The sequence below is a fragment of the Mauremys mutica genome, chromosome 6 (genome assembly GCF_020497125.1).
Source record: "Mauremys mutica isolate MM-2020 ecotype Southern chromosome 6, ASM2049712v1, whole genome shotgun sequence".
Lineage (NCBI taxonomy): Eukaryota > Metazoa > Chordata > Testudines > Geoemydidae > Mauremys > Mauremys mutica.
Window position 1 is genome coordinate 129243669 of NC_059077.1, and position 144179 is coordinate 129387847.

Consider the following 144179-nt stretch of genomic DNA (forward strand, 5'->3'; position numbering starts at 1 on the left):
CGAGCTTCTTGGATACTAAACTCAGACTTTCCTAATGCACACACATAGCTTATCAATCATGCATCCTAAGCAGTCAGACCTTTATAACTGTAACTGGGACAAATGGTCAGAAGGCTGGGTTAGGAAGGATCTGTGTCTGTCTGTTGTAGGGATCACTAGGAGCAGAAGAGTAACCGGAGATGAGTGTACAGTTCTGCTGTGTGATGTTTCTGCCCTTCCTGATTCTTTGGACTGTTTTGCAGAGAGCATTATCCTGCTAGCTATAGCCAGTTCACCACAGAGGGAACCTGATTATATAACCTGGTAGTCCTGACTTGTGTTCACTGTTGACTTTCTTGGCAAGACAGCCAACTTTAATGAGGTTCTGCCATGCTGAAGAGTCTTGTAATCCATTGTGTAATGAGCTGCTAGAGGAAACTATTTGCAGGGCACAACAAGCAGTTTTATTGGTTCTACAAAACCCGGCTTTATGCTGCTGTGTTCCTGAGCACTGTCTCCAGGCACCTTATGTATTAACTATATATACACAGAGTGTGTGCTCTTGTAACAGTTTGCATGGTGCAAATTGGCATTTATGGTGACCCTCCAACTTGCTGTTAATAAAGATCTTTCAGTTGTTTTCTACAGTGTGAGAAGTACACTCAGGAGGCTGGTGCAAAAAGCCAAGTCAGTTTAGTTGTTTGGCTCTGATACCAGAGTGTTCACAGGAGGGCCAATGAACCAGCCTCTTGCAAAAGAATGTCTGTTGTTGAGAAGTCAGTGGGGTGCCACTGAGGTAGTCAGTTTTCCTTGAGCATTGAGCATGCGAATAGGACAACTGGCCTCATTTGCCCTCTAGATTTTCTCCATTGTCCTGTTCCTGTCATGGCCCGTTCCTCTTGGGCTTTTACAAAATGTATTAGCTTAATGTTTCCTTTGGAAGATGGTTTTGTCTAATAGCATCTTCCTCTGAAAGGCACTTACTAGAATCTCAGACCTGCTTAATAGAGTTATTTCCCTGGAGGGTTTTCTCCAGGAAGAGGATTCAGTACTTTTATTTATTCACCTGCTGGGAAGAGGAAGCAAACCCTCCTGTCTGGGCTTGTATAGGAGAACTAAAGGAACCTGCTAGGAAATTACCTTTTCCCCTTCTGAGTAAAGTTGTTGTTGGATCTTCTTGCAATATATGCTCAAGGAAGTATTCTACATATTGATTCCAGGGAATTTCCTTTTATCTAGAGAGAGAATCTTCTCCAACCCCCACTCCCCTCTCCCCAGCTACAGTTATCCAAAAACACAGGTAAGGAACTACCTAAATTTTTAGGGAAGAAAAAGTGCATTATATCCACATCTTTCTGGAGGAGCATATTCTTCTCATTCACCTTTCCAGGCATAGGTGCTGGAACTAGGGGCATGAGGGGTGCTGCCGCACCTCCTGGCTTCAAGTGGTTTCCATCGTGTGAAGGATTTACAGTTTGTTTCAAAGGCTCTCAGCACCCCTACTATGTAAATTGTTCCAGCACCCCTGTCGCCAGACCCTTTTTGGTATTGTAAGGGTAACTATCTTCCCCTAGGCATTCTTCTGAGGGTCTTCTTTTATCCTTTGAATTACATGGCAGCGATGACTGAGATTGCAACTTTTTGGGGGTCAGACAGGCCTAAGCCTCTAATTTTGGGAGACTTGTAAACAATGTTTCTGTGTCTGATCTTGTTATGATGAAGTCTGGTTGCCCAAGGCCTGAGTTTTCCCTTGGTTTCTGGCAACTGGACTTCAATAGGCTGAGAGAGGTTGTAGCTTTTAATAAACTCCCTCAATTTTTTTTTAATTAAGATGTGGCAGCATATCTGCATTCTGCCTTTAATTTTACAATTTTGAAATATCCTCCAGGAATTCAGACAGCAACTTCAGCTGTTTTTAAAGGAGAAGTCATTCTTCTCATTCATACGTTTGGAATCCTAAGCAAAAAATCCATTGAATTATTATCATGAAAACTGCTGGTATTAGGGCAGTTCGAACTAGTAAAAACATCTTGTGTTCTCATGGAATTCTATGTCTAAACATACCCTTACCCACTCACGCTCCCCCCTGGTTTCTTTCCAAGTAACACTTTGGTTCATAATTATTTTAGATCATTTGGGGCTTTGTCTTCAATGCCAAATTAAAGTGTGTTGAGCACGGGATAACTAAGAGATGCGTGAGCTGTCCCACTGTAAAACCCAAGTGGTGACAAGGCACTGTTTGTTTGGACTGCAAGGTAGCTAGGCAAAGTGAACTGCAGGTGTAGGCATGTTGTGGACCTTGCCTGGGTACCCTGCAGTAGAAACAACAGTGGATTGTCTCCACTAGGGTTTTAAACTGGGATAGTTAACAAGTGTCAGTTATCCTGCTACAGCTGAAACCCATCCTTCTTGCAGTGAAGACATAGCCTTGGAGAACAGGTTGAGCCAGTAACACTTTATCTATTGCGCTGACCTGTTTGCAGTAGTGGTTTCTGTATGTGTGAATGTCAAGATCTCAAGAAGAAAACACCCTTTTCTGAGAATTTAAGTTCTTGCTCACTGAAAGGTCTAAGTACTTTATGTCCCAACTCCCAACACTGTTGTTGTGAAGTTTCCCTCTGTCTCATCAAAATACAGTTCTCACATAGGATTTTTTTCCTTTTAAGGATAGAAGGTTTTGCAAGCTGTCTAGTAGCTTGAAAACTCTCTTTTTAGCATTGCACTGACCTAATGTTATAAATGATTTGCATGTGACATGGACTCACACACTGTAAAGGGCCAAATTAAGCATGGGTATAAGTGGATGCAACTCCACTGACATGAAAGAAGATGCAACTCAATTGACCAGAATAGAATTTAGCTGTGTGTCTGTCTCTGCGTGTGTGTGTTTATGCTCACATGCATTTCTTGCTCCTTGTGGAGCTTCATAGTGCCTGGTTTTCATAACAATGCAGTCAACCAGAATTTCAGCATATACTAGGTAGACTTCATTTTGTGAAACCTGGCTTGAAGCTCATGCCACATTCAAAATATTGTCTAAAATGTATATCCAAACACTAGCAGAGGTGTTTAGGTCTTTTATTGCTGCTATTCAAATTGTGGTTTTATTATTTATTCCTGGGGTATAGTGCATCTCTGATCACAGTAGTTTCTTTTCCTGAAACCTTTGTTTTGTGACACTTTTGTATCTCTCTGAGTTTCTTGATTATTCATGCTGTCTTATGTTATGCCTTTTCAATATGGGTAAATTGAGATCACATAGGAAGCTGGATAAGTGCTTAATGGCCAAAATGTGGTGATGCTGCATGTATGACCGTCATACACAGTCAACTTGAATTGAGTTTAACTGATGGATGCAGCTATTTTTTATACATTTTGTTTTCAAAACGTAATGCAGAAGACTTAACCATTGGGTTAACATACAGGGAGTTTGACTGTATAGTCTATACCCATGTACTGAAGGCAGACTTTAACTTTAGAGTCTACACTGTATCCAAACTGGAATCCTGAATTAGCTAATGAAGTGAACTACTGCAACCTATGTAATACCATCAAACCCCACAAAAATGAAAAAGATAAAGGAAGAAAATAGATTTTATTTTTCATTCCTAATACAAAATGGAAGAAAAAAAATTCCGACAAAGCTCCTGAGAGGATTGAGGTTGCTGCTAAAGAAACCACTTTAGGTAGTCTTTGAAAGAAACCACTGACTCAAGTGAGATTGCATGGATATAACTGAGGGCACAAATTTGGTCTCTCATTTCCTCATTGTTTCTATTCTGTGAAGAATATAAATGACAAGACACACCCTTTTTATAGCACCCTTCAGGCTTACATTTCTCAAACATGTCAGCTTTTCCATTGCTAGAAAGTCCCATAGTTTTATTCAATGGGTCATTTAATCTTGGTGTCTTGAATGGTCAAATATAGATAGTGTTTTAAAAAAATCAACGTAAGAAAAGAAGATCAGAAGCCACACATGCATGGGCTAAATAAAGCATTTCACTAGTAATCTAATCTATAGTAGGAGACAGTTCTGCAGCTGTAAAATACTGGCATCTTTTAAAATCTTGATTTCTGTGTCAGGAAAAAACGTATACCCTATGGTGTTACTCGTGAGATTTCAAGTTCTATTTCTTGAAGATTTTGTAATGTCTATAATTAGGTGCTGGTGAATCACATTGCTGTAGTGTTTCATAGTTTATTTCTGGGAGATTAAGCTCCAACAGACAAAAAAAAAAAAAAAGACCAATGCTGAGGCCTCCTACACTTTGTCAGAGGAGAAGTTTGCTCAAACGCATGAATCCAATCTCTACTAAAACCCTTTGTTCATGCCGATCTGTTTTGGCCAAGTAAAATGAGTCTCCAAGGAAATTTTGTCAAGTTGTATCAGGTTTAGCAGCAGTGCATCTGTAATAAACTGTACAACCCTAGGGTGTCTCTGTATCAACTTCACCTTGGCAATAAATAAAATTTAAAGTGAACAAAATGAAAACTGTGTTTGCCTTCTGTTTGCTAGGTCTAAAGAAGCTTCTGATCTTCCGAATGTTGGAAAACTCAGAAAATTGGAGTACTCATTTTTAAATGTGGTGATACTAAAATTGAGCTGGATGGATGTTCTGTGTGTGCTCGGCATGACCTTTTCAGTTGTGGTTGTTCATGTAGGTATTCTTAACTTGTAGAAGCACTGTTGACTCCATCTCAAAACAGAACAGATGGGTAGTCAACCCTAGAAGCTCCGTTTTGAGGTCACAATACTTTAGGCTTCACAATTATTTTGTTTTTTGAAGCACCAAAACCACACACACAAAAAAAAAAATAAGTCCCTCAAAACTATTTGTACCGAAGTTCAGTTGTTGCTAAGCTCTAGGAGAAGAAAGGTAGAGAGAATGGGAGACTTCAGCCTGAAGCTTTAAAACTACAAAAACTTGGGAATCTGTTTGCTCAAGTTTTTTTTTCCAGTTGGAAAATCAGAGTGACTCTTTTTTCATATGAAACAGCCATATAATTTAAGAAAAGGTTGCGCTCTATGTAGACCAAACAAATTTAGACAAACTTAGACAGTGGTGTATTTAATTTCAGTTTTTCCCTAGTTGCCTGAGGAGAGTAGCCTGACATTAATATGGATATTTTAGAAGCTATGATATCGTAGTTAGCATGGTCACAAGGCATGGGTTGGAATATTTTAGAGGTCTTGCTTGATATATGGATTCCTTGAATGGTTTGTTATTTGGGGGCTTTTTGTTTTTGGTTTGTTTGTTTGTTTGTTTAAAACTTTGCTTTGGTAGTTCAGAAGCTTCCTGTTCTGCTTTTGATTTTGCTGATTTGGTAACAAAAATAAATAAATCTTGCTGTCACAATATCTGAAAAAAAAACCAACAGAGTGTGTGTTTACTAAAAAATCAGAATGTTGAAGGCAGTGTTGGTATGTGAACCTACAGAGAGTGTTGCCTTTGCTGCCTCATGATGGACAATTGTGCAAATCTTGCTTTGTCTCCTTTATTTGGTGCATGTCTTGACAGACGATCAACATCTGCACTGACAATGTGCTCTTTTTTGCTTTGTGATAGATGGGTCTCTCTTGGTTCCATATCCCTTGCAGACAAGAAAAAAAATAAGGAATGCATCACATTTCAGTTTCTTTGGATAGTTTAGCCCAAACTACAAGTTTCTGTTTTTTTTGTTCACACAGTGCTTGAATTTTAAAGATAAATGTGTACATAGTAAGGCAAACTGCCTCACAAAATAAGTTTCATTGTGATTTCAGTACATACCTTAGTGAAAACATCAGGTTGAAGGCCATTCAGCTGTACCTGAGGATGTTTGTTCCTTTCATCTGCTGTGAGATTAACCTCTTCTATGACTCAGTGCTGCTTTTGTGGGAGAGGCCCTAGTAACATTAAAGCTAGAACCCATTAGAAAGGCTCTTCCGTCATTTTATAAAAAAAATCTGTAGCTTTTACTGATCTCATAACCCTTTAATTTGCTTTGTAGCAGAACAAGGAGACTGCTGGTTTGAGTTTGTCTAGACAACAGCTAGCATCCTTGAGAATAACTTCAGAAAGTGCCAGAATATTAAAGAATTGTAACTTTATATAATATAGATGCTCTAACTGCACCGCTGAAGCCGTTGCGTTTATCTTGTTCAGAAGCTCAATTTTTCTTCCTTCAGGTTTTTTTTTGTAAATCTGTCTAAAAGTTCCCAAAAGACACACAGTAGCAAGACTTTTGTTATGTTCTTTCTAAAGTGACTGAAGTTTTAAGGAAAGAGGTTTTTGTTTTTCCTCTCTTCCACACAATGGAGCTTTCAGAGAACCTCTTTTAAAAGGAATAGCTACAGCCTTTGTGTGGAAGGGTGTGTCTGTTGGCAGAGTTTGCTGAAGCAGACAGGCTGGCTGGTGATTAACAAAGGTCATTAGACTTTGGAATCTGGCAAGCAGAGTCAGATGGTATGTCTTCTGTGCATAGAAGGACGACTCTCAAGACGCTGAGGCATTCTGGAGGGTTCCTTCCCCCTATACCCCTCCCCCTGTTTAAGAGGGCATGCTGTGTGCTGCTTCAGTCTGCAGGACAGTTTGGACAAGTGTCTTGCTTCAGTAATACTGTTGTGCTGGAACTAATTAACACATTTATCATTCATGGGATAAAAGAACCTTCAGAGATCTTTGCAAATGATCAGTTAGGGAGAAAAGGTGCTGTTTCTGACAGTGCATGGAAACAGCTAATTCTCTGTTGAAAAAGGCAAATCATAAGAAGAAGGCAAGTAGTGTTCTTATGATGATGCTTTTTCTAGCATGAACCTAGCAAAAAAAAATTAAAAAAATCGTGTGCTCTTGAGATGAAGCTCAGAGAAGTGAGGCCATGTTGTGCACAAGCTAGAAGCTCTCAGCCTCTGAGTGCATGAGTTGTCTGAGCTAAAATGGCTGCTCCTAAAGCTCAGAGGACTAGGGCAGCTTAGTGAGTCTTAAAGCTTCAGTGACGCAGGAGCTCATATCTCTTGAAAGTGTGATAAACACATTCAGCAGAGCTGTGGCTTGTTTGGCTGAGATGAAAGGACTAAGCTTTGGGGGATGGGCAGTGAAAACTGGATGATCTGCTTTTCTGTGAAGTGCTCTAAATGCAGGAGTCGTCTGCTCCATGGAAAAAAAATTGTTTTCAGGTCTAATGGACTGTGCTAAAGGAGACATGGGGTGGGGCTTCACTCACTGCTGTAATTTGATCCAGAGCAGAGATAGCAACCTCTTCCACACAGTTTGGTCTGGTACTTGCACAAAAAAACTCGAGTATCTTGATTATTGTGTCTTTGCTAGCTGGAAAGAAGCTGGTGCAGTGTTCCTTTTCTTTATGGGGGACTAAGGAGAAAAAGGACAAAATGCAGTGTGCATAGTAGTGTAGGTAAACATCTGGAGTGTCTGTGTGCTCAGTCTGTCCAGAATTTGACTTGACAGAAGTTTATTTTAGCAGGCTATCAGGAGGAACATTCTTGTATGTAAAATCCTGATGCAATGCCTTCTTTTATTGCATTGACATAATATTATTGGACTTTGATCTTGCTGTAGAAGTAATTTTATATTGTACAATAAATGAATGGAATTTTCATCATAAAATATTTTGGCTGCCGTTCCCTCTGTCAGACCTCTGGAAGTCCTGGGTTCATGTAGCCCAGTGGAGCATGTGGGAAACTTAAAGAAGTAATTCATTCATTAAGATAATAAGTTGCTACTGTGCCCAAGAAACATATGAGGTAGGAGGACCACCGTCTCTGACTTTTTTCCCTGTCTTTCTTCTACAGCAGTCCATAAATTTTGAGCACAGAGACAAATTCTCCCCCAGAATTATGTCTCACTGGATTAACTGGTCATGTACTGAACTACAGTACTTGACTTTACCAAGATCAGTGTGTCACGTTGTATATCAAATTAGGGTTTGTGGAAGAATCCTAGGAAGCCATGAAACTTTGGGGAGTGGTCTTTTTTATTCTTATTTCCATTGTGCTGTTGCAGTGTTTTTATTAAATGAGAGCAGAAATCCCTTCCTCTACCATCCACCACCCCATCAAAATCCTGATCCCAGAGACAGGGTATAACTCAGGGCATAGTTATGGGAATTTCAGCCAAGAATGTAGCTCTCTTCTGTGTTTACTGGAATTGTTTAGGGGTTGTGCAACAATCTGTCAAAAGTCAACGTATCCAGATCTCTCACTGCCATAATGTCTCTTTTTTCCATTAAGGTCAAAACTGACTAGATGTTTAAACTAATTGAAAATGCAAGTTTCCAGTGGAGACTTTTTAATCTTTGGCAGTGAAGTAGTCAGTAGTTGTCGAACCTACAAGAAGGTCAGTGCTGGTCGAAGAGAGGCACAAATGCTGTTTTCTAATAGTAAACATCAATGCATGAATGGCTGGAAGTAATGGAGCTGCTCAAATCACGTGTGCTTCCCACGTCTTTATTTGAGGCAGATGTAACAATAAGCCCATGTAGGAAGGACCTGAGTAAGGGAACAGGCAAGAAGGCATGGTCTACTGAATCAACATCCATTGGTCAGAAGGCTTGAATATTTGTAGAGCCCAGCTCAGCAACTCGTGAGCCATTTAGGTAGGACTTTCTGTTAATTTGAATTTCCTTGATGCCTTTCAACATATTGAGTAAAAGTTGAGTTCCTGCTTCTGTAATGTTAGCATTTCTGGAGGTTACTAAAATTATTGCTGACAAGCTTGGTTTTATTTATTAGTCACAGTTCACTGAATGGTGTTTCTGTAACAAGTGCTTCTCCCACATTCCTTTTCTTTCAGAATTTCCTGATGTAAAAGTATTATCCAGGACCATGGAGGTGCTGCAGTGCGATGGCTGCGATTTTCGAGCTCCATCCTATGAAGACCTTAAAGCTCACATTCAGGATGTTCACACTGCTTTTTTGCAGCCAACAGATGTTTCTGAGGAAAGTCCTAGCCAGCCAAGGTCTGGCTCCATGAATGCTAGCAACCAGACAGAGGTTGAATTTTCTTCTGTAAAGGATGAATTTACAATTGCAGATGAAATTGCAGGTAAACATAAACCCCTCTTTCTTGTTGCCTGTCTTTAATTTGTAATTTTCATTAATTTTATTGTAATGACAGCAAAGTGAGCATTGTCATTAGTAATTATACTGCCATATCAGTTCTGATTTCTGTTTTGTATATAACCACTGAAATGGGGAGTTATCTGTTTTTTTTTATCAAGAATTTTAGAAGTGTTTTTTTGTGTGAACTTCTGAAATGACTGTGTTTATTTAAAAAAACTTTATTTTAGAAGTAATACATATTCCACGTTATGTCCCACATATCAGAGTTTTGCAATATGTGCAGTAGAGAATCATAAATAAGATAGTCCAGTGCATTGCATGCACTGGAATATTGGTGTACCCAATGGGATGTGATTTTTGTTGAATATTGTATTATATTGTTGAGTGGTAGGTGGGGAAGAAATTGTATGTATTTATTTCTTGTGGTTTTTTTTCTTTCTTTTAGGGCAAAATGCAGCTCAGATGGGGACTGGAAGTTATTATAGCCATAGCCAGAGTTTTTATAGCCAGCACATGGCCCCAAATCCTAAACCAACAAACAAGTTTTTCCAGTGCAAATTCTGTGTGCGTTACTTCAGATCCAAAAACCTTCTCATAGAACATACCCGAAAAGTGCATGGTACACAATCTGGAGGGAGCTCGGTGGGGCCGCCTGCTGCTGGATCCTTAAATTACAACATCATGATGCATGAAGGGTTTGGCAAAGTTTTCTCGTGCCAGTTCTGCACCTATAAATCGCCAAGGCGTGCAAGGATTATTAAGCACCAGAAAATGTATCACAAAAATAATCTAAAGGAGAGTTCAACTCCCCCTGCCGCCGCAGCTGCCATATCTGAATCTGCATCTGCATCCGTGCCAGTACAGGAATCTTGCAAGGAGCTGCCTGCTGAAGTAGTAGAGCGTAGCATCTTGGAATCCATGGTCAAGCCTTTAACAAAGTCCAGGGGCAATTTTTGCTGCGAATGGTGTAGCTATCAGACTCCTCGAAGGGAACGCTGGTGTGACCACATGATGAAGAAGCATCGCAGCATGGTAAAAATACTGTCAAGCCTGAGACAGCAACAGGATGGAACCGGATTGCCTGATGTGCAGAACAAGAGTGCACCGAACTCCGCCCCAAACTCCAACTATATCTCTATGAATGCTACAGGACGTGAGATGCCGAATGCCAATATCTCAAACTTCAGAGGTTCTATGAGTAACTCCCTTATCAGACCCAATTCTTCTACATCTTCAAAGTTTTCTTCTGTGTCTTATCCTCAAATGAAGCCTAAGTCACCTCATAACTCTGGTATGGTTAATTTGTCTGACAGATCCCGCTATGGAATAGCTGACATGACAAATTCTTCTGCTGACCTGGAAACTAATAGTATGCTAAATGACTCTAGCTCTGATGAAGAGCTAAATGAAATAGACAGTGAGAACGGCTTGAACTCCATGGATCACCAGACCTCAGGAATGTCTGCAGAGCAGCTGATGGGATCTGATGGTAACAAATTATTGGAAACAAAGGGGATACCCTTTAGAAGATACATGAACAGGTTCCAGTGTCCTTTTTGCCCTTTCCTCACTATGCACCGCCGAAGCATCTCCCGCCATATTGAGAACATCCACTTGTCTGGGAAGACGGCTGTATACAAGTGCGATGAATGTCCTTTCACTTGTAAGAGTTCATTAAAACTTGGCGCTCATAAACAATGTCATACAGGTACAACATCAGATTGGGATGCTGTGAATTCCCAGAGTGAAAGCATAGCCTCCTCTCTGAATGAAAGCACAGTGTCTTATGAAAGTGGAAATATAAATGGCAGGAAGTCAGGCGGAATGATGGAATCCGTGCAGCAGCAACAGCAGCAGTCGCCGCAACCCCACTCGCAGCACCCCTATAAATGCACGCTGTGCAACTACTCCACAACTACTTTGAAAGGTCTCCGAGTTCATCAACAACATAAGCATTCTTTTTGTGATAACTTGCCAAAATACGAGGGACCGTCATCCAATGCTCCACAAGAGAGTGAGGTGGATGCCCATGCTGCCTCCAGCACTGTGAAGAAAAGCCAGACCTCAATTCTTGGGTTATCATCTAAAAATAACTTTGTAGCTAAGGCCTCTCGAAAACTGACAAATGACTTTCCCCTAGATCTATCACCCGTGAAGAAGCGAACTAGAATTGATGAAATAGCTAGCAACTTACAGAGCAAAATCAACCAAAACAAGCAACAAGAAGATGCAGTGATTAATGTAGAGGATGACGAAGAGGAGGAGGAGGACAATGAAGTGGAGATAGAAGTAGAATTGGACAAGGAAGAAGAACAAACAGAGCCATTGATGGAGGTGTCTAGTTCCTATGCACCCCAGCAAATGTGGGGAAGAGATACTAATGATTCTCAGAAGGAGACTAATTTCAGGAACATGCCGCATGATTATAATTCCACCAATGGGGCAGAAATTGAGCTAACTTTATCTGAAGATGAGGAAGATTATTACTGCTCTTCTGTCAACATGAAGGATCATCAAGGGCCTAATGCATCTCTTTTGGGCCAGTCGAGTATGTATGGATCTGATCAAAACAGTGAAAATGCAGAGTTTAATGATTCCGGGCGGCTTTATTATTGCAAACACTGTGACTTTAGTAACAAATCTGCCAGGAGTGTTAGCACCCACTACCAACGGATGCACCCTTACATTAAGTTCAGCTTTAGGTATATCTTAGACCCTAATGATCACAGTGCTGTGTACAGATGCCTTGAATGTTACATTGACTACACCAACTTTGAAGACCTGCAGCAGCATTATGGTGAGCATCATCCTGAAGCTATGAATGTACTCAACTTTGATCATTCCGATCTGATCTACCGCTGCCGCTTTTGTTCTTACACTAGCCCGAATGTTAGAAGCTTGATGCCACACTACCAAAGAATGCACCCAACTGTTAAAATTAACAATGCAATGATATTTTCAAGCTATGTAGTAGAGCAGCAAGAAGGGTTAAATGCAGAGTCGCAAACACTGAGAGAGATCTTGAATTCTGCTCCCAAGACCATGGCAACTTCGACCCCAGTGGCCCGCGGGGCTGGCATGCCTGCTACATTTAACAAAAATGCTTCAAAGAGTTTTAGTCCAGAATGTGAAAATCAGAAAGAGCCTTCAGTTAATAGCGTTGTGGTGTATGACTGTGATGTGTGTTCGTTTGCAAGTCCTAACATGCATTCTGTTCTGGTGCATTATCAGAAAAAACACCCTGAAGAAAAGGCTTCATATTTCAGGATTCAGAAGACCATGCGGGTGGTGTCTGTCGACAGGGGTTCTGCCTTGGCTCAACTGTCCTTTGAGCTGGGAACTCCCATCTCCCCAAAAATGTCCAACATGGCTTCGCAGCCACCACCTCCCCCCCCACCACCACCAGACCTCACCACTGAACTCTACTACTGCAAGCACTGTTCATATAGCAACCGCTCGGTGGTGGGAGTGCTCGTTCACTATCAGAAAAGGCATCCAGAAATAAAGGTCACTGCGAAATACATTAGGCAGACGCCCCCCACAGCAGCAATGATGAGGGGTGGTGAAATGCCACCTGGCATTCAGAGGCCACCAGCGTCTATGCAGCTGAACAGGGGCAGCTCTGAGAGCTCTGTGGCTCCCCTTGAGAATGAAATGTTCTTCTGTCAGCATTGTGATTATGGAAATCGGACCGTTAAAGGCGTGCTCATTCATTATCAAAAGAAGCATCGTGACTTCAAAGCCAATGCAGATGTGATCAGACAGCACACGGCCACAATTAGGAGCCTTTGCGATCGTGGCCAGAAAAAATTGTCCAGCAGCATGCCTGCGCCCACTTCCAATGCAGAGCGGGACAAGGCGAAACTAAGAGCTCTCAAATGCCGTCAGTGTTCCTACACATCACCTTATTTTTACGCACTGAGGAAGCATATTAAGAAAGACCATCCAAGCCTGAAGGCCACAGTTACATCCATTTTACGATGGGCATTTTTGGATGGCTTAATAGAAGCTGGTTATCACTGTGAATGGTGTATTTATTCACATACAGAGCCTAGCGGTTTGCTCGTGCATTACCAAAGGAGACATCCTGAGCATTATGTTGATTATACATACATGGCCACTAAACTCTGGGCAGGTCCAGATCCTTCCCCTCCAGCCCTAATGATGCCATCAGAGGCAAAAACCTATAAATGCAGAGACTGCATTTTTGAAGCATCTTCCATTTGGGATATTACAAATCACTATCAGGCTTTTCATCCTTGGGCCATGAATGGGGATGAATCTGTGTTGCTGGATATCATCAAGGAGAAAGATGCTGCTGAGAAAGCTGGGACCCAGTCCGATGAAGTCGGGACTAGGGTTAATTCTGAAGACCAGATAACCACATCACAGATGGAACAGGATGTCGATTGTGCAGAAGATTCCAGCCTTCCCCAGGAAAAAAATGTCCAGCTGGCCTCTGTAAACCCTGCGATATCCTCCACACCGTATCAGTGCACGGTGTGCCAGTCTGAATACAATAACTTGCACGGGCTCCTGACGCATTATGGCAAAAAACATCCTGGCATGAAAGTTAAAGCTGCAGATTTCGCACAGGACATAGACATTAATCCAGGAGCCGTGTACAAATGCAGGCATTGCCCATACATTAATACGCGGATCCACGGTGTCCTTACACACTACCAGAAACGGCATCCGTCAATAAAGGTCACCGCTGAGGATTTTGTGCATGACGTGGAGCAGTCTAATGACATGGCCCAGAATGATGTGGAAGAAACGAGTAGGATTTTCAAGCAAGGGTATGGTGCTTACAGATGCAAATTATGCCCTTATACCCATGGCACTTTGGAAAAGCTTAAAATTCATTATGAAAAATACCACAACCAACCTGAATTTGACGTGTTTGCGCAGTCACCGCCGAAGGTGTCTGCGTCCATGGAGCTGGAGGGTACCCCCGAAATAAAGGCTTCTCCGGAAATTGCTGCTGAGGACATTGGAGAAGTCACCGTGCCAGCTTCTCATTTCTCCAGCTCTCATCTCGTGTCCCACACGGTGTTCCGCTGCCAGCTGTGCAAATATTTCTGCTCCACCCGGAAGGGGATAGCCAGGCACTACCGCATCAAACACAACAATGTCCGGGCGCAGCCCGAAGGCAAAAACAACCTCTTCAAATGCGCTTTGTGTTCCTACACAAACCCCATCCGCAAAGGGCTTGCAGCACACTACCAGAAACGGCATGACATTGACGCTTATTACACTCATTGCCTGGCAGCCTCCCGGACGGTAAGTGACAAGCCCAGCAAAGTGATCATTCCGTCGCCTCCCAAAGACACCTCTCCTCAATTGAGTGAGGAGCTGAGGAGGGCGGTGGAAAAGAAAAAGTGCTCCCTTTGTTCCTTCCAGTCCTTTAGCAAAAAAGGCATCGTGTCCCACTACATGAAGCGTCACCCTGGCGTTTTCCCTAAGAAGCAGCATGCGAGCAAGCTGGGAGGCTACTTTACAGCTGTGTATGCTGACGAGCATGAAAAGCAGACTCTAGGAGAGGAGAGAAATGATTTTGAAAAGCCTGAGGTGGAGAATGAGGCTCAGGAAATTGAGTGGCTTCCTTTCAGGTGCATAAAATGTTTCAAACTATCCTTCAGCACGGCCGAGCTGCTGTGTATGCATTACACTGACCACCACAGCAAGGATTTGAAGAGAGACTTTACCATACTGGGATGTGGCACCCGCTCTCAGAGCTCTGCCTACCAGTGCAAGCACTGTGATAGTAAACTGCATAGCATGGCAGAACTGACCTCACACTTGAACAGTCACAATGAGGAATTCCAGAAGCGTGCCAAACGTCAAGAGAGGAGGAAACAGCTTTTGAGCAAGCAGAAATATGCAGATGGTGCTTTTGCAGATTTCAAACAAGAGAGGGTAAGAGAGTGTGTGTGTTCTCTCAACACCCCCCTCCCCGGCAGCTTATTATTAGTGTACACATGCATGTGCTCTTTGGCAGCCAAACCGCTACAGGCAAGCAAGTGACTTTGTGTGCCGATGAGTTCTGTAAATCAATGGAACGTTCTAGCTCGATTACATTCCCCCTCCCCCCCGCCCACTTCTGAATCCCTTTCTAGAGCTTCCTAGGGGATTTCTGTTTCCTCCTCCTCCTCCTGTGAGTAGCCTCCTTATCTGCCACTTAATAATGTGACTTTCTATTAGAAAGCCCCTGGCCTCTGTCTCTTTTCCAACCCCCCCCACCCCCCCAAGTCATCATCCCTTGTAATAACACCAATTTCCTTCTCAGGTATAGCCTGCTCAGTAAGGCTCGGTGTCAGCGTAATGCGGGTGATAGAGCTGACAAGAAGCCTCAACCAAAGCCTGTTAATATCAATGGGCGTCTCTCTAGTGACTTCAGGCTTTGGATCAGGCCCCATATGAACTTTGGACCAAATGTTGTTCTGTTTCACTGGTGTAAATCTGGAGTAACTATTTACCATTGCAAAGGAGTGACTCATAGTTTATATCAGAGTCACCCAGTGGCATAATTTGGCCTTGTAATTAAAAATTAATAATACTCTGTCACTAGGCAGAAATTCAGAGTTCATACTATGCAAATGTTTTACCTGCATATTTCAAAGGCATTAACGAGGGGTAATTGAAAACTTGAGAGGAGATTTTGCAAAGCAGCCTAAGGAATTTAAACACATATTATCCATTTATGTTAATGGATGTGTATGTATCATACAATCATAGAATCTCAGGGTTGGAAGGGACCTCAGGAGGTCATCTAGTCCAACCCCCTGCTCAAAGCAGGACCAACCCCAACTAAATCATCCCAGCCAGGGCTTTGTCAAGCCTGACCTTAAACACCTCTAAGGAAGGAGATTCCACCACCTCCCTAGGTAACCCATTCCAGTGCTTCACCACCCTACTAGTGAAAAAGTTTTTCCTAATGTCCAACCTAAACCTCCCCCTCTGCAACTTGAGACCATTACTCCTTGTTCTGTCATCTTCTACCACTGAGAACAGTCTAGATCCATCCTCTTTGGAACCCCCTTTCAGGTAGTTGAAGGCTGCTATCAAATCCCCCCTCACTCTTCTCTTCTGCAGACTAAACAATCCCAGTTCCCTCAGCCTCTCCTCATAAGTCATGTGTTCCAGCCCCTTAATCATTTTTGTTGCCCTCCGCTGGACTCTCTCCAATTTTCCCACATCCTTCTTGTAGTGTGGGGCCCAAAACTGGACACAGTACTCCAGATGAGGCCTCACCAATGCTGAGTAGAGGGGAATGATCACATCCCTCGATCTGCTGGTGATGCCCCTACTTACACAGCCTAAAATGCCGTTAGCCTTCTTGGCAACAAGGCTAAGTCGTTTAGGCTGCTTTGCAAAATCTGTACCTGTGTTCTTAAAGTGCCAAGAGAGTGAGCTTTTTCTTTTCTATTTGGACAAACAAAAATGGCTTGCCTAATTGTTTTTGATTTTCAAGTCCATGCTGTTGCAGGGTACATTTGTAATCTCTCTCTCTCTCTCTTTTGGTTAAGTTAGTTCTGGAAGCAAATTTCAGTGTATATGTTGATTATACTGATGTGTTCCAACAGACATTTGGTCACTTGGAAGATGTATCAAAATTTAAGGAGAGGAAAGTTGTGGGATACAAATGTAAATTTTGCGTGGAAGTTCATCCCACCCTTCGAGCCATCTGTAATCACCTTCGCAAGCATGTTCAGTATGGGAATGTCTCTTCTGTGACAGCTACCGTAAAGGTGAGAATTATAAGAACTGGCTATGTGTTTGTTTGAGTTTAAGGCCTGATCAAAAAGCTCACTGAAGCCGATGGGCAGACTCTCTCATTAAATTCAATTTTGATTAGGTACTGATTTACCTAGTCATCATCCAAATCTAATGGACAGTTTTCTTTGTTGTCTCTGGATTATTTTAATGCTATTTTTTTCAGATGTTAGTTACAACTTTCTTCTACCTTTGATTCGGGACATGAAGACTATTTTTTGCCACTGAGTATATCCCATTTCTCTTGCATAAAGGAATTTGTCTTGTCCATGGTAGAAAGCATAGGCCTCTGAGCAGGAAGCTCTTGTCCAGCTATTTTGGGCTACTTTTCTACTGTCTTTGCCTCTGAAGGCAAAATTTTCAGAAGAGGAAACCTGAAGTGTGTACACACAAATGTACATGAAATTGTGTGTTCCGTGCTTGCATGCATAGTTACAATGACAAGCAAACTGGGTATTTGTATCCGTAAACAGCCATTCAGATGGCTAACTAGTCATTTATCTGAGCCATTGGCCCAACTAAAGAGGCTAATTGTAAATGCACTTTATTTTTCATGTGCAAATGGACTTTTGCTTCTAGGAAATTTGGTGTGCAGGGGAGGACTGGGGGTTACTTCCTCACAGCAGGTTCGTCAGGATATCAACTGGGGAGTGTGCATGCAATCATGCAGCAGGAGCTGTGAACACGTTCCTTTTGCTGCAATGAGAATTCAGAGTGGGTTGAGTAGCAGAGCTGACCCCACAAACCCCTTTTTCATAACCCCTACTGCATACTATTATAGGGCAACTACATCCAGAAAGGTCTGAAGTGCTCTACCTAAGAGGGCTTTTATTATTTTGTTGTCCTTTCACTGTCCTCCCCCTTTGCTTATGTGATGCTACAAAAGAGATTGTTCCTTTTCAGGAGTAGCCTACAGGATCATTACCATCTTTTTGAGCAAAAGGAAATTACTTAAGTAGTTGAGTAAGAAAGCTGAAAACCAAGGTCAAATGAACGTGGTGCCACACTCTCTACCAATTTTAAGCTGTTGATCACAACAAAATATGTGTCATGATGAATAATAATAAGGGAGGGGAACAAGAAACAGGTAACGGTTTCTGTAGAGGAGTAGTGTTTTCTTAGAGTGCCTGTTGTTTCTCTCTCGTGAATTCAGTGCTGGTGGAAAGTGTTTGTTCAACAGCCCTTGGACGGGGAGGTCTGGGTTAGTCCAGAGGCAAGGACAATGCAAGTTTCCTCCATACCACCCTTCTGGGTGTCTCTAACCTGTTTTGGGGGATCCACCTCCAGGGCTTAGATGGTTGTTAGCTCAGTTTCTACTCCATTTCCATGGCTTTTGTGCTGACATTGACAATATTACTTAGGGCCAGTTGTGAGAGTTAGTCTTTTTTTAGAATAGATTTGAAAGTATGGGACCTTTTCCTGAAGAAAGCCATTGATGATATGGGAACGGTGCAGGGATATCTTTAGAACATGGATGTAGTGGGATTCCAGGAGACATTCTGAAAAGGGAATCTTAGAGGTAAAGTTAACTCACGGGGAAGACCCAAGGCAGAAGGGAGAGAGAATTGATGGCTTTGGGGGGGTATGTGTTTTTTAGCAGGAAGCGGAAGATTCTTCAAACACAACTTTGGAGGGTTTTGAGGGAGCAAAAGACCATGGCATGGTGGAATTTACAGAAGCTGAATCTGGAGCATCCTTGGAAGATGAAACCAGGCCTGGGGGATACCACTGCAGCCAGTGTGACCGGGTTTTGATGTCTATGCAGGGTCTGCGATCTCATGAGAGAAGTCATTTGGCTCTGGCCATGTTTACCCGTGAAGACAAGTACAGCTGCCAGTATTGCTCCTTTGTCTCTGCTTTCAGGCACAAGTAAGTTTTTGCAATAGAAGTACAGACCAGTGATACTGCTTTCCTGTGTGCTGACATTAAAGGGGGCACTGTACACTTGAAAACTGGACACTTTTACTGTTTAACTGCTTTTCCCCCCTTTTTGCTAGTTTTCAGGTATTCACATTCTTCTGAGTCCCCTTACTAGTGTCTCTGATTCTTTTCATATTTTTTTAAAAAATGTTCAGTCTCCTTTTTTCTGTGGGGGAAGAACACACACAAACAAAAGCGGCAACCTTCCTACACAGAGGAAACAATGAAACTGACCTTCTTCACAGTGCTGTCAAATTCATGAAATAAACAGGAAAGAAAAGAGGGAAATATTCATAAATAAGAAACCTGGGTGTTACCTGTAGCAACAGTTTTCAGATAGCAGTGTGATTTTTTTTATTTTTTGTTGGTGGAGTTTTGTTGGATTGATTTCAAGAGATGTAGTCTCTTTAATACTGAGCAATTCTCAAGAGCTGAACTTATTGTGGTATGTAAATTGTTCTATGAAAACATTATCCACAAGAGTATAGGGCTCTTCTCTGAGTGAGTTCCACAACATACTCCATTTTCTGATGCAACAAATTAGGTGTTAGCAGAAATAAGCAAACTTCTCACAAAGTATGTGGTAAAGGTTTTCTTAGACTGGGGAGAGAGGTAGCTTCTTAATTGGCTTTTTAAACTTACTTCTTGAAGGCCTGCCACAAAGAAATGTATTTTGTAGGATTCCCCCTCACCAAACCCCTATGGACTGGCTTGAGAACACATGCATGCTTCATCTGTCCTCCAAGGAGACACCTACTCATCCAGCGAAGGAGGGAAAATCCATGCTCTGTTCTGTCCGAAACATTTGTGGCATCATCCACAGCATCATAAGTCAAGTTTAAGTGTGTCTGCTCTGCAACCAAATCCATACCTAGGGAGAGAGCAGGATACAGAAAACAAATCTTGTGTTCTAGACAGGTGACACTTCCACCAGCACCCCAAGCCAGGTTATAACCATAATCTGTTTTACAGGCTCGGCGAGGTAAAAGGACAGGGCATCCCCCAGGGAGTGTGTGTTGGGCACTGAACTGGCAGGCCCTGGCAGAACTGCATTGGTTTAATACAGATTGTGCCACTTTAAAAGTGTAGTGAGAACCACTGCTCTCTGTACGAAAATAACCTCCCCACCCCTGCCAAACACAACACAACACAGCTCTAGCACTGAGGTTGCCTGCACTCTTCCCTGGCAAGTGTTATACTGGCTCTGAGTGAAGAAGGTGCTGGGATTAAATAGGGAGGATCAAGGTGGAGTTCAGTGAATTTGTGGTTGCCATAGAAATAGGTGCAATCTACATCATCTCTTTAACTTGGGTAAAATAGGTAATTGGGAGAGAGAAAATCCATAGTGCAAGTCTAAAAAAAAAAAAAAAAAACCTAAAGAAAAACTGATTAGAAAAGAATCTTGGAGGTTGGACCTATGTTTTGAGTTTAATTGTATGCGGTCCTGTATGGACTAGTATTATATATTCTACGTCTTTGGATGGGCAATCTCTTTTAATTGTTAAGCCAGTTTGTTTCCTTGTCAGGTATTTAAGATGGGGTTTTGTTATATGAAGTATCGACACAAACGGATGCTCAGCATATTTTATTCATTGAGCAGATTTGTTAATTTCACTGGAATGGCAGTAATTATATCTCCTTATTGAATTTACAATAAAATTATTTTGCTATGAAGTGCTCCTGTAAATAAAGACGTACTGTACATTTTGTTACTATCCAGTGTTCATTTGAATGGACTAAGAGTGTGGGCAGGAATTGTCGTAGATCAGGCTCTTTTTGTGGTAGTACAGGACGAAAAATGCAACAGGAACCCCTGCATTGTGTGTGAAGATGTGCTATTTAGTATGAATTTGCCAGTTGAAGTGAAATACAAGCACATTTGAAAATAAAACGGAAGCACTTCTGAGGCTAAAGACTATTTTCCCTATCCTATAATTCTGTTGCCATGCACCTCTTACACATGCAGGCTGAAACTAGGACAAGAGTTAAAAGTTTTTAACATACCATGAGAAGAGGCTGTTGTTGGGATATGTCTAGCCCAGCCTAAAGTTGGCGCTTGCTCTCTTGAGATTTGTGGACTCAGGAAGATCAGGTGGTTTAGAGAAGCTTCCAAACTCCAGGGTTCTGATTCAAATGTTAAGATGTTCACCTAGTGCTTCATTCTTCTAAATCAAATGTAATTATGGGTTGAGCTGTTATAAAAAGATTGATTAGAAAGAGTCTGGAATCTGAAAGGGTTTCTTACCCCCCTCTCTTGCTTTGACTTCTCACAAAGAAGATCCTAGCATAGATGTTCCCTGCTACCCATCCTTTCTTCTTGGGGTCCATGCACTGTCTCCCAAATCTCTCTCTAAAACCATCTTGGTTTTTTTGTTTTTTTGCTCCTGGAACTCCTTGGTTGGCTCCTGCACAGCCTGCTGGCATCTTCCCCAGAACAGACTAACCAGTTTCTATTCTCTTTGCCAGAAGAAGGCTTCCTCAGTAGAGCAGGTTGAAAAATTTCAAAACTTGCTGATTGGAGGGGGAAATGGGGCAAACTTTTCACAAAAACTCTTGCCAAACCAAAAATTGCTGTGTTATTTTTTTGGTTTTTTTTTAACCAGCTTGGTTCCATAGCACCTATCCTGTTAAACTCTGGATAAGATTGATTAACACCAGATTTTTCCCAATGTCCTGTTTAAGTGGCTTGCATTCTGTATAACATTGGGCTCAGTTCTCCCGCCCTTCCTCACGCTAGATACTACCTTGCTTTGCAAGTTGCCTTGTTGGATTAAGGTGGTACCCAGCATGAAGAAGGGTAGCAGAATCTGGCCCATTAGGTTTTCAGCCTGGCGTGTGAAGTAGTAGCTGAAGTTATTTAATATTTTGTGTTTCCTTTTTCTGCCTCTCCCTTGCGAAGTTTGGATCGCCATATGCAGACTCACCACGGACACCATAAACCATTCCGTTGCAAACTCTGCCCATTCAAGTCCTCCTATAATAGCCGTCTGAAAACTCATATACTCAAAGCTCATGCTGGTAAGTCTGTGTCAATTTTATAATGCAGCAGCTATAACAAATGTCTTACTCTTTGTTGGTCAGTGCCACTGTTACCAGTTAAACTTTCCATTTTGGGTGGGATTTTCAAAGGTGGTTCAGCATTAAATTCCCATTAAATTCTCTGCTCCCATTAAATTCAGTGAGAGTCTTAACATTGACTTCAGAGGGAGCAGAATTAGGCCAATACTGAGCATGTCTGAAAATCCCACACTTTTGTTTCTAAAAGTGTGCTCAGTCATTCAGCTTCTAGTAATGGTGGCCAGACAAGTCTGATACTCACATGTTGATGATCTGCTGTTCTGATCTGTTTATATTTTAAATGACTCCTGAAATGAGCTGGGATTTGCATTTTGGACTGTCATGTGTTGGCTTCAATGTGCAAACTGAACTTGGAGCCAGATCCTCAGCTGGTTTAGACTGGCATAGCTCCATTGATGGAAATGGAGCTTATGCTGACTTGCACAAGTTGAGGCGTGAAGTATTTTATAGACCTTTGACCTGTTGTATAGAATATGAACACTCAACCAACATGCTTGTGATAGTTGGGAATTGGGAAAGTGATACAGGGGAGGGAAAGGATCACAGCAAAATATTGCACCGGTGACTGTCTAAAGGTACACAAAGATCTAAAGGAGACACAAGATCATTCAGAGACTGATCTTGATTTTCTGGCCTCAGCCATGTGACATATTTCTGCATTAAAAAGGTTCTCACAGGTCTGGGGTCAATATCTACTTACTCCTTTGGCTACGGTTACAGCTTCCTTTTAATTTAAAAAAAAAAAGGCAAATTAAATCACATGCAGATAAGTACTGACTGTCAACCAAAACAAACCACCACTCAGTAATCTAGCTAATTACTAAAACCCAACGGTGTTAGACATCTGTCAGTAACTACATCTCTGAACCTCCAGGGATTGCTGATCACATGGTCACATCTTGGTCTCATAGCATTTCCTTCTGCCTGTTCTGCAGTGGCACAATTAATAAAATACAATTGGTTGTAGTCCACTAACAAGAAGTTAATCTTTCCTGTTAAATTCAAATAGATCAAAATTAACCTTGGATGAAGGGCAGCCAGGAGTCGGCTATAAGTTTTGCTGCTGCTCTGCATTCTGTTTCCTATATTGATTGCAGATTTCACACTTGCGTACCTTATCTTCAGCGACAGCATTCATGTCAGGCCCTGTTCTTACACCTCTCAGGATACGACTAGGCACTGTGAATTAGTTTTAACGTTTCTGACCTCACGCTGTGTGGTATTATGGGATGGTGTCCTTTGTACAGAATCCCATTTTAAGCAGCTACTTCAGTTTGTATAGTCCCAATAAGTTTTCATGTGTGGAGGTGTCTGGGTGCTTTTTGTTGGCCACCCATTTAGAATCAATCTCTCAAGCTGTTGTACGGTTGGGCTATTTTGTATTTCTTGTTTGAGCTTGTCAAAATTTTGTTTAAAAATGTGTAAGTGAGCCATATTTCCTCCAAACTCCTTTTTCTGTAGATTCTTGATTTTGCTATATATAGGTGATCTTGAAACCATGTCTGCTCTGAGAAACTCCCTACAGGGCCTGTATCTCACATTATGCAGGTACTTTTGGAATTTCGTGGTCACTTTCTGGAGTGTAGGTGGCGCTTTGTACAATGGTTTGTGTAATAGAGTTTCCAAAGTTTCATGGTCTATTTCTGCCTCAATCAGTGTCTACCAAATAGACATTCATGAAACCGAATAATTGCTAGCCTTTTTTTCAATCTAAACATAGCTCTGTTGTGTTTATTCAGTCCTCTGGAAACATAAGTAATCACCTTCCGGGAAGGCTACCCCCTAACCCATGTGAGTTTGAATCAACCAAGATCTTAGACTCTTTCTAATCTCAAAATATTCCAGTTTCAGCGCTTCCATGACAAATTTTTTTTTTTAATTCCCAAAACTTTTTCTCTCCCTGATCAGACCTGTGCTAATCTGAACAAATTTAGAAGTGAATTTGCTTAGATACGTTAGCCTGCTCCTTATTCTAGGTCTTTCCATTTGTACAGTTAGTTGCCTCCATCTTTCTGGCTCTAGTCAAACTCCGTTTGTCACAGAGTACGTACTTTACGTTCACTCCTATCTGGTATTCGTTCCTGTTCAATGTAATGTTCTTTCTTTTGGCATGTTACGGAATGTTATGTGGTGCCTCTCATTGTGGTGTTGTCTTCACCCCAAATCAGCAGATTGTTAAACCATTACTTCCACCCAATCCACATTCTAAATAATCTGGATCATGATGCTTTGGTACATCTCAGGATCTGAGACAGTCCCAGAGGGATATCATTTAAATATATATATCTGCAAAATGGGGAGCTGAAGATAGATCTTTGTAGTTTTTCTATTGTCAGATCTACCAAAAGTCTTGCCTTGCATCCAAAACTGAAAGTACTCTTACATTTTGAAGTCCTAGATCCAACCACCTCAGCTGTTCTCATAGAGTAGTGCTTATGTTTGAAACCTTATTCAAATCTTCTTGATCCATAACAGTACTTAACTTGTTTGAGTTCCTTATGATGTCCTTAATGTTAATAAAGTCAGTCGGTGCCTGTATTTATTCAATAACATCTAATTTTACCATATCACGAAGCTCATCCTTCTTGCTCACTGTATTTTGGACAGCATGCTAGTATCTATGTCAATGGGATGCATTATATCCTTAATGCATCCTGTCTCACTAAGCAACCAATCATATTCTGGAAGAATTATATTTGCATATTGTCTGTAAATGTGCTTTACACCTTTTTATTAATCAGCATTTGCAGATGGGACCACATGGGAATTCTTGTTCCACTACTTCGTACTCTGAGTGGTCTGTCCTCCAGATACACCAGTATGGGCTTGCCAGGTGGTCTTATTTTGTGTCTTACACTAAAGAAGCTTAGTTGTTGTTGTTGTTGTTGTTTTTTAATTTTAGCACAGGGTGGTCACTAACCTTTTCACGTATGCTTGCTGTGATTATGTTGCACTGAGCTCCAGTATATATTTTCAAATTCTCTTTTTTTGTTTATTTCCATGTCACAAACCCAATCTGTTAGAGAATCTTATTTTCTAAATTTATGAAGAGATCCCCCACTCAAAATAATTGTTTCTGCATCTTCATTATCAAAGCTTTGTCCTCCAGCTAATATTCATAAATATTTTACACTTATTTTTGTTTTGTTTTTTTGTGGTTTTGTTTTTAACCCATGCTTACTCGGTGTGGTGCTTTGTTCTCCCTTCCAGATAAGAGCGATACTTGCATATGTAACACCACAACCCTCGTGTTGGACAACTTTGCTTTGTGTTCCAATTGCCTCTGCACTTACTGCAAACAAATCTGGTCTCTGCAATTAGTTTATCCTTGTATTCCGTCTTTATGACTTGGAATGTACTTAGAATTACAAGCACTTCTGTTCTTTCACTTCTTCTTAATGCTTTCCATAACACAGTTTTTGCTAGCCTTGCAAATATCCACTTTTCCTAGTATTGTCATGTCCATTTCTTGTAATAACCTTACCTTGATCTGGTTATCACTTATACCACAAATAATTCATGCGACTTAGCTTTGTTACGTGATGACCAATGATCTTGCCTGGCAGCTGGTTTCATGTAAGGTAAATGTACCTTTCCCAAATTGCCTGGATTGGCGTATTCTTGAAGATTTTGAAGGATTTTGGCTAGCATCTTGTTAATGCCCTTCATGTTCCTTCAGTAATGCTTCTGGACCTGCTACATGTAGCAGTATGGAGGATTCTACCCTCTTCAATTACTGTGAAAGGCCTCTTGCTTCCAAGAAAATTTGAAAGTCCCGTACCCACCTCTTCCAGCTGTCTTTCAGCTTCAGGGTTCAATCAGCTCCATTTCACCAAAGATTGTTTTCTTCCAACACCATGCAACAAAGTTGTGATGCACGGGAGTGCTGATGAGAGACTGGCCTTTATTTGCTGGCCTCTAGTCATGTGGCAAGGGGGCCAGGGTTTCAAAAGGGCAATATCTTTGTCATATGGCAGGTGTCACTATCCATAGACTCCAGTACTGACTGTTCCAACAGGAAAACTGAATAGCTGGTTTTCTTTGGAACCAGTCTTGCACCAGATGAGTCAATGGGAGTTTTGCCATTGAGTTCAGTAGGAGAAGGATGGGGCCCCATTATTTCTTTTGTGAGCTGATGACTTGCCTGTATTTCGCTCACCCAGGTGAACATGCCTACAAATGCTCCTCCTGCTCATTTTCCACCATGACAATCAGCCAGCTGAAAGAGCACTCCTTGAAAGTGCATGGGAAAGCACTGACACTACCAAGACCCCGCATTGTCAGCCTTGTAGCCTCACTCGCCCAACACGCCTCCAAGAACCACACTCCTGCTGAAGAAGTGGAGGACTCTAATGGTAAGAGGTGCCTCAGAGCAAGAACCTAACTGTCTAAAGTGCTGTTTACCCACCCACCCACAGCCTGCCCCAACGGCAGTTTCTATGGTCACTTTGTAAAGGAAAATCTGAAGTTGCTTCTAAAATAAGAATAAATTTGTTTGATGTGATCTACAGAAGAACCTCACTAATTCATGCTCCTCTAACTTATCCAGCCCGTAACTGATACTCAGGGTATGTCAGGGTGTCTTCATTTCTCAGCAAAGTTTTATGGGGGAGATTTTTAAAGCCACAATTAGATTCTCAACTCCCACTGAGAATCAGTGGGAACAGGATATCTAACTCTCTATCTGTGCCTCTGAAAATCTCCCCCTAAAAGCTACAGGGTGTATAGAAAAGAAGTCCAAAATATTGGCTGTATCAGGATGGTGGGTAAAGATGGTGAGTGAAGTAGAAGAGACATTATTTTCCCACCCTCCTGCCTCCCTTAAGCCCGTTGTAAAAGCAGCGTGCTGCTCAGGGCTCTGGGAATTTTGGTCAGTGTGCTTGAATAGAGCAGATGCAGAACTGGAGTATGGATGCTATATATGACACAGACGCTAGCAAGCTTACAGGGAGAGAATGCAGCTGCAGGGTCAAGCTCCACATCTTGAACCCCCAGGCTGGCAAGGGAGTTGGTACTTAGGCAAGAAACTACTATGGTTCCCAAGTGAGCCATATTGACAAGGAAAAAAGATGCACAAGGAGCTGGGCAGAAATCCCAGCTCTCTGGTGATCTTCAAAGGTTGTCTGGGATTTCCTCAGATCAGATTTTCCATGGAAGAGTTAGAAAGGAAGGAATGGAATATTCTGAATATTCCATAGAATGGTCTGACTATTTGGGTTTGTTTTGTTGAAACAAAAAGTTTCATTTCTAAGGGGGAATGGGGAAGAATGAAAGAGGACTAAACCCAGAGGCAGAAACCCCAAAAGACTAAAATAGAAACTAAATTTTTCAGAGAGAACTTGTAAGGATGTGAACAGCACAAACATGTTCCAAAAAGGCTGTTTTTCTTTTTTCAAAAACACCTTTTCAATGATACAGTTTTGACCAGCCCCGTTCAGATCCCTTCCTGTCACAGGATGGTGTCTGGAACTAGGCAGGGAATACTGACTGAGCTTCTACTGATATCATTTTTGCTAATACTCACTAGTCCAGTGAATAAAGTATCTCTGGTGTGCATTATTGCGTTTTTAAAAAGTATTTCTCTGACTCTTCAGATTTCAAAACTCAGCCATTATCAATGGCTCTACCAATCTTTAATGTTAATTAGCAAGGTTCTACTAATGATGAAGGTATTAAGAGATGCGTAGAGACAATGTTATGGGCTTTGGAAGGATGATGCATTTGCTTTCTGTTGCTCACACTCAGAGCTCCAAGTCATGATTACAGGAGCAAGGCATGAATTACAATTATTCTTTGTAGCCTGTTATGTTTTCAATATTGTAGTATTTTTATTTTGAAAGAGGAGTACATATTAGTTAAAGGGTTCTGGTTTAAAAAGTTTTAGGTACACTGAAACTCACTCATTATCATAGGAGGTCTCTGTTAAACAGTCCAGATTTGTATTGTGACCAGAGGCCAAGACACAATTTGTCCCAAATAGCTTGATTGTCTTTAAACTAGGTTAATAGTTAAATGACTTTGAAAATAATAAAAGCCACCAGCAGCCAATTAGAAGAGCACAGGTGAAGTAATAATCATATGAACATTCTCAGCATCGCTTGGGAAAGGAATAATATGCTTTAAGTAATTTTCTTGACATTGCAGAGTTGGTTACAGACCAAATTCATGATCACTATGCTTTGGATATGGTTTGTTTTGGATTTTTAGAAGTGGCTGAATAGAGTTCCATGTAACTCAGACCTGTAAGCTGCAGGTGATACGTGGAATAGATAAATGATTGGTCAGAATAATGGAAAGCAGGCAGTCCATGTGCAAGACGCTATTATGCCCCACTGGGGGAAGTATTAAGTGGGGTTCGCACAATACAGAGTAGTTGGACCTCCACTGTTCTAACATATATAAATAACCTTCCACTGGGCTGGCTATAATCTAGTTAATTTGCTGATGACACAAAATTGGATCAGTACGAGGGTACATCGCAAACATGGATACTGTATCAAATGAATTTGGACTTGTTTCATGAATCAGTAGCTATATGGCAACAAAGTACATTTGAAAGCATATAAATCAGGCCCAGTTACTCTGCACGTGCATTGAAATGAATGGAACAGAACTAGAGCAGGATGGCTTGAAAGAGACGTGGGAATGGAAAATGTGGAGCCTGAAAGAGTAAATTAAAGAAGGGGGAGGTAGGAGGGGTGCACAACCAAAATAGCGAAATGCACATTTGACACAGCCTTGCTGAAATAAAATGGTTCTGTGACGAGCGCCCAGTAGAAATTTTGCTTCCAGTTCAGGCAGAAGCTGTTTCCCAAAGCACCACTTTTAAAGGTCCAAAGAAACACATTTAGGCTTATACATGCATTCCAAGGCAGGAAGGAATTTAAATCTGTATGACTCATTTATTTTAGCTTTTTCTTGGGAGCAATGAGCACAGCTTTACAGTGTATGTCCTGGAGCTGGGAAGTTTGAGTGAGAGTAGACTTCTAGGTCACTCTCGGTGGTCCGGTCCTTGTTGGCTGTGCCATCAGTAAAAAGAAGTTCCAGTGCTGGTATAAACTGGTCCAGGTCAGCAGTGAGCAGTGGTTTGGAGGTCTGTGGTGAAATGAACAGATGAACTGTGGTGGTGGTGAGGCTGAGGCCTAACCAGGCATAGAGCCATAACTGCCCTCTCAATTCCTAGAGGTGTAGGCCTTGCAGGTCAGCATTGAGTCTTATTAATGAGACAACATGGGAAGCTGATCCTATTTGTACCATACCTGGGTTGTGGAAGGGGGTCTTCTACATGTGCACAGTGTTTCTGGTATAGAAGGTGACTGTCACCATGATATCAGGTGCTCCTTAAATGGGAATCGGCCAGCTGAAAGAGCACTCCTTGAAAGTGCATGGGAAAGCACTGACACTACCAAGACCCCGCATTGTCAGCCTTGTAGCCTCACTCTGTAAGGACAGAATCCCCCCCCCCCCCCAAAAAAAACCTATTTATTATTTAGGAAGTTTTAACAGCTTGCCATGTAAATATCAGAGACAAAACAATACTCATTGCAATGCTGAGCTTTTGTTTAGAGAAACATTATACAGCAGTATGATCATCAGAGCTCTCAATTTAACAGGGTTTTACCACGTTAGTGAGCATCTTTACACTACCCCCAACATATCAGTGACATCTCTGAATACACACATTGACCTGACTAGGCATGTCTGTCTAATGTTAATATTTAAAAAAAAAAATTGGACAGGAAGCACCAAATTCTTTCAACAAACAAAAATGAAATTCCTGTGTAAATATTGTACATTAAAGTGCAGTCTTGTGTGTAGCATAATCACTGTATTATGTTGCTGTTTTAAACAATTTTATTTAACCTTTTTATTACTGACCTTGGCACAAAAAGCGGGAATGTGCTAATAAAGTTTGCGGATGACACAAAGCTGGGAGGTATTGCTAACACAGAGAAGGACCGGGATATCATACAGGAAGATCTGGATGACCTTGTAAACTGGAGTAATAGTAATAGGATGAAATTTAATAGTGAAAAGTGCAAGGTCATGCATTTAGGGATTAATAACAAGAATTTTAGTTATAAATTGGGGACACATCAGTTGGAAGTAAGAGGAGGAGAAGGACCTTGGAGTATTGGTTGATCAGAGGATGACTATGAGCCGCCAATGTGATATGGCCGTTAAAGCTAATGCAGTTTTAGGATGCATCAGGCGAGGTATTTCCAGCCAAGATAAGGAGGTGTTAGTACCGTTATACAAGGCACTGGTGAGACCTCATCTGGAGTACTGTGTGCAGTTCTGGTCTCCCATGTTTAAGAAGGATGAATTCAAACTGGAACAGGTTCAGAGATGGGCTACTAGGATGATCCGAGGAATGGAAAACCTGTCTTATGAAAGGAGACTCGAAGAGCTTGGCTTGTTTAGCCTAACCAAAAGAAGGTTGAGGGGGGATATGATTGCTCTTTATAAATATATCAGAGGGATTAATATCAGGGAGGGAGAGGAATTATTTAAGCTTAGTACCAATGTGGACACAAGAACAAATGGGTATAAACTGGACACCAGGAAGTTTAGACTTGAAATTAGACGAAGGTTTCTAACCATTAGAGGAGTGAAGTTCTGGAACAGCCTTCCAAGGGGAGTAGTGGGAGCAAAAGACATATCTGACTTCAAGACTAAGCTTGATAAGTTTATGGAAGGGATGGTATGATGGGATAGCCTAATTTTGGCAATTGATCTTCGATTATCAGCAGGTAAGTATGCCCAGTGGTCTGTGACGGGATGTTAGATGGGTTGGGATCTGAGTTACTATAGAGAATTCTTTCCTGGGTGTCTGGCTGGTGAGTCTTGCCCACATGCTCAGGGTTTAGCTGATCGCCATATTTGGGGTCGGGAAGGAATTTTCCTCCAGGGCAGATTGGCAGAGGCCCTGGAGGTTTTTCGCCTTCCTCTATAGCATGGGGCATGGGTCACTTGCTGGAGGATTCTCTGCAGCTTGAGGTCTTCAAACCACAATTTGAGGACTTCAATAACTCAGACATAGGTTAGGGCTTTGTTACAGGAGTGAATGGGTGAGATTCTGTGGCTTGCGTTGTGCGGGAGGTCAGACTAGATGATCATAATGGTCCCTTCTGACCTTAAAGTCTATAAATCTATGAGTCTATGTAATAATAATCCAGATAAAGGGCCAAATCCACAGCTGTGACACTACTGAGCGTCAGTGGAGCTACGCTGCTTTACACCGTTCCTTCTGGTTGTTTTGAATTAGAAAGTCGGCTCCTGGATAGTGACTGGCATGCTTGTAAAATCATGACATCACAAGAATAAGGAGACTCAAAACTAAGCATTTGAGAGTTTGGATTTTTGTTTTTGTGTTTTGTCAAACCGTTTTTTTTGTGTTTGGTGAGTTTCTTCAAACCTCTCTTTCACTTCCAAGTCTAAGGAGCACTTTGGAGAAAGGACGTCTTTGGCTCTGTTTCTAGTAAGGCAACCCACACTAGTTTGTTACAGCAGCACAAACTCTTCATGTAGACGTACCACTCTGGTGCAAAGTGGGGCTTTACATCTGTGCAGCTTAATCCAGTAATACACAGAAGTTGCACTGGTGTACCTATAACAAGTGCAAATTTCCTTACTGTAGGCAGGGCCTGAGTTATAGATTAATTACCCCTTCTTTCAGGGTGAGAGGTCAGACTACACATGTTCTGAGATCCTCCAGCAAAACTAGGGAAAGCCTGATTGGACTTTCCAAGGCAGTACTACACCCTGCTCCATCCCTTTTAAAGATGGGAGGAAGCATAAATCTTTCAGTTTGCCTGCAAGTAGTTACACTAGGCCGGGGCTTAAGTGTTTGCAGGACTGAGCCTCAAAATCCTAGATGCCTTCATTCTCCCCAAGGGAAGCTTCTGAGACCTGTAAATTGAGCTGTCTTCCATGCAAGTTCCAGTCCTAAACAAATATCTTTTGAAGTTGAAGGCAATGTTACTTCATTTTAAAAAGGAGAGAGACAGAAGTACACGAATGGGTCCTATAACATTTAAAACATTTTTAAAAAATACCCATCAGCTTAATAAATGGGTTGGCATAATAATTTTATTGTTATTTCATGCACATTGTACTTAAAAGCTAAGTTATCATGGCTGCTCACCCATGCTCACTTTGAGTAATACTTATTTTTTTTGAATAGCCTGATTGGGTTTTCGTGGGACGGCAGAGAAAGATACTACTCTATATAAGTAAGGTTGGCAGAGTCTGGAGATACCCTTTGAAAGCAATACAATGCACTTTATGCATGCTCCTGCGACTCAGTGGCCATCCCCTTCCCTCCATGCATGCCAAGAAAAATATTTGCCCATCATAAATACAGGCACACATTACAGAACACATACAGAGTCAGTAATGTTCAAAACAGAAGCTTTTTTGAGTTTTACTTTATAGTACGCATCAGTGTGATCACTTTTTTTTTTTAGCAGCAACTCAAAACAGACCCAACACCTCAGTGTCAAAAATCAAAAGCAGATGCAATGATAATTAAATTCACTAAGTAGCAGTATCTGAGCTCCATCATTGTCCAAAGCACCCAATCCCATGTATTCCAGCTCTTCTTGAACTTTATTTTCCCTTTGATAAAGGCCATTGCCTCGTCTGGAGACTGAAATATAAAGACGTGTCTGTCTTGATTCACCGGAGCCTGGCTGGGCACAGAACTGCTCAACTGAGTCCCCTCTTTTAAGCTGTTGTCTGAAAGGTGCAAATCCATTTTTTTTCACCTTCCCATCCCCTTTTCAGAAGTGATGCTGCATAGTCAGGAAAAATACCTATCTCATGCTCTTTGACAGCTGAAATCCCCTTGGGCTCAGAGGGCCTTCCAAATATTTATTAGAGCGAGTTGATGTGGCAGCAGAACCACACAAGAAGCCTGGGTGAGGAGAGGGGTTCTCAGAAGACCAGCAAGACAAGAACAGATCCATTGAGTTGCACATAGCTAGTGATCCACGTTTCCCACAAAAAACAACTACAGCTTGTCCAGGCAGATCCTTCAGCAACTTCAGCTGCCCCTTGATTTTTTGTGTAGGCCTTAGTTTCTAGCTCATCTTTTATCTTAGGTGCAGTGTTGTCCTCCTTCAAAGTGTTTTAATAGCCTCCTATCCAGAGGTCTCTAAATCTTTCATTCCTAAGGCCAGTCGTTTAATTTTCACTTCAGTTATTTCTCTAATTTTATTTGTTTGTTTGTCTTGCTAGTAGCAGCTAGTGTTTTTTGGATGTCATGCAGTCTTTTTTTATATAAGGATTCCATACTTGTAGTCTATTACATTGTTAAGTTTCAGAAGACTGATATCAGAGTACGTTTCATAGGAACATTGTTGCTGTGGGAACATGGAAGTATCCTTTTTGCTGCATGGGCCTCACAGTTTTTGAAAGAAACCCTTTGAAGTTGGCAGTCCTTTATTTGGCTTCCGTTTGATTGGGAAGGCACAGAACCAGTGAGGACAAAAGTGCAAGTTCAAACAAAGCTTAAGGCATAATTGCTTAAATTGCAAGGCGAGTTGGATGTGCAACTGCACAGAATATCTTTGGTGATCAGATAACATGGTGTGATGAACATGCTATTAAAACAAGTGGATGTCTCCATGTGCACATGCACAGTCACATTTGATAGGTATATGCACATTTGATACTGAACTCTTAGGGTTATTTTGTGTATATTTGTGCTGATTTCAGTGAAAGTGCGAGTCAGAACAGTTACTGCCCTTGCACAGTAAAAGACTCAGTTGTTACTAAATTAGGTCCAGTTAAAGAAAGCACTTAAGCATGTCCTTAACTTTACAGACACACAGTGGGCATATTGAACTCTAGGAAAGTACTTACAGTGCATGAAGTTAAGCATATGCATAATTCTTTGCTCAGGTCCTTAATTTTGCTGGTTTAGTGTTGGACTTTTTTTCATCTAAAAAACCACTTTGGGTTTGATTACTACTCTCCTAAAATGTATCCTTTTTAAAGCAAAACACTTTGCATTTATTTAGAGTAGAGAAACTCCTAAAATGGAGACTTGCTTATGATTTTTCTTTTCTTTTTGTCTTTGCATTATTACAACTTAAAGATGTCCAGATAGACTTAAAACAACAAAGCAAAAACTTTGAAGGCTGAAATAAATAAAAATATTTCTTTTCTTAATGGTTTCTTACAAAGCTCTGGTCTTACATCAAATGTTTACTACAAAGTCAGAAACCACAGAAGATAGTGGTTTAGTGGCTTGATTAAGATGGACAGACCTTAACTATAGTTCTGATTAAGGGCACTGCTGCAGTGTACAACTCCTTTATACATTCTTATATTTTATACCCAACCCAAAATTTGAATGAAAAAATGTGTGGCTAATGTATTGCATTATGAAAGGAAGTTAGCCTGGAGACTTAAATGAATTTTTTTCAGGGTGGTGACATGTAAAATTGTATATGCAAGCCTGAGGTGGTCATAGGAAGCTATTTCCCCAATAAAATTGGTTGAGGGTTTTTTTGTTTGTTTGTTTTGTTTTTTTAATTATTTTTAAACTCTGTGGTTCACTTTAAGCCAGCAAGTGCATTTTGACAGTATTATACAGATTTGTAAAGTACACAAGAGGGACACATCTTAATCACCTTTCAGAGGGTGAGAGAGAGAGAGAAGCTGAAGGGAAAAAAGTAGTCAAAAGGTATGGAGAATGACAGTGATTGCTTAAAAATAAAACACTTCGCTTTCACTATCACTTAAAAAAAACAAACAAACCAGCCTGAAAATAGCAAAGGTGCAGCTTCCAAAATCATTCGGCATTGGTCTAACTTTGCTACCATTGAAGTTAATGAGCGTTTGCTCTGAGGAGCTGCCACACTCTCTCAATCCTTCCTGTGTTTGATGATGGCCCAAAATGCAGTACAAATGATGCCAGTGCTAGAATTCTGATTAGAGCAAAGCCTTTGTATCTATTTGGTTGCCTGAGGTCGCACGGGAAGGAGTGGCTCCAGTATGTCATCCCCCTGTGTTCAGACTAGGGTGCCAGCTTTGTAATATTTAAAAACCGGACACTTCAGCAGGAGTGCCAGCACCTCCTGAGGCTGCGCCTCTTCCCTTCCAAGGCCCCACCTCTTCTCCCAAGCCCCCAACCCCATTTGCGCCTCTTCCCTCTCCACTCCCAGTTGCTCGCTGCTTTTCCCCTCTTCATAGAATATCGGGGTTGGAAGGGATCTCAGGAGGTATCTAGTCCAACCCCCTGCTCAAAGCAGGACCAATTCCCAACTAAACCATCCCAGCCAGGGCTTTGTCAAGCCTGACCTTAAAAACCTCTAAGGAAGGAGATTCCACCACCTCCCTAGGTAACCCCATTCCAGTGCTTCACCACCCTACTAGTGAAAAGGTTTTTTCTAATATCCAACCTAAACCTCCTCCACTGCAACTTGAGACCATTACTCCTTGTTCTCTTATCTGCCGCCACTGAGAACAGCCGAGCTCCATCCTCTTTGGAACTCCCTTTCAACTACCTGAAAGCAGCTATCAAATCCCCCCCTCACTCTTCTCTTCTGCAGACTAAACAATCCCAGTTCCCTCAGCCTCTCCTCGTAAGTCATGTGTTCCAGCCCCCTAATCATTTTTGTTGCCCTCCGCTGGACTCTTTCCAATTTTTCCACATCCTTCTTGTAGTGTGGGGCCCAAAACTGGACACACTACTCCAGATGAGGCCTCACCAATGTCGAATAGAGGGGAATGATCACGTCCCTCCATCTGCTGGCAATGCCCCTACTTATACAGCCCAATATGCCATTAGCCTTCTTGGCAACAAGGGCACACTGCTGACTCATATCCAGTTTCTCGTCCACTGTAACCCCTAGGTCCTTTTCTGCAGAACTGCTGCCTAGTCACTCGGTCCCCAGCCTGTAGCGGTGCCTGGGATTCTTCTGTCCTAAGTGCAGGACTCTGCACTTGTCCTTGTTGAACCTTATCAGGTTTCTTTTGGCCCAATTCTCCTTCCCCTGTTTCTCTCCCCCCTTCTCTCAGGTTGGGAGGGACTCAACTGTGGAGCTGGGACATGGAGCTGTAGCCGCCCGACGCAGGTGGGCGGTGACCTGGCTGAGTAGGGGCTGGCACGGGTTATGACCGGGTGCCTCCCCGCCTTCTCCGCCTGCATTAACCAGACTTTTGGTGTCTGGTCAGTAGATCTGACCAGACACTGTCAGGTCCCCTTTTTGACTGGAAAGTCCAGTCGAAAAGCAGACACCTGGCCACCTTAGTTAAGGCCCTTCATTATTGCTGCTTTGCACTGCTCTAGCACCTTCCATCAAAGGATCTCGAAGAGCTTTGTAAAGGACCGTCAGCTCTATGTCCATTTGATGTGTGAGGACATAGGTGCACAGAGGTTCATATCAACATTTTTGCACCTGGGTGCCTAAAGTTTTGGCACCTACATACTTATTTAGGCATCTGAATATGTAGTTTGATTCTTCAAGTGTCAGTGAGATTTTAGCACCAAAATGTGGCACTTGTGTTTGAAAATATTGACCAAAGTGGCTTGACTAAGGTTGCTCAGACAACTTCCTGTTCCTCTTTCTGGTTTTAGAATTGCACCCAGGCCAATTGCAGGGGCTGGACATCAGGCCAATCAGTGTGGCTGGACACTAGGCCAGTTGGTGGAGCTGGACATTGGCTCCAATCAGGAGCTTCGTGGGCAGAGTTCTGCCAGTCCCCTCCCATGCTGGTTCTGGAGAGCTGTCGGGTGGCAGTCATGGTCTGGGTGCTGCTTGGGGACTTGTGGGCCCAAATTCAAGACCCATGATCCTTCACACCCTGCCCCGGTGTCCACTATTAATCTTGATATTCTCCAGAGCAAGTTTAGTCATGGTAACAGGAGTTGCCAGACTGGATCGGACTGGGTGGCCAGCTAATCCAGAGGAAGGTGCAAGAAACCATGTAACGGACAGTTAAGGAATAAGGGAGGGATAGCTCAGTGGTTTGAGCATTGGCGTGCTAAACTCAGGGTTGTGAGTTCAATCCTTGAGGGGGCTGCTTAGAGATCTGGGGCAAAAATCAGTACTTGGTCCTGCTAGTGAAGGCAGGGGGCTGGACTCAATGACCTTTCAAAGTCCCTTCCAGCTCTAGGAGATAGGATATCTCCATTTATTTATTTATAACCTGCTCTTGGGGGAAGTTTCTTTCTAACACCCAATAGTTAGACACTATCTTAAGCCTTGAAGCACAGGGCTTAAATGTAGAAATGCAGTTCAGTTACTGCAGTTTGTATATATACACACACAAACATGCACACAGATCCAGAATAATAAAGAAACATTTAAATACTTTGTGTTTGATGATCATAGAATATCAGGGTTGGAAGGGACCACATGTAGTCCAACCCCTGGCTCAAAGCAGGACTAATCCCCAGACAGATTTTTGCCCTAGATGGCCCCCTCAAGGATTGAACTCACAATCCTGGGTTTAAGCAGGCTAATGCTCAAACCACTGAGCTATCCCTCCCCCAAATGATCATGCTTATTAAACAGGAAGGGAATTGCAGAGCAGACTAAAATAAGTCTGAGATGATTACAAGTTCATAAGACACACCTCAGCCCGTTACACTTGGAATGAGGAATGAATGGTGGATGGAAATTTACATAAATTAAGAAACTAACTATTATTGATCACGCCCAATCGTTGAATGGTTAAATCTATATCTCACTAGATCTACCTAGTGTCTAACCTCTCTGCTTTGCTTTCTCCATCTAGTCCTAAGTGTCACAATTCATCCCTTATATAACTTCATTTGCCACACTGGAGCTGCACCATGAATGCAATTGGTCAAGAGATTAGAAATAAATGGACAACTTTTATTTTAAAATCTTTGGAGATAGTGTGTGTATTGAGATCTGACATTTGAAATACAAATAAGTTTTGTTTATTTCTAAGTCCTACCAATGTTTAGACTGTGGAATTTTTATCAGTTGAATAACAAACTGTGTAAACACATGGTTGAAACCTGACCTACGTATTGAACTGTTAAGCCAGAACATCCAGGTGGCAGCATACTCCCAGCCTACTGCAGTGCTCATACTTTAAACAGCAGTCTCTGACTAAACAGAGATGCCACACTCTCAAGCAGGTAATTCAAATATGTAAAGTTATTCAGCATGCATCAATCCTATATAATGAGGAAAATCACAGTGAAGAAAACCCCATTCTATGCTAGAATTCCTCTCTGGCCTGACAAATACTAAGTAGGGAGCATGTTGCAGAAAAACGATTGGAATAACCTGAGTTTTAAAGAATGGAAATGTGCTTGGCATAAAATAATAATAAACAATTTTTTGAAGTAAAGTTGAAGGATAATAAGCTAAAAATAAAACCAAGAAAGCAGCTTGGGAGAGGGGGAGGGATAAAGAAGCAACAGAATTAATGGCCCTGGACTGAATGAATACACAGAGAGCAGTGTCCTTTCCTACCTAGAATTGATCATTCCAAAGCAGCACTTTTGTAGAGCAGCATAGGGATGCAGATAGTGCTGCTGGCCATGTTGTACCTACTCTGTGGATAAATAGAGGCCTTGAGTGCCAATGTTAATAGAAATTCCTGGCAGTACAGGAAACTTTAGAATAGGAGGGGACAGGAAGCTCTTTGGTTGGTCCCCTCCCTGCAGATAAAAATAATATGGTGCAACTTCTTCCTCCAATTACTTTTCTCTCTTCTGAAATGTTTATAGTTCCCATTGCTTTTCCTTGTAATTGATTATATAGTGTATTATTACTACTGTATACCTGATCCTGTGCCCAGTGAAAAATCAATTGGAGAACTCCCATAGACTTCAATGGGGAGCAGTATGGGTCCCTCGCTGTGTTAAATAATTTTACCTTCTGAGTTTCACCTTCTAAATTCCTTTTGTTATTTTCCTCTCCTTAGATTAAGTGCATGTCCTTTCTAAGTGATTTTGACACTAGCACAAGGAGTTGTGCAACATCTATCCCCTCTTTGTTGCGTTCAGAATTACGTGTGTGTCTATAACTCAAAAGAAAAGAGGAGATTAAAAGTTACAAAGGAGCATGGATATAGTCTCTCCAGCCTTTTTATTTGAACAACTAAGATCCTACAGTCTGTGTATCTTTCTGGTTGCCCTCTGCTGTACCTTCTATACATCTATAATATCCTTTTTAATGTTAAAAAAATGTCCGAAACTCATCAAACCGTTCCAAATGTGGTCTTGATACACAGTGCTGGAATAACTTCCTCCTGTGCATGTTCAGTTCTCCCTTTTATGTATGTATGTATGTATTTATTTATTTATTTTTTAAATGCATCCTCAAATGTCAATTGTTTTTCTCTGCTGCATAAAGCAGTTTGTGGCAGGTTTTTGTTTTCATCCCCTCAGATCTTTCTTCTGGTTATTTCTTGGCAATGCCTAAATGTTGAGGGCCTGATTGTCATTTACACCAGGGCCACTTCAGTGTTGTTCTATCAGTGTAAAGGGGCCCCTTTGTGTAAATGAGAATTAAGCCCAAAAAACCCGGTCATATTAAATTTCCTTGCACTCTCAGTATTTTCCACAAGCACCCATGCTTCAAGTCTGTGTTGAATCCTCAGTCTTCTCACCCTCTTCCTCCCCCACTATGTTTCATCTTCAGAGTGTTTCACTCTCCCACATATTCCTGCTTCAGGTCAGTGATGTGCGGCATCAAGTGAACAAACGTGTGTCATCTTAGTGATCCCTGTGGAACTCCACTTCCCCACCCTCCCACTTCTCATGCTGTTGCTGCTACATGAGTAGAATATCCTCTCACCTCTGCCTAAGCTGATACTTGGAGTCTGGTTGATTTTCAGTGGGATTCATATTTTGAAATTACAAAGACTCTTTTCAAAATCCCACCTTAACGTACTTTTACTTGCTCAGTGTCTGGTATCGCATCTTGACTTGGTTTCTTCCTTAGAGAAGAAACCATTTGCTTGTATTTTTTCTTCCTCAAAAAAAATCTGACTGTTCCTTATTACAGTCTTCCCTTTGTGAATAACATTCTAGGGCTTCCCCGTTATAGGCTCTCCAATATGCCCCCAATGCTGAAGTTGCTGTTCCTGTTCTGTATTGTCTTGGATCTTTCCATGGTATCCCATTTGCTTCTTGATCTAGTTCATCATCCCATTTTTGCCCAAAGAGACTTTTAAATACATGTTGAAGTGTCCCAATCTCTCGCACTTTCTTTGTTCAAAACTCTGGAGCTGTATAAGAGGGTCTCCAACTGCCGATTTCTTATTTTATTTCATTCCTCAACCCTCTACAAGAAGATGATCAGTGACTTTGTAGTTTCTGTTCTGGTATGAATTTTACGGGGAAATAATGTCTTTATTTTTATCCGTCTCTCTCTCTTTGGTCATTGATCTATCTCTTGCTATCACTTAGAGGCTGGAGTACTCTTCTTCCTCATGTACTCAGTCTATTACATCTCTTATGCAATATTCTATTCTCCATCTCTGGCCCAGATTCTGGAAGCACTGAAGCATATTTTTAATGTTAGACACGTGTAGCCCACTGACTTCAGTGTCTGAAAGACTGGGGCACTCATTTGTATTTTATTTTTAGTTTAATTGTGTGATCTTCCTACTGCTTCTCTGTGCCTGATACTTAAACATTTTGCATTTGTATCTCTTAGCCTAAACTGGTGTTTGCTCTGATGTGTTTGTGTCGATTGACAGATTTTGTATGTTAGACTTCTGTATGATATTTCAACTTGATTTTCTTGGATTTTCAAGTAAATAATAATATCCTGGGATGAAAGATTAGATTTATTTTTCCTTCCTCAAAAATATTCTATTTTTTCCTTTTATTAAATTAAAAAAACCCATTTTTATGCACGTTGGCGCACACATATTAATTTGCCCAAGACTGGCTATGGAAACTTGGGAATTTTCATTCTTATCTAGTATTTACGGCACTTTTTAAATATTTTTTCCTAGTATTTCTCTAGTTTTTCCACAATTCCATAGTATATGTATGAACCTGTTGTTTTCTCTATTGCATCTCTTCCACTTGCTTATTTCAGATATGCTTAATTTCTTTTGGAATAAAGAAATCCTGTTGTACCTTACATATTATATTTATTGTTAATATGTTGTGTTAATACAAAAGAGTTTTCTCATTCTCTCGAGTTACGGAAGTCCAGGTGTTTCCCCATAGACCATAATTTTTAACAAACTCTGTAAACAGTTAATGCCATTGTGTATGGCTGTACACACCAGGTATGGTACCATCAGCCAACCATGTGTTGCTCTTTCCAGTGTAAAAAGCAGTAACCAGTCACAACACTGTTGTTTTTCTGTGTTGCTAGGACCTCCTAACTGGGATGGCCAATCTTACTCCTTCCTTTCATAGGCCTCTTTAATAGGGCATCCAGTATGCACTGGCCAAAGTGTTGCTGAAATGATCTGATTGCATATCCTCCGGACACTTTGAGCCAACTTTTCGAAAGTGCCTGAGTTACACTTAAAGCCAATGAGATTTAAGCTCCAAAGTGACTTAGGTGCTTTTGAAAATTTTATCCTCCAATGGTTAGGAAATGTGGTAGGCATCGATGCACAAATATAGTTAACACATGGCTGTGTTGAATATCCTCACAGCAACTCTTCTCCATCCCACCCTCCAACTTGTGCTGCATATAACCAGCTCAGATGATCACTTCACCATGTATTACGAGCACATTGCTTCTGAAAATCCCATCTATAAGTAAACAATCTGTGCTGACCTAACTGCTCCCTTTGAAGTCAATAGTAAAACTTCCATTGATTTCACTGAGAACAGAATTAGGTCAATGGTGAGCACTTCTGAATATCCCCTCCTATAATATAGGCAGGAACTGAGTTATCTGCTAGTCTTATGGCACTGTCTCTGCAGTTGGCCTATTGGAAAATCTTACAGGTTACATTTCAAGTCACAATATTTCTACTGTACCCGTTGTTCTTCCAAGGTTTGTTGTCTCAGTTACTCCAATTCTTCCTTAATTGGAGTGGCTACTGCTGCTCTTCTTTTATGTCTGAACATTCTATATTTTATCTCAAACTTTTGAAGTGGGATAGTATATCCTGTATGTCCTTTGTGTAAAAATCGTTGTTAAAAGCAAATCTCTTTGGTGTTTGTTTGAATATTTGACTATTTTGCCCCGGTTGATTTGTTGCTTGCCAGTCACATTTCGGTGCAGTTTCTGAGATATGTGTACAGAAGTGTCCCATGTTTTCTTTGTCATGTTAGCCATTCTCATATTTTGGAGTTGTTTTTTTTAAATGTGCTAGTTTTTCTTATTACATGCTCAGCCCTCGTTCGTGGTTGTTTTTCCTTTTATGAATCTTCTAGGGCCTCTCTTTTGGCTTTCTGTATTCTGTATTTAATATAATTTTCTAACTGCTCCCTGTCTGCTGAATGTCTTTCTTTTTCTTGCTGGGCTTTGATGCAAACTTGAGATACCCTTTTTCTTTACTTTCTTCAAACCTGGATTGCAGGACGCTCTGTCTACTCTGGGCTGAGATTGCAAATGCCTTTTGGGAGTTTGCCCAACCCAACTTCTCCTCTGGGTGCAACAAAAGGCTGGCGTGTAATTTGCATCATTAGTGGGGTCCTACCAAATTCATGGTCCATTTTGGTCAATTTCATGGCCAAAGATTTTTTAAAAGTCAATTTCATGATTTCAGCTATTTAAATCTGAAATTTCACAGGGTTGAAATTGTAGGGGTCCTGACCCAAAAAGGAATTGTGAGGAAATGGGGGTCGCGGTACTGCTCCCCTTATTTCTGCGCAGCTGCCAGCGGCGCTGCCTTCAAAGCTGGGCACCTGGAGAGCAGCTGCTGGCCGGGAGCCCAGCTCTGAACTGCCACCAGCAGCAGTGCAGAAGTAAGGATGGCATGGTATGGCATTGCCACCCTTCTGCGCTGCTGCCTGCAGAGCTGGGCCCTCAGTCAGCAGCCGCCGCTCTCCGGCTGCCCAGCTCTGAAGGCAGGAACGCAGAAGTAAGGATGGCACGGTATGTATTGCATGGTAAACCACCCTTGCTTCTGTGCTGCGGCTGGTGGGGCTCTGCCTTCAGAGCTGGGCGCCTGGCCAACAGCTGCTGATCTCTGGCTGCCTGGCAATACTGCAACCCCCCCGCCCCCCCAAGTACCTTTGTGACCTCTCCCCCCCCCCCAAAAAAACCTCCTTTTGGACCCCCAATTTGAGAAACGCTGGTCTCCCCCATGAAATCTGTATAGTATAGGGTAAAAACGCACACAAGACCAGATTTCATGGCCTGTGACGCGTTTTTCATGGCCATGAATTTGGTAGGGCCCTAGTCATTAGTTAATAGAACCACCTGCCTATTTTCCTTATATCCAGGTCTTTTTGTCTTGCCTTGTTATTATTTAACATTAATATTGTGGTAGTGCTTGGAGGCCTCAATCATGTTGGGACCCTGTTGTGCTAGGTGCTGTACAGACATCTAGAGAGAGACAATCCTTGCCCCCAAGTGTAACTCCGGGTGCTTCTAGACACCTCTCCCCCCAATTCCATGGGAGTTAAACAAGTGCTTAAATCCATTGCTGACCAGGGATGGACTTTATTACTCACACACATCAATGTTTTGCTGAGTTGGGGCTATACTACCCCTTCTCCTTTGCATTGAATTGCCATTCTTTTGCTCAGAATAAAGAACCTACCCAGTCATTATTGCACTATACCACCGTTTTTTGTTTTTTTTACCCCTAACTTGGCTTTTACCTACAGACAGTGCTTGCTGTACTATGCACTAAAGGCTTGATCCAAGCCCACTGAAGTCTATTATGAGGCTTTCCATTAACTTCAGTGGGCTTTAAATCAGGTACTAAGGGCTTGGTCCAGAGCAGTGGTCTTCAACCTGTGGTCCATGGACCCATGGGGGTGTCCAGACTGTCTCTAAGGGGTCTACAGAAGGTTGTCATTACCATAGAACAGTGGTTTCAACCGGAGGTCCATGGACCCCAGACTATGTCTAAGATTTTCAAAGGGGGTCTGCACCTCCATTCAACATTTATAGGGGTACACAAATGAAAAGGTTGAAAACCAGTGGTCTAGAGCTCATTGAAGTCAATGGAAAGACTCTGTTCCATTCAGTGGCCTTTTGGACTGGGCCCTTGGTGTTCTTGGTAGAATCGTGTCTGTAAACATTCCACCTTTGAACTAGAATATTACATAGTCTGGCAAACTGCTTCTCAGAATCAACAGAAGCCACATATACACATTAATCCTAGTTGTTTTCCTTCAGGAGGAGCTAAATCTTGCACTGCTTAAGGAATCTGAGAGAATTAAAGCATACTGTCAAAGGAAGAGGAGTGAAATATCCATGCAGAGCTGTAGGCATAAATGTTAACATTGTTTAAATGTGAGCATATAATCACAAACTCCAGCGGTGTGTGGATAACTTATTTTCTGTAAATATTAAAGTGCTGATCAAGTGTAGAATATTTTCATCAGAAGAGCTATAAACCAAAAATAGAAAACAAATGAACACAAATCCAAGTTGAATGAAGAAAATTCAAATGTAAATGCACATTATGTTCCTTTCGGGTATTTCCCATGATAGGAAAGTTGATCTTTGGTTCACCTTTTTCCTCCTGTGGGTTTATAAGAGTGCCTCTTTATTTCTGCAGGTTTCACAGAGCAGATTCCACATAAATATGTAAATACCAGAGTTTAAGGCTTCTTCTCTTTCTTTTGTTTGTTTGTTTGTTTTTTAAATGAGACAGCTGGAGTAATATGCAGCAGACTCTAGGGAGAAGGAAAATATGTGAAATAAAATAAAGTATAATGGATCTTCCAAAAAACCCACTTCTGGTTAAAAGATTAGCCAAATTTTTACCAATGGATAATATTCAAAACATTGATGGGTGAAAATGAGGGCCAGATTCTCAGCTGCTATAAATACGCCCAGTTCCATTGGAGTGGATGAAGATGCACCTGTTTATTTCTGCTTAGGATCTGGCCCAGAATGCTGAAGATGTGATGGAAATTGTCAGTCTCCTTGTTGCTAAGTAATGGATCAACAAGGTTTTGTTCAGTGATTTACAGGAGGCCTGAATGGCGCGCACACAACTGCCTGCTGTGACATCAAAATTATTAGGATGCCAGGTCCTTGTATGGGAGGCTATGTCTAGCTGGGACGTTAGAACGGTTGGGTCAAATAACCCAGACGTTAGTCGCTTCCCCCCTTTGAAAGAAAGTATACGATGAACTCTTCTGACTTACTGGCCAAAAGCAATGCAGAGGAGCACGTTGCCAGCTCTCTCTCTAAGGGAGTAATGGCTTTTAGAGAAGGCTGCTTCAGCTCTGAGCTTGCTAGGCCTGTGCTAATGTGGAGGGAATAGGGGACTGTTTCGAACAAAAGGAAAACAAACCTTAAGATTTGGGGGTGGGGGGGCACTGTAAACCACTAATGAAATGGTAAACTTGCTACAGAAAGAATGAATGCACAGATGCTAAATGCAGCATTCTGATCAGGGCTGGGTTCATGAGACTTGGATAGAAGAATGTAGGAGAGAACTTAATGCATTTTACCAGGATCCTTTATGTCTAGTCTTTGTCCTCACTCTACACCTGGTGATAAACCAAGGGAGGCGTGAGACATTATTTAACTCTTCTCCCTGTTTTGTTTTTTGCCTTGTTTTGTTTATCATTTCTAAAGCCTGTATATTCCCCTTTTTGGCAGGGAGAAAGCAAGCAAGCGTTGTACTCTTTTGAAGACAGGTGGGGAGAAGTCCCCACAGTGAGTGCTGTGCAGTGCTGCTTGCCTTTTGTTTGTCTTTACTAATTGGTTAGAAGGGATGGTATTAAGTTCCATCGAGTGGGGTGTTAGAGAATTCCTACGTATCCTGCCTCAGGGAATTATACTTTGGAAAATTAAGTCTCCATCAAAGCAGGAGGTGGTTTGTACAGTTTGTAGTCCCTCTTCTTCTTTCTTTTCTTTTCTTTTCTTTTCTTTTCTTTTTTTGAAAAGCTTAAGAAAAGAGCCTTTTGTTTTCTTTTCAGGAAAGTTACACTGAAATTCATCTGTGCTGTATTCATCTGCCTTCATTCGTGCCATTCATGGGCAGCTGTCGGTTATATAGGACAAAGCTGCTGAATTCCAAACCTCCACATTCAAAACAGTGTATTGGGAAAGGTTCAAGACCTTTTTTTTTTTTATGTTGGGAGGAAGGAATACTGGTTTTCAGTTTGTGTTCTGAGGTTTTTCCCTCCTCTTCTTCTTCCCCCCATGCCCCATCAATCTCATTTCTCTGTCATGATATTTTAAGGGCATTTAAAATGCTCTCGGACTCCTTGAGACTTGTCTGTCTGACGTCGATGTTTTTGTCACTGTAGCCAAACTTCAAAAATATCTTTCAAAGAAACCTGATTGGGAAATCTCTTTAGTGGGATTTAGGATGAAATACCCTTTTTAATATTGTCTCACTTTTAAACATCAGCCACTGGAGAATATATCTGATTTTTATATTTTAAAATTAAAATCATTTCAAATTTTAGGATGTGACTAGTTAGATATTATAGTGACTGCTCCATACTGGAACACTTTGTTTTAGCTAGCTTTGCAAGGGGTTTCTCCAATAATTCCATGAATTTTAGGGGAAATAACTGTAAATGCTTTTTAAAAAAATAGGTTACTCGTAAACATCAGGGGCTAGATCCTCAGCTGGTGTAAATTAGCAGAACTCAGTGGGAATGCACCAGTTCACACCAGCTGAAAATCTGTTTTAGATTGTGCATCAAATATCAAAGCAGCAAAGAGTCCTGTGGCACCTTATAGACTAACAGACGTATTGGAGCATGAGCTTTCGTGGGTGAATACCCACTTCGTCGGATGCGTGTAGTGGGATATTGCCACAGTACTCTTTGCTGCTTTTACAGATCCAGACTAACACGGCTCCCCCTCTGATACTTGACATCAAATATAGACGAATGCTCACAGTATGTTAACCTGCCTCTATTTCACAGTTTACAGATTTCTTGCCACTAGGCTCCTTTTTATACTGCCCCATTTTGAAGCCTCTCACTTGATAATTAAAAATAATGATTTCAGTCAACTGCCTTTAATTGTAAAATATAAACTAGATTTGAGATGATAGAGATGAACAATTACCATGCTTCCCTCCACACCACTTCTGAAAGAAGTGTCTAAGATTTTCATGACTTAGGGCTTGATCTAACTCCAGTCAAAGTAAACAGGACTTGGATCAGGTCCTTAAAACCTCAGATTCTCTGACCAACTGGTATAACTTCCCCTTCACTTTCTCCCCAGATTCTTCGTACTCTGAACCTCCTGACGTTCAGCAACAGCTGAACCACTACCAGTCAGCAGCTCTGGCCAGGAACAACAACAACATTAGCCCCATCCCACTTTCTGGGGCTGCTGCAGGAGCTGAACAGAAAACGGAAGCCATCCTTAACTGTGAATTTTGTGAATTCTCCTCGGGTTACATTCAGAGCATTCGGCGTCACTACCGTGACAAACATGGAGGGAAGAAGCTCTTCAAGTGCAAAGATTGTTCCTTTTATACAGGCTTTAAGTAAGTATGGTACAAAACAGATAAACTGAAATCACTTCTAACACTTTAAAAAACAAGCACTCTGGTTCCTGAGATGGTTGACTGGAGCTGAAGAGAAACATAACAATGGTTGATTAGGGAGAAATACATGAGACCTGCCTTTCCAGATCACACCAGGGTTAATCTAATCCAATTTCCTGTCTCTGACAGCATTCACTACTACCTGCTGAAGAGGGAAGGTGCAAGAAATCCCTGCAGTAGATTGTTACAGAATAGTGTGTCCACAGAGAATGATTCTTCCTGATCATCTGTGGTTAGAAGTTGGTTTATGCCTTGAAGCATGAGGGTTTATGTCCCGTCCGAAAACTCCTGTGTGTGTTTTTGGAGGGCATAAGCCGGCATGAGACGTGAGGAAGGCAGATGTTGTAGTGAAGTAGTAGAGTTCCCACTGATTGTCTAAAGGAGTCTTTATCATATAACTTTATAATCTCCTCCCTTTTTCTCCATCTAGTTCAGACGGCAGAAGTGAAACACATACCCAAAAGTGTGTGGCGGTATATTTGAATATTTCATGAAATCGGTTAAACACCCCAAAATAAAAACTCAGTTATTTCCATGTATTTCCAGTTCCAGGGTTTTAGACTGTTGTTCATCACTTATCATTATTATTATTATTACTCCTTTCTCCAACCAATAACACTGGACAAAACAATACTGTCTTAAATCAACATATAATTAAATATGTTGACACTTGTGACATGGAGGTTTGTGTTCCTTAATGCAGTCTTTCTCAAGCATTTGGGGATTAGATCTTTCCTCTCAGGAATGTAGAAAAGTCCAGTCCTCTATTCATTATGGAGAGTGAAACACCCATTGAACACAGAACAACACCCACTGACGTCAGTGAAAAGACTCCTATTGACTGCAATGGCCCTGGACCAGGCCCAAAGCCAGCAGAGTTTGTCATTTTCTTGCTGTCATAGAGTCATAGAATCTCAGGGTTGGAAGGGACCTCAGGAGATCATCTAGTCCAACCCCCTGCTCAAAGCAGGACCAACCCCAACTAAATCATCCCAGCCAGGGCTTTGTCAAGCCTGACCTTAAAAACCTCTAAGGAAGGAGATTCCACCATCTCCCTAGGTGCTTCACCACCCTCCTAATCAAAAAGTTTTTCCTAATATCCAACCTAAGCCTCCCCCGCTGCAGCTTGAGACCATTACTCCTTGTTCCGTCATCTTCTACCACTGAAAACAGTCTAGATCCATCCTCTTTGGAACCCCCTTTCAGGTAGTTGAAAGCAGCTATCAAATCCCCCCTCATTCTTCTCTTCTGCAGACTAAACAATCCCAGTTCCCTCTGCCTCTCTTCATAAGTCATGTGCTCCAGCCCCCTAATCATTTTTGTTGCCCTCCGCTGGACTCTCTCCAGGTCCTTGTTGAACCTCATCAGGTTTCTTTTGGCCCAATCCTCTAATTTGTCTAGGCCCCTCTGTATCCTGTCCCTACCTTCCAGCATATCTACCGCTCCTCCCAGTTTAGTGTCATCTGCAAACTTGCTCAAGGTGCAGTCCGTGCCATCCTCCAGATCATTAATGAAGACATTGAACAAAACTGGCCCCTGGACCAACCCTAGGGCACTCTGCTTGATACTGGCTGCCAACTAGACATGGAGCCATTGATCACTACCCGTTGAGCCCGATGATCTAGCCAGCTTTCTATCCACCTTATAGTCCAAAGGTCCTTATATCAAGGCAACAGGGACTGTAAATTCCTTAGTGAAGAGTTAAGCAGCTTGCTGCATTTACAGGCTCCACCACTCCTTAATCCAAAATTACTGAACCACTCAAGTTTACCAACCCCTCCTCCACAGCTGGCCTTGTAGCCACATAGGACATAGTTAACTTCTTAGGTATGAGTGTGCAGTGTATCTGTCTTCTACATGTGCAGCTAGTAGTATAATGTGCTGCAAAACGCTTACTGCTAACTAAAGTCTATTTATATAGCAAATCTGGAGCATAGCAAATCTGGTTTTGAGTTAGGTCCACAAAAGAAAGGTGGCAAGAATGTTTCTGCTGTCAGAGTGACATTTATCTTTAGGCTTGTGACTCCAGAACAGTTGAAGGAATTTTGCTCAAATTTTCCAAACATGTTTCGCCTCTGGCAGAGCCCAGGCATGGAAGTTTTCAGCCCAAAGACCTCTTTTGAGCATGTGGAATGGAAATTCTTTGGCTGCATTAACTATAGCCCCGTGATCAGTGCAACCACTGTAGTAGAATATTTTGTCAGAGTACGTGATGGCTATGTAAGAGTAAATCCTGCAAATACATACACAGGTGTTACTTCAGCAGGATTCCTCATACGAGTATCATGTGGCTTTACACAGACAGGAGTAAGTGGCATCTGTAGCACTTTAAATAACATTTCAGTGATAGAGCTGTGATACTTGAAGTGTGTAGACCTATGAAATACTGAATTTTATTTCTTCTGCTTCTCCTTACTTTATAGATCTGCTTTTACTATGCATGTGGAAGCCGGGCATTCAGCAGTTCCTGAGGAAGGACCCAAAGACCTTCGCTGTCCTCTTTGCCTGTACCACACCAAATACAAACGTAACATGATTGACCACATAGTCCTGCACAGAGGTAAAGACATCCCTTGTAGTATTTGTGTCTGACAAAGAAAACCTTGAACAATACCTGTTTATTTCAGGCCCATGAAATGAAGTGAGCATTAAAGTGTTGAGTAGCCCAGAAGCCTTTGCACATATTTTTAGTGATGCATTTTTTTTCTTTTCTATGAAGTACAAAGAAGTAGACCAAAGTGGATAGAGGGCAGATTTGAAATTGCTGTTTAGAATTTCCACCAGAAATGTTTACAATCATTTGACATCTGGTTAGCATGTGTTATGCTTCTCTTATCACTCTGGGGGGGAGGATAGCACCCTGCTGACCCAGAAACGTGTTCACCATATCTATATGTATTTCTAATGAGCCCATGATCAAAAATCTCTGTTCCGTGTACATTGTTAAAGGATGGGTCTATTCCATCTGCCAGTCCTCTACCCTGGACACCCCAGAAGATCCCATTAGGACTTAAAATATCTCTTCACCACACCTGCATCAACTATTCTTAGGAGCAAAAATGGCCAAAACTTTTAAACACAATTAAGAGCTGATTTAGAGATTATCCTACTCTATTAATCACAGGCTTGAAAGTTCAGAAGAGACAGCTGTTTGGACACTCTGGGCTGGGATTCCTGCCGAAAGTTATCACACTTGATGCTTATAGATGGTCTGTTGGCTGCCTAAATCCAAACCCATGGGTTGGGATGGCACCCTGCCTACTCGCAGGTTAAGCAGAATCTCGCAGTACGACATTGATGCTGAGCAAATGTGGGTTTCAAATGCCTTCTTTTCCTGGAGGAGATTCTTCCCGTGTGGCAGCCCTGTCACACCATATACTTCACTATATTCTGGGCTGCTTCAGGTTTAGAAAGGCTCCAAACAATGAAGTAGATTGAGTTGATAAGTACTTTCGGCTGTTGGAAAGGCTGTATTGAAGGGGCATCTGGGAAGATGAAAAGGCATGTGATAGAGCAGACGTGGGCAAACTATGGCCCGTGGGACCATCCTGCCCGGCCCCTGGGCTCCCGGCCGGAGAGCCTAGTCCCCAGACCCTCCCTCGCTGTTCCCCCTCCCCCACAGCCATGCTGCCCCCGTGCTCTGGCCCGCCACTCCCGCTGGGCAGTGTGGGAAGTGCAGCTGGCTCTGGGCAGGTTTCGCGGCTGCAAGCTCCTGCTGCTGGTAAGGGGGTGGGGAGCGGGGGGGTTGAGTAAGGGGGCGGGGGGTCCTGGAGGGCAGTCAGGGAGGAGAGGGTGGTTGGATGGGGTGGAGGTTCTGGGGGGACGGTCAGGGGAGATGATCAGGGGATGGGGAACAGGGAGGGTTGGGAGTGGGAGTCCTGTGGGAGGGGGCTTGTTGGGGTGTGTGTGTGGATATGGGTTGGGAGGGCAGTTAGGCGACAGGGAGCAGGGGGAGTTGGATCCTGGGGGGCGGTTAGAGGCGGGGGATCTTGGGCGGGGGTGGTCAGGGGACGAGGAGCACAGGGCGGGTGTGTGGATAGAGGTTGGGGCAGTTGGGACAGGAAGCAGAGAGGTTGGATAGGGGGCGATCATCCCGGGAGGGGGCGGTCAGGGGACAGGGAGTGGAGAGGGGTGGATAAGGGGTGGGGTCCTGGGGGGCACTTAGGGATGGGGGGGCCTGGAGAGGGAGATCAGGGGACAAGGAGCAGAGAGCGGTTGGAAAGGGGATGGGACTCCCAGGGGGGCTGTCAGGTGGCGGGGGTGTGGTTAGGGGTTGGGGCAGTCAGGGGACAGGGAGCGGGGGAGTTGGATAAGGAGGTGGGATCCTGGGGGGCAGGGAATCCCGGGTGGGGGTGGTCGGGGACAAGGAGCAGAGGGCATCTGTATAGGGGATGAGAGTCCCAGAGGGGGCTGTCAGGGGGTGGGGGATGTGGATAGGGGGTCTGGGCAGTCGGGACAGGGAGCAGGGGGGTTGGATAGAGGGTGGGGGTCCTGGGAGGGGGCTGTCGGGGCAGGAGTGTGGATATGGGTTGGAGCTGTCAGGGGACAGGGAGCGGGGGAGTTGGATAAGGGGGTGGGATCCTGGGGGGCAGTTAGGGACAGGGGATTTTGGGAGGGGGTGGTCAGGGAACAAGGAGCAGAGGGCATCTAGATAGGCGGTGGGACTCCTGGGAGGGGGCTGTCAGGGGTGGGCTGTGGTTTGGGGGTCTGGGCAGTCGGGACAGGGAGCAGGGGGGTTGGATGGGGGTGGGGAGTCCCGGGAGGGGATGGTCAGGGGACAAGGAGCAGGGGGGTTGGATGGGTAGGGGTTATGAGAGGGGCAGTCGGGGGTGGGAATTGGGAGGGAGCGGATAGGGGACGGGGGCCAGGCTGTTTGGGGAGGCACAGCCTTCCCTACCCAGCCCTCCATACAGTTGTGCAACCCCAATGTGGCTGTCGGGCCCAAAAGTTTGCCCACCCCTGTGATAGAGGAGGCAATGGCCCTCGGTGCTGAGCTCATCCTCCAAAGGTGTTACCAAAGGTGTTATGCACTAGACAGGCCAGGTCTGTTGATCTGCAGGATCTGTCTTCTATGGCTTTTGAGGAGGTGGGTTAGGGAGTATTTGGGCTGTTAGAGGCATCAATGAGGAATGTGTTTATCGGCACTTCTGGGGTATTGATTGGCTCAGAAGAGTTCACTAGGTATAGTTTGTGCGAGTTGTTTTATAATTTGTGCGAGTTGTTGTCGTCATTACTTGTGTTACCACACATAGGCGCCCTAGTGAGGTTGTTCTCTGTCCTGTGTTTGTATCTGAACTGTGTGATTAGACACAACTTTTAAAGTGTGAATAAACAAGCGTAGATAAGAGAATGGGTTGCATCGCCCTAGACCTGGTTGGAAAACTTGCACTAATGCAAGATTTTTGATGAAAACTGCAAATGTTCAAAAATCTTTGTTAGTACTTTACGTGTTCAAAGCACTGTGCAAACATTAACGAGTTGATCCTCACAACACCCCAAGGGAGCAGGCAGATAACTATTCTGTGAAACTGTGGGTCAGTTCCTTGGCACCACTGCAGCGACTTTGCAATGCTCCAGCCACACAGAGCAGCCGTGAACCCTTGTCTTGATTAGTCTTCAGGTAGAGCAGAGCTGCCCGAGTGGCAGCTGTGAAGCATCTCTCTGCCCAGGTGCCAGAACAGTCCCCTAAGAGTTATTAGTGGCTGCAAATAATCAAGACCAGACCATTTGCTAGATGGGACCGTGTGTGCGCGTTAGCACATTTACGCTCCTTGCTGAGCTGCACTTCTGTTTCCATTTTCCAACAAGCTCTATAAGATAGAGCATCTTTCATCTCAGTTCTAATCTGGCCCTGTGAAAAGAGACATATGTTTGTCTTTTAATTTTATCCAATTTATCCAGTGCTCCTGTTGTAGATCTCTAGACATACAAAATAAAAACCTGAAAACACAGACCAAATAAATGAACTGAACACTACTGAAAGACCCTTCCAAAAAAGGGAAAAAAGCATCCAAACTTAATTAAGTTCTTCTACCCTCTCCATGCCCCCATCCTCCTTAGGCAAAGCTTCATTGTAAATAGGCTTTATGTACGTTGTTGCAGTGAATCCTACAAAAAGGCCCTATTACACCATTCAGGCAGCGTAAAGAGGCCTTAGTGTCCATGAGAATTGGGCCTGGGAAGAGTTAGATGATGTCCGCTTTCAAGGGCCTACGAAGAGCGGTTCTTTCATACACATAGCACCCAAACTCTATAGGACAAGCAGGTCAATACCCGAATCATCCATCCAAGTCCTTCTTCCTGATGAACATGGGACCAGATCATGTATGACACTAATTATGGCGGCCTCAGTAGAGCGGTTGAGGGGTTAATGTACATGGGCACTGAAATACCTTGGCATCTTGCGAGCTGGACAGGAGTGAGGCATGGGGTGGCTGCTCTGCTGCAGTCTGTTCTGAAGCCATTCCAGAGATGGAAAGAGGGCCTTGGTGTCAGGCTGTCTGTCCAAGCACTAATTTTGCAGGGGGTTGAGGGTGAGTAATGGATGCTGTGCATAAAAACAGTGGAACTATGCTAATTTACACCAGCTGAGGATCTGGTCCATTATGTTGATTTGGTGCCCTTTCTCCCTCCCCACCGGATAACTAGTTACAGGTGTACAACCTTGTACTGGCCGGTTCTCACGGTGACGTTCGGGTCTTTGTCACGTGGCTCTGAAGGATGAAAACACACTGTCAATACTGTTTCTGTTGAGATGATGTCCAGAGGCCCCAATCAGAATGAGAGGTCCCTGATTTCACAGGATGTGGCTGACACTTGACAGCACATCACCCTCTCTTTAACCACAGTTAATGGGTGGTGATCGAAGTTGACCATTCACTGGGTTCAAGCCATTATCAGCTAGAGCATGGAATGGTTTGTTAGAGAACTTTAAGCAAGGAATATGTTTCCCATTAAAAGTTATGGGCGCAGGATGTTGTTAGTCTGCCTCTGAGAGCCTTCTGCCATGTGTCACCTACTCAGCTCAATCAGTTACACATCATCAGTGTGGTGTAACTTCCCTTTTATGGGCACAGAGGAGCAGTGATTCTGTGCCCTTTCCTAGTCTGAAGGGAGAGGGAATTTATAGGACCAGAGCCTGCATTGCAGGCATACAGTGGGGAGGAGACTTTTGAGTCACTCTTGGGCTTCATGGCAGTCCGATTTGGAGAGCCCTTGGAAGTTCTGGAACTGGGGAACTCCAGATCCGTGCCCAGATCAGCCATTAGCCTTTAATTTAGTCCAGACGATGCAGTTACATTTTACGGGCCATTCTCTCATGTGCTTTCCTATTCAGCATATGATGAAAGGCTCTGATATTTTTCCAGTGCTGAAAGTAGCTTTAAAGCCAGATGCCTTGGTTCCACAAGTCCAAATGCACAGAACTCAGAGGGAGCCCTCTAAAATAGCTTGCCTATCACCCCCGGATGTCACAGCTTTAAATCCTGTTCTCTTGTAGCCTCCCCACCACCACCACTGGGTTTTTTCTTCCCCTGAAGGGCCATGAGTTGACATTTTTACAGAGGGAACAACTGTCACCGGTACAGGAGCAAATTTTACTTGTTCTGAGCCTTTAGCAAGAATAGCTTTGGGGGAAATTCCACTTTTTGGAGTGGTGTGAGGAGAAGGAAATATTTTGAATTTTATTTATTTATTTATTATTTTATTTATTTATTGGTTTAATAAACAGATGCTTGAAGGAGCTGAGGGGTTTGGAATATTTAAATATTTGAAAAATAGATTAATTGGCAAAGGGTTCACATGAAATGGTGAGAGATGCATGATAAATGCATTTATTATATGCATATCATTCCTGTATATGTGTGTGTGTGTGTGTATGGGGGCGGGGGGATGTCTAGGAATTCTGTGAGTACAATAAATTACTAGAAACCAGGATTACTTTGGTTTCTCCAACTGGGAGGCAAGAGACCCCACGTTTCCACTTTACCAAAGAAACTGATACATTGGTCCGGATCCACCTCTTGTATGGCAGAGCTCCGTTGAAATTCAGGGAGCTGCACGAGTTTATATCAGCTGAGAATCAGGCCTACTTCTTTAAAATAAGTCATTAGTGATTCGCTATGTTAGAAACATTGAACTGCCTCTTAACCTGCAGTCCTTAAGGAATAACAGTCTTAAATTCCTGTGCCCTAGTTCAAAAGGTCAGTTAAGTAATGAACACCTTTTGGTGACCCTATATGGAATGGGGGATTTGCCCTGGTGTGCACACAATACTCAGTGGCCCATAGTGGATGAAGGAACCAAATTGCAGGATTCTAGCTCAGTGGAAACATGGAAAACTTCTTGTCGGTCACGCTGTTATACGAGTGTGATTGTGTGTTACATACAATATATACACCTGTCTGTGTATGAGTAATATTAAAATTCAATAGAATAATTTTTCACTATATATTTAAACTAAAACCTGAAATGTATATTAACACATTGGGCAGGTTGGCATGAAAAACTGAATTGGTAGAATTGAGCACATGGGTGGGAAATGAAAATGGACGTTAATCTCTAGTCTTACAGTCACAGTATTTAAAAGCTAATCTGTACAGCATTTATCACAGTGGAGTCCTGGTCTGTGACTGGAGTACTACAGTAATATTTAAAGGCTCTTACAGAATCATAGAATCTCAGGGTTGGAAGGGACCTCAGGAGGTATCTAGTCCAACCCCCTGCTCAAAGCAGGGCTAATCCCCAACTAAATCATCCCAGCCAGGGCTTTGTCAGGCCTGACCTTAAAAACCGCTAAGGAAGGAGATTCCACCACTTCCCTAGGTAACCCATTCCAGTGCTTCACCACCTGCCTAGTGAAAAAGTTTTCCCTGATATCCAGTCTAAACCTCCCCTTGCTGTGCTCAGCTCAGCCATCATCAGAAAGACCCACCATCCTGTTAACTGTGTCCTACCCACCAACTCCCAGACTCTGCAGCCCTGACTCCTGGCTGCACCGCTTCCTCTCTTCCTTCCCTTTCTCCCACCTAATTAGTGATCGTTTTCAGGATGACCTCTGCATTCACCGTCTTGAAGAGGATTGACCCTACCTTTGTGGAGGGAATGTAGCTCATTTCTTTGGTCAGTCCAGTTTAGCTCCCCTGCCCTCAAGAAAATGTTTCATACGACTTGCTGGTAAATGGATTGTATATATACATAGCAAATCTTGTTTCTTGGGGGGAAAGAGGGGGAAGGCTGTTGATACAGTGCTGCCTTTTTAAAAATGAAAATGCTCTTCTCATCACATTTATCTCAACAGAAGAGCGAGTTGTTCCCATTGAAGTCTGCCGATCCAAACTGTCAAAATACTTGCAGGGAGTAGTTTTCCGCTGTGATAAGTGTACCTTCACCTGCTCCAGTGATGAGAGCTTACAGCAGCACATAGAGAAGCACAATGAACTGAAACCTTACAAATGCCAACTGTGCTACTATGAGACCAAACACACGGAGGAGCTGGACACTCATCTTCGAGATGAGCATAAAGTAAGTTCTTAGCAGGATTTTCTTTGGGACTATGTACACATTGCAAGTGGTAAGTTGACTTGACTTTTAGTGAAGGTAAGTGATTCAAGATTTGGAAATGACCCCAGTATGGAATAATTTTTTTGTGAAATTCCTATTTTCCAAAATCTTGTTTGTTTGCAGGGCTTTTTCCTGAATTTTGGGTACCCCTCCTGAGCCATTCAGATACCTGAATGTGTAGATGGAGAATTTACCTTTTTTTAATAGTTATGAAGCAACAATTAAGGCAGTATGATCCAGTCCCATAGAAGTTGGGAGATTTCAAAAGTTGAAATTGCTCTGGCAATAAATAACATCAACAACATGGCACATAGTACATATTTTAATAACTGTGTAATACATTTTGGTTTACACTTAAGGAAAAGATAAAAAATACATCATGTATACATCATGCTAAGTTAAGGGTGTTTTGGCCATATTAATTTTTAGAATTACCTGACTGTGGGTGTGACCCAAAACCACTGAAGTCATTAAGTATATGTCCAGTAATATCAGTTGGTTTTGTATCAGACCCTATCATTCTAACTCAAGATGTTCTTGTGAGGGATGATCCTCTCCAGGATAGAGGCTTTGCATTGCTTCAGCTCAGAATTTTAGGAATACGTATTTTTTGTCAGAGTTTATAGGGAGATAATCATTTAACTCCTGTTAACAGGAGCTAAGCAGCTAAGTCCCCATGCTAGAAATTTACTCCCAGTACTTTTGCTAAACAAACCAAAAATGTTATTGACAATGAGCGCCAAAAGTGTCAGCAGAATCTGTTTTGCCCTAAAAGTTATTCCACGGCATTTTAAAAACTAGCTCTGTGAACTGCAATGTGTTTACTTTCCTTATGTCAGCTTGTTAACAATCGGCATGCTTCTCTCCTCTTCTCTGTACTGCTGCTTTAGACTCTTTCTACTCGTCTGCAATAGACAATTTTTAGCTCTCCCATTTCCCCCACTGACCACAGCCCGGGTGCTGGGCCAGGATTCACTATTCCTCATGCCTTTTGATGGGGTGCTTCATTATGGGAAGATTTTACCCCTGTCCTGGCTCTTTCCAGAGGCATATTCTTGTCTCTAGTCTTAGCCTAAATAACCCAGCAGTTACTTTGTTCATGCTCTCTCACACTTCTTAAAAATTAGTTATTTCAGACTATTTTGTGCACAGTACTTGTATTTAGCATTGCTCCTTAGTTGTAGGTAAAAAGAACAGGAGTACTTGTGGCACCTTAGAGACTGAGGGCTTGGCTACACTCGAAACTTCAAAGCGCTGCCGTGGGAGCGCTGCCGCGGCAGTGCTTTGAAGTGTGAGTGTGGCTGCAGTGCCAGCGCTGGGAGAGAGCTCTGCAGGTACTCCACCTCCCCGTGGGGATTGGCTTGCAGCGCTGGGAGCCGCACTCCCAGCACCGGGGCACTGTTTACACTGGTGCTTTACAGCGCTGTAACTTGCATCGCTCAGGGGGGTGTTTTTTTCACACCCCTGAGCGAGAAACTTGCAGCTGTAAAGTGCCAGTGTAGCCAAGGCCCAATACATTTATTTGGGCATAAGCTTTTGTGGGCTAAAACCCACTTCATCGGATGCATGGAGTGGAAAATACAGTAGGAAGATGTGTATATAAACAGAGAACATGAAAAATGGGGGTTGCCATACCAACTCTAACGAGACTAATTGATTAAGGTGGGCTATTAGCAGCAGGAGAAAAAACCCTTTTGTTTGTTAGTTGTAGGTGCTACTGTCATGCTATTGTGATTCTTGTCATTTCCCTATGGGAAAGCACTTCACTTTGTAAACGTTTCTCAGATGTAAAGTGACTTGCGCTTTAAATTCATTCCAATTCCCCTCCCAGAAAACAGTCATGTCAAGCTGTTACCTTATCCAAGGTGCTGCAGGAAATGTTGTCAGTACTGGATCAGAGCCTTGGCATAATGCTGGTGCTACTGGAGGTGCTGTCGTTTCAGATCAATCTGAATCCAAAGTCATGATCACTAGTGGTCATTCAAAATCCCAGGGCGCTGTTCACAGAAAAGGTATTAACCCCAGTGTCCTGGTTGGGTAATTGTATTCTGCGCCTCTGTTGTAAACCTTTGTCCACCGTTTCAGTCAGATACACGAGTTCTTCACTTCCCATCCTAAGCTGTTATGTACTATTGCTGTGAGCTGTTAAATAGCTGGCGCATTTCACCTAAGGGTTAGCTGAATTTGACTGCTGGGTGAAATGTTCCCTTTATAGTTTGTAAATCAGTTTGTGAAGCACTTAGCAACCCTTTGTAATGAAAATTAATCTGTTATTAATGAGTGAAAATGTACTCACTCGGACAGCAGACATGTATAGTTAAAGGACCCATCTCTCCATGCATTAAACTGAGTGAATCATTCACAAAGGATTCTGCTGCACTAGCGTGGTGCTATATTAATATTATACCACATAAGATTAGTAATCCCCTGCAATGATGATGACTATAGAATGCTTAGGGGTTAATAGTGGTGCCTGTATTATTATTATTATTATTATTATTAATATTTATTAAGTTTAAAACCTGCACATAGGGGAAAAACAAAGGAGATTCCTCAGCTGACAAGAGGGTTGCAAGGTGAAGCATGGAGAAATGCTGTATAAAAAAACATAAGTGAAACAATTAGAGGAGTGTCTAATTGTGTTTCAAGGGAATGGGTATTAACTTGACAGAGAGGTGGTAAAAATGGCCTCTGGCAAATTTTACTCATCAGTCATTACTCTGCAAATAGAAGTGTGTGTTTTTTTTTTTAATAGACATGAATATTAATTAATATTTATATTGTTTCTTTTAAGGTAAGTCGTAATTTTGAGCTGGTTGGGCGGGTTAACTTGGATCAGCTGGAACAAATGAAAGGGAAAACGGAGAGCTCCAGCAGCGATGAGGAGGAAAAGGAAGAGGAGATGAGCCCCAAGACTGAAGAGAGAGGTCAGTGTTGCTTCCTTTTCTCCCAGCTTGGGCATAGGGATGTCTCTGACAGCCCCATAGAAGAAGAGGAGCCATTGACTCAACAACAGATTTTTCAGGAACCATGGGCAGGATGCATGTCGAGAAAAAGCAGATCACATCTAGGCAACTGCGGTCTTTTGTACCTGTCAGTACATTGTGTTTTGTAGCATGGTAGTCCAGAGGGCTATCAAATCTGTTTGTCGGTAACCCCTATGCAACCTTGCTGTTCCGTGTTAATCCCGTGTGATATCAAAGTTAGTGGAGAAATGTGTTTTGGGCCATCGTGGTGCTGTTGTCTTGCTCTTCTTTAGCTCTTCGTCCTCCCCGTCCTTTGTGCCTGACTCCCCTTTTTAGGTTCAGGCTGGCTGGCAGCTGTGAAGCAAGAATAACAAAGTGCTCCATCTTGGAAGCACATTACCTGTTAAGACCCCAGTTCAGCAACATACTTAAGGATGCGCCTAACTTTTAGGATGTGAGTACTCCCTTTGGTTGCAATCAGACAATTCATTTGCTTAAAGCTGGGCACTTGGTTAAGTGCGTGGCTGAATCAGGGCCCGAATCATCTGTCAATTTCAGATTACAAGTACTGCGAGCTAGGCAACCTGAAACTGAGATTTTTCACATTTTCTGCCAGTGAAATTGACAAAACCTTTCCCAGAAGGGGTGCCAAGGCTGTACACACTCAGCCTCTTCTCTCTCTGCCCCAGCTTGGGGGCTGGAGTCACTGAGTACCCCAACTCTCTGCTTCTCTAGCTCCAAGGGCTGAAGGAGAAGACAAATGGCCCAGGTCTCTGCCTCTTGGGCAAGCAATTTAGAAGGCTCTTATCAGTTCCACAAATGAAATTCGCAAGAGCCTTCTTGACAGGCAGGCAGAAAAATCCATATCAGTTCTCCCAAAACGGAATTGTTCTCAACCCTTCCTCTGAAAATTCTCACTGTTTTGATGTTTCGTCCTGGTTTGGGACAACTATTTTTTTCAAAAATGTGAAATTTTTCTTGGGAAGTGATTTTCCATTTTCTGGCCAGCTCTTCTGTGCAGTCCTAGTGTGTTTTACTCAGTAGCACACTCTGTTCATAAAGCGCTTATCAGAAGGAGAATGGCATTATTCTTTTCTGCAGCTGCTGATCCTGGTAATTTAACCAACATTAGTAGGGGAGGGAATACGAAAGAGAAATCTTCTATCCATAATACTGTGCTTCTTCCTTTAATATTGCTGAGTTGATTTAGTGCTTATGTAATTTCCAGACCGATAGCCCCAGGAACTGAAGTACTCTCTGTATTCTCAGAACCCACCCTATATTGCGAACTTCTATCAACCAGACATAATACGGTGGCCACCGCTAGCCAGGGTTCATTTTGAACTAGTGACTCTCAAAGGTGAATCCCATTACCAGTTCCCTGTGCCGTCCAGCTCCCACGTCCTATCATGCTGCTGACTGGCAGGTTACCAATTTCTCTACACATCCAGCTAAAGGAATGCTGTAAACTTTTTTTTGTGATCTTAAAAAGAATTCAAAATTGCATTAAACAACGATTTCAGAAGGGAAAATACCCATCTCCTTGAAGTTTTTTAAACGTATTGCTGTTGTCTCACAGGCAGCGTATAGAACAGAATTTGGGTTTAGGTTATGTCTTTCATTCCACTGAAATCTCAACATGTTAGCTATTCCAGTGTCATGGCACAATCAGTAGTTAGGACATTGCTTCTTAACAGTTTCTTGTGCTCAGCTATAACTCATCCAGAGCTTTTTTTCAGTGGGGGCAGAGCCATCCCTAGGAGACAGTGAATCGGGCAACTGCTCTGGGCCCCACGCTTTGGGGGGACCCCATGGGCTAGCGCAATTAGCTGGCCCTGCATGGGCAGCGGGTGAACCGCTGGTCAGGGGAGACTACCCCAACCCCGCCCCTTCCGCCCGAGGGAGAGCAAGCGCGTGGTGCTGCCGCAGCCTCCCCGTCCCCAAGAAGGCAGTCGGCGTGGCCCAGCGGCGATGCCGAAGCGGGGCCCTGGGGGGGGGCGGCGGAGTGTGGGCGGGCCAGGCCGGCTGTTTGTGGAGGCACCGCCTCCCTACCCTTCCAGTGCGGTTGGTCCCAGAAGTGACATCCCTTCAGGCCTGGACCCCGCACCCCCCTAGGGATGGCCCTGAATGAGGGGGAGGAGTGTTGGATAAGAAACTACATAGCTCTTATCGAAAAAAATTTCCGTGAGATCTTTGTTGGTCGCCCTAGAGAAATTAAAAAATCAGCAGAAGGGATGTCTTTTTCACAAACACTCAGAAGTATGGCATCTGTAAAGGGTGCAGCATCCCAGGTAAAAGTGTAAGTTAGTGTCAATATAATTAGTCCTGTCAGTTCAACAGTGGGTTTTGAACCTAGGAGCTGCAGTGCTGAAAGTATCAGCCTATACTGCTTTAGCTAGAGGACCATAACTTGCAGCTGCAGCAGACCTATTAACTTCTTATGTAGACCAGCACAGTAAAAAAATTATTTTAACTTGTTTTCAGGATACTTAAATCTCTGGATGTTTTTTGTTATGCAAATACAAGATTTGAACTTTCTGGATTGGGGTTTTAATCATCAGGGACAGTAGAAATATCTACATTTCCCAAAGACAGTGGTTATAACGTGGAGAGTATTTCACCATTTTACATATATTTTTTTCACTTGCAGCTGGGTCTCTGCATCTGTGAGTGGCTAAAAATAATCCATGTTTGATCAAACAATGGGTCCAAAAATCATACTTTTTTGAGGATTTTATTTACCTACCATTCTCCGCTCATTCCTCTTTAGGAAATGACCTCTCTTCTCTCCCTTTTAGCTAGTATCAGGCTGCAGTAGTATCCATGTAATACCTGACATGGTACATACATCATCTGTTAGAGACACTGTGGGTAAAATTTTCAAAAGTGCCTTTGTCCCATTTTCAAAATAACATTAGGCACTTTAAAAGTCCAAGTTCCATTGACTTTCAATGAGACTTAGTCTCCTATGTCACTAGGGCATTTTTGAAAATTTTACTCTACATCTTGTGCCAGGGACTGGACTTTAGATAAGAGTCCTCTTTCGACTATAAGTACCATGGATGAAATTTTGCTCCCTGTTATGTTCAAAACACACACAGAAAGAAGTTAGAAAAAACTATAAGTGTTCTTGCTGGAAGTTTGTAGTATAACACTACTTTTATTTCTTAGAATTCAGGACAGTTACACACAAGAACTCAAAAACAGAGAGAGAGAAAACAGGCTGCTCCCTAAAATAAAGAGGTACAACTCTCCCCATCTTAGGGTAGGTCTACACTGGGGGGGGAGTCGACCTAAGATACGCAACTTTAGCCACACCAATAGCGTAGCTGAAGTCGGCGTATCTTAGGTCGATATACTTGGCCGTGAGGATGGTGGCGAGTTGACCGCTTCCGCCTCTTGCCATGGTGAAGTTCCGGAGTCGACGGCAGAGCGATTGGGGATTGATTTTATCGCATCTACACTAGACGCGATAAATCAATCCCCAATAGATTGATCACTACCCGCCAATCCTATTACTGTAGCCTGGCTGTCTGTAGACTGACTTCTGTTAGGCCCAAATCTCATGCTTCCCTGTAAAGCCCCCCCTAGCCTGCAAGCAGGACCAGGAAAATCCGCTAAAATTTGAAGTGACAGCCTGTTGTTTTACCCCAGATTTCAATACACCACAGCCCCACTCAGGTCAGTGACTCCCCATGGCCTAGGTCGTGACTTGGCCTACAAGTCAGCACATCCTTACGTGGGCTACTGGAACCACAGAATCCACGCAGGCAGGAGTAAGCAAAGCTGTGCAACCACATATTGCTCCCTGGAGAAGATGGGTGAAGGGTGGCAAGGAATGGATGGAGCCCGGGTACAACATCTCAGCACAGATAAGCTGTTGTGTGCGGGGCAGGGGGAAAAGAATAACTTGGCGTAGGAAAGCAGAAAATTAACCCCTCCCCCTGGGAGCAATGGGGGGGGAGGGCTGATGTTCCTTTCCTGGGATGCTTCTGGGACAGAACAGTGACGTGCCACCCCTTGCTAGAAGCAGTGTCCTAGACACACAGTCTGCCCCTGTGAACTTCTGTCCTTTAATCTTAGAACTCAGATCATGAAATGATTCATGCAGTAGCAAACAAGCAATGAATGCCCACAAAATAACACGCCGTCAAAGGCAGTCAGGTGTCTTGTGTGTACAAAACATCCTTTTTCTTTTGGGACCATGGCATATACCCAGCTTGGTAGATCTGAGGTGACCTTACTGCATTCAGCTTGATTTGTAATTCAGGGAGCCATCCACATTCAGAGACCTTAAAGCCAAACTGACCAGGAAGTCATGGGGAGTGGGAGAGGAGAACATGATCTGTTCGGAAAGGCTGGAGGAGTTCCTAGGCTAACGCTCATTAATGTTAATGGAAATTACAAGTCTAAATCCCCCTCATGCATTTGAACAAAATGCATTTGTCTGCACCTCCTCTGCACAGACCCAGAATAAATTTCCCATTGGCTACTGTACTCTAGGTACATTCTTGCACAGAAGAGCAGCTATTGCCTCCAAAACTTCTCAGTAGGTGGTAAACTAATCCTGGTGCAGAGATGAGGTTTGATAGTGGTGCTTATAAATTTGCACCACACACATAAGTGTGTATGACCAAGCTTAGGGACCAGAGCTTCAACTGGTGTAAACTGGCCTGGTACCATTGACTCCATGCTGATTCACATCAGCTGAGGACCTGGCCACAAGAAACTTAGTCATATAATGAAGTGCTGCATCCTGTGAAATCCGAAGCCAGTTCTCCTTCAAGGGGAAAAGGATAAAAGCTGTGTAAAGGAACATTCCCTCTACAATGTAAACAACTAATGAAGGTTACAAACTCGTTGCAACACACATCTGTACAAAACATGCACACAGAGAATAGGAGTGAGTGTGTGGGTAATTTTGAGTCATAGCCTGAATTTGAATGGACTAAATTTTAAAGTGAAGAAACCAGACAAGCAGAGATCAAAACGAAACGAAGCAAAATCCCTTTTCTTTCATTATGTAGTTGGGGAGGAGTCAGAAAGGCATTCTGTTGATTTCTTGCTTAAGATAATCCCTGCTAAGGAATTAATGCTCTGAACAGATGGTGCTGTCTCATTTCCAGTGAAAAGAATGAACCGAGATAGTCCATGCAATTATTTTTAATGGCTTGTGTGACGATCTTAATTTGTGAGTGAAGGTTTCATCTTTTGTTAAAGATGGCTCCATTCATGAAGAGCTTGGTTTCAGAAGTGCTGAGTGTCCGCAGCCTCCCCGACTTCAGGTGAAGTTGTAGGTGCTTGGCACTTCTGCAGATCAGGGCAGTGGCATTTTGTGTAAAAGACTAGGATGGGAGGAAACACCTATCCAGTTAACAGGTTTCAGGGATAGTCGTGTTAGTCTGTATCAGCAAAAAAACCGAGGAGTCCTTGTGGCATCTTAGAGACTAACACATTTATTTGGGCATAAGCTCTCGTGAGCTAGAATTGTATCAGGTGCTGCTTTACATGTGAGATATTATATACATGGGTATGAGGGACTCATACATGGGGATCAGATGCCTACTATAATGAGACTGCATAGCCCAAAATTTGCTTTGTGACTGAAAAATGTATTTAGACTTGTATTTATTTGCTTTCTTACAAGCTGTTTCTACATTAAGCTTCCCTCACAACATTGATTTTGAACTCTGAGGGAGGTACACATGTTCTCTAGCCACTGAAATGTGGAGAAAGGGGATGTACCTGTGAGTGGCAAACTTCATCACATCAGTTTGCAGAGATGTTTTGAAGATGGGGAGCAGGAATCTTGAGCTGCAAAGTGTGTGGTGAGAGTTTGATCCAGAGTTTTCAAAAGGATTCCCCATCTCACACACGCCCCCTTTCAGAAGGATAGTGGAGGAGACCGCATTAGCTTAGCGTAATTGTCCGTTCTGGCCATAACATTGATGAATCTGAATGACATTTCTTTTACTCTTCCCCAGAGTCTATGATGTTCTCTGACAGTGGCGCTCCAGAGAAGCGTTTTCCATGTGAGTTTTGTGGGAGGTCATTTACAGAGGGCTCCGAGTGGGAACGGCACGTGCTGAGACATGGCATGTAAGTTTGTTTACAGGCTACTTTTCATCACCGCTGAAGGCAACCGTAGATTGTTGTTCCTCCACACCCCAAGCCTAGGAAAGGCAAACACAGGGAGGTGAACAGATCATTCTAGCAAGTCACCATAGGAGTCATTGTGTGAAATTGTCTGGTCTGTGATATAAAGGAGGTCAAACTAGTCGATCATAATGGTCCCTTCTGGGCTTAACATTTATGTATCTAGTGAACCCATAATTCCAAGCTGGCTGTGGTACTCAAAATGGGTCAGAACCAAACCTCAGTCTAACTTTCTCGACTGGGGGGTTGGGGTGGCTGGATTCAAACCCCAGATGTGAGTGTGACTCCAGGCCTGGATCAGATTCCAGGCTGGAAGGAACCTCTCTTCGCAATGTGGCCCAAGATGGCAGAAGTCTCGCAAGCACAGCGCATCTTCAGCAACTTCCACCCATTTGGTTCAGAATTGTGTGTGAACAGCTCCAGGAATACAGAGCCATCTAATCCAAACTTGAATCATGGGACCAGATTGGCCTTAAACCTGACCTCAGAATCCAATGCTGAAAGTCATCCTGATCTGAACACCACTTCATTGACCTAATGACGCTGGATACTACTGTTGCCATTTCAAGCTCATAGGCCAGCATTGTGTGTGTGTACCGGGGTATCTGGGGGTGCTGGAAGGGATACCTGGGGTGTGTGTACTAGTAGGGTATTTGGGGGGTGCTCGCAGGAATACTCACAGGAGGTGAGAGGCAGTGTCACTCCCTGTCATGGAGGCAGGGTGGCTGGTGCAAGGCCAGGATGCAGTGACAGCCATCAGTCAGCGCCTCCTTGAGGGACCCCTTGCCCCAGGGCTGAGGGCCTGGGGTGGATGGGATCCAGCAGCTTTTGCCTGTTTGAAAAATCTGCCTAGACATATGATAACCCTACTTTTGAGGATAACAAACACTTCAGTTTTCTTACCCTTTATCTTGTCTATTTAGATAGTCAGAGTCTCTGCCCTAAAGTGCTTACACTGTGTTTGACAGCACCTAGCGCAGTGGGGCATTATAATCGTAATGATGAGTGTACCGAGTTTAAAGACTGCAGCTCATAAGGCACTTCAATGGTTGAAAAGCCATTAGCCTTTTTAGATTGTTCACTCTTCAGGGAAGGACTGTCTTCACACTCACATACCTAGCACACTTTGGGACCAATTCTAATACAAATAATGAGTACAAGGGAAAAGGGGAAGGGAGATGACCTTTCAGTGACCTCTAATGAAAAGGTCAAACATCAAATTTGGGATTGTTCCTGCCCCTTATGTTCAGCAGCCCATAATGAATAAGTACCAAATGTCGAACTCCGTGAATACACAGAAATTCGTGTTTCATTCTGTCACATGACCTGTTGCAAGCGTACGTATCATATTAGATGTTGGAGGTTTGACTAGTTGTATTCTCTCTGAATGTCGTTAGAGGAGAAGTGAGTTGTTTTTCCCTGCTGCAGTAAGTAAAGGAGGGCTTTGCTTTCTGTGGGTCTGATCGTAAAGTTCTCCACTTTCTGTTGCTCGAATTTCCAGGGCCCTGAATGAAAGGAAGCGAGGGATCAGTGAGGATGAGCAGCCGAAGGAGAACATGGAGGAAAATGTTAAGGTACCCTCAGCAGAAGAAAAGGAAAGCAGTGAGGAAATGGTGGACTTTTCCCACAAGAATGAAACTGCAGTCCTTGGTGTGGCTGCCGATAAATCTCTCCAAGAGAACACAGAGGCCAAAAACGAATAAGCATTTGGTGTGATTTTAATTAACCTACTTGAACAGTGATGAAAGGGGTGGGGGGGGTGGGCTGACGGAAGAAACAAAGCTGCTTTTAGGACTGAATGATCTATTTTCAAAGCACTGGTACCTGTGTGAGTGTGTGTATATTAAAGTTATTTAAATGATGGAATAAGTGGCTCCATTACATCACTGCATCTTTTCTTCTGGATTTTGACAATGGGAAGTTACATTCATCTTGGACTAACGAAGCAACTTCCCGGGTTCCTACATTACACAATGTGCTTTGCAATGGAGACTTGGATTGGTTGAGAACGGAAGCATCGTGAGCGTGGAAGAAGGGGGGACAACTTTTTGACGCACAAATTTCAGTGCGTTTTTCTAGTTTTAATACATTACACTTTTCCAGACTGAATGCAACTGCTTTAGAAAAGAAAAGAAAGGATTAAAAAAAAAAACTGCTTTGCATAAAACAGTCACCTGTTTCTTAGTACCTCAAAATTAACCAAGGGAAATCTCTGCATTTGTCAGTACTACCTGTTGTCGTTGTGGTTAAATGTAGAGACTGTTGGCTGAGATGGTGAATGGAGGAAGAAAAAAAAGAAGTTTTAAAGAAAGGAAAACAAATTGTGCTTAAAATCCCAGTGTGGGTTTTATTTCTTAAAATACTGTGATTTTTTAATTATTTTAGTAAAAAAAAAATACAAAAAAAAAAGAGAGAGAGACTTTAATTCCTAGATAACTGTTTGTGAATTGTCATCCTTTATTCCAGGTAAGCTGTTTGTTAGTATTCAACTATAATTTTAGGGTTTGATAGATTCATGTGACTGATTGTGCGGTTTTGTTTGCCACATGTTTGTTTTCTATCTGCCTGAGGTGTTACAAATACAGCACAATTCAGTATCTCATGTAAAATGATTTCTTTTTCAATGGAGGGGGAAAGGGGGAAAGGAGACTTGTTCTTGCGAACAAATTTTTTTTTAAACATATGGAAATAACAAAGAAGTTTAACTTTTTTTAACAATTGAAACTAAAGAACCAAACTTACGGCACAGCTATGCAGCTTGCGGACCAGCCACTTAGGTCCTCATAACCATTCTGTTGCTTGTCAAATTAACATTGATCAGTCTCATGCCAGTAACTTTTCATTAAGATTGGCTGCCTTTTTGTTTGTGGTGTGTGGTTTTTTGTTTTTGTGTGGTGGGGAGGTGGGAGGGGGTCTCTGATAACACATGTTTTTGCAAGGGGAGGTGAAATAGTTACATACTACATGGAGCTTGAATCTAACTCGAGTCAAGACGGGAGTTGCTATTTTTCCCTCCTCCTTAGCATGAGGGGAGCAGCATAGAATAAATAGGAATCTACACCCCTGGGGAAGGATCCTGCACTCTTTTTTTCCCTGTTGGTGAAACGCCCACTGAAGTCTATGGGAGTTTAGCCTGAGTAAGGAGTGCAGAATCCAGGCCCATGGTATGTTCTGACCGTGAACAAAAAAGAGTTTCTTTCCAAAAAGTAGAAAGTACTTGACTGAAACCTAGTTTTAGAAATGCATGTGTCTCTTGGTTTGTTTTTTTGTTTTTGGTGGGATGTACTGGGAGGGAGGGGAAAAGACGACAGGAAGCTGGTTAGAAGACGGCATCCCACAGAGCTTCACATAAAATTGATGGCAAAAATGTTGCATTTGTGGAATAAGTGCTACTTGAAAAGCATGGTGGTTTTGCTTTTAAGGATTCATCTTCTGGGGGTTTCTTTGGAGGTGGGAGGGAGCATCATGTGGAAAACACAGCAGAGGGACAAGTATAAATACACATTTTGTGTCTGTATTTGTTTTTTAATTGGCCTCATTTCAAATGTATTTAAACAGTTCCATACCTGGATTGGGTGTTTGTAATGGTTACCAAAAACAAAAAAGAAAAAAAAATGAAATAAATGATTGTGACATGCTTTTATCACTACTTTATTTTTCAAATAACATGTAAATATTGTAATCCATTGGATTTTGTTTTGCTAACCTGTTAATAAAAATATGGGACCATTATCCTTTTAACAAACCTAGAATGTCCTATATTTCTTTCTCCCTCGCCCCCCCCCAATGTATACCTGATCTGTTGTGGACACCACATTTTAGATGCATTATTATGAATTCTGTTAACTGTAATGATGACATAGAATTGAAAATAACATTTTTTTTCATTGTTTAATTTATGCAGAGGACTTTTTCAGAGTTTGACAGACGGAAATAAATAGCAAAATGCTAACCCATCGCCTCCAGCCCTCAGTATTTCCTGATTTTAAATTACTGCTTACTGATGGGGGAGGCGGAGGATCGTTGCACTGATGGGTTTGGGGGTTGTTTGGGTTTTTTAAGGCAATGAAAATGAATAAAGACTTTTAAAAAGTGTGTGTGTGTGTATAGTTCTATTGTAAGTACTTGTAATGGCCCCCATTACTGTGGTATTTGTCCCTTTCCACAGCTGAGGGTCTCTCTGATGCTTAATTGATTTTGCACTTTCCCCTGGGCTAGTACGATTTCAGCAAACTGTGGCTGGTGTTTTTACTCTTGTATTGCTGCTGAGAATCTAGAAAGGACTTTGTGTTCGGGACTGACAACCCATCTGGAATCTTTTCCTCAGCAACCACAGACATTTCAATGCATGGAAATACGTGGCAAGCGTTCACTTTTGGGGCTGATCCTGCTCCTCCTAGAATGCCAGAAGTTCTTTTGATTCATCGGGAGCAGAATTGGGCTGATTGCCTGGGTGCTAAATAGCACCAAAACTCTGATAATCAAATCACATTATATGTATCCTTCTCTTTAGGCATTTATACCACCAAGGTCAAAATAATTTGCGGGCTGAAATACATATTCCCTTGAACTACAGAAAACAAAACAACATGTCTAAGGGTTTCTGTTACTGTCTTTCTAGATGCTTTTTGGAAACCTCTCATCATTTTATTTATATATATTATTGATTTACAACATTCTGTAAACTCTGATCTATTCCATCCCAGAGCTAACCTGAATTTGTAAAAGTAATTGTTTAATACTAACAGCAGTTACATTGCTAATGTAGTGAGAGACTGTGGGACAAATTCTAGTCTTGTATTACACTGGTATAAAGCTCCCAGTAAGTTACAATAGTGAACTCCATTGACTTCAGTGGCATGACCCCTGATTCATACTGCTGGAAATGAGAGAAAAATCTGACCCCTTGAGCTTCTGCTCTGAGTTCTGTATTTGCACTGGGGAGCAGTGTGTCTCTGAGTTCTACTGGTTCAAGTGCCTGCATTGTACTTAGGAAACTAAGTACACACAGAACATTCAAGGTCCATCTTTCTTAACTTGGGGGCAATTCAGTGGTTTTCTGGAGAGCAGTCAGTCCTCTGAGAACTTGTGTTTTGTGCTGGTCTTCTGTTCGCTCATGCTGTGTTCTCAAGGACTGGTTCCCTTTCTGCCTTCTCAGGAGATCTGTGTAAGCATTTGTGCCTTTATGTCAACTTACTGCCAATTGACTGCTTTGATTTTGTTCTTTTTGTGCTAACAATTACAATCCGCATCCCCTCCATGCGCTGCTCTCACTGGTCTTGCACCATTGTAAATCCTAGTGAGTTACATGTACACCAGTGTGAAGGGAGATGGTCACCTGGCCCAATACATTTAAGCTCCCTCACTCACTGTCTCATTCATGCAACCTTATCTAAGGAAAGCCAGAGCCACAGGAGCATGTCATTCAGCCTGGGCATGGAAAATTGAACGTCTGGATCCCACAACCGGTAGGAATACTACGTGGTCATTTGGGAAATTTAAATACAAACTGAACTCTGTTGGCCCAGCCACAGAAATACTTTTACTGAACACTTGTGGGCTGATGCCATTTCACTTTCTGGTGAGAAAGAGCTATTCTCTCTGCCACTTGTGTGCATCAGGCTAACTGAAAGTGGCTGAGGGAGGGCATGTCAGAATAATGAACTTCAGGAGGTTCAGCTAAGGTCTGTTGTGTCTAGGGAAAGTCCCTGGTCCAGAGAGAGGAAAAGCATTAATAAAATCCTGGTTCTCTGCAAACTCATTAGTTTTTGTGTCACGTTATTGCTGGCCACGCCCATTGTAACAAGCATCATTACAAGTTGGGTGTTTGTTAGCTTGCATGGTGCTCTGGTCAACAGGCCACAATGCTCTAGGGCAGATACTCGGACTGAGGCTCGTGAGCTGCAAGTGGCTCTTTAATGTGTCTCCTGCAGCTCTTCGCAGCACATGATATTAAAACACTGAGTGATTTAATTATTAACCAATCTAAGCTATTAATCATCAGGATGCTTTTACTATGGTATTAACCAATTGTAGTTGATAAAGTAATAATACTTGGTCAGTCATTTTGCTGTGAGAATTTTATTTCCCCGTCATACTGTTTAAATGTGAATATATAGCACTGTAATAAATGAAACAATGAATTCACAGGACTGGCTCTTCTGGGGAATGTTGATCACTAATTTGGCTCCTGAACCACTGAGCTCTGAGTATCACTGCTCTTAAGGTTGATCTTTTGATGCCTTTTCACCTTTCTCTTCCCAAACTATACTCACTCAAGCAGGCGGATCTTCTGAAAAGTGGAAGTGGGATTTAGCAGAATAATCCAAGGTAGCTGTCCTGGGAGGAAAGGAAGGAAGTACTTATTTGAATTAACCTGGGTTTTGGATTTAGGTGGTGCATCAGGGCACATCTCACTCTTGATTAGTTTGCGCTTCTGAGATGGAGATATGGGATTGTTACTTTCCTTCTGGAAACTAAGCATAAGAGACTGAAATACAAAAATCAGAATCTGGAACGGCTCAAGCAGAGTGAATTACTGTGAGGCCATGCCAGCTAATTCATAGATTTATAAGGGACCATTAGATCATCTAGCCTGACAGTCTGTAATATACAGGATATCACCCAGTTACCCTTGCATTAAGCCCAATGACTTCTTTGAAGCATGCCTCCATTCAGATGTATTCTTGCCAACACAGAATGCACATCAAACCTGATGGCGTTCTCTTCGTATAATCTGAACAAATTTTAAACACGAACATTTTCTCTGCAGGTTTATTTGCTTCATTAGCAGATGGGTAACATTGAATATTTTTAAATCTGTAAATTAGCTTCAATGAGAATGGATTTGTTGTGACAGGATTGTAGAGGATAGTGAACTGAATCATTTGATTTCATCTTGGACAAAACCTCTTGATTAGCTTTGTCGTGAACCACACAATCTTCCCTCCCCTCCCCCACTCCATATATGTTTCAACAAGTTGCCTCAAATCAATTGAAATTTGAAGTTTTGCCAATGTTGTTTGGTTTTGCTTAGCTGGTGTTCGCACTTGTTATAGATGGAGGAATCCAGGCCCAAGTTATGTAAAATTTGGATTAAAAAATAACAGGATGCAAGTGAGTTTTTCATAGCGTCAATGATTATGACATTTATTTTTCATTTTAGAACTCTTTTGCTCCTGAAGTACATGGGAATTGCCAGGCTGGATCAGACTCATAGTCCATCTAGCCCAGGTATCATTTTGTCCCAAGAGGGGCAAGCACCAGTTGCAAGATGCAAGAAACCCTGCAGTGGGCACATGTGGGATAACCTGTCCCCCATGAAAGTATCATCCTACTCCCTAAGAGTTTGACTGAAGCCCTGGAGCCCTTCCAATACGCACGTCTTTTCTTACCATTAACTACTCAGAATATTCTTGCCGATTCAAATCTCCCTAAATTCTTGGCCTCAATGATTAAAACTTGACAGAAAAAAATCATTCTCATCTTTTTTGCCTTTTAGGAATATTTTGCTATTTTGTTCCCCTAAAAGGAAAAATCTTCCTATAACTTAGTTGCATTGTGTCTTTCCTACAGTGTTCATAAAATATAAGTGCTGTGATAGGGATCTTCTCAGCTCACTGCTCTGCAGCGCCTTCTTGTGGCCCATCTGGGAAATTATCTCTTCCACTTTCTCTGATGCCCCTCCCTGTGATTTCTTAGTCCATCGTTCCACTCACTCCTTCGCTGTGGCCTCTCATGTGCCTGGAGCTGCAGTGCTTTCCTCTTTATGGCTCAGACCTCCGACTAAGTCACATTAAAGTTCGATGATACCCCAGAAGGGAGAAGTCTGCTTCTAGACAGCTTCCAGCTGTCCCAAAATGGGCTCTCCCTAGTGTGTCATTCCAGCAGTGGTTGGTAGGGGAACCTGGGCCCATCCGCTACACTGGGTTCCAATCCAAGGACCCTCAACCCAGCAGCTCTGGGCTTTTACTCTCCCAGCCCTCACAGCTCCTTCCCTGGATTGCTTCCTATCCTGTCCTTACAGCTTCCTGCTCTTGTCCCTTGTATACGGGTGTGTGGCGTTATCTGATCAGAGTATGACCATGCAAATCATTGTTGCTGCCACTGTTATATAATTGCAATGAATCTTATACAAAGTGTGACACGTAGCTAGAAAGGGTTAAGCAGCTTGCAGGCTAAATAACCCAAAGCCAATCTTTAGAGAGATGGTAGAAAAGTATGTGAATGGTAATTAGGGCCATTCCATGGTAGATAGGCTAGAACTTTTGAAATGCAAACCTATACTGTTAGAAATTAGAGGTGATGCTAATTGTATGTGTGTTCTTATATCTTGTTAAATGTTAGCCATGTAAACAGGCAGTCCCTGTCTGTCACTATAGCTATTGATTCAGAGACCAAAAGGGAGTATTAACATTTAGATGAATCTTGGGTTCAATAATGTCATTGTCTATATGTCTCTTTAAAGTTTGTGATAAACTGCTTAATAGATAAATTCCCTTATGTAAATCCATGGAGCTAATTACCGGTGATGCTTAGGAAATAGGTCTACTTCAAAGTATCTGTGATTGCCTAATGTTCACCTAAGGACTCCGAACTGTATAAAGATGCCTTGGGTCCCGATCCTTTTTATCTCAGATCTGCTTGATGCTTCGTGTAGCGCAAGATTGAGATCTCCAGTCCTAATCTGGAATGACCCTGAATATGAACATTGGCCTATAACCTATGAGCCAATTCTAAAAGAACTCTTTGCAACTACAAATCTCAGCATCTCTACTATGAATCTAATCTCAAGGGCTGTACTCATGTCTATGTATATTGATCTTTTAACTAATACTCTCTTTTTTCTTTTTTAATAAATTTTAGTTATTAAGAATTGCTGTGTGTATGTATTTGGGTAAGATCTGAAAAATTCATTAATCAGGGAGGTAATGTGTCAGATTCTTTGGGATTGACATAACTTTTTTATATGAGGAATAAGTTTTTCAGTAATCCTCCTCATATTTGACGTGGGTGTCTGGGTGGAGGCCCGAGGCTGGGTTACTATAGAAGCTGTTTTGTGCTGGTTTGGTAAATCTAAGCTTTGGGGATTGTTGGCCCCATTCTTTGCAGTTCACCCTAATTGAGTGACCTTGGTTGGCTCCCCTGGGACTCTGGTCACAGGGGGTATGACTGCAGGTTTCCTTCCTGCAGCCTATCAACTTCCTTTCTTCATAGATCCCACCCACCCAGCTCCTCCCCCAGCTGGACCATAGCAGCAATTAGGCCCTGGCATTCCTTGGGTTCCTTCCAGGTGCAGCCCAAGGTTAATTGGTCTAATTTACCCATTTAGGCCTTTTGGGGGTGGACACCCCATCACAACTGTCCATACATTGGGTCGGGGATAATACGAATGTACATAACAGTCCATGGAGAACTCGGAGTGATTTCTTTTCAGTTGGGGTGCTCAGGAGAAAAAGAAAGTCAGCTGTTGGAATGCGAAGGGAGACACTTTATCACCTCTGCGTCTCCAGTTATTTGGCTCTTTGAATAGTTGGTATAAAAGCCAGTACGCCTCCTCTTGATTCACAAATTCTCCATTGAGTGTTCACTTCTGTTAATGAAGAGCGGAGTTTAGCCTAGCCAACCATAGGACGGCCTTCCAAGTGGGAGCGAAATGTGTCTGCCGCTGAGCTCCTGCCCACCCACTGGTGTCTAACCAAGAACCTTGTTTACCAGGCATGCCTCAGAAATCAGTGTTGCTGGAGTGAAAATGGTAGATTGAAATTTTCACTTTTCTCTGCAGCTGGAAGAAACCACGTTGAGTTACTGGACCAAACTGTGCTCTGTTACACTGGAGTCATTCCAGAACAAGCCCACTGAATAGCACTGCAGACTTGCATTGATGGCAAGTTGGCTCATTGTTTCTAGCTGAGGACTTTAAATCACTAGAAGAGAAGGTCCGTAAAATACTTGGTCCTTGGTATATTACTTTGGGAGTGTTTCCTTCTGCTTTAACGCCCTCTAGAATCTCAGTTATGAGATGTTAGAAACCAGGTACCTGTTATTTTTAAGTCTCGTGCAAAATTAGGAGGGATTGAGTTCCACAGTAGTAAATATACAGCCTGAAAAGGCCACTACATGTGCAAAGAGGGGCCATCGCTGAGCCCTTTGGAGATACACCCTGCTACAACTTCAAGGGTGTCTTCCTGCGGCTGGCAGTTCGCATCTCTTCCCAAAGAAATGTTTGCAGCCCAAAAAGCAGTTAGTGGAAATGTTGAGAATACCCCAAAAGTGAATGTGAGAGGGGCCTGCCATGGCACTCTGGAACGGACAGGCAGGATCACCTGTCCTGCAGAGGACAAGATTCTGGCACTCCCCAGCGCTGAGACCTCTTGGCTGGCCACGCCAGGGATGGCAGCGACCATCGGGCACCCTGGGCCTCCGTTTTCTAAAATGTCCATGGTGAGTTTTGAGCAGAAGGGGCCGAGCATCAGCCCTTGGAAAATCAGCCTCCTGAAAGTGTCCCAAATTGAGCAGCCAAAAGCACTAGTCGTTTCGGAAAGCGTAGGCCTAAATGTGCAGCTGTCGGTTGTAACCCCGTCTGTGAGGAAGTGTCTCTCAGGAGCTGGGGGAAAAAGTCCCCCTTTACTGTTTCTCTCACCCATACCCTGTGGCCTCTCCAGTAGGCCACATCTTTGTGTCCCTCCTTAGGTGCCTTCTAGTCTACTGCTCTTAACTGGTGATAAAATCCCAGCCCACTGAAGTCAATGGGAGTTTTGCCAGTGGGGCCAGGATTTCACGTCTAGGGTCTGTGCATAGCAGACCCAGGCCCATTTACCTACAAATTTGTTTTCTGCAACTGAGTCAAGATTGCGCAGACACCGACCTAAGAGGAATTTGATTCCTGGCTGGATGGGGGAGGTGCGTTTTCTGCCAAGGTAGGAAGATGGAGTAATTGGATTTATTACAGGGCAGAGCAAATCAACCTGGCAAGTGAAAAAGATTCCCTGGAGGTTCCTTCTCTCTGATTGGTCACTGGTCCTGCCTCTCTGCTCCAGAGAGCCGGGATAAACCAGGGTCTGTGCTGCTTTGACCCAGCCACAGCCAAGGAAAATTTCAGGCGAATGAGATTAAAATTTGTCTTCCTGTGGGCCTGCTCTCATAGTTATGAATCAAGAGATCTCTACTCCTACACCCAGAAGTCAGAGGTAAAGAGATGCTCAGATGTGCATATCAGAGACTATTTGATTAATTTCCCCATATCAGCAAAAGTATAATCACATTCTTATCAACAGATTACATTTCCATTGTTTCTTAAGCCATTTAAAATATGTGCTTAGCAATTAGGACTTCTTTCTAGAGGAATTTGTGCTGTAACTCAGATTTATTTCTGTGTCACTGAACTGGAAAACTGACAGGAAAACACTGTGCTCCCACCTAATTTATATCAAGTTGATGTCATCCCTGGGCTGTGCAGAGAGAGATTCTGCAGGAGAGCAAGGACTAGAGGGCTCATGGAAAGGGGAAATACAGAAATAACTGCTCTGCACTACCACACTTCACAAATTCACATTTGCAAAATTAAGTGTGCCCATTTATAGGTGCAGATGATAATTTTGAGATTATCCTTTCCATTTGCAAGTCAGATTCTGCAAAAGCCTGTCACATCAATGGCACTGACAGGAGGGTAAAAATGTGAGGTTCGTCATTTAAAAAAAATACCCCAACTCGATAGAAGTGAAATCCTACCACTTACTCAGCAGCTATTGGGGGGGGGGGCACTGCACAGCTGGGTGTGGCTCTGTGTGGGGGGAGGACTTTGCATAGGGGGCTCACCCATTACAACCTGCAAAGCCCAGTCATCTGAAAAGGAAGGATGGGCTCAGGGTAGCCATTGCCCTGAGACTCAGGAGAGTGGGGTTCAATTCTGGCTCTGCAAGGCACTGTGTGTGTGACTTTGGACAGTTGCTTAGGGCCAGATTTTTAAAGGGATTTAGGCATCTAAAGTGCAGATCAGCACTTCCCAGGATTTTTCCAAAGTGCCTGGATACCTGCTTCTGACTGATTTCAATGGGATTTAGGCACCAAGCTGCTTTTGATAATCCTAATAGGTGCCTATCTGCATCCTTAGGTGGCTAAATACCTTTAAAAATCTGGCCCTTAGTCTCTGTGGCCCAGAACCTCAAAGGTATTTAGTCACTTAATCAGAATTACTGGGGGTTAGGGGCTGAAATATCTTTGAGGATCTGGGCCTCTATACCTCAGGTCCCCGTATCTGAAATGAGCATCACTTGCCTTCTTCCACCCTTTGCCTGCTTGGAGCTTTGGGTTGTTACTCTGCTTATGCTCAGGTCCTGCACCCATTGGTGCTACTGCAGTACAAAATAACTATGGGTGCTCATAGCGAAGCAGTGGTTGTTTGGGGCCAGGGTAAGTGTGGGCTGGCATATATAGTGAGGGCTGGAAAATCACCACTGTCTTCACACAGAAGAGAGGAGTAGTGCAAGAAACACAGGCCAATTTACTGAAATCAATGGGACTATTTGGGGGCACAGAGTTAAGCCAGTGCTTAGCAACCTGGCTGGAGCTATAGAATCTTCTAGATCTTCCTCTTGCTCCCAGACAGGCCAGAGTAATTCCACATAGTGACTCCAGCCCTGTCTCGCAGCCCAGAGAGCAGGAATCCAGCTGCTTCCTGCCATGGAGATCGTTGGTGCTCAGCCAGTATTATCAGTTTGGTGTTTGAACGTGTCCCGAAGGGTAAGAAAATTACTCACTCACCAGTGTGGCTCTTGGGAGGGAAACACTGCTATGACATGCATAGACTTGGAGGAGTAACTCAGGATTATGTCTGGCATCATCAGCAATGGCAAATGCTCTGTGACCAGGCAGTTAATTTGTTCTGGAAAAGAGATGGTGATTTTGATTCTCATGCAAAGGATGCCAGGCAAAATGAGCCTCAAAGTTTCTCCAATTAAAATGATCATATTAAATGTTAGAGTTCAGTTCCAATCAAGATATTAGCAAGATGGTAAGTGAAATAGTAGGGATGCCATACCAGTGAGTCAGCATCCAGGTGATTTCTCACTTAGCTCGAGTTTACGGATTGAATTTGCTGTGCTCTCTGCAAATAACAAGGAAATGCATTTCATGGTATGGTCTTGTGCATATGCAGGTGGTTTGTCTTGTTAGCATGATAACTAACGTATTGGGATCCAGCCAGGATGTTTACATTTCCCAGATGTCTGAGGTCATTGCTATTGAACATACATTTGTGGGAGTGTTTTCTTTCTTAGTGCTAGCCTCATGAAATAACCAAACACACTGGGTCATGGGCCATGTTCATTTTTTAAACATGATTGCAGGTCACTGTGGTTTCCTGTAAATGATAGTGACTCTTAGCTCGGATACAATGCTTTTAATCTGCTGCTATCAAAGCACTTTACAAAGTGAGGGAAGTATTATTGCCTTTTTCAGATGGGAAAAATGAGGTGTGAGGTGGTTGAGTTGCCCAAGGCCCTGTGGAGCAGTGGAACGCAGGTCTCCTGATTCCCAGTTCAGTCCAGTGCCTTCTTCACCAGATCAGACTGTCTCCTCAATGGCTGCTTAAAAACAATCTGTTCTCCGTCTCCTGCTCAGAAAAGTCAGTCACCTTTTCCGTAACGTGTTCTTCGAGATGTGTTGCTCATGTCTATTCCACAATTGGTGTGCATGCTCACCACCTGCACTGGTGCTGGAAGTTTTTCCCCTAGCAGTACCCATGGCGGGGAGCGCCCCAGCGACCCCTGGTGTGGTGCCTCCATGGCACAGTATAAGGGGCGCTGCGCCCTCCCCCCACCCTCAGTTCATTCTTGTCAGACAACTCCAACAGAGGTGGAGGAGGGCATGAGCAACACGGCTCGAAGAACACCAGTTACGGAAATGGTAACTGTCTTTTCTTCTTCAAGTGATTGCTCATGTGCATTCCACAGTAGGTGATTCCAAGCTGTATCTGTTGGAGGTGGGTAGGAGTTCCCAACTGTCGGGATGGAGCACAGCCCTGCCGAACCCGGCGTGCTCCCTGGTCTGGGAGACAATTGCATAGTGCGAGGTGAATGTGTGAACTGAAGACCATGTGGCAGCCCTACAAATGTCCTGGATGGGGACATGGGCTAAAAAGGCAGCCGATGAGGCCTGCGCCCTAGTTGAGTGCCTTCACAATTGGTGGTGGAGGGATTCCCGCCAGGTCGTGACAGGTACAGATACACGAAGTGATCCGTTTGGAGAGCCGCTGAGTGGAGATTGGCCAACCTCTCATGTGTTTGGCTGAGGCGATGAACAGCTGTGAAGACTTCCTGAATGGCTTAGTCTGCTCCAAGTAAAATGCCAGAGCCCGTCTCACATCCAGCATGTGGAGGCGGCACTCCTCACTGGACGCTTGGGGCAGAGGACTGGCAGGAAAATGTCCTGACCCATGTGGTAGGTGGAGACCACCTTCAGGAGGACCGAAGGATGTGGGCAGAGCTGGACCTTATCCTTATGGAACACCGTGTATGGGGGCTCGGAGGTCAGGGCTCTGAGTTCCGAGACCTGCCTAGCCGACATGATTGCCACAAGAGGTGTGACCAGGAGCACGTAGCTAATGGCTCAAAGCGGGGACCCATCAACCAGGCCAACACCAAGTTCAGGTCCCACTGCGGGACTGGGGGCCTAACATATGGGAAGAGGTGATCCAATCCCTTAAGGAATCAGCCAGTCAGAGCATGGGAGAACACCGTGTGCCCCTGCACCGGTGGGTGGAAGGCTGATATGGCTGCCAAGTGCACCTTGACGGATGAGGGCACCAGGCCCTGGGCTCTAAGGTGAAGGAGACAGTTTAAAATGAGCTGGATCGGGGCAGCCACAGAGGAAACGCCCGCTCGTCCGCCCATCGGGAAAATCGAGATCACTTTGCCAAGTAGACTCGGCGCGTGGAGGTCCCCTACATGGGCTCCTCACCCTGTTCGAAGCGTTGGACACCAGCTCCACTGACGGGGGCCTGCCCCTGAACAGGACCCCATGGAGCATGCTCCCTGGGGAGGACCACCATTGTAGGGAGGTGATCACTCCTCGAATTTGGGTAGAGAGCCCCCAAATTGAACTCATACCGGCCCAGGAGAGCCTGATGGTTTGCCACCCTTAACTGGAAACTTGAGGACAAATAAACGTTTCTCCCAAATAAGTCCAGCCTCCTTGAGTCTTTATTTTTCAGAGTAGGGGCTGGTTGGCCCTGCCGCTCCCTGTGGCTGACCAACTCGACCACCAGGGAGTTGGGGGCAGGATAGGTGTATAGGTATTCATGCCCCTTGGCTGGCACAAAGTACTTCTGTTCAGCCCTCTTAGAGATGGGGGCAAGGAAGCCGGGGTTTGTCACAAGGCTTTTGAAATTTTTGCCTCCCCTTCATGGAGTAGAAGGGCCACCCTGCCCGGTCCCACCTCCTCAGCCTGAAGGTTGAGGCTTGATGCCACCCTTTTCAATAGATCCTGGTGGGCTTCAGAGTCCTCCTGTGGGACAGAGGGAGGGAGGGAAGGAGGGGCCACCAAGCGAGCCCCCACGGGGGGCTGCGCCGGGACCATGGGGCCCATTGGTACCACAGTGCTGGCCAAGGAGCCCAGTGCCACTGCACCTGCTGTGGCACCGGCAGAGCAGGCTGTTTGGCCTGATTGGCCTGTCCCATTGATCGACGGCTACAAAGGGAGGCCGGGTTGGCGTACTATCCGTCACTGTCCCTGGACTGGGAGGAGCGGTGGTGTTGGGAACGGTGCCAACCATGAGACTGTGATCCCGACGTGAGGAACAGTACTGCTGGTAGCAGCTGCTCCACGATTGGCTCCGGCGGGCAGATCCACGATGGCCAGGTGCTGGCAATTGACGCCCTGGGCTGCGGGAGTGGTGCCGTGGCGGGATCTTGGTCTGGAGCAAAACGACAAATGGGAACGGCGTCGACGTCCGTGCCGCGACTGGCTCCGGTAGCCCCTCAGAGACAAGGACTTTCGGTGCTGTCTGTCTTGGTCTTGACGGGGCCCGCTCCTCGAGGCGGAGTGGTGCCTGGAGCCCCTGTCAGTCAGAACCCAGCCAGACAACCTAGGGGGGGTCGACGGTGACCGGTGTGGACTACGCACGGGGCGGCCGCTGAGCGGTGAACGGTGTCTGGAAAATTCCTTCGACCATGAATGCTACTGAGCGGGGGGCGACTACGGAGATCCCAGTGGTGGCTTGCCTCTGGACTGGGGAGCCAGCATTGGTGGTGCCCCTGGTACCGGCAGGGACATAACGTCCTGGGCTGCTTCCAAGGCCTTCGGCGTGGAGGGCATCCAGACATCTGGTGAAGTCTGCTCTGAATGAGCCAGGCTACTCCGCTCAACCTGAGTCGGAGGCCTGGAGGCCAATGGGGACCAAGGACTGGCCAACATGGGTCTAGCCTCACCCTCAGTCTTGCTCTGGTGCCGCGGTGGAGAAGGCCTCTTCTTAGCATTCTTGGTGTGCCCCGCGGATGGGGAGTGGTGCCAATTGGTAGATGGCACCAAGGGGTCGCCGCGCACTGACATCGCGGTACCCAGTGCCAACTCGGAGCAGCGCACCAGCGTTGGGGTCAATGCCGACTCCATCAGGATAGCCCGGAGCCGAATGTTCCTTTCTCTCTTGGTCCGAGGCTTGAAAGACCTGCAAATCTTGCAGTGATCGCTGAGATGGGTTTCCCCTAGATAGCGTAAACAGTCTGCGTGCGGATCACTCACTGGCATTGGCCGCCTACAAGTGTCGCATGACTTAAAGCCCAGGGCACAGGGCATGCCCCAACCTGGGCGCATTAAACTAAACTAATCTAACTACTTCAACTACTACACTGAACGAACAAGAGTTCTAGAGGAAAGCTGCAGACAAGCTGGAGCACAGCAGTTCTGAAGCAGCTTCACTGGCGGCAAGAAGGAACTGAGGGTTGGGGGAGCATGCAGCTCCCCTTATACCGTGCTATCTAGGCACTGCTCCAGGGGTCGCTAGGTGTGCTCCCCCCCACGGGTACTGCTAGAGGAAAAACTTCCGCCACCGGTGCACATGGCAAGCACGCACACCTATTGTGGAATACACATGAGCAATCACTCGAAGAAGAATTCTAGGCAATCTTAGCAATTACAGCAGAAGAACCATCATATCCAGCCCATTTCAACTAGTGTAACTGATTCCCCGTGGTATTCCAGTCTGAGTGCCCTGATGTCTTTGAAATGGAAATAGTCTGAACCAGAAACCCCAGATCCAGACACTCTGAACATTCTGGAGAAGTCTGGATCTGAACATGGACCAGTGGATCTGTTGCACGTTAAACCAAAACCTCAGTGCTGAGCATCTCTGAATTTTGGAAAAGTTTTAATCTTGAACAAAACTTTGTGGCTCGAATCCATCTCTAAATTGAACATTTAAATTGATGGTGCCTCACAATGACCTCTCAATGCAGCTGTTCCGTTGTTGAACTGCTTTCATCCTTAGAAAGTTTTCCAGACATCTTTAGCTGTCTACAAATGGTGAAGAATCTTGCTTACTTCAGTGATGCTCAATAACCGGTTTCAGGCACAGTTTTAGCTAGCACAGTTTGCATCCAAGGACAGGCTCTGGTTTTTAGAGAAAACAGCTATGCCAGAAGAAACGGCACTATAGACTAACTTCCCACAAGCCTTAGAAAATCTTACTGAAATCTGTAATATTCATGTTCTGTGTTTTCCTGAAGATCTTGTTGAGCAGGGGTGGCCAACCTGAGCATGAGAAAGAGCCAGAATTTACCAATGTACATTACCAAAGAGCCACAGTAATACATCAGTAGTCCCCCATCAGCTCCCCTCCTCTGCTCCCAGAGCCTCCCACCCCTCCCAGCCCTGTCGATCAGCACCTCCCCCTCCCTCCTCGCAGCCCCCGATCACTTGTTTCGTGGTGTGCAGGAGGCTCGGGGGGGAGGAGCGAGGGCACGACAGGCTCAGGGGAGGGGGCAGGGAGGGGTGGAGCAGGGGCAGGGCCTGTGGCAGAGCCAGGGGTTGAGCAGTGAGCACCCCCCGGCACACTGGAAAGTTGGCGCCTGTAGCTCCAGCCCCAGTGTCGGTGCCTGTACAAGGAGCCGCATATTAACTTCTGAAGAGCCGCGCGTGGCTCCGGAGCCACAGGTTGGCCACCCCTGTTGGAGAGGAAGATTCTGAGTCAAAATTCTTAGCATTTGATTCTCATTTACAGCACCCTGGCAGTGTAAAGCGGCTTCCAAATGGTTATAAATATTATCTAGCCCCCACCACCGCCCAGGTCTCTTTGAACTGCCAGAGTGATGTATAGGGGCCTTAATGTAAATGGAAGACCCTGGTAACTGCCTTTGGGGTGTCAATCCTCCCCTTTTAATATCTACTATCCTTTGGGAGATTCTTCAGCTACGATTTCAGCAAAAGCTAGTAAGTACGTGATTGTTTGATCCTCCTCATCACATTTTGATCATGAAAAGCTTATAAATCAGGTCCAAAGATGAGGAAATGGTTAATATTTTATTTGTATTACAGTAGCACCTTGAGATTGGGTCCGCATTGTGCTAGGTTGTGTACATACACATAGTAATAGAAACCCCCCCCCGCCCCCCATGCAAAGAGCTTACAATCTAAAGGCCACACAGACTGTACATAGACAAGCCCACGTGTAGAAGAGAGGAAGGTTTCTTATCCCCATTGCATAGATGGGGAATTGAGGAAAAGGGGAGATTTAGTGACTTACCCAAGCTCATATAAGAAGTCAGTGGCAGAGCAGGGAAATAAACCTAGATACGCTGCCTCCCAGCTGAGTGCCTTAACCACTAGACCAGCCTTTCTCTCTTTATCAGAACAAAAATATTCATATTATCCCAGATAGTTACAAAACCTGTGCAGGCCTGGGGGTAAAAACATTGTTTCTCTAATCTGAATTTTTTTCTTTAAGTCTTATATCTCATTTCTGTCTAAACTTTTGGTAAGGAAACAAAATATTTGCTTTATAGGTTCAATGATGCCAAGACTTTTCTTTCTACACTATCTTCACTAGTCAGCTTGCCATTGAATTGAAGCTATCCAATGCCCTGTCCTACATCCGGGTGCATTTTCTATCCGGTCTGGTAATAACGTATTAAGAACATAAGAACGGCCATACTAGGTCATCAATGGTCTAGCTAGCTCAGTATCCTCCCTTCCAATGGTGGCTGGTTCCAGATGCTTCAGAGGGAATGATCTGAGCAGGGCAATTCTGAGTGCTCCATCCCCTCGTCCAGTCCCAGCCTCTGGGAAGTTGACTAACTTCTCCACACTGGCACTTCCCATTGCCAAATCTTCCCGGTCCAGATCCTCAGCTGGTGCAAACCAGCGCTGACTTCAAGGGCGCTGCACCAGTTTGCATCAGATGAGGATCTAGCCCATGTGTGGTTTTGTCCTTTCTGGCCCATATTAAGCCCTGCCCGCCTCCCCCGATTCCTGGCTGGAACATTTCCACTGTTGTGACTGCAGTGCTTCTTGAGAGATAGTTACACTGAACAATATACTATTGTAACCTCTGATGAAAGGCGTCTGGGACAGGACTCACATTAACCAGTAATACAGGGCACCTGTTGGCTAGGAGGACCTTTGCACCTCATGCTAGAGGTCCGTTAACATGCTGATTAAAGAGATCAACAAGTATTTTGGCAATAATTTGATGTTTAACTTTCCGCCTGCTATTTAAATGCTAATGAAATGTTTTAACATGTCATACATGGTTTTATGGATTAATAAGCAATAAGTGTACAAGTTACACTTTTTATGTGATTTAGAATTAATTGCAGGATGGTGAGATTTTCTCCTTTATATACCTATTAAACCCACGTAACTGCTCTTTTTACAGTTGATTGGTGTTCATTTAACATACAGTAATTGCTCTTTAAAGGCTTTAGTAAGTGCATATTTGAGACAATTTACTGTGTTAGCAATTTCCTGGCAGTATTCCACAGAGGTATAGGAAAGCAAATCATTTTCAGCTCTGGGATTCTCCTGGAGTATGGCATACCTTTCCTCCGTTGATTGTGTGCAGAGCGGTTGGCCACTGGGACTCTACCTCGACACGTAGGGAGGCTCTTCTTATTAGCAACGCGTGATACCGTAGCATGCCTGGCCGTAGCTAGTTGAGCAAAGAGGATATTGGGATGTATCACTAGAAAACAAACCAGAAGGGACTAATGAAGAGGCCATGGGACCTAGTGGATAGAGCACTGGGCTGGGCAGCAGGAGACCTGGGTTCTTCTGGCTGACCTGCAGCACCTAGCATGATGGGGTCCCACTCTTGACTGCACTTTTAGGCCCCACTGTAACGTAAATGATAGCTTCAGAAAACAGCTGAGGTAATGTAAACCTTCTCCTTTCTATCCAGTATTCAGACTCAACCACAATCTCTGGTAAAAGTTCCAAGCGATAAGGATAACAATAGAAAATATGTGTTGGCTTTCCTTTCCCACCTAACCAGCTGTGGGAAATCTCTGTCTTGGTAATCTAGAGGACACTGAGGGGTTGCTGCCAATGCTTTTGGGCTGTGGGCACAAGACTAATTTGCACAGGGGAGAAATGGGAACCTGACATGGGGCGAGAGGTTAAAGGCTTAAGCAATCCTTCAGTGGGACTAGTTGCATGCAGAGAGTGTTTGCAAGACCAGGGCCTTGCACTAAAACAGAAGCAGTTGAGAAGAAGGAAGATGGAGAAGGCCTAGAACGTTTCACTTCAGGAAATGCAGGAATACGATATGAGTTTTCAGTCGGACACTTTTCTTTGGATGCTCAAATTCCAAGACTCCTATACCAATGAAAAGCTGAGTCTATTTATTACCTATTTCCTTTCCCTGACCGACTGAAATGCTTGGATGTAGAATATAGTTATATTTGCTGTGGAGTCTGATTCGCTGTAATAGCAAAATGGAGGTAGGTTCATTCTAATTGTTTACTGAAATGTGTTTAATATGGACTTAGGTCCTGATCCTCCAAACACTTATGTATGTTCTTAACTTTACTCATGTGCATAAAATTAAGCATGTGTTTAAGTTTTTTGCAAGGTCTGAGCCTTATTTTTGCCCTCCTAATTAGAAATTTCTACTTTATAATTATTCCACAATTCAGACGCATTCCACCTAGTGACCTAAAAGGAACTGCATCAGATCATGTATTAAAAATGCTTCATTTTTATACAGTTCCCATTTAAAACAAAAATCCATCATTTTTGGCCTCAGTCCAACTACACATTTAAGTATGTGCCTAACTTTAAACACACAGAGCACGACTGTCAATGGAACCACTTTGATCTTGTGTCAAGTATCAGAGGGGGAGCCGTGTTAGTCTGGATCTGTAAAAACAACAAAGAGTCCTGTGGCACCCTATAGACTAACAGACGTGTTGGTGCATAAGCTTTCATGGGTGAATACTCACTTCATCAGATGCATAGACCTTGTGCTTCCTGTTAAGCACATATTTAAGTGCTTTGCTGAGTAGGGATGGACTGTCTGATGCAATGCTCATTGAAGTGAATGGGAGTCTTTCCAATGACTTCAATGGACTTTGATCTGGCCTTTCATACCAAACTTGTCATCAGGTTATTGAGACTTGTTGCCATATTCGACATTTTAGCCCACACTGACTCTAGCTTGGTGGAAGAGGCCATGTTTTTTGCTGGGATTCCAATTTACCAAACATCAATGCAGGGTGAGTGTCTAAATTGCTTTCTAGGGTTCCCGTTTGCCACAGATGTCTGTGTATCTTCAGGTTTAAGTTGTGTACTCACACAGAAAAGGCATTTGGTTAGCTTCTATCCCTTTATTCTCCTTTTCAGGGTACACACACTCACATCTGCTGAGTCTCCCTGGAGGATGACCTAGTGGTTAAGGACATTAACCTAGTACTTGGAAGACCTGCGTTCAAGTCCTTGCTCTGTCACAGACTTCCTGTGTGATTTTCATAGAATCATAGAATCTCAGGGTTGGAAGGGACCTCAGGAGGTCATCTAGTCCAACCCCCTGCTCAAAGCAGGACCAAACCCAACTAAATCATCCCAGCCAGGGCTTTGTCAAGCCTGACCTTAAAAACCTCTAAGGAAGGAGATTCCACTACCTCCCTAGGTAACCCATTCCAGTGCTTCACCACCCTCCTAGTGAAAATGTTTTTTTCTAATATCCAACCTAAACCTCCCCCACTGCAACTTGAGACCATTGCTCCTTGTTCTGTCATCTGGTGCCACTGAGAACAGTCTAGATCCATCCTCTTTAGAGTCCCCCTTCAGGTAGTTGACAGGGGTTTGGGGCAAGTCTCTTAGACGTCTGCATTGCAATCAGAGTTGTGATTGCAGCTCAGGTAGGTAAACCCATGTTAGCTTGAATTTAGCTAGCACGGCTAAAAATATAGCAGTGAAGATGCAACGGCACATGTGTACTAGTGCTCTCAACCCAGGCCATGGTCTGCACTGCCTTGTCTTCACTGCTAATTTTAGCCATGCTAGTTAGATTAAAGCTAGGCAGGTGTGTCTATGTAAGATGCAATCACAGCTCCGATAGCAGCATGGACCTCCCTTCGTCTCTCAGTACCTTAATTCCCCATCTGTAAAATGGGGATAATAGCATGGCTCTGCCTCACAGGGTGTTGTAAGGATAAATACATTAAAGTCATGCCTGACCAACCTGATTGCCTTCCATGAGGAGATAACTGGCTCTGTGGATGAGGGGAAAGCAGTGGATGTGCTATTTCTTGACTTTAGCAAAGCTTTTGATACGGTCTCTCACAGTATTCTTGCCAGCAGGTTAAAGAAGTATGGGCTGGATGAATGGACTATAAGGCGCTAGAAAGCTGGCTAGATTGTGGGGCTCAATGGGCAGTGATCAATGGCTCCATGTCTAGTTGGCAGCCGGTATCTAGCTGAGTGCCACAGGGATCGGTCCTGGGGCCAGTTTTGTTCAATATCTTCATTAATGATCTGGCTGATGGGATGAATTGAACCCTCAGCAAATTCGCAGATGACACTAAGCTGGGAGGAGTGATAGATAGGGTAGGGATAGGATCCACAGTGACCAAGACAAACTGGAGGATTGGGCCAAAAGAAATATGATGAGGATCAACAAGGAAAAGTGCAGAGTCCTGCACTTGGGATGGAAGAATCCCATGCACTGCTACAGACTGGGGACTGACTGGCTAAGCAGCAGTTCTTCAGAAAAGGATCTAGGGGTTACAGGGGATGAGAAGCTGGATATGAGTCAGCAGTTGCCCTTGTTGCCAAGAAGGCCAATGGCAAATTGGGCTGCATTAGTAGGGGCATTGCCAGCAGATCGAGGGAAGTGATTATTCCCCTCTATTCGGCACTGGTGAGGCCACACCTGGAGTACTGTGTCCAGTTTTGCGCCCCCCCCCCCCGAAAGGATGTGGGCAAATTGGAGACAGTCCATCGGAGGGCAATGAAAATGATTAGGGGGTTGGGACACATGACTTACAAGGAAAGGCTGAAGGAACTGGGGTTATTTAGTCTGCAGAAGAGAAGAGTGAGGGGGGATTTGATAGCAGCCTTCAACTACCTGAAGGGGGGTTCCAAAGAGAATGGAGCTCGGCTGTTCTCAGTGGTAGCAGATGACAGAACAAGGAGTAATGGTCTCAAGTTGCAATGGGGAAGGTCTAGGTTGGATATTAGGAAACACTATTTCACTAGGAGGGTGGTGAAGCACTGGAATGGGTTACCTAGGGAGGTGTGGAATCTCCTTCCTTAGAGGTTTTTAAGGCCTGGCTTGACCAAGCCCTGGCTGGGATGATTTAGTTGGGGTTGGTCCTGCTTTGAGCAGGGGTTGGACTAGGGGGACCTCCGGAGGTCCCTTCCAACCTTGAGATTCTATGATTCTATGTGAGGTGCTCAGATAACATAGTAATATGGGCCAGACAGGTAGGTATGATAAACAGGCATATGCTATAAACCACGCTCATCCCCATCTGTTGTGATATATAGAGAATTTGGGGGGCAATAGAAAACAGATTACTGCTTCCTAAGTAACTGATACTGCAGGATGCATAATGTCTGCCATCTAAGTGACAGCAATATCTGCAATCCAGTACACAAGGCGTAAGTGAAGGAAGAATATGGCTTGAAATCTGTATGCTGGAGAGGTAGAGCACATTGAAGAGAAAGCAATTTTTGTTTCACATCATTCCTTTTGTATCCTTGTGACAAGGCAGCATAATAAAGCTCAACTTTTTTTCCATCTCAATTGCTGCCTTAAAAGAAAACAGGGAAGACCTATCTTTAGCATCAAATGAACAATGGGCACTCTTCCAGAGAGGAGAAAGGAACTGCTTTTGAAAGAGTTGTGGAGGAAAGTGCAAAATGTTCTAACTTCACATGAAATAAATATTTAAATGATATGCATTTGGCACATTGTCTTACAGATGTCAGTGTAGCGTTTACACTCCAGGTTTATATAAAACACGGGCTTGGTGGGGGATGCAGGAGACAAGGGAGCTAGAAATCTCTTAGCATAGACAGGGATACACAAAGAGCCACTAACACAAATGCTTTTCATGTTCAAAACACTTTAGAAATAGTAACTAATTAAATTACTACAAGCTGGTGTATTTCATCCTATCAAAGAGACACACCATAGCTGAAATCTTCAAGGACAGGCCGGCGCTGCCTCATATAGTTAGGGGAGATGCCACAGTCACAAGGCACATGCACAGCCCCTCTATGTACTGCTAGGCAAAAGTCTCCATCTCTGATGTGCTGGGCATGCACACATCTCCATGGAATACACGTCTACATCACATCTCGAAGAACCACCGTTTCATTTTCAGGGCTGCCTCGGAGACATGGACACATTAAGTTGAATGGGATTTGGACACCTAAATCCTGTAGGCAGCTTTGAAAATTTCAGCAGAAGATCTTGGGCCGATCCAGTTTGCACTTAGAAAGCCATAGGAAGCCGCCTGGAACAACTGAAGTACTATAGAAAGTGGATTCTACTTACAGGGCCAGATTCTCAAAATTCAGTGGAGCTGCATAACACCTGCTAAGAATCTGTCCCCAGAGTTAGGGGGTTGAACCAAAGCCCACTGAAGTCCATGGAAAGACTCTTATTTACTTTAGTGGGCTTTGGCCTGGGGCTGGGGAGAGAAGTTCTTACTGACTGGAAAGGTGGGTTGTGTGGGAGGCAAGGATGTTCCTCCATCGAGCCCTCTGCTTCCTAAAATTGCTGCTGCACCATCATGTCTAGCCATCCTACGAGCACAGGCACCGAGGGGATCCATAGGCCATTATGAACGAGCAATAAGCACCCTCCTCTCGCAGAAGTGAAAAGAAAGCCCGTGCTCCCTGTATTATGTCTCCCTTTTATGGGGCAGGATGGATAATCCAGGCACATAACTTGCTCACAGTGTGAAAAAGCCAACAGACACTGTTCTGGAGCTAATTTTAAAGAGGTGAGAGCAGGTTAATGGATTAGCTTGTTCTCTGTATTATCAGGATAGATTTATTATTTTTGACAGAACGATGACTGGGGTTTTACATAATCCACTTCAGATGGGGCAGGTGGGATTCTGCCAGTTTCATTCCCCTGTTGAACAGGCATCCGTGATTCATAGCAGAGCCTATGAGACCAAACCATGAATAGCTTCATTTTATTAAAAAACAAAACCTCATAAATCTGGGTCACACCCCTAAGAACTTTGGTAAAAAATATAATTTTAATGGCTGTGTTGCACACAGGGCCGCCCAGAGGATTCAGGCGGTAATTCGGCAGTGGGGGGGTCCTTCCGCTCCAGGACCCGCCACCAAAGTTCCCCGAAGACCCGCGGTGGGGACCCCCCCCCACCAAATTACTGCCGAAGACCCAGCACTTTGGCGGCGGGTCCCGCTTGGGCGGTAGGGCGGAAGGACCCCCCCCGCCGCCAAAGACCCGGAGCAGAAGAAGCTCCGGGGGCCCAGGCCCCGCTACAGTTTTCCAGGGCCCCCAGAGCGAGTTAAGGACCCCACTCCAGGGGCTCCAAAAAACTCTCGTGGGGGCCCCTGCAGGGCTGGGGCAAATTGCCCCACTTGCCCACCCTCCCCCCCCCCCCGGGCGGCCCTGGTTGCACAGCATCAAACTGTCTAGATTTTCCCCAAAAGACGAATGGCTCTGATGCCGCCAGTGCAGCTCAAGCATTGGTGCCTATTTATGTCTTCAGGGCATGTTTTCCCTTTGGTGTTTGTGCTTGTCTCTCATTGGTGCCAACACAACAGAACTAACAGCCTGTAACTGCGAGGACAGGTGGCCTTGTGGTTACGGTTCTGCATTAAGGTTCAGCAGAATGATGTTGGATGCCTGGTTCTCCTACATGGTTCCTGTCTGCCTTTGTGCAAGTCACTTATTTTGGCTGTGCTTTGGTTCCACACCTGTACATTGAGGTTCAATCAACCTCCCCTCCCTTTGGGGTTTGAAGGTAAATTCATTAATGGGATGAGGTGCTAAGATAGGGGACAGAGTCCATGGAAAATGGCTCTTTACCAGATGGTCCTACAATACTGGACCAAATGGCACACCACTACTTTGGGTGGTTCTTCACTAGCAGCCTCTCATCACATGATGGACTAAATACAGTAAAGTATGTCTAAAGGAGCCATCCAAATATTTGTTTCATAGTGGAAATGATCTTTTAGCTTTTAAGTTTTGCAAAAATTATGCCAGAAATTTTCAGGTTACCTTAAAGTGACCATTTGAAAACAAGGTTTTTGGTTTTTTTCGGAGGGTGAGGTGGTGGTTGTAGGTACTATTGTAGTTAAATCCTGAGAATTTATTTTGGTTGCTATTAAAATCTCTAAAATTGACACTTGCAAGTAATTAACATTACCCAGTATGCCGTATGGGAGGCAGAGCAAATAGCAAGATGCAATTAATTTGGCCAAAGTAAAGATTGTAATAATTTGTAATAATGCTCATTGCACTTAGCAAAAATTACAAGCGAAATAAAGATTTTGCCCTATGGTACGTAACAAGCAAGACAACTTGAGCTGAAAATCTTATAAGTTTATACCTCAAACTAAACTTTGTTTTAATGTTGCTGAGTGTGATGGGGTGTCCGCCCCACACTGGTCTGTAAGGAGTTAATGGAGCCCCAGGGAGGCTGTGCAGCAAGCAGCCAATAGGAGAGTGGCTGCGAGGAGCAGCCAATCAGGGCCAGGCAAGCCCATATAAGAAGATCTGCAGGGCAGAGCAGGTTGAGTTGCTCCTTGGAGCTCAAGGCGGGAGGACTGGGTGCCTTGCAAGAGGAAGAATGCTGGACAGAGCAGTGCTGGGCAGGATCAGCGGAGTGAGAGCAAGCTCCTGGCTGACTGCCAAGGCTGGCAGACTGAGGCCCTGAGGCCAGGGAGAAGAAAGTACTGAGGCCAGGGAGAAGTGGCCCTGGGAAATAGATTGAGAGGTTGGAGGGATGCAGCATGTGGCTGCCACCTACAGGGTCCCTGGGCCTGAACCTGGAGCAGTGGGTTGGCCCAGGTCCCACCTTCACTCCCTCTCTCCACTGAGGAAATGGCTTGACTGTTGGACTGCGATACTGTTACCTGGAAGCGGGGAGCAAGCCCTGAAGAGGACACCACGGTCCTTGGAGAAACATGGGTCCAGGAACAGAGATGACGGCAGGTGAGAGACCATCAGGACTCAGCGTATTGACCTGTGGATCTGATCTGCAAGACAACCAGTAGGAGGCGCTGGCATGGTGGGTCCCACCCCATCACACTGAGGTAGTATTACTTGTATTGGCACTGTCTCCAAAAGTATTATTGGCTGAAAATTTTCCAATGGACCAATTTTCTGTTTGAAAATGTTGATTCAACAAAATTGAAAAGTTCTGCAGGGGCGTCAGTTTCACTAAAAAAATCAAATGATTAATTTAAGTAAAATCAAAATTAATCATTTCAATATTTTCATTTCAAAATAACTTTTTTGTTTCAACTTTTATTTTATTTTTGATTTCATCTTTTATTCTAAATAAAAGTTCTGATTTTATCTAAGCAAGATGTTTCTATTGACCCAAACCAAAATATTTTGGAATTTTTCATTTTGTGGAAAATTCTGAATTTCTCCATTTTGTTCTGATTTGGAATGAAAGTGGATTTCAAAACCATGGAGTTTCCAGTGAAATAGAAATGCTGGTTTCTTCACAGCTCAACTTGAAAGCTTTATTATATTGACCGTATTCTGACAGTAAAATAGATCCACACCATCTACCTCAGTTACATTGCTTTTACATTGATTTAATTAATATGATAGAGTTTTATCAACAAAATACTGGTGGAACAGAGCTGAAAATCAGACCATAAGTTGAGGCCAGATTCCCATCTGATGTAAATTGGAATAGGGCTATTGTTTTTCTTTTCATGGAGCTATGTCAATCAAAAGCAACTGAAAATCTGATCTTTTGTTTTGTATTACTATCATAACATTTTTTAACATAGGCTTCCATTGATCTTTTATGAAGAGATTACAAAACTAAGTCCTATAAGACGTTTGATTTCTGGTCATTGCTACAATAAAATTAACATGAAATGACAATATTTCACATGAATGTTGGCACTACAGCTGAGAATATGGTGGGGGCGGAAATCTGCAAATATTTGTTTGAATTCTGGTTTACTGACAGAATAACTGAGTGACTCAATATGTTGTGGATATTGAACCTGAGGATCATATGTGTATGGTTAATTCAAGGCCTGCCCTTGGCAGATTTCTGAGAATGTGTGTTGTGCACATTAGTTACGTTCTCTAGGGCTCTTTCTGGAAGTTTGCACTATGGTGATGGGTTGCAGTATAAAAGTATAAGATAGAATTCAAGCGTGTTCACTTCCCTTCTCTAGGAATGCGTGCTAAAATAATACAATTTAAGAAAATGTTACATGCTGTTCACAGAAAACAAGTTATGAATATTGCAAATGCCCACATTTGCATCAGAAACTTGGTTCAAAGAGTGACGCCCCTCCAGTCAAGGAACAGAATGTACCCTGTTACTAAGGGGTGTCAAATTTTGAATTTCAAATATGGAATGTTTGCAAAGAACTGCTGTACCAATAAGCTACAGGCAAAGAATTCTTAGTTCAAATTATTTGGTGCATAATTTCAAATAGCGAAAATACTTGAGAAAGTTGCAAATGTTTGCAACTATTAATTAATATAAAATGGCAAAATTGGGCAAAAGCAGCAAAGAATCCTGTGGCACCTTATAGACTAACAGACGTTTTGGAGCATGAGCTTTAGTGGGTGAATACCCACTTCGTCTTGCATCCGACGAAGTGGGTATTCACCCACGAAAGCTCATGCTCCAAAACGTCTGTTAGTCTATAAGGTGCCACAGGATTCTTTGCTGCTTTTACAGATCCAGACTAACACGGCTACCCCCTCTGAAAATTGGGCAAATAATTTTTTTGCTCAGCTCTGGCTGATGTTTGGAAGGTGACACATATATGGTAAATGGAGTGCTGGTGAAGGTGTCTTATGCACTAGATTTAAGATGTGAGGCGAGGTTTTAAGATAATAGAAATGTAGGACTGGAAGTGACTTTGAGAAATCATCCAGTCCAGCCCACTGCACTGAGGCAGGATTAAGTAAACCCCTAGACCATCCCTGACAGGGGTTTGTCCAGCCTGTTCTTAAAAACCTCTAGTGATGAGGATTCCACAAACTCCCTTGGAAGTCTGGTCCAGAGCTGAACTACTCTTCTAGTTAGACAGTTCCTATTATCTAGAATCACAGAATCATAGAATAGAATCATAGAATATCAGGGTTGGGAGGGACCTCAGGAGGTCATCTAGTCCAACCCCCTGCTCAAAGCAGGACCAAACCCAACTAAATCATCTCAGCCAGGGCTTCGTCAACCCTGACCTTAAAAACCTCTAAGGAAGGAGATTCCACCACCTCCCTAGGTAACCCATTCCAGTTCTTCACCACCCTACTAGTGAAAAAGTTTTTCCTAATATCCAACCTAAGCCTCCCCCACTGCAACTTGAGACTGTTACTCCTTGTTCTGTCATCTGGTACCACTGAGACCAGTGTAGATCCATCCTCTTTCAGATGGTTGAAAGCAGCTATCAAATCCTCCCTCATTCATCTCTTCTGCAGACTAAACAATCCCAGTTCCCTCAGCCTCTCCTCATAAGTCATGTGCTCCAGCCACGTAAACATTTTTGTTGCCCTCCGCTGGACTCTTTCCAATTTTTCCACATCCTTCTTGCAGTGTGGGGCCCAAAACTGGACACAGTACTCCAAATGAGGCCTCACCAATGTCAAATAGAGGGGAATGATCACTTCCCTCGATCTGCTGGCAATGCTCCTGCTTATACAGCTCCAAATGCTGTTAGCCTTCTTGTCAACAAGGGCACGTTGTTGACTCATATCCAGCTTCTCATCCACTGTAACCCCTAGGTCCTTTTTCTGCAGAACTGCTGCCCAGCCACTCGGTCCCTAGTCTGTAGCAGTGCGTGGGATTCTTCTATCCTAAGTGCAGGACTCTGCACTTATCCTTGTTGAACCTCATCAGGTTTCTTTTGGCCCAATCCTCTAATTTGTCTAGGTCACTCTGTATCCTATCCCTACCATCCAGCATATTTACCACTCCTCCCAGTTTAGTGTCATCTGCAAACTTGCTGAGGGTGCAGTCTACGCCATCCTCCAGATCATTAATGAAGATATTGGGGCACTCCACTTGATACCGGCTGCCAACTAGATGTGGAGCCACTAATCACTACCTGCTGAGCCAGAAGATCTAGCCAGCTTTCTATCCACCTTATTGTCCATTCATCCAGCCCTAATTCTATCCACAGTTAAGCCTGTGCTACCTCGGTGATGTCAACAGACCAGTGTGGATGTAACTGAGGGGATATTCTGGCCCTTGATTCAAAACTTAGCATGGGCCAGTTACAGTGGACACACAGGAAAGAATAAAACAAAACATTAAAGGAATAGTCACAGTATTGTATTAATAGCCCCCTAACTTCTTGCTAGTTGAAACCTAAAGTTATCCTGGAAAGAAACAGCAATAAATAATAGGACTGTCGATTAATCGCAGTTAACTCATGTGCTTAACTAAAAAAATTAATCGTGATTAATTGCAGTTTTAATTTTACTGTTGAACAATAGAACACCAATTGAAACTTATTAATTTTTTTGGGATGTTTTTCTACATTTTCAAATATATTGACTTCAGTTACAACACAGAATACAAAGTGTACAGTGCTCACTTTATATTTTTTATTACAAATATTTGCACTGTAAAAATGATAAACAAAAGAAATAATATTTTTCAATTCACCTCACAAGTATTATAATGTAATCTCTTTATCATGAAAGTGCAACGTACAAACGTAGATTTTTTTTGTTACATAACTGAATTCAAAAACAAAACTATGTAAAACTTTAGAGCCTCTAAGTCCACTCAGTCCTACTTCTTGTTCAGCCAACTGCTAAGACAAACGTGGTTGTTTATATTTACAGGTGATAATGATGCCCACTTCCTATTTACAATGTCACCTGAAAGTGAGAACAGGTGTTCGCATGGCACTTTTGTAGCTGGCATTGCAAGGTATTTACGTGCCTGATATGCTACACATTCGTATGCCCCTTCATGTGTCGGCCTCTATTCCAGATGCTCATTTAAAAAATATAATGCATTAATTAAATTTGTGACTGAACTCCTTGGGAGAGAATTATATGTCCCCTGCTCTGTTTTACTGGCATAGCAGTCTCGGATGATGACCCAGCATATGTTCATTTTAAGAAAACTTTCACTGCAGATTTGACAAAACACAAAGAAGGTACCAATGTGAGATTTCTAAGGATAGATACAGCACTCGGCCCAAGGTTTAAGAATCTGAATTGCCTTCCAAAATCTGAGAGGGAAGACACATGGAGCATGCTTTCAGATGTCTTAAAAGAGCAACACTCTGATGCAGAAACAACAGAACCCGAACCACCAAAAAAGAAAATCAATCTTCTGCTGTTGGCATCTGACTCAGATGATGAAAATGAACATGCATTGCTCTGCACTGTTTTGAATCATTATCGAGTAGAACCTGTTAGCAGCATGGACACATCCCCTGGAATGATGGTTGAAGCATCAAGAGACATATGAATCGTTAGCGCATCTGGCACGTAATATCTTGTGACGCTGGCTATAACAGTGCCATGCAAATGCCTGTTCTCACTTTTAGGTGACATTGTAAACAAGAAGCAGGCAGCATTATCTCCTGCAAATGTAAACAAACTTGTTTGTCTGAGCAATTGGCTGAAAAAGAAGTAGGACTGAGTGGACTTGTAGGCTCTAAAGTTTTACATTGTTTTATTTTGAATACAGGTTTTTTTGTACACAATTCTACATTTGTAAGTTCAACTTTCATGATAAAGAGATTGCACTACAGTACTTGTAATGGGGGAATTGAAAAATACTATTTCTTTTGTTATAGTGCAAATATTTGTAATACAAAATAAATATAAAGTGAGCACTGTACAGTTTGTATTCTGTGTTGTAATTGAAATCAATATATTTGAAAATGTAGAAAACATCCAAAAAAATATTTTTTAATCATGCAATTAATCAAGATTAATTTTTAATTGCTTGACAGTCCTAATGAATAGATCTGTATTCCTGTTGGAGCCAGTTAGAGGCTGCTTAGCATAACTGTGTGCCATAACCCACTCAAAGCACTCACCTTCTTTCCTTTGTGTGGCCCAAGGTATTGTGGGTATGGAGTGGGTACGGCTTTGGCTGTATGTGGGGTATTTCTTTCTCAAGGACATTAACGTGTATCCACTGGGGGTTCGACTGAGGCTTTGCATCAAACCCTGAGCCAGGGGCAGCATGGTGTTGCATGGCCCCAGGAGCAGTCTGGGAACTGGAGTGTCACAATCGGGTCCCCATGCTTGAGAGGAGGGGAGTCGTTTGTACAGCTTGGCACTGATTGAATGTTTATATTTATTACTATTTATTATATTCCCATAGTGCCTAGGAGCCCTAGTCATGGCCCAGCAGCCCACTGAACTAAAAGACCATCCCTGGCCCGAGAAGCTGACTATCTAATCCCACCTCCATTCCCCCCCTCCCCCCCGCAAACCTCAGACATCCCTAGATTGCTGCACAAAATAAACTTCCCTTCAAATTAGGGAGCTCTTTAAGGTTTAATTAGCTTTGATTAAGGTACAGCACTAACCTGTGCTGCGGTAATGAACTTCTCTCCTTTTCCAGAACTAGCGTTGCTCTTATTTTGAACTCTCGGTGGTGCACATTTTCACTGCAAATCCCCTTTTCTCTCTGAACAGGACATCTGACACCTCGCAGACCTGGAATTTTAATTAAAGTGAACGATACCTGGAGGTAGGAGTCCACATTCTCAAATTACTATAAAGCTAATGGGGGGGGGGGAACCTTGCATGCTAATAAAGGCAAATGTAAAAGGCTGGATTGAGGTGATCCTCTCTCGCCTCCATGGAATATCAGATGAAGACAGCTTTGGGGCTGAATTCCATCTCCACTGAGATCAGGAGAATTAAGCTGGAAGGCGTGGGAGACTGCCACTTTTTGACAGTTTTCTCCAGGTCTTGGAAACATGGCAGGCAGCCAGTTGACAAGATCCTGTTACCACAGCTGGAGCCAGGTAAAAGGCAATTGAAAAAGATGCTCTAAGGATTGCAAAAAAAGCAAAGGCAGAGAAGATCACGTCAGTATTTTGGCAAGACCTTGCTAAGCTCAATTTCTTACATGCCAATTTTTGAGGAGGACACCCAGAGGTTACACTGATACCTTGGAGCACAGGCGCCTCAAATATTCAGGCACTGCAGCTTCCTGGCATTCGTCATGGGCATCTCAAGAGTCTGAGCAAATTTGAGGGTGCATCCTTGCCCGTAGCGTGCACCAGCTTGTCCATCTGTCTCTCTTGGAGCCACAGTTGGAGGCACCGAGTTCCCTACAGACCAGTGACACCTGGTGGGGCTGGGGTGTGTTCTGTGGTTTGCTGTGTGAGAGCTTTGTTGAGATCAGCTACCATTTGTTAGAAACCACTTCCTGCTCTGCACTTCCTCCTGCAACTTCCTGCTTCTGCTAGTGTTTCAGTTTGTCAGAGAGATGGTCACTTGTCTGAAGCATCAAGATGTCTCATCTCTAAAATATGACAGTCAATATATTCAGACTTTTAATGCTGGGAAAAAACCAACATTGAAACAGGTGAAAGTTTCAAAGGGAAACAACAACAATCTATTGTTTTGGAACCCTGGGGTCCGGGAGGAACAGGTTTGTGTGAAGGGATCCTACTGACTTGTTTAGAGGATTGATTGTGGGTGAAGGTCCCTTTCACCTCCCAGTATCTCCCACAAATAGAGGATGACCCTCATGATGGCTTGGACTGAGCGTCCAAAGCGTTTTCAAGCCCTTGGAACTTCCCCAGGAAACTAAGGGCCAAATCTTCAGCTGGCATAAATCAGCATAGCACCATTGGCTTTGATGGATCTACATCAATTTACACCAACTGAAGATCTGTCCCAAAGACTCAGGATACCCTTCATTGCTTTGTAGAATAAATGGCCATGCAGATCTGCATGGCCAGATAGGCAGATTTTCAACCCTGACATTCTGCCTCTTAAACACTTAGAAATTCCAACCATTGGTCCAGTGGTAAAATGACTCATGCCTCCAATCTCTTCAGTGTCTTGTAAGGTGTTCAGAACATGATGTAAATAACTAGTTGGATCTAGCTCTGAGTGTCTCTAACGTCATTGTGGAGAAGTGAATTCTGTAAGTATCACATAAATTTGAGATATTATATAAGCCATGGCTCCAAGTATTTGAAAATGTAAGACAGGAGTTGTCTTAGGATCCAATCTCATACACAGTTGCACAAGCAAAATTGCACCAAATTCTGCTTAGCTGATGTTTGTGTAATAGTGCTGAGTGCTCGCATGGGAAGTAGGACTGTCATACGGTAGGCCACAAATCTTGACTGTGTTTGAGTGTTGCCTTTTGAGATTGAGTAATACTTGACACAAAGGTATTCAACATACTGTAGGACAAAGGCAGCACTCGCACTGTGTTCTGAATCCTGGATGGTATTCCAGCAAGAAACATGCACTACAGTAATACCCTGGAAAACAATGTGTCCTACTGATGCATGGTCTTGTCCTTTAAAGTATGGCTCTGAGGAGTGCCTGAGAAAGGGCATCGTGAAGCCGCATGTTCATAGTTTCTCAACTAGTGTTTGATCAAATTTGCCCAGTTTACAAGTACGAAGCTTCCCCCCCACCCCCACCCCCTGCCTATCTGTCAGCCCCAGGAACTCAACCCCAGATTTGAGACCAAGCTGGTTCATTCCTTCTCATTCATTAGCTGCAGAAATAAAGGCCAAATCTGATTTTCAGTTACACCTGTGCACCACCATGTCTTGAGATTATGCCCTCCCTGTCACCTGTACAACTCCATCAACCTTCAGTGGATTTACACAAGTGTCGGTGATGGGAGCTCAGTGAACAATTCTGATGGTGATCCACAAGAACCAACCAAATCCACATGTACCCTTACTGAGGCTGCTTATAGAGTAAGGGCCTACTTAACAGATCAAGAGGTGGGAGAACGGAATCAGGTTCTGAGTTAACTAAGAGAATGGGCCATATCCTCTGCTGGGCGGCCCTGTTCAGGTGAATGGTGACTATCTGGGGAGTAACCCAGATCCGGGTGACAAGGAGTTAAAAGCTTTGACATTCATCAACAACTGTGCTGAGAACAGGGACTTAAACAAGAAGGAAGTATCTGCCACCTGTTCAATTCATTCACTGTTTAGATGATGTCAAGGATAGCCAATCAACTCAAAACCTTTGTTTGCCATTGGTCAGTGAATGAACCTTCTGATTCCACTTGTGAAGGACAGGAGTGGAAAGCTGGCTGCAGATGAGGTTGCTATTCGCCAAAACTTAAATTATATCTTTGCCGCAGTAGTCATGAAAGAAGCTGATGGGAGCATCCTAGAGAATGAGCTGCATTTTCCTGGGGGATGGGTGTGGGGGGAGGGGAGCAGAATTTTGAAAGGATTTATTGTTGCATCTGAGCAGCTAAGGCAATGCAAAAACTACGGGAAGTTATGAAAGTACCAGGGTTGGAAAATTGTATCTCAGAACTTGGAAGGAAGTAGTAAAAGGCAGGAAAACTTTGCTGAGCAAGTTCACTGAGGATGGGGGAAAAGGAACTATGGAGGCTCTAGGAAATGACAGATCTTTTACAAGAACATTGATAAGCAACAAGATTGGAAAAAAAATTTAAATATGATTTTCATGGGTTTAAAACTCAACATCTGTGTCTGGCTGTATGACTACTTTGCATGTGCATTAATCACAGCTGACTGTTTTAAATCAGGCAGTTGTATGTTCACTTGGGTTAGCATACCTGGTTATGCATACAAATACTCATTGCACATGCAGTTTCAGCAACTGCAAACACAAAAATGCAGGTTGGATCCATAAGAAAAGCATGGCTGCTAAGTTCACTGAATTGCTTGTGTTGTGCTGTAAATCACTTGTCAGAGAGGGAACTGGATTTGTTACTCTTATTCTAATTTATGTTACAGAAGTGCTTGAAGCCCCAGCTGAGTTCAGGGCCACAGCGTGCTAGGCCCTGTACAAACTCATAGTGACAGGCAGTCCCTGATCTAAAGAGTTTGGAGTGTAAGTAAACAGGGCAGACAAAGGTCAGGAGAGAAGTATTATCTCTATCAAGGTCCTGTGTCCTCCTTGGCGAAATTCTGTGGCAAACGCTCTACATTCCATGGCAACATGAATTTATTCTGTCACCGTGAAATTCCTATCTTCCCTATCCACTCCACCCCCATGCAAACACAGCTATGACTCAAAATACATTCAGTGAGGGGAAATCCACTGAGGATTATTTCTGAGGATGAGTTTCCCCTCTTATGCGCTCCATGCATTCTAGAGAGCCACCCATTTCCCAGTTCTCAGTTCCCCCAGTGAAGAAGTGGTTCCTGGCCTGGAACATCTTTCACTGCCATGGGGGAGTTTTTAGGCAACTTCAGCCTGGCTGTGAACCCTCTAGGCAGCGCAGTTCACCAGCCTGCACTTCTGCTTCCCTGCATTCGCTGGCTATTAACTGGACTCCAGCCACAGCTCACAGCCGCCCTATTGCCTGGCTCTAGAACAGGCCAGGGAACCATGCAATGTAACCCAACTAAGTCCCTTTCCAAAGACAGCTGAGCAAGAGTCAGCTGCAGAAAGTCCCAGCAGGGCAGGGAGATAGAAAACAAAATGCAATAAAATGGCAAATTCCACAGTGCCTTGACTGAGATGAAGGAGGCAGGGCACACAGCTCAGAGCAATTCTTTTGGGCTTTCTGTGCATTCAGGAAGCAACACTTAGTCAGCTTGTTTTCAGTTCACAGGTTTGCAGTTGCCTGGCTGCCGTAAGGTCAGAAATCTGTTTGCAAATGACAGGTGAGTGCTTAGAGCACAAGTAGTTGTCGAGAGGTGAATTCTGCAGTCACAGAATGCGTGGTGAGCTGATTATTATCTTCCCCAGTTTCAGCTGGGCGACTAAGACAAGGGCTCAATTTATTTTTTTTTCCCCTTCTTGTGGCCACTTTGGGCCTCTCAGGCAGATCAAAGTGGCAATATCTGGTCCTAGGTGACCAGCAGAGACTCCCCTGGTATAGGGGCACTCTCAGCTGGCATAAAGCAGCATAGTCAGCTTCTACACCAACTCTCTCCCACCCTATGTACCCAGTGCACTCTGCCCCTCCCTCTGCTGGTACTCAAATGCCATAATATCCCTCGGCTACCGCAGCCAGCTGGTGTGAGTTAAAGCAAACCCATGAGTCCATATCTGGACTTGGGCCCATACTTAACCCTGATGCTGCAGAGCAGTACTAGGGAATGGCTGCATTGTTAGGGATGAGTTCCTTCAGATGAGACATGAAATCAGGGTCCTTTCTACTAATCCTGGGTGCTGTCCAGATGCAAGTTATAGAGGCCTTATCAAATCAGGCAGCGTGTGATAACCCCAGTGTCCTGGGTAATATTCTTCCTCTCTGTAAAGCATGTTGTAAGAGGTGCATTCAGTATTGTTGAGCACATAATGGCTGCTCTGTTTGCCCGCACAGTGACTGCAGTTGGCAGTATGTATCTAATTACTTGGTAGAACACTTTGGGATAGCCTGGGTATGAAAGGTGCTGTAGGAAAATTTAACTCTCTTCTGCTCTCTTCCATTCTGAAATGATGTGGGTAAATAGACGAGGTTTCCTGGGCTGACAAATGACTAATGCAGCAGACGGGATAGGAAATGAGGTAAGGGACCAGAAATAATCCTAGAGACGATAGCCTACAAGGAAGCCCAGTATAGTCCAGAAAATAAAAGGCCTATAGTGGTGTGACATTAAGACCATCTGGACAATATTTGGCAGCAGTTGAAAAGCAAACACAGTCTTGAGATGTAATTCTAAAAGTGAGGAGCATATAAATGATGCTACTATCCAGCAAGTAAGATCATGTTTAGAAAATGCTGTGCAGTTCTGGTTTGCTGGATGTTACGGAGATCAAAGTTAAAAAGGATTCCAGATATTTTGGGACTATATTTGAAGAGGGATTAACCAGCGTTGGCTTGTGTAAGTTTAGAATAAAACGAGACTTGCAGGGAAATCTGACTGAGGTACAAAAGAGCCAGAATTGCAAGGAGTGCGTTAATGCTAATCAGCTACGTAATCACAAACCAGGAGCTCATCGGCTGGGTCTAGTCAATGAACTTCTGTATTTGTCCAGCACTTAGCACAAGGGGATTCTGAGCCATGACTCAGGCATGTAGGCATTACCACAGTGCAAATAAATACACTGATACTGTTACACCATGGCAGGAGGAACAGGAAAGCGTTTGAATTCCTACTTAAGAAATATCACCACCAGAGCATGGTGGAAGTTTCAGGTCGCTGGCAATTTTTCTTTTTTTAAAAGACCCAAACCAAAAATTCTCCAAATGTGTGGTGAAATGAAAAGTTGAAAAAAATAACTTCAGGTCAGTGAAATCAACATGAATTTGCAAAATATTCTGGTATTACTGAATCTGTATGTTTTGCCAAAAATTTTTAGTCAAAAACTTTTGTCCAGCTCTAATTATGACTTTTATTGATTTGAGTGTCTTAACAAATTGTGGTTTATGTAGCTCTTTCTGAAAATTGTCAATTATCATCATGGGAAAATTTGAATTTTTCTGCTTTTTTTTCCTCCAAGATTTCCTGCAATTTTCTTTTCTTTTTTTTTTTTTATGAAAACCCAAACCAAAAGTTTTTGTTTGTTTTGTTTTTTAACCAAAACCCAAACATTTTACTGACCAATGTTTGAGTTTGGTTACCAGTTTTTTCAGTGAAAAAGGACACAGAAAATTTTGACCAAAACAAATTTTCTTTTTTTCTTTCTCTTTCTTTCCATTTCCTTGTTCAAGGTCAGCAACTTTAACAGCCTTCTGCCAAAACTCATGACTGTAGGTCTGGCTGTTATGCAAACTGATCTCTCCAAGTTCTGCTGATATCCAGGCCATATACCAAGTCTTTGGCCTCCCCCTTGTTCATCTTCCATCCATGATCATTGCAAGAGCCATCCTACCAATATAACTCTCAGATGTCCACCAGACATGTCCATACCAATGAAGTCTAATCTCCTCAACTTGTCTTCAGTTGGGGCAACCTGCATTAGGTACCTCACAATCTCCATTTATTGCCTAGTATGGAGCGTCCAAATAGTTGACAAACACAGTATCTTCATTCCACGGTGGAGAGTGTGATTTCTTGTTGCTGGCCAAGTGTCTGTTCCATACATTAGGATGGCTCAAATTACAGTTTTATACACTGTGCCTTGTAACTTTTATTGGTATCTTTTTTTATCAGAGAATTGGGGTCAGCTCCTACCATTTGCACCACGCAACTTTGGTAAAATGCCAGCATCATTCAGGAGGGCACCATTGTCAGCAATCATTGATCCTATCGATTTACATTCTTTCTGTCTTTTAAGCTCTCCGCCTGTAATATCCTCCCTCAGTTATCATAGCCTACGTTTTAGCAATGTTCATTCTAAGGCCAGTCTACTCAAAGCTGTGCTGCCGCTGTTCAGAGTTGATTTGCAGGGGCTCACAATCTTCCACACGTATCAGAAGTCATCAGTGAACAGCATATTCCAAGGCAGCTCCCTTTGAATATTCTCACTTACCACAGAGAGGATAACCACAAACAAAAAGAGTTCAACCCTGACACCAATGCCGGCCAACGTTTTCTGGAAATTCTCTGCTGCAGTCAAAACCAAATGGGACTATCTCGTCACTCCATTTTATCTGTCCAGTTCGCCGCTCTGTCACAAACATCACCAAACTAATTCTCTTGGTGCATAATCATACACCTTCTCCAAGATGACAGAGATCATGTCCAGTTGCCATCTCTTGTCTCTGAACTTCTTCATGAGGATTTGCACTGCAAATATGGCATCAATTGTACGCCTCTCCTGCATAAATCCATTCCAAATGTCAACTGTTCCATGCCAATACTTTTCAATAATCTTCTCCCACACTTTCATAGCATGTGACATAGGCTTAGTTGGGGCATTAATTAGCACAAAGTTAATATCTTCTTTGTGTTTAAAAATGGGCACCACAAAGATTTCATGCCATACATCTGGCGTTTTCTCTTTCTTGACTAGACTTGTAAAATATTTGATGCCTTCTCTTTGTAATGATGTCAGTGCGGCGTATCCACTGGTACTTCATCTAGGCCAAGTGTTTTCTCCTTTTTCATTTTCCAGAGTGCCTCTCCCACCCCTTCCTCCTGTGTGCAACTTTTTATGCTCAGGTTCGGCTTGTGCGTTATTAGCTCCTCCCTTAGGGTCTCCTCCTTCATCACTCTTTCAGAATTATCACGCCTGACCTGACGGGTTGATTCACCAGTTGTTTTCCGTATACCATGTTAATTTCTAATCTAAGTAGAAACTGTTCATTTTGGTATAAAAAAAAACATTTTTGTTGTTGTTGTAAAAATTCCAACTAGCTGTAATCCTAAATTATGTCCACTGTCATAGAGCTGGCCTGGCATCAGGAGAGCACCTTTCATGCCCCATCCTGAGCTGTGCTCTCTGTTCCTTGCCAGTTGCTGAGGTTCTGAGCCATGATATTCCTAAGAGCTGATGATAAACAAATGTTCCTAACATATAATTACCCCAGATAGTGGTTTTTAGGGGCTTGAGCCACAGCTGGCTGAACTCACTGGTATTCTTTCCATTAACTACAATAGGTTTTGCATCAGGCCTCAATCTTCCATCCCCTCATCCAACAATTTAATTCTTCTCTCCAATCCTTTTTGTTTGTTTGTTTTGAAGTACTTGAAAGCTAATGACATTTGTGAGGCAAACCTCATACTGCATGGGTTCCCGGCCACTACATTTTTTCTTTTCTAAATTTGATCTTTCATGGTATTGTTCCCCTTCAGACTGACTTATATTCTTCCCTCTTTACTGCCTTTGCTCCTTTCTCTCCTCAAAGCTCATTTCTGGATCCACTTATCTTACTTCCCACTTTGAAAGTCCATTCTTATCTAAATTAGCGAATGTGATCTTGTATCTAACTCTGGGCACACAGGAACTGATCCAGCATAGGGATACTATCCATCAGCTTTCAAACCGCCAAGTAGTTCTCAGGCTGCTTTCCCAGGAGCTGAGAGGCAAGTTCTTAGTTCTGATGCCCCTGCATGGTGGTTATCAGGCCCACACCATGACAGCCGGGAGTAGGGGACAGACATTCTGAGGCTGAAAGCAATGGGAGGAGGGGAGTGAGGGTTGTTCAGTGGGCAAAAAAAAAGAATAGGGATGAGAGTTACTACTCTGGCTCCTTGAGGCATCTACGTGTACAAAACATTCAGCCCAGGGGACGGGAAGCAAAGGTGGTTTTATGGCATCTTTGTGGCCCCAGGATTCCCGGGTGCTCAAGGGATAGAAACAGCTCCCTGTCCAGCATAGACAACAGGGTGTGGTGGGGGAGGTGGCATGGGCGAAGGATTATCTAAGATCTAGTCTACATGAGAAAATTGTTCTGATTTAATCATTTTAGAAACTGGTTTAGTTAAATTGGCGCTCCCTTGCCCCCCTTTTCATCCCCCCCCACCCCACTCCCATGTGTGGATATTGGTTTTGATTTAAGAGTAGTTGGTGTTGATTTGCTTAAGTTGATTAATTTCTCACCAATTCTGATATTATCTCACTGATTCTTAGAGCTGCTTGGAAAATTTCCAACAGAAGAGTTTTTCATTAGAAAATACTGATTCACTGAAATTGACATGTTCCCAAATTGTTGATTTTTAATGACATTTCATTTTTTAAAAATGGAAACAAAATGGTTCAATAAGGTTGGGAGTATTTAGAATTTTCATTTTGAAATTACATTTTTCAAAAATAATTTCTTTTGTACTTTGAAAATAATTATTAAACCCTACTTTTAAAATAAAAATATACAAAAAATTACATTAAAGTAATTAAAAATGTCAAAATTGAAATAAACATTTTGATTTTATTGAAACAAAATGTTTTAATGGACCCAAAATAATAATTTTTTGATGAGGGGAAATTTTTTTTAATGGAAAATTTCAACTTTTTTCTCCCCGGTGCAGTAGCATAAAAAGGCTGCAGTAGAAGGGAAAATCCCACCTGAGCACTATGTTAAACCCTGTGCTCCTGACATTACTCAACTCAAGGGTGATGTTGGAGCATATGCGTGTTTGTGGTGGTGAGGGAAGTTGAAAGGTTTCCTGAGAAGGAGAGCGGGAGAGACAGTGCAGAGGAGTGGGATAGGCAGGTGAGAGAGGGCCAGCCAGATAGGCAGGTGATAAGATGTAGCAAGGGGGACCAAGTGAGCAGGAGGACCCTGGGGAGAGGCTGGTCCCTTGGCATGGCTTTACCAGCTGCAGCGACTGTGCCCTGCAGGGAGATGCTGGGACAGATGGCACTGAGCGGTGGTAGGGAACGAAGAGGAGGGCAGGGAGCGGGGCAAGCCGGATACCCAGAATCACTAGATACTAGAGGTAGCATTTTCAAAAACACTTGAGTGACTTAGCTTTAATCCTATTTTCAAAGTGACTCAAGCACTTGGGCTCCTAAATTCCATTGAGCTTTGGGGTCGGTCTACACTGGTGGTGGTGTGCAGACACTGCACGCCCAGCTAGCGCGGGTATAAATGGCAGCGTAGACAGTGAGGCAATATTTAGGGGAGTATAGTGCCCTACACCAGTGTTTCTCAATCGTTTTGATACCCTGGACTGGCTTGCTGCCTTCCTAACTGTGTCAGGGAGATTTCAGAGACTGGCGCTGGCCCACGGACTGGTCAGTGAGACCCTCACCTGAACCCGAGGGTATATACCCTACACTGCTCTCCACATGCCCAAGCAATGCCTCTCACGTCCACACTGCTAAGTCCTGCTGCCTCCCCGCTGCTGGAGCCTTTCCCCACTGCCTTCCCTTTGCGGAAGTTTCTACCTCAGTGACTGTGGAGGCAAACTGCCTTTCACTGCCGCATATAGCTACGTGTACCCTACACGCTGGCGCAAACGTAGGCAAGGCCCTGGGCTCTTACATGCTGAAGTCGCTTTTGAAAATGTTACCATTGCTTGGTTTAAATTTCAAATCAGTGTTGAATATAAATGCTTTGGGAAAATTTGTGGAATTTTTCACTGTTATTTTACTACCTGTGAGCCAGGCTTTTTTTTTGTTTTTTGTTTTGTTTTTTAATTTTGAAAATTTCAAAATTTAACAAAATTTTGAATTACAAAACAAAAACCAGGGAGGAAAAAATCCCCTCTTCTGCCAACCTTATCTACTAGACGCTTTTGAAAATTTAGGTCCGTGTCTTTAGAAATGCAACACTGTGCAAACCTCTGTCCAAAGGCCCATTTCACATGAGGACACACAAACTTTTGGACAGTTTCACAGCCTACATATTAGAGCTCCTTTATTTCTATTCCATTGCCAGCAATTTTCTGTCCTGCCAATTCCAAGCCACAATTTGTAGGTTACATTTCCAGTATTTAGTTTAGTTTAAATGTTTTGTAGGTGACAAATCTGAGGAACTGTCACAGACTGAAGTGCCACTAGAGGAGGTTTTGGAATTAATTGATAAATTTAACAGTAACAAGTCACTGGGACCAGATGGCATTCACCCAAGAGTTCTGAAAGAACTCAAATGTGAAATTGCGGAACTAACAACTAGAGTTTGTAACCTGTCCTTTAAATCGGTTTCTGTACCCAATGACTGGAAGTTAGCTAATGTCACGCCAATATTTAAAAAGGGCTCTAGAGGTGATCCCGGCAATTACAGACTGGTAAGTCTAACGTCGGTACCAGGTAAATTAGTCAAAACAATAGTAAAGAATAAAATTGTCATACACCTAGAAGAACAAAAATTGTTGGGCAAAAGTCAACATGGTTTCTGTAAAGGCAAATCGTGTCTTACTGATCTATTAGAATTTTTTTGAAGTGGTCAACAAACATGTGGACATAGTGTACTTAGATTTCCAGAAAGCCTTTGACAAGGTCCCTCACCAAAGGCTCTTACGTAAATTAAGTTGTCATGGGATAAAAGGGAAGGTCCTTTCATGGATTGAGAACTGGTTAAAAGACAGGGAATAAGGGTAGGAATTAATGGTAAATTCTCAGAATGGAGAGGGGTAACTAGTGGTGTTCCCCTAGGGTCAGTCCTTGGACCAATCTTATTCAAGTTATTCATAAATGATCTGGAGAAAGGGGTAAATAATGAGGTGGCAAAGTTTGCAGATGATACTCAACTGCTCAAGATAGTTAAGACCAAAGCAGACTGTGAAGAACTTCAAAAAGATCTCACAAAACTAAGTGATTGGGCAACAAAATGGCAAATGAAATTTAATGTGGATAAATGTAAAGTAATGCACATTGGAAAAAATAACCCCAACTATACATACAATATAATGGGGGCAAATTTAACTACTACAAATCAGGAAAAAGATCTTAGAGTCATCGTGGAAAGTTCTCTGAAGAAGTCCACGCAGTGTGCAGAGGCGGTTAAAAAAGCAAGCAGGATGTTAGGAATCATTAAAAAAAGGATAGAGAATAAGACAGAGAATATATTATTGCCCTTATATAAATCGATGGTACGCCCACATCTTGAATACTGCATACAGATGTGGTCTCCTCATCTCAAAAAAGATATACTGGCACTAGAAAAGGTTCAGAGAAGGGCAACTAAAATGATTAGGGGTTTGGAACGGGTCCCATATGAGGAGAGATTAAATAGGCTAGGACTCTTCAGCTTGGAAAAGAGACTAAGGGGGGATATGATAGAGGTATATAAAATAATGAGTGATGTGGAGAAAGTAGATAAGGAAAAGTTATTTACTTATTCCCATAATACAAGAACTAGGAGTCACCAAATGAAATTAATGGGCAGCATGTTTAAAACAAATACAAGGAAGTTCTTCACACAGGGCACAGTCAACTTGTGGAATTCCTTACTGGAGGAGGTTGTGAAGGCTAGGCCTATAACAGGGTTTAAAAGAGAACTGGATAAATTCATGGAGGTTAAGTCCATTAATGGCTGTTAGCCAGGATGGGTAAGGAATGATGTCCCTAGACTCTGTTTGTCAGAGGATGGAGATGGATGGCAGGAGAGAGATCACTTAATCATAGAATCATAGAATCTCAGGGTTGGAAGGGACCTCAGGAGGTCATCTAGTCCAACCCCCTGCTCAAAGCAGGACCAAACCCAACTAAATCATCCCAGCCAGGGCTTTGCCAAGCCTGACCTTAAAAACCTCTAAGGAAGGAGATTCCACCACCTCCCTAGGTAACCCATTCCAGTGCTTCACTACCCTCCTAATCAAAAAGTTTTTCCTAATGTCCAACCTAAACCTCCCCCACTGCAACTTGAGACCATTACTCCTTGTTCTTTCATCTTCTACCACTGAGAAGAGTCTAGATCCATCCTCTTTGGAACCCCCTTTCAGGTAGTTGAAAGCAGCTATCAAATCCCCCCTCATTCTTCTCTTCTGCAGGCTAAACAATCCCAGTTCCCTCAGCCTCTCCTCATAAGTCATGTGCTCCAGCCCCCTAATCATTTTTGTTGTCCTCCGCTGGACTCTCTCCAATTTATCCACATCCCAAAACTGGACACAGTACTCCAGATGAGGCCTCACCAGTGCTGAATAGAGGGGAATGATCACGTCCCTCGATCTGCTGGAAATGCCCCTACTTATACAACCCAAAATGCCATTAGCCTTCTTGGCAACAAGGGCACACTGTTGACTCATATTCAGCTTTTCGTCCACTGTAACCCCTAGGTCCCTTTCTGCAGAACTGCTGCCTAGCCATTCGGTCCCTAGTCTGTAGCAGTGCATGGGATTCTTCCGTCCTAAATGCAGGACTCTGCACTTGTCCTTGTTGAACCTCATCATATTTTTTTGGGCCCAATCCTCTAATTTGTCTAGGTCCCTCTGTATCCTATCCCTACCCTCCAGCGTATCAACCACTCCTCCCAGTTTAGTGTCATCTGCAAACTTGCTAAGGGTGCAGTCCACACCATCCTCCAGATCGTTAATGAAGATATTGAACAAAACCGGCCCCAGCACCGACCCTTGGGGCATTCCACTTGATACCGGCTGCCAACTAGACATGGAGCCGTTGATCACTACCCGTTGAGCCTGAGAATCTAGCCAGCTTTCTATCCACCTTAGAGTCCATTCATCCAGCCCATACTTCTTTAACTTGCTGGCAAGAATACTGTGGGAGACTGTATCCTAAGCTTTGCTAAAGTCCAGAAATAGCACATCCACTGCTTTCCCCTCATCCACAGAGCCGGTTATCTCATCATAGAAGGCAATTAGGTTAGTCAGGCATGACTTGCCCTTGGTGAATCCATGCTGACTGTTCCTGATCACTTTCCCCTCCTTTAAGTGGTTCAGAATTGATTCCTTGAGGACCTAGGGAGGTGGTGAATAAAAAAACATGAATAAAAGGTGAGTTAGATTCATTAACCCCAGGCAACAAAATGGGTGGGGGAAGGGAGGGAAGAACTAAAGGTAGGTGATTTTAAAAAAACAGGTAAATATAATAATCCTTATCTGAAAATGATTGCAAAGAGATTTTTATTACACCAGGATAATTATTCAGTGGGATATGGATTATATGATTGGCAGAAGGATATTATTCCTAAAAGCAAAGCCATCTCATTTTTAATGCACACAGTGAGTGGTATAATGGCAATTTTAGATGTGGATAATTTATGGCTAATTCATACATTTTTCTAGCAGAGAGACAAAGCGGCTGAGTTCAGAGCTAGATCAGGTTTATATACACACGCCTAGGTTTGGGTTCAAGGCTGATGTAGAACCTGAAGTCAATGGGAATCACTCCCTTATTGAGCAACATAACCAGGAATGTCATTCTCTTGGAATTGCAACTCATCTGGCATCGTACACAGCCAACACTGTAAAAGTGACAGCACTTAACTTTATTTTGTTTAGCTTGATAGTGGTCCAAAATTTCCTGTACTGTTCACCAAAGATTGCCCAGACTGCCCAGGATTATCCTTTAATAAGTATTTCATCTGCATAACACAGTGCTTTATGCTCCCCTCTGCTCTTCTGAATTCCTTTGATTCCTGGAGTCCTTCTTATTGCAACAGCTAGAGGCTGAAGGGCTCGAATAAAAAGAGACAAGGTGATAATGCCCAAGGCACCTATTTATTACCAATTCTTTTTGCTGATGCTTTCTTGTATAAGAAACCTACCAACTTTTTCAGACCTTGAACTAGTTTATCCAAGTTTAGATTTTGCTGTAAGCAATAATCCTACATTATACCTGGCTGTAACAATAGAACACACTATATAAGTAATGATAAATATGCTTGCCTTTGATCTTTTAGTTCCATTGATCATGAGCTTTTTGGCTGTTGACTGTATGATCTACATATTGCATTTTACAAAGAGGCAGGTCCTTTCTGATGTCATAATAATTATCCCCTAGAAAACTAGCGGAACTACAGAATCAAGCAAATAATGAATATATAGTCCATGCTCTTGTGGACACAGCAACGCAATGAGGAGAGACACATGTGTGGAATTAAGCATCAGGCCACAACTTTTATTAAACTTTAGCAAAGGGGAGAGGGTGCTACCTGCCCGCTACTCACACTCTTCTATACTAGGCATTTAAGTGGTTCCAGCGCAGCAGTTACAGGGCTCCTTATCATATAACCTATAACTTAGAGTAAGGTCTGCAGTGGGAAGAGAGCCTGCGACATACCGGGTAAGTCCTTGTTTCAGAGGCCTGGTATGGGGCAGGCCCTGCTCACAGAATCTGGCAAGAACAGGGCTGTTATTGCAGAAATACACATTCCTAAGAAGTGCTAAGCACAGAGCACTCACGCAAACACCCTGATATCAAGTGGTACCAGAACATCCCGACATCAAGGATGGTACAAAAACATTCCCCAAGGGTAACAGGAACACACTGACCCTTCCTAAAAGATAAGGTCCTGATGACAGTATGTAATAGAGATGTTTTAACCCAACCAACATGTACAAGGTGATAGGTGATAAGTTGCCACGTCAGGGGGCAGTAACTAACTATGTCAGAGGCAGTATGTAACATGTTTGCATCAGGGTATAAAGATGTATCTCAGAGGGAGTATCTTTGTCCAGCCAACAGGGGAATGGCAAATGCTGCCATTCACTGAGCTGCATCCATTGTCATGGGTGTACATGTCTTAGTATCCTCGTAGAGTCTGCCAGGTGCTAGTACTGTGCTTTGTCTACAATAAACCTGGCCTGGTGTCTTCGTACCTCAACGGATTTTGAGGTCATTGAGCGGTTTGCTTGCAGTCTGCTGTGCTGGCTATCTGCGCAGAGCTGGGGCAGCACACAGGGACAATGCACACAGGCAGCCGAACATCTAATGACAGAGCCTCCTCAGCCTGCCCCATAGGACTCAGCTCTCTCTGGGTCTTGGCACCCTTCCCCCCATGAGGGGAACAAAGGGTACAGAAGAGTGGGGACTGGCCCACAAGGATCACAAGATCTGACCCTATTTTGTGAACCCAAGACATATCACCAAAATCCCAGGTCTTTTACCTCTAGGAACTCTTCCTATTATCTGTTTAATCGCACTGGAAACAGATGCAACAAATTAGCAGCTCCACCAAGTACCTCAGTTAGGTACTAAGCGCATGTCTGCTTAACTGAGTGTGCCTTGAAGGTGCTGGGAGGAAGGCAGAAAACTCCCTGGTGCTCTGCCAATTCGCCCATGGGAGAAAAAATGCCTCCCTGCCCCCCAGATGGGCAGTTGGCAGGACTGGCACTATCTGTCAGGCCGTGTTCAGGTGGGCAGGTGGGGCTGCTGGAATGGTGCTGAAAGAGGCTCCACAAGGACCCCGTGCCAGGTTAAATCCTGGGAACTGAGGAATACTAGCCAGTCAATATCTCTCCCCCCAACAGGTGCCAGAGACTCCCCGGTAGGGGAGGAACTACTGGTGTCCCTCAGCAAAGTGTCTGCCTCCATAGCTGCTGGGACTGTCCCCCTTCACAGCTGGCTCCGGCAAGTTCACCACCCATTGAGGCAGGTGGGTGGCATTGGTTTAAGAGTCACTTTTGATTTGGGTCTGAGCGTGCTCCCATCGAAGTGACTAGTCACTGCTTGGAAACACTCGGGGGCAGATCTTTGCACTAAGCAGCAGTGCTGCCAGCTTTTTTGGCGCCCTAGGCGGTGGAAAGTCCTGCCCCCGAAATACTGCTGAGGGCCGAGGCGGCCGAAGATCCGGCCACCGCAGTCACTGGCCCCCGAATGTTAATACCCTAGGCGACCGCCTAGGTCACCCAGTGGGTTGCACCGGCCCTGCCACTAGAGCAGCACAAAGTGGCTGGAACTTGCACTACAGATGAGCCAGGGATTGACCTTGGGTAAGGGAATTCCACTGGTGACAGTCGGCCAGTATAGCTAGCTCTGTGCTACCCACTCCCCCACAGTGTGTGGGCAGGGAGACGCAGCTCAACACCTCTTCCGGGCAGGGTAAGAGTGTAATTTAGAGCAGTCCTTAGGCTGTTCTAAGACTTGACCCAATACTCCCTGAAGTCAATGGTAAGACTTCCTTTGATGTCAATGGACATCGGATCTAGCATTTAAATCACATGACGGATATTTAAGCCTCTGATTAGGCCCAGGATGGAGGAAGAAGACAGATGGTTTAGAGCAGTGGTTCTCAGACTTATTTGATTGCGCCCTTTCTTTGTGTCTATATTAGTTTATGCTCCTCCCCTTTGGGCACCTGGCCAGCAGCTGCCACTCTTTGGCCTCCCAGCTGTGAAGGCAGAGCAGAGGCTGCTGGCTGGACACCCAGCTCTGAAAGCAGCGCCGCTGCCAGCAGCAGCGCAGAACTAAGGTTGGCGTGGTATGGCATTCCTACCCTTACTTCACTGATGCTGGTGGCGGCGCTGCCTTCAAAGCTGGGCGTTCAGCCAGCAGTCATCACTCTGCAGCTCTCAATGTGCACAGTAAGATTTTTCTCTCCTAAAGTTTCTCATGCCCCCCACGAATACATTCTGCACCTCCCTTCCCCCCAAGGGCCGTGCTTCCCATCTTGAGAACCTCTGGTTTAGAGCAGCCTTATTTCTCTCCCCTCCCACTCAGCTGAGAATCATAGAATCATAGAATCATAGAATCTCAGGGTTGGAAGGGACCTCAGGAGGTCATCTAGTCCAACCCCCTGCTCAAAGCAGGACCAAACCCAACTAAATCATCCCAGCCAGGGCTTTGTCAAGCCTGACCTTAAAAACCTCTAAGGAAGGAGATTCCACTACCTCCCTAGGTAACCCATTCCAGTTCTTCACCACCCTACTAGTGAAAAAGTTTTTCCTAATATCCAACCTAAACCTCCCCCTCTGCAACTTGAGACCATTACTCCTTGTTCTATCATCTTCTACTATGAGCTAAGGATTTGGCCCAGGAATGTAAAAATTCTAGCCCAGCTGTGCAAAGCGGCCTAAGGAAGTTTCGCCTTAAGTGGCTTTGGAAATTTCAGCTTCTCTAGGTATAGATTCCTTTCTAAAGAATAATCTGTATCTGGAAAAAAATCCCTGTTAATTTTGAATTACTTTCTCCCACATATTGTGAATTTAACAAGGTTTAAAATTGCTCAGTTGCTGTGCACTTGTCTGTTCTTTCTCAAGGAATGCTTAGTTATTAGGCTGAAATTTCAGGGAACCTTATACAGAGCCAGAAGTAGTTTCCTATAAAATGAACATTGTTGCAGTATTTTGGGTACCCAACTGAAGAAAACACATCTTCAGAATGACAGGAAAAATCACTAATGTTCCACTGAAGTTCACCATGTGTTTAAGTGCTATCCCAAGTGGAGATGCTAGTCTGAGTCAGGGACAGGAAGCTTCAGCACCATTGTAGTTGTGCAGGCTGGTACCATCTCTAGAGTTGCCTCACCCCAAATCCATCCCAAAGCGTCAGTACTGCAGTCACCTCTAATCCGCCATCTCTGACTACCAGGATATTTTCAGTCCTTGAGCAAATTGGTTGAAATATCTTTGCACTATAAGACTATCTAGCTAGGACTCTTACACTTCGCCATTAGTTAGTTTCTGTGCATCTCACAATCCTTGATGCATTTATCTTTAAAAATCCCTGTGAGGTAGGGAAGGGCTATTATCTCCATTTTACAGAGTCTATCATGGAAATGCAGGGCTGGAATGGACCTCAAGCGCTCATCTAGTCCGGCCCCTGGTGCTGAGGCAGGACTAAGTGTACCCACCATGTGCTTAAAAACTCCAGTGACGGGGATTCCACAACCTCCCTTGGAAGCCTGTTCCAGAGCTTCACTATCCTTATAGTTAGAAAGTTTTTCATAATATCTAACCTAAATCTCCATTGCTGCAGATTAGGTCCATTGCTTCTTGTCCGACCTTCAGTGGACATGGAGAACAATTGATCACTGTCGTCTTTATAACAGCCCTTAACATATCTGAGGACTGTTATCATGTCTCACCTCAATCTTCTTTTCTCAAGGGTAAACGTGCCCAGTGTTTTTAACCTTTCCTCATCAGTCAGGTTTTCTAAACCATCATTTTTGTTGGAATCTCTCCAGTTTATCCATGTCTTTCCTAACGTGTGGAACCCAGAACTGGACACTGTACTCCAGCTGAGACCTCACCAGTGCCGAGCAGAATGGTATAAGGACCTGCCATGTGACTGCAGCACTTCAGGTGACAAATGGAGGATTGTTTGATGATCAGTTTGGTGGTGACATCATCTGGCCATATAACGGTGAAAATGAGGTTGGAAAGCATATGATTATCATTTTCTCCCTGTGATAAAACTCAGTTAAAAATACACATTAAATTGTTCAATCAATTAGAATGTAACATAATATACCTTGACTTTAGCAAAGCTTTTGATATGGTCTCCCACAGTATTCTTGCCAGCAAGTTAAAAGAGTATGGATTGGATGAATGGACTATAAGGTGGATAGAAAGCTGGCTAGAATGTCGGGCTCAACGGGTAGTGATCAATGGCTCCATATCTGGTTGGCAGCCGGTATCAAGCGGAGTGCCCCAAGGGTCAGTCCTGGGGCCGGTTTTGTTCAACATCTTCATTAATTATCTGGATGATGGGATGGATTGCACACACAGCAGGTTTGCAGATGACACTAAAATGGCGGGAGAGATAGATATGCTGGAGGGTAGGGATAGGGTCCAGAGTGACCTAGACAAATTGGAGGATTGGGCCAAAAGAAATCTGATGAGGTTCAACAAGGACAAGTGCATTGCTACAGGCTGGGAACCAGCTGGCTAAGTGGCAGTTCTGCAGTCCTAGGGATTACAGTGGACGAGAAGCTGGATATGAGTCAGCAGTGTGCCCTTGTTGCCAAGAAGGCTAATGGGCTGCATATTGGGCTGCATTAGTAGGAACATTGCCAGCAGATCGAGGGAAGTGATTATTCCCCTCTATTTGGCACTGGTGAGGACACATTTTTGTCCAGTTTTGGTCCTCCCACTACAGAAAGGATGCGGACAAATTGGAGATAGTCCATCGGAGGGAAACAAAAATGATTAGGAGACTAGGGCATATGGCATGAAAAGAGGCTGAGGAAACTGGGGTTATTTAGTCTGCAGAAGAGAAGAGTGAGGGGGGATTTGATAGCAGCCTTCAACTACCTGAAGGGGGTTCCAAAGAGGATGGAGCTCGGCTGTTCTCAGTGGTAGCAGATGACAGAACAAGGAGCAATGGTCTCAAGTTGCAGTGGGGAAGGTCTAGGTTGGATATCAGGAAACACTATTTCACTAGGAGGGTGGCGAAGCACTGGAATGGGTTACCTAAGGAGGTGGTGGAATCTCCATTCTTGGAGGTTTTAAGGCCTGGCTTGATAAAGCCCTGATTTAGTTAGGGATGAGTTAGTTAGGGTTGGTTCTGCTTTGAGCAGGGAGTTGGACTAGATGACCTCCTGAGGTCCCTTCCAACCCTAATCTTCTATGATGTTCTAATTTGTGCTGTATGAAAGGATGGGTGCTTTATTCCCCCTTCCACCTCCCCTTATTAATAATTCAAATGATTTCTGGATAAATTTCTCCTCAAATTATATCTTGTGGCCAAGATGAACCCTCACTACTGTATTAATTGGCACACATGCCTTCGCTTATGCAAGGCCAGATTCCCATTGGTGATTTTTTAATTATTAATACGGCATAAACATTGTATTCAATTGCTTATTAACATAGCAGGCTGCTGCTATCTTTTATCAGCAAATAGATGTCAAAAGGGGCGTTTTCTTCCAGGATTATGCTGGTCTCTTTATTTTTATTAGTATTACTGCAGCGTCTTGAGGCCTCAACTCAGATTGGGGCCCCATTGTGCCAGGTGCTGTACAAACACCTTATAGTGAGAGACAGTCCCTGACCCAAAGATCTTACCGTATGCCATGGTATATAGATAGCTAGATATCCAAGACCGACGAAGGGTAGGAGAAAGGAATGATTGTTATCCCCTCTTTACACCTAGGGAATTGAGGCACCGAGGGCCAGATTTACAAGGTATTTAGGCACCTATCCATTTGTGAATAGGTCCTCTAGAGCCCAGATCCTCAAAGGTATGTAAGGACCTAACTCCTATTGACATCAAAGGTGTTTTACACACTGAAATCAATGGGTATTTACACACTAAATACCTTTGGGGATCTGGCTCCTAGTGGGATTTACAAAAGTGTCCAAGCAGGTTAGACATCTAATGCCCATTGACTTCCAATGAGACTGGTGCTTGTAAATCACATAGGCAAATTTGAAAATCCCACCCATTGTATGTTAGCAGCACATACTAAGCTGGTTGAGTTAAAACCTGAGTGGAGCCTAGCATTGAACTTCACTAGCATGTGTTAAAGTCTACGCTTTAGTTTTAGAATGTGTTAGCTAATATGTTCATAGATCTTTAAGGCCAGAAGGGAGCATACATCGTTAACATGTTGTTCGACCTAGTCAAAGAAAACCTCATGTGTAAAGCAAGGCCAACAGTGTGAGCTTACCCAAACCTTCCTGCCACTGCGGTTTGACTCTGCTGCAGAATAACTATTTCTAGGGTGGGCGTACTACTAGTAGAATTGGTCCGAAAATGGTATTTTCCATTCTGCAAAAAAAATTGAGATTTTGGAAAACAAAATTTGTCCCAAATCCAGATGAAAACCAAAAATTTGAAATGTTTTGTAAAAAACAATAATAATAATTTGGGGGTCAATTGAAAATGTTTTGAGAAATGTAAAAGTTTCATTTGATTTTGACCCTTTCTTTTTGTCTTAAGAAACATTAAAATGTTCAAAATAAAAAGTTATTTCAAAATGAAAAATTGAAACTTTGTTCTCAAAATGTCAAAATGAGACATTCTGACATTTTTTTTAAAAATTGATTTTTTTCTCTCTAAATGCAATGTTGTTGAAATCAATATGATTTCACAAAAAATGTCAGTTTAATTGAAATTGGCATTTCCCAATAGATACCTTTTCCAAGATCAAAAGATTTCAATACTTCAACACTGTCAAGGCTGAATCCCCATTCTGTTACTCCGAGTGCAGAAGTGGGGACCACAAGGATTTTAAAAAATAATACTGGCCACTCCGGGCTTTTTTTAAACTCCCAAGATTACAGCTATTCTCTGACCTTGGCTTGGTAAACGCTGCCACCACCCAAATGCAAAAAAATACCCTGGACCCAGGAAGGAGCACTTGGGAATTCCTCCCTGTGGGGTACCCTCAAGCCCTTTCACCCCCCACCCCTCCGGGGAAGAGGTGAGAAAGAAAGAAAGGAAATTAGCTGTGGCTAAGAGCTAATCAAACAACATGCACAGCCCTCTTAGGACACCAAAAATCCAATCCTGTTCTTAAAAAAGGTAAATTTTATTAAAAACAAAAAGAAAGAAAATACATCTGGAACGTAGGCTTTTGTTCGATTTTAAAGGAGCAATGCCGAAAATCAAGCAGGGGGTTCAGCTTAAAGGTTACAAGCAAACGAAAACATCAGGGGTTAGCACAGAGGAATCCACAAGCCAATAAGAAATAACCCTGATCGCATCTAGCTAAACATTCTGATCTACTTACACATTTGGAGTTCAGATACGTAGTTCTAGGCATGATCTGATGATTTATGATCAGACCTGGCTTAGCTGCTTATAGCATGGCTGCTCTGTCCCTCCAGCCCAGAGAACAACAGACAAAGGGAAAGTTTCTTTCCCAATTTTAAAAAGTTCTACCTTCCCATTGGCTCTTTTGGTCAGGTGCCCACTTTTTTTCTTTACCTGGGGGACTTTTTAACCCTTTACAGGTAAAGCAAGTAAAGAACAGCTACCAAGAGGGATTTTACAGATAACTGGCTGGCTGGGTGTCCATCAAAGGAAGCTATCTTCCCCCACCCTTTATTTATCACAAATATATTAATCACCAATCAGAGTTGGCCCTCGCACAGTGTAACTCCCTTGATTTCAACAATTTCAGTATTCCTGATTCACATGAACGTAAGTGAGCTCAGAATTAGTGTCTCTAATTTTATGCACTAAAGTTATATTTTGCAAAGACCCTATTTCTGGAGAAATGTATTGACATCAGGGCTGGCTCCAGGCACCAGCTTATCAAGCAGGTGCTTGGGGTGGCCACTCCGGAGCGGGGCGGCACTTTCAGGTATTCGGCGGCAATTTGGCGGAGGGTCCCTCACTCCCGCTCGGAGCGAAGGACCTGCCGCTGAATTGCCGCAGATCGCAATCGCGGCTTTTTTCTTTCTTTTTTTTTTTTTTGGCTGCTTGGGGCGGCAAAACCCCTGGAGCCGGCCCTGATTGACATAAGAAAATTCCTGTTCTTGTTTCATTGGACTGATCTGATATTTTACTAATAATCTTAGTAAGAAGAAGAGTGGGTTTAGAATTAAGGCCCTGTATATGCAGGTGACTAGGTTCAATTTCCAGCGATGACTTCCTCTGTGACCTTGTGCAAGTCAGTCGCTCTCAGCTTAAATTCCCCCTCCCCTTCCTTTGCCCGTCTCCCTGCTTAGACGGCAAACTCTTCCAGAGAAATCTGTCTTGCACTATGCATCTGTACAATGCCTAGCTCAGTTCTCAGCTGGGGCCTCTGTGAGCTACTCTAATACCGCTGAGGATAATGACGCAGTTAGCAAAACAGATCCCACAAGCAGCAATGTTCAGAGTGTCGCAGTTCTTTGGCTAGCACAGTCATGCACATAATATGGCTCCCTTGAGGGCAAAGAGTGAACGTTATCTCGAGTGAAGCCTGAATATACTATTATTTCCTTTTCAGTAATCCGCTAGCAGATAACCAAACATATAAAGTCGGCAGGGAAGGGAGACCGAGCGTTTCTTCAAGATTACAGAGTTTGGACAATAGAGTATATCTGAGACCAAAAACAAGGACCAAGCAACTGCATTCAAAAGGATTGGACAGGTTACGTGATGGGGCCACTAGACGGCTAACACTTTCTACATAGGTCTAAAAAAATTAATCTGAGCTCAAAGAACCAAGAAGTGCCACAAGTGGAGAGTAGGACAGGAAGGGACCTCGAGAGGTCATCTAGTCCAGTCCCCTGCAGTATTATCTAGAGCAGTGATTCTCAAGCTGGGGTGGGCAGAGGTCTTCCAGGGGTTACTCAACTCATCTAGCTCAACGTTTCTCAATCTGAGGGCTGTAGCCCCCGGAGGGGGGTCACAGGATGGGTTAGGGGATTGCAAGTGCAGGCTGACATTAAGGGGTGTCAAGCAGGGCAACTCCCAGGGCCCCATGACACAGTGGGCCCCGCAAAGCTAAGTTACAGGCTTCAGCCCTGGCACCTCGTGCTCACAAGTGAAAAGCAGGCTCAAGTATCACACTGAAATGCAAGTACAAGATTTACATTCCAATTGATCATTTTATAATGATGTGGTAAAAATGAGAGTCAGCCATTTTTCCATAGCAGTGTGCTGGGACACTTTTGTATTTTTATGTCTGATTTTGTAAGCAAGTCGTTTTTAGGTGAGGTGAAACTTGGGGGTATGCAAGACAAATCAGATTCCTGAAAGGGGTACAGTTGTCTGGAAAGGTTGAGAACTGCTGATTAGACCATCCTTGACAGATTATTGATTATGGAGGTTACTGTGAGAAAAAGATTGATATGCTCATTAGCACAGCAGGTAAATAAGATAATATGGGCCTGATTCTCTCCTGCATTGAGAGCTTGATTGTTGAGAAAGGTAAGGTTCTCTCATTCTGAAACTAACTGATCCAGCCCTGACATAAGTTTGAGCAGCCTAAGACATGCTCTAAATTATGCCAGATGATTATAGTCCCTACTATACATCATCTGAGAATTGGCAGAGTGTAGCGATAGTCCACCCTACTGTGGACACAGCCTCTCTTTCATCTGGCACCGCCCTATGCTGAAGGGGCAGAGACAGGTGGCATAGAAGCCAGTTCTATGCCCCCTGAGAGCTCCCCACCTCAGAGACATTCTTAGCTGGGTAGCTACAGCCAGTTTCCACCCTCTTTGTGTGGCATGAGTAGTGAAAAGGTGCCAGAATAGGGTGCAGGAAGGGGAAATCCCAGGCTAAAGGAATGCAAGCCCAAAGAGGTGGCACTCTTATTTTATAAAGTATTTTTTGACTTTCACTGTACTGATAACTGTACCACCAGAAACAGCAAACCTGGGAGAGGGTGCAGGATAGGGCAACAAAGATAGCAGCTTCCACAACGTTACAAGGAAAGGTTAAGGGCTCAGGTTAAAGTTAAGCCCTCTGGGTTTATTCTCATCTGAAAAGGGGAGGTGGGAGGAATCTCTAGCTTTCTTCTAGTTCCAAAGATAACCCTGACAGCATCAACCGAAACTGTGGGCTTTGAGTCTGCAGCCAGAACACCAAGAGAAATGGATACTTTCCCTATTTCAGCACTGAGTAGCATGCCAGAAGGATCCAGCTACCCAGAGTGGATAGATGTACCAGTGCCAAAGTTCCAGTCATTTGAAAGCAAGATGCATAGGCATAAACTGGCAGATTGAGAATGTGCAAGCCGTTAAGCATTCTACTGAGTGTCCTTTTGGTGGGCTGAATAACTGAAGACACTTGCACTTGTCCTTTAAGAAACTAGAGTAAAATGGCATTTATACTGCAGCCTGCTAAATCAATTCAACTCCTGCAGTGTTGGTTGGTAGAGAGGAAAGATTATCTAGTAGTTAGGACGTTAGTCTTAGCCTCTAGCCACCTAGGTTCAATTCCCTACTCCACCACAGACTTCCTGTGTGACCTTGGGCAAATCATTTAGCCTCTCTGTGTCTCAGTCCTGATCTGTAAAATGGGGATAATAATACCTCCTTACCTCACAGGAATAGCTATGTAGAAGATTGCAAGGTTCTCAGATACTGTGGTAAGAGGGACCAGATACGTACCTAAGATAGCTAGATTGGTGAGTTTTCTGTAAAACTTGATCTAGCAGGAGTAAAGAACACCACATGGTCCAGTCTAATAAGCCAATAAAGAATCTTATGGGCCTGCTTCTCATTTATACCGAGGCCCCCTTTACACTGCACTAGTATGTAAAAAACCCTATAAATTTCTGAGAAAATCCTAGAAGATGGATGCTAGGCTTGATCATAAACATATGAAATAAGTCACCAAAGATCACCAGTGAGTTTGAGAGCAACCTAGATTTGTTTCTGGACTAGGAGGGGAGTTGAGGGGTTAGGTGAAGCAAGAAACATCAGTCAGAAAAGTGCAAGCATATTGGGGTTGATGGCCTTTTCCTGTTTCTATGGATGGAGAAGTCATGCATATAAATATAAAGGCCATAACCAGAGATCAAAACCCTGACATTCAAAGGCTTTGTGACAAAACAGTCCAATGGACAGACTCGAGACATCCAACAGACTGTTAGGGACAGGTGACCCTCAAGGGGTCTGAGTTTTCGAGAACTTCTGGAACTGCTCTTTGGGTTCCCAACACTGTCTGAGGCCAGGTCTATCTAGGAGTGCTTGAATAGCTGTATAGTACACAGGCAAAGCGCTCCTTGTGTGGACGCAGCTATGCTGGCAAAGTTATCCTTTTGCAGGTATAGCTCATTCCATGTATTCTTCTGAACAAAACAAGCTATACTGGTAAAAGCACTGAATTTTGCCAGTGAAACTGCATCTGCATGAGGGACTTCTGTGAGTCACAAATCACACCCCTAGCAAACACAGCTGTGCCAGCAGACGTCTGTGATTTAGACGTGGCCTGAGTTTGCCTATGAGCTAAACCCGTGCAGCCTGAGTCTCACTTACACTAAGGCCCCTTTACACTGCTCTAGCAGCATAAAAGGGCCTTAAAGTCAGTGTAAAGGAGCCTTAAACCCCCAGGGCAGTAAATGAGATCAGCCCCATCATGTTTTCTAAGGGTGATTCAATTAAATTAACACAGGGCATGTCTACGTGGGACCTTGCTGCATAGCAAGCCAGAGTGTGAGTCTACAGTGTACCAGGTTGCCATGCTACCATGCACGAAAAGTTCCATAATGCACGTGGGCACACTGCCGCATCAAACAACAGTGTGTCAACACATGGTGCAAAACTCCACTGTGCTGGAGCACTGTCTGAATGGGACCTTACAGTGCTGCACGCTGGGGTGCTATAGATTTGCAAGTCCTAATGGCCAGACAGACTGTGAGCCCCTTATACTGGTGAGCAGGTCCCTGGGATGACCTGTGTGAGCTAGGGCAGGGGTCGGCAACCGGTGGCTCGCGGCTCGCCAGGGTAAGCACCCTGGCAGGCCGGCCCGGTTTGTTTATCTGCCGCGTCGGCAAGTTCGGCCGATCGCGGCTCCCACTGGCCGCAGTTCGCGGTCCCAGGCCAATGCGGGAGGCAGGAAGCGGCGCGAGCCGAGGGATGTTCTGGCCGCGGCTTCCTGCCTCCTGCATTGGCCAGTGGGAGCCGCAATCGGCCGAACTTGCCGACGCGGCAGATAAACAAACTGGGCCGGCCCGCCAGGGTGCTTACCCTGGCGAGCCGCGAGCCACCGGTTGCCGACCCCTGAGCTAGTGGGAAGTAAAAGTTTATCTTAGTCTTAATCTTTTGCCAATCTCCAGCTACCAGATTTGAGAAAGGGGCAATGATCCATTCCTCTAGCTGTGTAAAAGCATGTTGAATCCTGGGTTGCCCACTGGTTCCTGAAGACAGCACACAGATGAGGTCCTAAGTGTGGCTTGGATCAGAACTGATCTCCCATTGCATTTTGGCTGTCTCTTATATGTCAAAGACAAGCATGGTTTGAAGTTCAATTTAGACTACAGAAGTTACTCAAAACTCAGTTGTACAGAAAATCTGAATCAGAAAACACACCAATTACAACTACAGCAATTGATAGCAATGACCATCTTTTCACAGTTTTTAAAATAGTCACTTAACACTATTATTAATTTTAGTACTGACAGCAAAGACCAACATGGACAACTAATATGGTTAAGAGCTATGACATTCTTTACAAGTGAGTGGTTTAGTATTTAATTATCCAGATTGTATGTTTCTTACCTTTGCTTTTTAAAAACTACTATTTACAGCATTTTCCCTAGCCACGCAAGTTATTTATAAATGAAAGTATATATTTACTGTTACCACTAGAGGTCTATTCATCACTACAAATACAAAAGAAACACGCAAGCCACACAAATAGTTTACTGTTATTGTTGTTATTATTTTATTAAAGATTTGTATTGCAGTAATGCCCAAAGGTACTATTCAAGATGGGGGCAGCCTTTGTAGCCAGAGGGTTGGCCTAGTTGACCTCCTGAGGTCCCTCCCATCCCTGATATTTTATGATTCTATGAATATGGAGTAGCATTCAGGGTATGCCAAGTAATCCTCTTGATTTTTAGGGCATATGCAGTTTGGCCAGGCAGCCTTACACCAATGCTAATACCGTGTTGGTGTAACCATGTTGATCCCAGGATATTAGAGAGACAAGATGGGTGAGACAATATCTTTTACTGGACCAACTTCTGTTGGTGAGAGAGAGATGAGCTGTTCAGCTTACACAGAGCTCTTCCTCAGGTCTGGGAAAGGTACAGCTAAATATAAGCTATTGAGTGATCGCTTTGTGAGAAGTGTTCACCCACAGGCGATAGGGTGTCTTTTATAATTTTCCTGTGTGAGGTCATCCAAGAGCAAAGTGATTGTCTGGTTTCACCGACCTAGGTGCTATTGGGGCATTTAGTGCACTGGATGAGGTAAACCACCTGTTGTGATAGGCATGTGTAGGACCCGTGGATCTTGAAAGGTGTATTGTGGGGGGTGTTGATCATTGTATCGGTGGAAGTATGTCTGCAGGTTTTGTTCTGTTGTTCTGGCAAGCTCTGGTGCTGCTTTGAGTTGGTGTGTCCTGCTCTGTGGGGAGCTGCTTCTGATGATGAGCTTGGAGAGGTTGGGAGTTGTTTGCAGGCCAGAAGAGGCGGTTCAGGAAAAATTTCTTTCAGGATGGGGTCCCCATCAAGTATGGATTTTAGTTATCTGATGATACCCCATATGGGTTCCAGTGTGGGATGGTAGGTGACAACGAGGGGTGTGCAGCTGGAGGGGGTTTTCTTTCTGTATTGAAGCAGGCTTTCTCAGGGTATTTGGGTGGCCCATTCCATGATCCAATCTATTTCTCTGGTGGAGTGTCCTCATTTGGTGAAAGTGGTTTTGTGACTGTGGTCAGGGTATATCCTTGTGTGACAGTCCCCTGGTGTTATCTGGACCGGCGATCTGCTAGGTCACTCCAATCCTCAACTCTGGGATCCAGCCTTACCCTGCTCCGCTGTGAGAACCCCACTCCTGGGCTTTTCACGCACAGTCTCTAGCATGTAAGCTGCTCCCAGCTATGTGAGTGAGCACTTTTGGCCAGCTGCCACTTGGATTGTACAACTGAATGACACTAGCCAATATCTCCGGTCCCAGACACAACCCTAGAAACTTCTGGCTTGCAGTGTCCAGTTATGCCTGCTGGATGCTGCAAGCTTATATGAGTTCGTCAATTTAACAAAGAAATTGATATGTAGCAGGCTTGTTATCCCAATGTGGGTCTCTGACACACTTCAGACCAAATGTACTGCTTCAGGTAGAATAAACAAACAAATTTATTAGCTACGAAAGATAGATGTTAAGTCAAAGCACAGCAAGTCAGAATTGGTCAAATGAAATAAAAGGAAAACGCATTCTAAGCTGATCTTAGCACTTTCAATGCCCTTACAAACTTAGATGCTTCTCACCACAGGCTGGCTGGTTGCCCTTCAGCCAGGCTCTCATCTTTGATCAGCGCTTCAGTCGCTTGGTGGTGGTGTCTGTAGATGGAGGTGGAAGAGAGAGGAAGAATATGGCAAATGTCTCTCCCTTTTATCATGTTCTTTCTTCCCTCTTGGATTTGCCCCCCCCCCTTCAGAGTCAGGTGAGCATTATCTCATCATAGTCCCAAACTGACCAAGGGAGCAGGGGTGACTCACTCGAGAGTCCAACAGATCCTTTGTTGCTGCCTAGGCCAGCGTCCTTTGTTCCCGTGAAGGTGGGCTGAGTTTGCCATTCACAGTCTTTGTTTAATCCTGAGCTGATGGTGTCAAATTTGCAGATGAACTGAAGCTCAGTAGTTTCTCTTTGAAGTCTGGTCCTGAAGTTTTTTTGCTGCAGGATGGCCACCTTAAGATCTGCTATTGTGTGGCCAGGGAGATTGAAGTGTTCTCCTACAGGTTTTTGTATATCAGATATTAGGAATGGCAATATACAAAAACCTGTAGGAGAACACTTCAACCTCCCTGGCCACACAATAGCAGATCTTAAGGTGGCCATCCTGCAGCAAAAAAACTTCAGGACCAGACTTCAAAGAGAAACTACTGAGCTTCAGTTCATCTGCAAATTTGACACCATCAGCTCAGGATTAAACAAAGACTGTGAATGGCTAGCCAACTACAAAACCAGTTTCTCCTCCCTTGGTTTTCATACCTCAACTGCTAGAACAGGGCCTTATCCTCTCTGATTGAACTAACCTCGTTATCTCTAGCTTGCTTCTTGCTTGCATATATATACCTGCCCCTGGAAATTTCCACTACTTGCATCCGATGAAGTGGGTATTCACCCACGAAAGCTCATGCTCCCAAACGTCTGTTAGTCTATAAGGTGCCATAGGATTCTTTGCTGCTTTTATGTTATTTTAGTTATTTAGTTTCTAGCTCTCATTGGTTGAAGAGAAAAGCTTGAAAAAGCGCTACAAGGGCACACTAAAGGCTCAGGCTCAGATCCTCAGAGGTGCTGAACTCTCACCAAAATATCTTTGATACTCTGGAAATTAGGTGCCTAAATACTTCTGAGAATCAGGGCCTCAGAAACCAGGAAACAAATTAAAATCTCATGAATTTTAAGCCAGCCTTGTGATTTTTTTCAGAGGCCTTGAGTCCTGATTTTTGAATGCTTGGGGGATGGCAGTGCTGAATTCACCAATTCCTGTCTGTAATGTAGGGGAGACGTTACATTACTGATCTGGAAAGATGCATCTGGTGCCTCAGTAGTAGCCTAGCAGCCTCATCATTTTTCCCACCCTCCCTGTCCAGGGGGCGGAGGGGGGGGCTGTAAAAGCTTGGGGAAAGCTCCTTGGTTAGACAGTTTGCTTTTAGAAGAGCAACCTGCCAAGCACATGCATCTGGGCAAGTTTAACCCTTTGAGGACTATGGCTATAACATATTCACATAGTCCTTTCCCAAGCGTTCACTCGGCTAGCAGTCTGGAAAATGTCCATTTGAAAGGATTCACTAAAGGCTGTGGGGAATTTTAAAAATGAAGGGAAAAGACTCACAAAGCTGCTTCGTCCCCTGTGCAGTATTATCCCTACTAATCGTGAGTCAAATCAGGGAGGCAACAAATGGGCAAATATTCTGTTTCTTCCATCTGGGCATAAAAATGGTTGGGGTGAAGTTTGAGACTATGACCCTAAGTGATCAGCCGGCCAAAGAGCTCCCGTGTGGTGTGAGTTCACAGCACACCGGCTGCATGCTGAACTGGGCCGTCTTCATTAGCCCCAAAACCTCTGAGGGGTCTGTCAGCCCTGTGATATAAACTGAGGTGTAATGGGCCCATGGCAGTGAGCTTCAGCACTGGAAGGAGCAGTATGAATCTCTTGTTTAGCAACTCTCTGCAGTCCACATTCCCTGGTGTAATTCTGAGGTCATTACACCACGGGGAAGAATTTGGCCCCTTTAATATATGAAGCTTGGTACATCTTTGGTCCTGTTTTGAATGTACTCCAAGAATAGTCACAGATCCTCCCCTAATGCTCTTGGGGTATTACAATCGGGGACAGAGGCCCTAGCTGCGATCAGGGTCCCATTGTGCTGAACAAGCACAGAGGATGAGACGATGCCTGCCCTCGAGAGCACTACTTCTAAATTTGCTCCCCCAGACTCCAAACTTTTTGAAGTCCTGATCGACACCTGGTTAATTCCTCCCCCCCAAATGCTAATGACACCATGCAGTGATTAGCTGTGTTTTTAAACCACTGGTATTTCCACCCAGAAAAATCAGCAAAGGTTAGCTACATGATAGCAATTATCTCCCAAGTATGCCAGGGGAAGAAATGAAATGTGATTATGCCATTTGTGAAAATGCAGAGGAGAGATGCTCAAAGCTGCTCTGATTATGGCTGATCTTGTTTTGCTAATAGGCTGCTGAGTTAATCAGGACTGTTGCTATGACTATGGTAACAGTAGAAATAACAGCGGAGGAAAACCTGATATGCAGAACACCTATAAGGGGATAGATAGGTCAGAGCAGCAGAAGAGGTCAAACCCTTCTTCTTTATCTCCATCACCCAAAGTGAAGGACTCTCCCTCCACCCATGTTGTTAAGGGTGGGACCCATGCGCTGTTTGCCTTTGAAAACATTTTGGCTAGTGTTGTGTTTTCAATTCTGATTACTAATTTTTTTTATTAAGGATCAAATAGTAATCGGTAATACAATACCTGAAACAGAGGAATAGCAACAAGCAAGAGTGTATTTGAGAAACACAAAGATACAGTAAGTATCAGCTTGCACTGAATTTTAATATATACATAATCCTAACCTATACCCATGGCTCTTATTCAAGCATAGCTCCCATGAACATCAATAGAAGAGATGCCTGGGCAAGAACTGGGCCCAAGTGATGCAGGTAAGTATGAGAATGGTGCAGCACAATGTTCTCTTCTCTCATCCATTGTCCATACTGGTCTGTCTTCCTCCAGATGTGACTGTCCTAACAGCCACAAACCAGCAATAAGGTCTGCACGGGTGGAGAGCTCCACCACCACGGAGCTGGGGGGAGGGGACAGCACAGGGGGGAGAGGCGGGGCGGCAGGAAGAGGGGGGAAGAGTGGGGGTGGGGCCTGGGGCAGAGTGGGGGTCCAGCACCCCTGGAGAAATCCCGAAGTCAATACCTCTGGTAGTACCCACATTATAACTTTTAGCCCAGCAGTTGACGCACTCACCTGGGATGGGAGAGAACCAGGTTCATTTCCCTCCTTGGCCAGCGGAGGAGAAAGGGTTTGAACAGGGTAGTGGTCTCACCACTGGGCACTATGGGACATTCTGACGTCAGGGGCTCACTCAGTCTCTCCCACTGATGCTGTTCCACTCTGGATACATCAATAAAGAATGATTGGGCCACAGAGACAGAGCAGGAGTGCAAGCATGGCATTACCCTCCAGTGGTTCGGGTCCCCAGCGGGGGTGCAGGAGATCCTGTGAGGAAGAAGACTAGAACTGCTGGCGGCTGGGCAAATTGCAGGCTGTCGTGGCAGAGACTCAAAGGGAGTTTGAAGGCGACTGTGGGGTTGTCACTTGATTCCCAGACTTCAAGGAGTGGGCACATCCAATGGAAGGTATGGCAACCATTCACAGAGACTGAGAAGGGTAAATTTGCCCTGAGAAAAGCCCTTGGGAAGTGTATGTATGTTTGTGCACATAATTTATTTTGCTTTTGATTTGATAGTAACCAGCACTGATGTGTAGGGAAAGATTCCCCTGAAACTGTGGTGTTCAAAAGAGTACAACAGTCACAATTTTCTCCAGGATTATAAATAAACTGTTCTGTATTCAGATGTAGCCGTATGTCTAGCAAACATTTTCCTTTAGAAGTTTTGTGTCACTCTCCTATCAGAGATATATGGTTGATTTATATCAAAGTCCTGTGCAGACTAAGCTCTTGGTCTGTACCATAGCAGAAAGGTAAGTGGAAATACAGGAAGGGGGAAGAAATACTATACCTGACATTATCATGTTGCCTTCCCCAAACCCATTACTCAGGAGCAGGCACTTAATGAGTAACTGCCAACTTCTGGTAGAGAGTAAAAAGCAGTGCTGGACGTGTCCATTGGAGCAGGTAACCTCCCTACTTTCTTTCACAGTTTTGAAATATACTGGGCCTGATTCTCAGCTGCCTTCAGCTGCTTCAGCTCCATTGAATACAATGTGCACAAACTATGGCTGGGACCCTTCTAATGATTCATTCATACAGAGTCTTTTTAGAAACACGAATGAGAAGAAGCTTACTTTTCCCTTGGATAGATCAGAGTAATATAGTTAACATTCAGCTGGTCCATATTAAAATGCAGGCTTTTTGCTTCCGATAGAGTGCAGCTGACAATGTAAGGTCTACATTGAAATGCAAGACTGCATCTCTGATCAGGTGAGCAAGAACAAAAAAAGCTTTGAAGAAGCCTGTTTTGATGGAGCCCCATAGGTAAAAGAAAAGCAGAGCTCTGCATTCTCATGTACACTGAAAGTACTGTAGCAACCATCATTTCATTTCTATTAAATCGTTTTCATTTCATTCTATTCAATCTATTTGTTTCATTCTATTAAATCCTGACTTATTTAATGCCAGCATTGGCACCTCCAGCTGTTCAAAAGCTCGGAGCCAGGACCCCGCAAAATCATGAGATTGGTTTGAAAATAATGATATATACAAAAATAATAGATGGTAGGTTTTTATTTGTCTTCTGGATTCACATTTTCAAGCTTTTCTCTGTAACCAAGACAGCTAAAAGCTTACATTTTTAAATGAAAGATGAAATTCTCACAATCACACGCTTCTGGGAGCTGGGGCTTTAAGAAAGACAACTGAATGTTGTGAGACTTGCAATAAACTCACAGGAGTTGGTTACACTGACTAGTGTGCTCATGCATATATATATATAAAGAAGCAGATCTTCAGCTGGTGTAAATCGGTGTAGCTCCATTGCCCTAAATACGAACGGGCCTGGTTCTCATTTACAATAACAGCTCTTTATATCCCTCTGGCAATATACAGAGGCCTTACTATAAATAAGACGCAAAGAGTCTTGTGGCACCTTATAGACTAACAGACATTTTGGAGCATGAGCTTTCGTGGGTGAATACCCACGTCGTTGGATGCATGTAGTGGAAATTTCCAGGGACAGGTATATATAAGCAAGCAAGAAGCAGGCTAGAGATAACGAGGTTAGTTCAATCAGGGAGGATGAGGCCCTCTTCTAGCAGCTGAGGTGTGAAAACCAAGGGAGGAGAAACTGTAGTTTGCCAACTGTAGTTGGCAAGCCATTCACAGTCTTTGTTTAATCCTGAGCTGATGGTGTCAAATTTGCAGATGAACTGAAGCTCAGCAGTTTCTCTTTGAAGTCTGGTCCTGAAGTTTTTTTGCTGCAGGATGACCACCTTAAGATCTGCTATTGTGTGGCCAGGGAGGTTGAAGTGTTCTCCTACAGGTTTTAGTATATTGCCATTCCTAATATCTGATTTGTGTCCATTGATCCTTTTCCTTAGGGCTTGGCTACACTTACAAGTTGCAGCGCTGGGAGTTACAGCGCTGGTCATGCAGCTGTGTAGGGCCAGCGCTGGAGTGTGGCCACACTGACAGCTACCAGCGCTGCAGTGTGGCCACACTTGCAGCACTTTCCAGCGTTGTATTGAGAGGTGCATTGTGGGCAGCTATCCCACAGAGCACCTAGTCCCATTTTGGCGCTGAGTATTGTGGGAAGGGGAAGGAAGTGTGCGGGTCATTCCGCTTCCTGTTTGCCAGCGCCCCGTGGTGCATCGCTTCACATCCCAGCATTCACTCTTTCCGGCAGCGTTTGGCGCCATTGTGAGTGTCTTTCTGTTTTACTCTCTGTGTGAATCGCGATTTCTGTGGCAAATGGAGCCCGAGCTGCTGAGGACTGTGCTGATGAGTGTCGCCAGCACAACACATTTGGCAGTCGAGCTATTCCTTCAGCTCCAAAGTGACAGTGAGGAGTCTGACGATGATATCGATATCGATTCTCCTGCCGCGTGTGACACCAAAGTGCTTGTGGCATTCACAGAAATGCTCAGCACCGTTGAACGCCGCTTTTGGGCTCGGGAAACAAGCACTGACTGGTGGGATCACATCGTCATGGAAGTCTGGGATGACGAGCAGTGGCTGCAGAACTTTCGTATGAGAAAAGCCACTTTCATGGGACTGTGTGCTGAGCTCGCCCCCACTCTGCGGCGCAAGGACACAAGATTGAGAGCTGCCCTGACGGTGGAAAAGCGGGTGGCTATTGCAATCTGGAAGCTGGCAACTCCAGACAGCTACCGGTCGGTCGGGAACCAGTTTGGAGTGGGAAAGTCGACCGTTGGAATCGTTTTGATGCAAGTTTGCAAGGCAATTAATCGCATCCTGCTAAGAAAGACCGTGACTCTAGGGAGCGTGCAGGACATTGTGGATGGCTTTGCACAAATGGGTTTCCCTAACTGTGGAGGGGCGATAGATGGGACGCATATTCCTATTCTGCCCCCCCCCCCCCACCTGGCATCAGAGTACGTTAATCGTAAGGGGTATTTCTCTATGGTTCTCCAGGCGCTTGTGGATCACCGCGGGCGTTTCATTGACATTTACACAGGCTGGCCTGGAAAGGTGCATGATGCACGCATCTTTCGGAACAGTGGCCTGTTCAGGAAGATGCAGGCAGGGACTTTTTTCCCAGACAGGAAGATCACAGTAGGGGATGTCGAAATGCCCACTGTGATCCTTGGAGACCCCGCGTACCTGTTACTGCCTTGGCTCATGAAACCCTATACAGGGAAGCTTGACAGGAGCAAGGACCGGTTCAACTACAGGCTGAGCCGGTGCAGAATGACTGTGGAGTGTGCTTTTGGGCGTTTAAAAGCCCGCTGGAGATGTCTGTATGGGAAGCTAGACTTGGGGGAAAGCAGCATCCCCGCGGTTATATGCGCTTGCTGTACCCTCCATAATATTTGTGAAGGGAAGGGTGAAACATTCAGTCAGGCATGGACCACCGAGGTTCAAGTCCTGGAGGCTGAATATGCACAGCCAGAGAGCAGGGCTAATAGAGAGGCCCAGCACAGGGCTACAAGGATTAGGGATGCCTTGAGGGAAGAATTTGAGGCTGAAAGCCAACAGTAATGTTTGCTGCCTTGCATGGGAGTGAATTGCACTGCTTACACTGTTATTCTATTATCCCTAATAATAATATGATTTGCAGTGCCTCTTTCTTTACTGGGCTAAGTTATCTTTAACTATCTGCTATAATAAAGACTGTTTTCAAAGCCAAGAATTGTTTTATTGAAAAGAAAAAAACTTCCTTGACAGACAGACAGACACACAACATTTCATGAACACAAGAGGGCAGGGGTGTGGGTTGGTGAACTGTACAGTCACAAGTTTGCATATGTCCTGTCTGGAGTGCTGTTTAATGAATCCTGCACTTCAGGGTGCATATACTGCATGGTGATGGGGGTTGAGTGCAGAGGGTAAGGGTGGTGGTAGGTATCAGGGCTGGTTGGTGAACGTACAGGTGTTGGAGGCAGCTGGTGGTGGTAAGAACCTGAATGCTGGGGAAAGGCGGTTTGAGCTGACATTGGGGCACAAGGCAAAAAGCTTTGGGACGGGGGGGGGGAGTAGCACGGTAGTGCTCTGCTTGCATGGCAACGAGTGACTCTATAGAGTCCGCTTGGCGCGACAGGATGCTTAGCAGCCGCTCCGTGCTTTTCCTCTTGGCCACTGCATTTCTCTTGCGGATCCTGCTCTCCTTCTCTCTCCACTCCTTCAGTTCTTTACTCTCTCGAGCAGAGTGATGAAGAACAGTTTTCAGCATGTCCTCTTTGCTCTTTCGGGGATTTTTTCTCAAATTTTGAAGCCTCTGTGATGTTGAACATCTGGGCAGTCCAGTAGTCAAGGTCACTGTAGAAACACAGAAATGACAACATTTAACACGGGCAGCATTGTATTCACTATCTCCAGACATGAATTGTTACACTGAGGGAGTTCTCACTTTAGCATTCTTTTCCCAAACGCATAACACAACAGAAGCCACGAAATGGTGAGTGAGGGGTGCTTATAGAGGGAGAAGTGGGGCTTGAGTGATAGAGGGGAGCTGGTTGCTTCGGGTAATCTGGAGTGCTAGAGGGGTTGAGTGAAGATGCAGCTGCAGGGGTGATCTTATCTCCCTATCTCTTCACTAAAGAGGCTCCCAACATTTTTCACAGGAGTTAATCCTGGAAGATGTCTCCTTGCTGCGAGTCACTAGGGAACAGCGGGAGAATCTTTTAGAGCAATGTGGATTCCGCCCGGGACCCTATGCGGCTTGCCTGTGTTCAGAAATGGTCCCCCCACCACTGGCAGCACAGTGGCGCGGACGCGTCACCGTCACTGGGACAAGGGACACAGTGGCTCTGCCTATAAACCTGCGCAGGCATATTGCCCACGCTCTGGATGAAACTTTTGCTGAGATAACTGAAGCAGATTACCGCGACGTGATAGACCACATCAACGGGCTATTCCACATCTAGAGGCTGGCATGCATGCAGCCATAACCCCCCTTCCTCTCCAGAAACATTTCCACCCAGAAAATAAAAGCCGCTTACCGTTAACCCGCTCCTCTGCTTGTCCTTCTGCAACTGCTGGCTGCTGCGATTGGGTACTTTCCTCCTGGCTTGAGAAGAGCTCCTGGCTGCATGCCCACTCTGGGGTGTCATCCCCCATCCCAGTAGCTTCACTCGCGGTTTCCTCCCCCCCCCCGCCGCCGCCGCCTCCGCCTCCGCCTCCGCCTCCTCCTCCTCCTCCTGTCCCCCAGCCTGCTCAGAAGTGTCCATCGTTATCCTGGGATTGGCAGTGGGGTCACCCCCAAGTATCTCGTCCATCTCCCTGTAAAAACGGCAGGTCGTGGGGGCAGCTCCGGATCGGCGATTCCCCTCGCGGTCTTTGTAATAGGCACTCCGCAGCTCTTTAACTTTCACCCTGCATTGTAGTGCGTCCCGATCATGGCCCCTATCCAGCATGGCCCTTGATATCTGCTCAAAGATATCGTAATTCCTACGGCCGGAGCGCAGCTGTGCCTGCACAGATTCCTCCCCCCAAACACTGATGAGGTCCATCAGCTCGCCATTGCTCCATGCTGGGGCTCGTTTGCCACGTGGAGGCATGGTCACCTGGAAAGATTAACTGATTGCACTCCACACACACCTGGCTGCAGCAAACAGGAAGGAGATTTTTAAAATTCCCGGGGCATTTAAAGGGCGGGTCACCTGAGGCAAGAGCAGTAGAGTGCAAACTGATGAGCAGAGTGGCTGAACAGGAATTCTGGGATAACTCCTTATTCCCTGGAGGACACTTAAAGCGCTGGTGAGTGTCCACACCTGCTGAGCAGCGCTGGATCACCAGCGCTGCACTCCTTATACCCCTGCCGGGATGGGTTTTCAGCCAGCGCTGCAGCCAGGGAGTTGCAGCGCTGGTTGTGCCCTGCAAGTGTGGACGGGGTGTAATTGCAGCGCTGGAAAGCCTCCACCAGCGCTGCAACTTGTAAGTGTAGCCAAGCCCTGAGAGACTGTCCAGTTTGGCCAATGTACATAGCAGAGGGGCATTGCTGGGATCCAGATCCAGACTAACATGGCTACCCCTCTGATACTTGATATAAATAAGACTTGTACCTAAGCTGAAACCTTGGCCCCATTGAAAACAATGGCAAAACTCCTCTTGACTTCACTAGGGACAGAATTTCACACTAAGGGCTTGTCTGCATTGTACCCCAGTGGGGACTGGGGGTGTGTGAATTGCAGAGCACACCAAAGTGTTGCAATCTAACTGCCCCACATGGACACTGCTGGCATGAAGTAAAAGGTTGCTTGTTCACATTAACATAATCTCAGTATCTAGTTCACATTAACGGAATCTTGGGACACTTTGGTGCCCTCTGTAATTCACACTTCCCTCTCCCCTCCCCTGTAGTCCGCACTGTGGCAAAGAATAGACATTGTGTGTGTGTGTGTATTTATGTACACAACACAACAACATATAGAAGAGTATGTGGATGTTCCGAAATTATCACACCCCTTTTGTGCCTCTAAGTACAATCACACACACTGGAATATGTTGTTATTGCTTTTGTGAAACTGTGGAGCACTCTCCTTTGCTGCAGATTCCATACATATCTGTCTCTGTCTGTCTGTCTGAAATTCACACCAAAGAAAACCCTGATTTTATTTTCTTATCTCACTCGGTCTCCATTTTACAGGTTTGGGGGTTTTTAATCGCTGCTTGGACAGCTTTCTTTGTTCTGACATTAAGGATGAAAGGTCAGTTCCTTGCCTTCAAATCAGAAGAGGTTTTCTGAGCCTGGGGGGGAGGGATAGCTCAGTGGTTTGAGCATTGGTCTGCTAATCCCAGAGTGGTGAGTTTAATCTTTGAAAGGGCCGTTTAGGGATCTGGGGCAAAAATCTGTCAGGGACAGTACTTGGTCCTGCTGTGAAGGCAGGTGACTAGGCTGGATGACCTTTCAAGGTCCCTTCCAGCTCGAGGAGAGAGGTATAGCTCCATATTAAGAAAAAGAGTCCTGCAAAACTACTGGTGAAGGAAGGGCTGGAGTTGCTAGACCTCTGTCTGAGTCACTCGCTTTCTGGAGGCAGCTGCTGCCACCTACAGAACAGATTGGGGATCCACTGAGACTACATTTTTTGACAAAATTCTGCTCTCATTTATATTCATGTGAAATTGGATCCAGAAGTGTTCTCAGATGAACAGCCATTCTGTGCAGACACTGACAATACTCTCCATGTTTTCCTCTGCATGCATGATTCCCACTGGAACAACAAAAGAGTTCTTAGGACAGGGAGGGGCAATTTACCCAAAATGCTGCTTTTCTATCCTCACTTCTGATTACCTGTTTAATCCCCCATGTAACTCTATCCATCCTTCTGCTTTGAAACTGATCAACTGTTTTAAGCTCATTAAGGTGTCTGACTGCAATCACATGCAGCATTTTGTACTCCATAGCATGTGTGTATTATCTTTAATGTGCATACATTTTGCTGAACTCAGTCCCATTTTTAAAACCAATGATAACTAGACCATTATATTATAATTATTACCTATTTATATTGTAATAGTGCCTAAGGGGTTGTTATCAGATATCAGTGCCTATACACACTGTATGGTGACACTAGAAACATATATATCAAAAAGGCAGACCCCTCCCTCTCCCAACCCCACACAAAAAAACTGCAGGTTTTCATAGAAAAACTGAAAACACAAAACCCAAACTTTTTCAATTTTGGGGAACCGAAACCTGAAACTTATCAGGTTTAGACTTAAAACTTTCAGGTTTGGCAACTGAGAGCCAAAAAGTTTTGAATTTAAAGACTGATTGACAACCTTTCAGTTTTCAGGTTTAATGGAACTGCATGTATTTTCATCAAAAAAAAATTTTTTGTGAGAAATTTAGTTTTGGATGAAAACCTATTTTTTCCCCAAAAACTTCTAATCAAACAAATGTTGACTATCTCTAGCATTGCTGTTGAGTGAGGGCTTCATTAGTAGTTTGATTAATAGTAGCAATGAAAAGGGGCCTGACAGTAAAAAAGAATCAGGCCCAATTTGAAAATAGAGAGGAAGGATAGTCTAGTGGTTAGTGCACTAGCCTTGGGTGACCTGAGTTCAAGTCTCTGCTCTGCCACAGACTTCCTGTGTGACCTTGGGTAAGTCACTTAGCCTCTCTGTGCCCCGCTGTAAAATGGGTATAATAGCTATAAATGCAGCACAGGGGTTTTGTGAGGGGAAATACATGAGAATGTGAGGTGCTAACGTATGTAGTACTTAGCACTATGTGATGTTTTTAATCCTTGAGTTCTTTTTCAATTAATTATTATGACTTGTTATTTTTGTGCAGTCTAAGGCCTTGTCTACACTACTGGGGTAAGTAGATGTAAGTTATTCAACTCCAGCTATGTGAATAACATAGCTGGAGTTGACGTAGCTTAGGTAGACTTACTACAGTGTCTACACCCTGCTGGGTCGACGGGAGATACTCTCCCATCAACTTCCCTTACTCTTCTTGTTCGGTGGAGTACCGAAGTTGACAGGAGAGCGATCTGCAGTTGATTTAGTGGGTCTTCACTAGACCCACTAAATCAACCCCTGATGCATCGATCGCCACAGCATCAATCCCTGGTAAGTGTAGACATGCCCTAAGAGTGTGCTAGGCACTTTTCAGAAAAAAAAAAGAAAGACAGTCCCCACACGAAAGAGTTCACTATCTAATGTTATATAATGTGATAAGTTGAGAGGAGCAAACAACAGGAAGGGGACAGAGTGAGGAAGGATGAGGGTAACAGTAGTAAGATAAAATACGTAGCATAGGCATGTGCACATCTTGGTGGCATAAGTAAGGTTAACTTTTTTAAATGGTTGATATGCAAATAATAATTATTACTATTGTCTCACTCCTTGCAGGGCTTGCAGGCATGAGTCTTAAGAAAGGATTCGCAAGCATTAACTAGAGAATTGGGAAGTAAGACAGTATTATTTTCTCCATTTAGATTGAGATTTTCCATCCTGCAAAAAGATTTGAGCTTAAAAAAAACCTTCAGCCTGAATAAAGATGAAAAGTCAAAACAATTTCTGAGCCAACTGAAATGTTTCATTTTAAATTTGGCCCTTTTTATTTTAATTTTTTTCTTAATTTAAAATAAATTAAATTTTGAAACAAAGTGGTTAAAAAACACAGCACTTTTGGTTCCCAAATGTTGCAATGTTTTTTCCAGTATTTTAAAATTCAAATTTCATTTAAATCTATATGATTTCATAGTTTTGTTGAAATGGCATTTTCCAATGGAAAATTGTTTTGTCTGCATTAAACAAATCAGTTCCTTGATTATTAGTTTTACATTTACCTAACAGCCCTCAGCCCAGTCTACTCCTAGCTATTGTGCTCTGATTGTCATTCAGAACCCTGCATTGCTGTGTCCTTCGAACTAACCATCCGCAGTCTTCACCTACTAATAGCAACTGCTCCACTTTGGTCCTGTCTAGACTAGTACATGAAGGTTTGTTGTTAGCATGTGTTAACTAACACATTTGAAAAATCCAGTGTAGACAAAGCAGCGTATCAGTATCGCCAATCCCAAGTGTTCAAAAATCATGTGGCTGGCTTAAAAATCATGTTTTGTTTGAAAAATATACTAACTTTGGGATTCTTTTTTATTTGCCTTCTGCTTTTGAGCCTTTAAGGTTCATGCTGAAATTCTCAAATAATCACATGGCTCCAGGAGCTGGGGCTTTAAAGAAAACACTAAATATCATGCGACTCATGACAAAATTGCAAGAGTGGACTGTGACGTGGTGGCCTGCCCTTAAGGGCAGTAGTTCCTATTAGCCAGCCCACCTTGCCACCTGGCCTGGCACTTTAGGGATTTTGAAAGGTCCTGTAGAGAGATACAAGAAACAAAGGAGGGATAGGAATAGACAGGAAGCGTCGCCAGAAATAAATAAGGGTGGGAAATAAGTAAGGCCTGGGACCAGGAGCCTGGCAGAGTGGGCAGGGCAAGGCTCCCCTCTTCTCCAACCAATCATGGGATGAATTGAAGAAAGGAGCCAGCATAAAAGCTGCCACCTCCCTCACAGTAAGTGTAGATGCTGATAGGTGAAGACTGGACTTCTGAGCTCTCTAGATTGGAAAGCTAGTTTGAGAGGGTGTTCAGCTGATGGGAGCTGGCGAAAGCCTTGTAGTGTATTATTCCAAAGCAAGAGGCCAGAGACACAAACCCCAGCTCCAGGAGCAGGGTTGAGGGGAAGCTCCTGCTTGAAGGAGGGAGGTACTGACTGCTCCAAAGGGGAGAGACTCAGAGGGCCTGCTTGCAATACAGCCCAGCTACTGCAGAGAAGGGCTGGGACCAATCTATGAGAAAACCCCTTCCTAGCTAGCTAAGGAGAAGCACTGAGGACTCTCAGATCCAGACAGAGGTAGCAGAGTCCAGAGACCTGGTGGAGGTAGGAGCAACTCAGGGAAGCGGCAGACAGATTGAAGAAACAGTCCTTATTTGCCTAAAACAGGGAACCCAGAGGAGAGGGCAGGCCGGGGCCCCCCTTCCTCTCCCAAAGGTTCCTGATAAATGTCAGGAGATGGGCTTGAGGCCCATTAGTTCAAGTTTCCTATTTTTGGACTTTTCTGTTTACCTCGGAAGGGGAATGGACTGAATACGAACTGGCTGCAGAGCTGGGCCATGGAAAACCACAGATTGCTGTAGAACCAGAATGGCTAAGGGGGTGCTCTGGACCATTGCACCTGAACACATCGAGGTGTTCTGGAGACAAGAGGCTTGTCTACATGAACTTTAATCCCTGCTAAACCGGTTGAGTTAAAACCTAGGCTTTCTCTAGCCTTAGCATGTGTTAAACACAGAGTTTCCAACCACATTAGAACATATTGTCTAGTTCTATCCTAACCCAGACAAGGTCCCGCACCTCGGGAAACCTCTGCATCTGAATCTTAGTGTGGACAAACTTAGAGAGACATTCTCCCCCGTGTTTCAGTATCAACCTGCAAAGCACATTCAGAATAAGTTCTTCTCATGCAATATTTTCCCAAGTATTTTGGGTGCCTGAGTTGCTTTAGAGTGATTCTTCCCCTACCCCCCACAGCAAAACATTAGTTACTTCAGTGCCAAGTGATACCACAACAGAGAAATCCGAGTCACGTGCCTGACCAGGGCCTTTATTTTTTCTTTTCTTTTTTTTTAAACACAGACAAAAATATACATCACAAAGAAAGGAGGACAAAAAATAGCGGCTCCAATTCTATTTACAAAGAACAAAAGCAGCTATACTGGTGCGACAGTCTACTGCACTGGAGTGCCAAATTCATCTAAAAGGTATTGTTCCTGTATTTTTCTATACCTATTATTCACTAACCTAGTTTGTTTAATTGAAGGGAAGGTTTTGCCTTTATTATATACAGCCAGACACAGTGGAAAATGTGATAGCTAACAGAATAGGTTTCTCCTTGTGGAAAAAAATGACAACCTAAAAACCCCATCTTTTATTCTCTTTTTAACAAATTTTCTCTTTAAGTTCTCGCTACCTACTTTGATGCTGTGTTGAGGCCCCTTATTCAAACTGACTTCAAAGCTACTGCTTTGACAGCTTGTAATAATATGGCACGTCTTCTCCTAATGGAATTGAAGTATCGTGATGCAGTGTACAAGCAGCAGATGTGATGG

At 43.8% G+C, this 144179-nt stretch overlaps 1 protein-coding gene and 1 long non-coding RNA gene across 5 annotated transcripts; one reads left to right on the plus strand and one right to left on the minus strand.

Annotated features, from left to right (window-relative positions):
• Nucleotides 1-8771: 8771 nt before the first annotated feature.
• On the plus strand, nucleotides 8772-70077 carry ZNF462 (zinc finger protein 462). Of its 4 annotated transcripts, none has more exons than XM_045021151.1 (12): nucleotides 8772-9023; nucleotides 9486-14959; nucleotides 16627-16791; nucleotides 18414-18685; nucleotides 21636-21754; nucleotides 25978-26169; nucleotides 47113-47380; nucleotides 49864-50000; nucleotides 56739-56962; nucleotides 59796-59928; nucleotides 65952-66066; nucleotides 67625-70077. In XM_045021151.1, exons 1-12 carry the CDS (start codon nucleotides 8804-8806, stop codon nucleotides 67824-67826), a joined length of 7521 nt encoding a protein of 2506 aa, XP_044877086.1. In that variant the 5' UTR covers nucleotides 8772-8803; the 3' UTR covers nucleotides 67827-70077. The 4 variants fall into 4 exon arrangements, with proteins under 4 accessions (XP_044877086.1, XP_044877087.1, XP_044877088.1 ...); XM_045021152.1 differs by having other exon boundaries at nucleotides 18417-18685; XM_045021153.1 differs by having other exon boundaries at nucleotides 18582-18685.
• A 13471-nt stretch (nucleotides 70078-83548) lies between these two features.
• LOC123372605 lies at nucleotides 83549-99482 on the minus strand. The gene is made up of 3 exons (XR_006580367.1): nucleotides 99319-99482; nucleotides 86153-86296; nucleotides 83549-83868 (listed from the first exon to the last, which is right to left on the minus strand). It is a non-coding gene; the product is annotated as an uncharacterized LOC123372605 (long non-coding RNA).
• Nucleotides 99483-144179: the final 44697 nt, after the last annotated feature.

What these genes read in the sequence shown, in the direction of transcription:
- ZNF462 (XM_045021151.1), top strand. Translation starts at nt 8,804, where the DNA reads ATGGAGGTGCTGCAGTGCGATGGCTGCGATTTTCGAGCTCCATCCTAT. An exon ending in TATACTCAAAGCTCATGCTG is followed by an intron (nt 21,755 to 25,977) that starts GTAAGTCTGTGT and finishes TCGCTCACCCAG; the next exon opens with GTGAACATGCCTACAAATGC. An exon ending in CACGTGCTGAGACATGGCAT is followed by an intron (nt 66,067 to 67,624) that starts GTAAGTTTGTTT and finishes TCGAATTTCCAG; the next exon opens with GGCCCTGAATGAAAGGAAGC.